The sequence below is a fragment of the Quercus lobata genome, chromosome 10 (assembly GCF_001633185.2).
Source record: "Quercus lobata isolate SW786 chromosome 10, ValleyOak3.0 Primary Assembly, whole genome shotgun sequence".
NCBI classification, from domain to species: domain Eukaryota; kingdom Viridiplantae; phylum Streptophyta; class Magnoliopsida; order Fagales; family Fagaceae; genus Quercus; species Quercus lobata.
In genome coordinates, this window is record NC_044913.1 from 287,972 (window position 1) to 429,519 (window position 141,548).

At 37.0% G+C, this 141,548-nt stretch overlaps 13 protein-coding genes across 18 annotated transcripts in view; 8 read left to right on the forward strand and 5 right to left on the reverse strand.

Moving 5' to 3' along the window:
• The first annotated feature begins 4,599 nt into the window (after window positions 1-4,599).
• On the forward strand, window positions 4,600-8,837 carry LOC115965283 (succinate dehydrogenase assembly factor 2, mitochondrial). 4 transcript variants are annotated; one of them, XM_031084459.1, is made up of 6 exons: window positions 4,600-4,791; window positions 4,879-4,961; window positions 6,054-6,329; window positions 6,461-6,587; window positions 8,233-8,301; window positions 8,406-8,837. In XM_031084459.1, exons 3-6 carry the CDS (start codon window positions 6,139-6,141, stop codon window positions 8,550-8,552), a joined length of 534 nt encoding a protein of 177 aa, XP_030940319.1. In that variant the 5' UTR covers window positions 4,600-4,791; window positions 4,879-4,961; window positions 6,054-6,138; the 3' UTR covers window positions 8,553-8,837. The 4 variants fall into 4 exon arrangements, with proteins under 4 accessions (XP_030940319.1, XP_030940318.1, XP_030940321.1 ...); XM_031084458.1 differs by having other exon boundaries at window positions 6,094-6,329; XM_031084461.1 differs by having other exon boundaries at window positions 4,918-4,961.
• Window positions 8,838-10,287: 1,450 nt separating this feature from the next.
• Window positions 10,288-13,930, forward strand: LOC115963785 (chromophore lyase CRL, chloroplastic). Its single transcript, XM_031082950.1, has 9 exons — window positions 10,288-10,952; window positions 11,037-11,086; window positions 11,193-11,253; window positions 11,418-11,453; window positions 11,730-11,780; window positions 11,890-11,982; window positions 13,084-13,188; window positions 13,301-13,393; window positions 13,519-13,930. Exons 1-9 carry the CDS (start codon window positions 10,770-10,772, stop codon window positions 13,657-13,659), a joined length of 813 nt encoding a protein of 270 aa, XP_030938810.1. The 5' UTR covers window positions 10,288-10,769; the 3' UTR covers window positions 13,660-13,930.
• A 410-nt stretch (window positions 13,931-14,340) lies between these two features.
• Window positions 14,341-16,893, reverse strand: LOC115963786. The gene is made up of 4 exons (XM_031082951.1): window positions 16,514-16,893; window positions 16,345-16,403; window positions 14,697-14,814; window positions 14,341-14,567 (listed from the first exon to the last, which is right to left on the reverse strand). The coding sequence occupies exons 1-4, from the start codon at window positions 16,747-16,749 to the stop codon at window positions 14,486-14,488; spliced, it is 495 nt and encodes a 164-aa protein (XP_030938811.1). The 5' UTR covers window positions 16,750-16,893; the 3' UTR covers window positions 14,341-14,485.
• Window positions 16,894-18,108: 1,215 nt separating this feature from the next.
• On the reverse strand, window positions 18,109-22,248 carry LOC115963983 (probable beta-1,4-xylosyltransferase IRX10L). The gene is made up of 4 exons (XM_031083262.1): window positions 21,768-22,248; window positions 19,963-20,351; window positions 19,518-19,759; window positions 18,109-19,097 (listed from the first exon to the last, which is right to left on the reverse strand). Exons 1-4 carry the CDS (start codon window positions 21,871-21,873, stop codon window positions 18,584-18,586), a joined length of 1,251 nt encoding a protein of 416 aa, XP_030939122.1. The 5' UTR covers window positions 21,874-22,248; the 3' UTR covers window positions 18,109-18,583.
• A 6,514-nt stretch (window positions 22,249-28,762) lies between these two features.
• On the forward strand, window positions 28,763-45,088 carry LOC115965387 (phosphatidylinositol transfer protein 3-like). Of its 2 annotated transcripts, none has more exons than XM_031084594.1 (7): window positions 28,763-29,175; window positions 30,805-30,823; window positions 41,532-41,790; window positions 43,597-43,633; window positions 43,735-43,840; window positions 44,085-44,195; window positions 44,357-45,088. In XM_031084594.1, the coding sequence occupies exons 1-7, from the start codon at window positions 29,024-29,026 to the stop codon at window positions 44,471-44,473; spliced, it is 801 nt and encodes a 266-aa protein (XP_030940454.1). In that variant the 5' UTR covers window positions 28,763-29,023; the 3' UTR covers window positions 44,474-45,088. The 2 variants fall into 2 exon arrangements, with proteins under 2 accessions (XP_030940454.1, XP_030940453.1); XM_031084593.1 differs by having other exon boundaries at window positions 28,766-29,179; window positions 30,809-30,823.
• Window positions 45,089-53,979: 8,891 nt separating this feature from the next.
• On the reverse strand, window positions 53,980-57,983 carry LOC115963436 (retrovirus-related Pol polyprotein from transposon 412). The gene is made up of 2 exons (XM_031082431.1): window positions 55,101-57,983; window positions 53,980-53,994 (listed from the first exon to the last, which is right to left on the reverse strand). Exons 1-2 carry the CDS (start codon window positions 57,981-57,983, stop codon window positions 53,980-53,982), a joined length of 2,898 nt encoding a protein of 965 aa, XP_030938291.1.
• Window positions 57,984-74,241: 16,258 nt separating this feature from the next.
• LOC115962697 (dihydroneopterin aldolase 2-like) lies at window positions 74,242-77,201 on the forward strand. The gene is made up of 3 exons (XM_031081582.1): window positions 74,242-74,496; window positions 76,234-76,438; window positions 76,826-77,201. Exons 2-3 carry the CDS (start codon window positions 76,242-76,244, stop codon window positions 77,028-77,030), a joined length of 402 nt encoding a protein of 133 aa, XP_030937442.1. The 5' UTR covers window positions 74,242-74,496; window positions 76,234-76,241; the 3' UTR covers window positions 77,031-77,201.
• Window positions 77,202-79,058: 1,857 nt separating this feature from the next.
• On the reverse strand, window positions 79,059-79,370 carry LOC115963441 (protein CREG1-like). Its single transcript, XM_031082436.1, has 2 exons — window positions 79,268-79,370; window positions 79,059-79,180 (listed from the first exon to the last, which is right to left on the reverse strand). Exons 1-2 carry the CDS (start codon window positions 79,356-79,358, stop codon window positions 79,059-79,061), a joined length of 213 nt encoding a protein of 70 aa, XP_030938296.1. The 5' UTR covers window positions 79,359-79,370.
• A 5,371-nt stretch (window positions 79,371-84,741) lies between these two features.
• LOC115963951 (phosphatidylinositol transfer protein 3-like) lies at window positions 84,742-99,170 on the forward strand. Of its 2 annotated transcripts, XM_031083210.1 has the most exons (6): window positions 84,742-85,174; window positions 95,042-95,300; window positions 98,064-98,100; window positions 98,203-98,308; window positions 98,554-98,664; window positions 98,826-99,170. In XM_031083210.1, the coding sequence occupies exons 1-6, from the start codon at window positions 85,007-85,009 to the stop codon at window positions 98,940-98,942; spliced, it is 798 nt and encodes a 265-aa protein (XP_030939070.1). In that variant the 5' UTR covers window positions 84,742-85,006; the 3' UTR covers window positions 98,943-99,170. The 2 variants fall into 2 exon arrangements, with proteins under 2 accessions (XP_030939070.1, XP_030939071.1); XM_031083211.1 differs by lacking the exon at window positions 98,554-98,664 and having other exon boundaries at window positions 84,768-85,174.
• A 454-nt stretch (window positions 99,171-99,624) lies between these two features.
• Window positions 99,625-102,112, reverse strand: LOC115963950 (pentatricopeptide repeat-containing protein At5g50990). Its single transcript, XM_031083209.1, has 2 exons — window positions 101,970-102,112; window positions 99,625-101,783 (listed from the first exon to the last, which is right to left on the reverse strand). The coding sequence occupies exons 1-2, from the start codon at window positions 102,076-102,078 to the stop codon at window positions 100,267-100,269; spliced, it is 1,626 nt and encodes a 541-aa protein (XP_030939069.1). The 5' UTR covers window positions 102,079-102,112; the 3' UTR covers window positions 99,625-100,266.
• Window positions 102,113-109,791: 7,679 nt separating this feature from the next.
• On the forward strand, window positions 109,792-115,474 carry LOC115965668 (floricaula/leafy homolog). Its single transcript, XM_031084943.1, has 3 exons — window positions 109,792-110,416; window positions 111,180-111,541; window positions 114,903-115,474. The coding sequence occupies exons 1-3, from the start codon at window positions 109,987-109,989 to the stop codon at window positions 115,263-115,265; spliced, it is 1,155 nt and encodes a 384-aa protein (XP_030940803.1). The 5' UTR covers window positions 109,792-109,986; the 3' UTR covers window positions 115,266-115,474.
• A 14,366-nt stretch (window positions 115,475-129,840) lies between these two features.
• LOC115962652 lies at window positions 129,841-133,442 on the forward strand. The gene is made up of 3 exons (XM_031081546.1): window positions 129,841-130,143; window positions 130,216-130,914; window positions 132,735-133,442. Exons 1-3 carry the CDS (start codon window positions 129,892-129,894, stop codon window positions 133,020-133,022), a joined length of 1,239 nt encoding a protein of 412 aa, XP_030937406.1. The 5' UTR covers window positions 129,841-129,891; the 3' UTR covers window positions 133,023-133,442.
• Window positions 133,443-138,887: 5,445 nt separating this feature from the next.
• The window catches only part of LOC115963743 (E3 ubiquitin-protein ligase ORTHRUS 2-like), a 6,130-nt gene continuing 3,469 nt past the window's right edge, over window positions 138,888-141,548 (forward strand). Inside the window, exons 1-2 of the mRNA XM_031082880.1 lie at window positions 138,888-139,580; window positions 140,527-141,059. Of these exons, the coding sequence (XP_030938740.1) occupies window positions 139,065-139,580; window positions 140,527-141,059 (1,049 nt within the window). The 5' untranslated portion in view covers window positions 138,888-139,064. The remainder of the gene's footprint in view (window positions 139,581-140,526; window positions 141,060-141,548) is intronic.

A 141,548-nucleotide genomic window follows, 5' to 3' on the forward strand; every position in this document is an offset into this window, starting at 1 on the left:
GGGAAAGTGTGAATATATAGAAGATCTAGACGTAATGGTACCATCATGGTGAATCTAAAGCAAAGAGAAATTAACCGAAGCCAAGAACTTTGTTTGGTTGCTAAGAAAATAATAGAGAAATAGAAAGTTTTCTCAGCAGCAACTGAATAAGGAATGCAGAGAGAGAACCTGTGAGAAAATGCGACCACCAAGCCAATTGGGTTTCTGACGTGAGGGACATTTTTGAACTAAAAAATAAGGAATCCAAATAGAGGAAGCTCCTTAAATAGTAGTATATATTATTATTATTTATATATATAAAACTGAAGCTTTTGAAGCTCCCACTCTTTTCCCATATATAATAATAATAATAATATATCCAATCCCATGGTAGGCCCAATTAAAAAAAAAATTTCTTAGGAAATACCGCGCATAACTTTTTAATATCATACTATATAAGGATAATAATGGTCGAGACTGTAGGTAAAACCTTTCTAAACAAAAATAAATAAAGAACGTAGCGCAAAAAGAGACGCAGCCAGTGTTTTCACCATCTAAGGTCTTCTTCTCCGTTTCTTTCCTTTAATAACTATTCTTTGTATGATTTCTTCGTTTCTTTTTCTTTTTCGTAAGTCCCTCATTCATTTTCTACGTGCTGTAATTTCTTCCTTTCTTTCTTTTTCTTTTTCTTGTTCATAATTTCTTCTTTGTTATTCTACGTGCTGTATAACTTTATAAAAAAGTTTCATCCATGCATGCATTAATTTTCATTTATTAAATTATGCTTTGTAAATTTTTTCTCTGTTGCGTTGCATTGCATTTATTTTTATACATCTTTATACTTTATTAATAGGGTTTGCGTTGATAACTTGATGTAGTTCAAATGTATTCAAATCTTGTTTTCTTTTCATACCATGACTATTTTGTTCTTAATCTTGACTTTCTTGTAGAAAAAAATGGGTTCCTGCATCGACTTCACGATTGAAGAAATTCAGAGCTTCGTTTCTGATTTTAGAGAATCAAATGCAATAGGATCGGGTGCATTCGGTCACGTGTACCAAGGTTTAATTTCCAGTGGAAATAAACACGATATTAACTCTCAGGCAGTGGCAATAAAAAAGTCATTTGGTGTGGCGGAAGAGCATTACATTCAATTTCAGGTATTTGCAAAACTCATACAAACTTCATTTTGAAAATGGAATTAATTTATTGTCTTGTTCAATAAGTGTTTAAATTTATTTATATATTTTTTTTTGCTTTGTATTTTGAAGGCTGAAATCAGCTTCGGAAGTATACTTAAACATCGAAATATTGTCACGCTAATTAGGTACTGTAGTGGACCGAAGCATTTGTATCTTGTATACGAGTATTGCCTCAACGGGTCATTAGCAAATCATTTACAAGGGGCGAAAATGAGTAACTAACCATAATTTTCCAACTATATAGTTAGTAGTCCCGATTTCCAAACTATATTATTTACTAGCATCTCGAGTCTATAAGACTCAATTTTGGCCTATAAATCGAGTCTCAAAGACTCGATTTTCATGGTCTAATCACGTCCAATGTGGCATATTTTTCCAGGTGGCGATCACATGGAAATCAAGTCTCTAAAACTCGATTTATAACCCTTATAAATATCAGAGAAGAACCCAAAACATATCAGAAGAACCTAGAACATCAGAGAAGAACCCAAGCCGTGCACCGTGCGCGACCTGGGCAGCCCAGAACATATCAGAGAAGAACCTAGAGAAAGAAGAAAAAAAAAAAAAGGACCCAGGTCGCGCATCATGCGCGACTTGGGCCGCGTGCGACCCAGGCCAGGCAGCGCGCGACCTGGGCTGTGCTTGACAGATCCAGGTAGCGCGCGACCTAGGCTGCGCGCCATCGATCCAGGCAGCGTGCGACTGATCCAGGCAACACGCGACCCAGGCCGCCTCTCCTATCTGATCTAAGTCTCTAGATTCTTATCTGATTGTTGTGTTTTTGGATTTCTTAAATTTTTTTTTTGTGTATTTCGGCTTGTACGAGAGACTTGAGACTTAAAATTTTTTTGGTTTATAAATCGAGCCTTAGAGACTCGATTTCCAGGTAGGACAAAAATGCAAAACTATTTTATAAGCATGCTAATTACATGGAAATCTAATTCAATTAGGAGAGAAGTTCAATTAGAATTAAGAGAAGAAGCTATAGGTCAAATGGAAACCTAATTCAATTAGAATTAGGAGACATAAGTTACCACATAGAATAGAAACCTAAATTCAATTAAAATTAGTAGAGATAGAAGTTACCAAATAGAATAGAAATCTAATTCAATTGGAATTAGCAGAGATAGCTAAGAACCTTGAATAATATAAAATCTATAATAGTGTTCCATATTATATGTTAATATATTTATATTTGGTTTTGAAATTTGCTATTATTGTTTTAAAGTGTTCCAAATTCAAAAGATACACTTTAACCCTCTATTCCAAATGTTAGTTTTATTACTTTTATAGTTTTACTTAAACTAAGTGATATTTGAATGTCGGTGGAATTTTCATAGTGAGGTTGTGTTTGAAATTGTAACTTTTAAATCAGTATGCTAGATTATGATATTTTTTCGATTACTAATATTGTTTGGTTACTTAGCATAATAGTTAGAACTTAGAAGCTATATGGGCGTGGTCATAAGAATATGTTTTTTCTATTCTCTACCCCATACAACACTTCAATATATAACATTGGTTACACATTTTTGGATTAAATATTCACTTTAGGATTTTGATTATAATGAGAAGAATTTTGTGTAACAAGTCGCCTTCTTTGAACTCTACCATTGGGCCCAAATATTGGAAAAAATATTTCTTATAGGACCTTTAATCCTTCCTTAACAATTGTAGTTGCTCTTGCTTGTGCTAAAATTTCCAACTTTTTAAATCAAATTGTTTTCTTCTAAAAGCCTAAGTTATTACCCTATCCATTAAATATCATTATCTTTGTTTCCATACTAAAAGTTTGTGTTCTAGTAAATTTATATCTTTGTGGTGGGAAGTTTAATGAAAAGTTTTTAAAATCTCATATCCAATAGCTTTCTCGTGCATTGCACGGGTTAGCGACTAGTCTAATATATACTACAATCCAATCTAATATTTAGTACTATATAATATAGAAAAGCAATAATTAATTATAGTGTTTTATATTCCTCAAAGTGGCATAATTAACCTTTGGATAAAAAAAGATACATAATTAACTTCTTACAAATATTTGGTTTTAGTTAACTTAATTAATAAAATTGTACAAATATTTTGATTTTAGTTAACTCAATTGATATTAAAAGACTTAATATTGAATTTTATTATGGGTCTATTTGAGATCCGCTCATTTTGCTGAAACTGAAATTTTTTTGCTGAAAGTACTGTAGATAAAGGTAAAAGTTGGCTGAAATAGTACAATGAGACCCATGAATAGTACCAAAGTGTAGTAGGGATGGTAATTTTTCACCGTCCCGCTTAATCCACCCTTCCCCGCTTTCGCCCTGCGCAGGTTTTTCCCGCCCTACAAAGGTGGTGGGCGGGGATGGGTTTAGACTTTTTAGACCCACCCCACCGCATCCCGCCCTGCCTCACGTTACTAAGGGTTATAATTGTAAATTTTTCATACCTTAAAATCCTACTATATTAAACAAACATATCAATATTAGCTTATTTTATTCTACCCAATATGGTTCTCTGCCTTTATTTTGTTATGTATTATACTATAAGATTTTTATTTTTTATTTTTGTATGATTGTCTTATTAAACACTTGGATATATCATTCAATTTTTTCTAAAAATTTATTTGATTTAATGAGATAAATTTAGTTATAATTTCAAGTATATTTTTATTAATGAAATAAGTTTCATTAAAAAAATTGTACTAGTTGTAGGGCAAATTAACAAAAAGTAGAGTTTTACAGGGTAGGGCAGAGCTTCGCGAGGCCTCAAAGGGCAAGGATGGGTGAGAAAGTTTTCCTTATCATACGGGGCGGGGCGGGAATGGGGTAAGACAAAACCATGTGGGGCAGATACGAGGACCCCATCCTTCAGCCTTGCTCCGCCCCATTATCATCCTTAAGTGGAGCCCATAAATAGTAGCAAAAATAAACTGAATAGTAAAATAAACTGATTTTTTAAGCTGGAGCCAAACACATACTATATATGAGTAATTATTATAAAATAAACGTTATATAATTTATTTTAAAGCAAATTTCATACATTTAAATTTTTTTTTTTAAATACTAGTATTTTAAAACATACACAGGAGAGGAGAGAAAATCACAAAAAAAAAAAAAAAAAATTATTATATTTATTAAAAATTAATTTTCATCTACGTACTATAATTATAATCTTACAATTGTTGGACATTTATTCTACCACTTACATATAGGAAACAAAAACCTTTGATTTTTTTTGCTCAAATAAAAAAGTTGATTTTTTTTTTTCTTTGACTCCTTTATTTGATTTTGGGTGCTCACAGGTTTTCCACGTCAGTATTAATCTGTTTTTTATTTGACTCCTTTAGATTTTGTGTGCTCACAGGTTTCCACGTAAGATTTAATCATGATTATTTATTTTAAATTTTGGTTTTTGGATACCGGTAAAGACTGGAAGCCGATCACTGTTTTAGGCATCCAGGTACAACTCCCAATTTTGCTAAACTTGAGAGATTGAACTAAATAAATAAAACAAACTTTGAGAAGGAAAAAAAAAAAAAAAAGTTCTTCCTTTCCCTCAATCCCCGATCATCTGTCTTTGAAGTTCAGGATTTCTCCTCTTTTTCAGATTCGAGAATCAGGTGCTTATATATGTTTGTATCTCTTTTCTTTGAATCAGCTTAGAGCTTCTTTTATCTTTCTACTGTAATAATGAAAATTGGTTTCAGTTGTTAAGACACTGCGCTTTTGCGTGTCAACATTTTCAGGAAGAGACCCTGTGACAACAAAAGCTTTGTTGCCCACTGAAAAGGTTTTCCTTTTTCTCTTTTATTGATTCATTCATGTTTTTTTTTTAATGCAATTCATATGGGATGTTAAAAATCTCTCTCTCTCTCTCTGTGTTTCAATCATTCACTTGGGTTTGGGTTTTATAGAATGAGAATTGAGGTTGTTCTGCTGTTGGCTTGTTGGAATTGTTTATTTTTGGTGGTGTAGGTTTGACTTGGATTGTTTGGTGAACCGGGTGGTGCTGAGAATTCATTTTCTTTTTTCCCCTGGCCAAAGCAATTAATTTATATGCGATTTTCATTTCTTATATTTTTCAAATAAGTTCAATCTTCCCAATATTAATTCCATGAAACGTGTGGTGGTTTCATTTCTCTTATTGGACAAGATTTTTTGTGATTTTTGTGAATTATCAAGTTACGTTTTTGTGCAAGTAATTTTTACATGAGAGACTACTTTAAGAAATTTTTACATCAGATAGATTTTCTTTTTTGAAATTAGAATGCAATGAAGAAATAAGTTGCACCCAGCTGGCAATAGAGCATCCATTAACATGATTGTGAAGAATTATGACTCAAAAGAGTTTATTGAGCTAAAATGTTGAGATATTTTTATATGCTGATATCTATTCTTTCCTTTGACTATATTTTGTGTTTGATTATAAGTTGGCAAAATTGCAAAACAAATAACCCATAATGTGTTTGATTAAATTCCATATAGAAGCATTATTTCTATGAATACTTCTATTGCTTCATGTTCTGATAGACTTTCTTTTTCATATTTTTAGTTCATATACTATGCAGATGGCGATAGATTAGATAGTATATAGTGATAGGTATTGCTTCTTTGCCAAAGTATAGTGGAATACATGAGTTTTTTTTTATAGTACTTGGTTGTTTTTAGCACCCCGTGCATCGTATGGTATGCCTTGAGTCATATTGTAAATAGGTGGTTATGCTTCATGTTTCAAGTGACTGTATCTTTGCGCAAAGTGAACATATATATTACTTTTGTTGAACTATCTTGTGCATTACTCGGGTTAGCTACTAGTTCTATTAGCCCTACAATGGTTGTGGCATAAAATTTCTCTGTTTGCCCTCTTTCTCGTTGTCCACAGTAACTCACAGTCACACCCCCATGGTTTTGTATTTGTGAAGTGTGAAAAAGAACCCATCTGAACGATTTGCTATTTGTAAAGCAAAATGGCGAGTTTGAGAAGAAGTCTGATTAGTGTGTGCAAAATCCTAAATTCCAATCGGAGCTCCATTGCTGCCACTTCCCCTCAGGCCCTTTTCAAGCCTCAATATCGTTGGGTTTCTGGGTTTTCTTCAAATACCCAATCGCTTGATATCGATCTGTCCAATGAAGAGAGCAAGAGACAATTATTTAACAGGTTCCACTTTATTTCTTTGTCTGAATATAATCATACTTTGGGCTTTGATTTCTTTGTCACATTTTAATTTTGATGGAGATCTCAATTTTAATTTCTTCTAAAAACTTTTCTCCCTTGGATGTGGGAAACAGACTGATATATAGGAGCAAACAACGAGGGTTTTTGGAGTTGGATTTGATTCTTGGGAAATGGGTGGAGGAGCATATTCATTCCATGGATGAGAATGGTATTAAATCTCTCGTTCATGTCCTTGACCTGGTACAGCTATTCTATACGACTCTTCTATTCTCGCGCTTTAGTGTTGGTCATAAGCCATTACCAGCCTTGACAATAAATGAATTTTCTTTTTCAGCACACAGAGGACATGTTTTATATTTATAATTCAATTTATTTTTTCTTTTATTAACTATTTTTGTATGATTGCATGCCCATATTTGTTGTTCATGCAAAAATATTCTGTATGTATCCTCAAAAAATTAGAGGACATCTGTGAAGTTTTAGTCATTTTAAAAATTTATTATCGCCGATAGAATCCTTCAATTTAGCAAAGTGATTCTTTTGATACCATAATTTTTCTGATTTGGGGTGCATATCTTCAAGATAAATAATTTCATACTCATTGATATGTGACAATGATGTGCGTTTATGGTGGTATGTTGCAATTTGTGACCTTAAACTGTGTTTGCACAATATACATGTTACTACAGTGATTGCCTTGGCAATTTCTATTTATTTGGCCTTTTTCTTATAGAGCAGTTTAATTATAGAATCTGTATCTTTTAACCTAAAGTCCTTCACCAATTGAAGACTTTTGCCCCACCCATCATTGTGCCAATTTGACCCTTTATGACAATTATATGAAGACAGGCTCATTCTTGCACCAGTTTCCAATGTCTACATTGACCTATGTATTTTATGAATAAATTAATTATTCCTTGCTAAAATTGTAGCTAAAGTTTTGTTCTATGGAATTTGATGAGACTCTAGTTTTATGATATTTAGTCATATTGAGTTTCTCATAAGCCATCCATTTCGCCAATTATGCACATTCCAGTTTGCATATTTCTAGTTTCTGATACAATTCAGAAGACTTTCTGCAAGTTCTATGCATTTTGTTAATCCTAATAGTTATCTGACCCTGATAAAGCCAAGATCGAGCTTACAATGATACGCAATCCTAAACTAGTTAAAAACAGTGTTCCATAACTAACAGCTAGTCAAAAACATGTGAATGGTGCTGATTGTCAAGAGAGATTGCCATGACTTAATTGAAATTGGCCTGAAATGAGACAAAGAAACCATCTAAAGCATTTGACTGATCCAAGGGATTCAGGAATTCAGTTGCTTTTTAGATCATGGGGTTTTTGGCAAGTGACATTGAGGCAGGTTGCTCGGTCATTCTGTTTTTGGATCACTAGCTTTCTTGTTCAGCACTATTCCTAAAGTTGTCTCCATAACTTGCAACAGGCAATGAGTGTTATTTCGAGTATCTTTTTTGCTTGATCACAATATGTTTGGTGTGAGATGGGTTTACTATAAAGGGAAAGGAATTGAATCCTTACTCTTATGTTCTAATTTCTCTAAATATCATGTTACATACTTCTTAAGTGAGGAGAGGTATGCAAGTTTTATTAGTTGAGTGTGAGTTTGGAATAAACTGATGTGTTTCTCAGTTTTTTTATATTCTCATTTCGCTAAAGATCAAGGTACAACTTTCCTTACAGGGGAGGTGTGCAAGTTCTATAGTTGAGTGCCAATTTAGCATAAACTAAAGTATTTCTCAGTCTTTATACTGCTTACAACTCTGTGATTTCTATTAGAAAATAAACTATTTCCTAGGGAAGAGAGACTAAATGTTCAATATATTGTGTTTTTATTTGAATGTGGTGTTCCTGTTCTTCAGGAAAACCCAGATCTGTGGAAGTGGCTTACTGCCCAGGAGCAGCCCCCTGAAGGACTGGAAATAAACCCTGTGAGTTATGATCAAGAGATGAAAGTTCAATTTAGTTATTTTCCTCTGCTTTTCTTATGTCTTGGGAGTTCCCATTCTTACTCTTAAAATATTCAATGTAATAGGTGTTTACTGCCCTGCATGACAAGGTTATGAACAACCTCAACAGCTACTCTGCTCCTGAAACACGAGCCATGCCTGGGCAGCCATGGGTAAGAGGGTGGGATGATATTAAGAAAGGTCAGGACGGCCCTATTGCTGGGAACCAGTAGCTTTGCGATCCACCTCTCAACAAGGTCTCATATGACGCGTTACTTTGTATGAATAAAGGATATAAATTTCTGTTATGTGGTTGTTATTTGCTGTCCCATACCTTCTCAAGAAATGAATAAGGACTGTGGTGAGACAAAACCATTATGCGGTCTTGCCTCTAGGCCCAGGTACTGTATCCATAGTTGCTTATGTAATGTAGTATATTATAACTCTTAACGGTTTATGCCATGGTTTGGTCTGTCCGTACTTCTACATATGAAAGCCATATTTTCAATTTTTGTTCTCTTCGACTGGTACTTCAACTTTTAAATGGAAAATTCCTGCTGCAAAAGGAAAGTAAAAGGAAAAACAATTGTAAAAGAAGGCATTCATAAGGAAATTGCAATGGACGCAAAGATATAACACTTGATTGTAGATATTTTCCTTGGAAGAATTTAGTAACTCAACAAATCCATAATAGTTCTCTCTTTTTCTCCATTGAAGCACTTGGAATCCATAAGCTATGTAATGATAGGTAATATTTTCCCATTTTAAACCAAGGATTATATGTGTTTCAAAGGGTGCTGATTGAAATGACAGACTATTCATGCAATTTCGAGCGGATTGAAGTTGCCTAAAGAAGAAAGAGATAGTCCTTACTCCTTAGCTACATTCAATGTACATTGCACAGCTTATGTTGCAATTTTCCAAGCCACAGCCCAGTGCAAAGTGCAAACAATATGAATATGTACATATTTCGACCACCCTCATGGCCATGCTCCTCTTTTATCAAAAAGTCAAAACCAAATTTTTTTTTTTTCGAAGCAAGTCAAAACAAATATGTGTTGAAAGGGTGGATTCCGTTTAATAAAAGGCTGAAGTCTCTTGTTGATTTTTGTTATTTAAAATGTGATGAAAGAGTTCTATTGATTTTAAAATTTTTCATCTCCTATTAAAAATTTAAGTTCAAAGGGTAGCGGAAGAGAAATTAAAGGAGGGCTATTGAACCAATAAGAATGAAAGGGAGCCAACTAGAAGAAGTGTAATGTTAGTAATACTATATTTTTCATGATTGGAGCAATCAGTTTTATTTTGATTCATCATTGATGTTATTCTTATTATACACCAATTATAATAATTGTGTTAATAATGATTTTTTTTAAGTAAGAAATATTGTATTTTAGACTAATGGGGAGAAAAATGATGTAATGGAATTGAAATGCCAATGATGTGATGTGAGAATACATAGAGAACAGTAGAAAAAGAATAATAGCAAAATTGTATAAAGTGTAATTAGGGGTGTGTATGGATCAAATTGAAGAGTCTTTTCAACTCAATTGCACTTTATTAGGTTGAGAAACTCCAACCCATCACATGTGTAGAATCCAACCCAATTGGGTTGAGTTGGGTTGGGTTGTGCATATTTCCTTAATGCCTTATAAAAAATTTGGACTTTCATCAATTATTTAAACATTATTTTCATAATAATTAATTATTACAATTCATATATAATATGCTTAAATAATATTCCAAATTCTCAAACTTCATCAAACTAATTATCAAAATACTAAAAGCAATCAAACTAAAAAAAAATCTGAAATAAAAGTAATAAAATAAACTTATATACAAAACAGGTTGAAAAACTATCAATACGAAGCAGACTCAAACCTAACAAACTCATCAACCCACAAATACTAACTTGAGGAGTGGAGTTGGGTTGGGTTATATAAGGTGAAAAAACTGTGAAGCAGAATCAGATCCAAACCAAACCAACCCGATATCAACCGACAACAACAAATACTACTAGGATGAGGAGTTGGGTTGGGTTGGGGTGAGATTAGTGGGGGGTTTGGTGGTTAACATCCTAAAGACTAGAGTAGAGTAGAGTGGTAAACCTTGGAAAGGAAAAGGGTAAGGGTGGGGGGTGACGTGGCAGAGGGGATAGGAAACACTCGAACACTAGCCGACGGGAAAGACAGAGAAATTCTGATAATCTTTTGTTGTTACGTTTTCAACTTATTATTGAAAGAAATCCCTCCACTCCACCTCCCATCTTAGGTCAGCCTGTCCCATCGGATTTTCCCCTTCCGTTATTATCTATCTATCTCAATTATTAGTGTATTTCATTTCATTTGGGAGCTTCTAAATAAATAAAAGGTGCGATGCGATGCAGTTGGAGTGTTAAACCCTAACACTATATTATATTATATTATATATGAAGCTGAAGTTGGTGGTGGATGTTTGAGGGTGAAATAGAGAGAGAGAGAGAGAGAATAATGGGAAATGGAAGCAGAGCTAGGGGAGTGGTAATGAAGACGCTGTTACTGATAGGAGGCGCTCTTTTGCTCAAACGACTCACCAAGTCCACCACTCGTTGGGACCATACTCGCCTTGTTGCTCAATCCCTCACAGGCCAAAAGGTACCCTTCTCTTCTCTTCTCTTCAAATTCTCTTTACCCTATTCTTCTCTATTTCTTTCTTATTGCTATTTCTGCTTAATTTAGTTTTCAAGGGACCAAGCATCCAGAGATCCTGATAATTACTTCAATATCAGGTCGGTCACTCCTTTTCACTTTACACTTTACAACCAACAAAATTTGTATCTTTCACTAATTTTTCCTTAACTCTTTCTGTCTCTCTCTCTCTCTCTCTGTGTGCAGATTGATGACGTGCCCGGCAGCAGAGATGGTCGATGGTTCTAAGGTTTTGTATTTTGAACAAGTGAGTGAGAGACTAATTAATATATCTTCTTCTTATTCTATATCATTATCACTCCCCCCTTATTTGCTTTCATTTACTCTTCTCTTGTTACTGCTAGCTATTACTTGCTTTTCTGCCACTAATATTAGCGTTTTCACTAATTTTATTTCTATTGCTAATGCTAGGCATTCTGGAGGACCCCTCAGAAGCCCTTTCGCCAGGTATATATATATATATTTTTTAGTTGAGCTCTATTGCTCATTCACCAGTCTTAACCATGATACATAAGCAGGCATCATCTCCTTGCTTCTTCTGCTTTCATTTTTTTCTTTTTTTTCTTTCTTCATGAAAATTCAACTTCAATGATGTTCCTCTAGAAACATTTCTCTCAATTTAGGCTCAACTTGCAAACAAAGTTCTTTATCTAGAGTGCAAGCTCTTTCATTTTCTTCAATGAGAATTATTTTTGATAAATTCCATATGGTATCTGATTACAGAGATTCTACATGGTCAAGCCTTGTCCTAAAGAATTGAGATGTGATGTTGAGGTGGGCATTTACTTTTTGTTGGAGTTTAGTCTTCAACAGCATGTTCCTTTGCATGATTCCCCTGTGGGAATGCGTACTCTCTGATCTTTTTAACTTGTTCAATGGGCAGGTAAGTTCATATGCCATTAGAGATGTGGAGGAGTACGGGAACTTCTGTGACCGCCCAAAGGATCAGCGTCCACTGCCTGAAGAAGTTATTGGGGTATGTCTTTTGTCTTGTCAAAATCATGGGCTTAGTTAACAGGTTCATGTAATATGAAAAAGATTTTTGCATTGGACTCTGGAGACTTTGTCTGTTATCTTTGCTGGAATGGACAATTTAAAAGATCTGGTATAGAAAATTGTAACTTGAAGATAGAAGGAAAAGCCTAAGTAAATGTGGTGTACAAACGGGGAATAACTATAGAGGAGCCTTGCTTTAGTTGGTACAAGTTTTATAAATTCATAAAGTGGCATAACACAACATCATTGCTTGAACTGGATGGATTGGTTTTGAGCAGGGACTTAATAGAAGTCAAGAGGGAATTTTGGAAATTGATAGATATGACCTTAACTTTGAAGCCTTTTAGCAAAGATCTGTGATATTTGAACCCGATTAACTTACAACAGTGCAATGAGTTGGTTTTTCTAAGATACAGGTTAACAGGCAGTGGCATTGTCATGAGTCAAATTGCAGGGTTAGCAAATATTAGTATCATCTATGATATATAATTGAGGAACTAAATATAAATTCTGATGTTTTCTGACTGATACCATCATGTGACATATGTGGCTGCCAAGTTTTTTGCCAATTCTCATAAGGTGATGTCTTGACATATATATAGGTATGGTGTTGGATGCTTAGCCATCTTTTTCCTTCTTGGGATATTTCTAGAGTGAAAAGAATTGAGAGGAATTTATTTTGCTATAGTTACTTTTCAGTTCACTTGTCAAAGCAGTTGTATACTTTGCTGAGGCATGCTTTGCTGGCTTTGTTCTCTCTAAATCTATTATTTATATGAGGTCCATCTGGTTGTGGATTCTGCTTCTTAAGTTTTATGATTGCGTGGCGCCGTGGGCTAGTTTTCCTAAGTCTTGAGAGCAGCACATGGCTGAACTACCTTTTAGTCAAGCCCATGGAATAATTATATGCTTTTTCTTAGGTAAATGATTCAGTTTGGGAAGACTGATAACCTAGGGTTCTTGATTTAAAGTCCTGCACTAATCTTGCCAGCTAGGTTTCATGCCTGAGATCGATTCATCTTGATGCTTTCAAATTGTTACTTTTGGCTGAGTTTTCTTTAAATGTGTTATGCGTGTGCAGGATATTGCGGAGCATTTAACGACAATATATCTCAAACGTTGTGAGCGTGGAAAACGCTGCTTATATGAAGGTTCAACTCCACCTGGCGGGTTTCCTAATTCATGGGTAATTCTCTGTTGAACCTAGGAGTTGGGATATGGAAATGAGTTGATTTCTTCTTAACTTGTGATCTTTCTAATTACAAGTATTCAGTGATAGCTTCTTTCCTTCGTGACAGAATGGAGCAACGTACTGTACTTCTGAACTTGCAATTGTGAAGAATAATGAGATACATACATGGGATAGGGGCTATGATGATGACGGAAATCAAGTCAGTTTTTGTAGTCTAATGTGCTTTCAACTATGTTACCTTTAAGAATATTTAACAGCACTAATTTCGGTTGAGATTAAAGTGAAAATCTTTAATGGGAGTGCTTTTTGTATTACTTGGTACAGGTTTGGGGAGCGAAGGAAGGTCCATACGAGTTCAAGCCTGTTCCTGCCTCTAGTTTCAATGACATGCTTTCTCCTTTAAATTTCCCTTTTCAGCAATCGATGGAGAAACGAATAGAGGGTTCATTTGTTTTGCAAGATTGATTACCTGTTATATATAGCCATAATATGTAAATTTCTCAATATTCTTCGATTCTTGTTAAATAATGTTTCTTTTTTATTTACGACCTTTAGCTTTTAACAATTTTGTTTTGTGGAATTTTCACATATATAATGTTATAGGCAATAACTTTGGTCTGCAATTAAATGACTTGAGGAAAATGTCTGTAAGAGAGGGTTCTGTTTGTGGTGAGACTTTGAGAAATTCACCCGTTGGTTGACATTATCAGTTCTAATATTATTCACTTTGAATGTAGGTGAAGAGGATATGTGATTGTGAACTCATAATTGTAATCAATTCAGAGTTGTATGTCTCCCGCAGAACATTTGCCTAGCCAATGGGCTTGACTTTTAAAATAAAAAAATGTAATTCAAAGGACAGCATAAAATTGACATTTTATTATGAATGATGTTGATGTAATTCAACGAAGCACTGTTTGACCAGTGAACAGAAGTACTTGAGATTTCCGGTATTTATATCATCATGTATTCTGTTCTGTTATTTTTTATAAGACCGCTGATCCCTGCATGCTGCTTCATATAAGGTGAATACCATGGTTTCATAATATGATATGCGGTCTTTTAAAAGCTGGGAAATCTTTATTGCTTGATTAATTAGCTGAGTTGGGATTATTCTCTTCAGTGAGGATCATCTACTTGTTTGCATACTCAGAACAGTGAGGATATTGCCTTTTCAGCTATTGATCGTGAATGGAAAATGTAAAGTGTAATCAGAAGGAACTTTGAGAAATAAGATGACATTACAAGAATAATTCTGTCAACAACAGACATTTGGCTTCTACCCAACTATTCAACTAAAGGTGTTGTTGAGGTAGAAGTATAATCCCCCAAGTGCCACAATTCCCACCACGATTGCTATCGGGAGTGCCCGCCTGTGCCAGATCAAATATGATGTAGTAAGAAAAAAGTGTTTGAATTATGGGGGAAAAAGTAGAAGGAATAAAACATTTTTGGTAGTCGTTAGCTTGTTAGTCCTGAATTAAGAAAGAGAATATGCTTACCCAATTGCTTCCTCTCTTTGAATTTGTGCTTTCCGTTCCTTTCGAACATCTGTTGCATTAGCATTTTTTACCACAGCAGGTTGGTAGGACCTGAATCTTCGTTTAGGAGCACCACAGACTGCAAATCACAATGGAGAGCAATGATCATGAAGTGCATTACCATAACACTTCCCATATTCATTCTTATGCCTGCCTTATTATTGTTCTTTTCTATCTTAAATTCTTATTATAATTATTGTTCTTTCCTATCTTAAATTCTTATTATATTTAGAAGCAGTTCGGCTCATCATTTTTTTTTTTTTAATAGGTAAGAAAATTTGTATTAAAAAGAAGCTACTCCGTCAAAGAGATGAAGTAAACGAAGAAAATATGTACAAGCAATAAAGGAAAACAAAACAATTTATGTAAAAAGAAAAAGAAAAAAAAAGTGAATCTAAAAACAATGGAACTGATTTTGAAGCAAAACCCCACGCATGAAACCAATCAAACAAAGTAACAACTCTAAGAGCTTATTCCTAGAAAGCACTAAATCTTCAAATATGTGATTATTTCTCTCCCTCCAAATAATCCACATCGCACAATGTGGTACCCAATTCTAAACATTTGAAGAATGCATCCCCAACCAATTCCTCCAATTGGCTAGCAAGTCAATAACTCTTTTAGGTAGAACCCAAGAAACACCAAAAAAAATCTAAGGGCAAAGCTCAATAATCGAAAAACCTCACCACAATGTAGAAGCAAATGATCCACACTCTCTCCGTTACATTCACACAGGCAACACCAATCCATAATAGTGCAGCCACTTTTCCTCAAATGGTCTGTTGTGAGAACCCTGCCCCATGCAGCTGTCCAAACAAAAAACGACACATGACGTAGAGCCTTCACACTCCAAATACTCTTCCAAGGAAAAGTAATAAACCTTGATCCCCTCAATGCACCATAAAAGGATTTTATATCAAAAACCCCCTTGAACCCCAAACACCACCTCATCTTGTCTCCACCCTCAATAGGAGGACTCAGCAACTCCAATGTACGAGTAAAGGCCCCCACCAACTCCATCTCCCATTCATTAAAACCACGTTGGAACCTTATATTCCAATTCCATCCTTTCTCCAAAGTGTGACTCATCATCATATCTGCCACAGATGCCACCCTATAAGTAGCAAATTCAAATAGATCCGTGAAAGTTCCTTTCAACGATTGATCTCCGCACCAATCATCATCTCTTGGCCTCTACGTCAAGATGACTTGTATCTCTTTGCCACACAAAGCAAGAGATTGTGTTATCACTTATCACCATCCTGGGGATATGACCCTGTAGTGTAGCTCTTCCCATTCAAATAATTTGCAGAGGTAGCCATAAACATGATAAGGTTGTATGGTTTGTTTTGATAACTAACAAGAATTTGGCCAATTCTAAAATTAGGAATCAAAATTATCCAGACACTATAAAAAAAAAATATGTAGTGGAAGGGAATAGACACAAATGCCTATTTAAGAATTTATCTAGATATGGAAGACATTGTCACAATTGCCTCTTTAGGATGGAAACATTATCTTAAAGAGTCAGCCATTTCACAATATGTCGAACAGTAATCGTAAAGAAGAAACTAAAGATTGAGATACAGAAGGAACAAAAGTGGTTTACCAGGACAGAAATACTTGTCAGGTAATTTCTCAAAGGGAGTTCTCTCATTATATATATACCTGCATCAACAAAATCGAAATTTGATTATATGATTAAGCCAAAAATGAAGAAAAAACATTCAACCCAAGTTGAATTTGAAACTTGAAAGAAAGAGCGGTGCAAAGGGTACCCGCAATCACGACAAATATAGGCTTGCTTGGAGGCAACACGCATGGAAAATCTGGGTGCAGCAGAAGCAGGAGTGCGTGGTAGAGAGGAAAGCAAGAGGTTGAGTGATGGAGAGAAAAAAGATGACTTAAGAGCAAATCGATCAGATGGTCTTCGCAGACCAGCATTGCGTGTTGTAGCCAAACAAGACTTGGTTGTTGGTACAGGTCTAGAGGCTGCCTGCAGTTGCAGGACCATTTTTTCTATGCTTTGTTTGTTCTAAGTAAGCTTCTTTCAGTTCCGATGTAATACAGAAGAGTGGTAATAGCAATGAGAAGATAAGAGAATGGTAGATGCTTGAAGATGCAAGAGTGAAGTGTTAATAGACCATTGGCTGTTTGGAACACATGTGGAAGCGTGGCCTTCATAATTCCCACACAAGTGAAAAGACCCCCTTTATCCACTTTTCGTGCAAAATTCTTATCTTCTTTCGACAAATTATTTCTTGCCTAGGTTTTACAAGGGCCATGACCCATAATGTACTTTAGGCCCCAGCCTCGAGAGTGTTCTATACGTTAACCGAATATATATATATATATATATATATATATATATATATATATTTTAACCACCATTGTAGCCAAAGAAAGAGGGCTAAGGGCTTATTTCTTCTCAAAAAACAGAAAAGAAAGAGGACTTATTTTACCTATTTCTTTGAAGCATATGATCTGCCTCCTTGGGAGGAGCTACAAGGTTCACTTTGAAAATCTAATAGATCTACTCAACTTTACAGATTGCATCAAAAGACAATCGTGTCAGTAAAATAGTTATAAATGCTTGGTAAAACTTCTCAGTCGGGACACCAAAGAGTTCAACCTTGCAAACTTGCAAGAAGAGAGATTTTTTCGATCAAATTCTCTGCTAAACACAACCAGCAGCATCATTTTCCCCAGGAAACTTATCGGGGCTTGACACTAGAATATGACTACTAAACCAGACAACAATAAGCAAAGTTTCTAGCAACTCATTTGTGTACTGCACTTCAACAGTATCAAATTTTACCAGTGCCTATAGGAACCAACATCATCCCACTCAATCCTCAACTTCTCAATAGTATTGTAAACGTCTTCAGGTCTGATATATTTGCATAAACTGTTCATAAAACTGTAAGTCTTGTTTTCTTTTCTTTTCATTTTTTATAGAAAAAAATACTAAATATGTACTCACCTGAGGAAAAAAAGGGGGGGGGGGGGGGGTGGCGTGGGGGGTTAAAACATCCATACTCTATAGAAGGCAGTCCAAAAGATTAGCCAGTTCACACATTGCTTCTTCTCTGAAGAAATAGAAACCCAACATTTGACTAAATAAAATAAATAGCATGTTACTCTCCACGCAAGTACGAAAATTTTCATGATATAACTTGATCTATGACTTCAAATCGCATGATCAAGAGATTCACAATCAACATAAGGTTCAGTTCACTTTCTTCACCCACTAGCCAAGATGCATTTGATAATTTTCATTGAATACCTGATCTGATTTTATAATACGCTGGAAACTCTTGAGGAGACTAGTACATGCTGGTAGAAAACCATTCAGTAAGTCAACTTTCAAATGTTTCCCATGGCAAAGAGAGATAGGAATAACTTAAAATCAATGTACAGCCAAATCAAACTTTCATCCCAAAACAGTGAAAAATCTCAAGTCTTAGGACAATACAGCACCATAATTTACCAAGATGCCAAATTTTATGACAGCCACAATCACTATACTCTACAATGATGGAGTTCAGCAAACAAATTGAACGAATACTAGTCCTGATTTAAAATTTGTTTTCTGTCCTTAATGGTAGGTGATACCAGAAACAAGGAACAATCACCACTGTAACTTTCAAGAATAATTTAGAACCACCTACGCAAAGTACAGCAAATGGCACCACCTAAAACCGTAAAAATAGGAGAGTATAATACACTTTGGAAAGATGGAAAATTACACTTCCATTAAACAGTAAACTCTGATAAGATCTGGAAGCTGGCCAAGGGGCAGGACACAAAGAATTCTGATTAGCATTGATAGCACAATGTTATAGCTGCTACCAAGGTTTCAGGTCACCTACTGGACCTGCAGTCCAGTTTAGGATCTTCTCACCTGGCTTCAAGTAAATACTCTTTTCATGTGGCAACTTACGTGCAAGTCCATTTAGAACTTGATGGAAAGCATCTCCTGGTTGAGCAGGTTGTGGAAACAACATTGCTTGCTTCATTGAAGGGTTGGCAAGCAATCTCTGCTTCCTCAATATTACGTCTAAGGGTATTGATGTGAGGATGGTGTCCAAGTTGGGGACATCCTTCTCGTCTAAGAAAACCCCAATTTCTTCCCAAGGGATTGCATCAGCAAAGGGTAGAACAATATCATCTGCTATGATAACAGGGATGCAGCCAAATATCACTGCTTCTACCAATCTTGGGCTCCATGGGGCCCAGCCAAGGGGGCACAAACAGAAAACAGCTCGTTGCATGTCCTCATAATACGTGGTAGGGTGCTCCGTGGAAATGTCAAAAAGTGGATTGTCCTTGAAGTTCTCCCACACTGCCGCACGTGCACCTCTGTGAAAATGTACCAAAAAAATAACATTCAGGAATGTGTTGGCTTTGAACTATTTTTATATTAGAGATTATTGGAGAAAATAACTTCGAACTACTACCATTCCTTTCCACTTACAACACTTAAAGATCACTCCATGTATTCTCTTATGAGTTATGACTACTGTTCCCCTTTTACATAGTTTTTACAACCTTAACGAACCATCAATCTTTATTATGATATGAACATGTTCATGTTTCTCATTTCATCATATGGCAAAATATCTGCTGACAACATGCTTTCCTAACACTTATTTTTATCGGAATAAATTCTTTTGCTTGCAATTTAATTGAAAGGAGGATTGAAGCCTTCAAATGCTACATAAACAAAATGAAAAACCCTTGGATGTTCTCTTGTTAGCATGTAGGTTTAGTACAAAATACCTTGCATAATAACCACCTTCTGGGTCATTTCCCACATCATAAAACAATCCTCGAAAGTACACAAAGATAGACCTAGGAGTCTTTTCAGGAATCAGGTGGGTTTGCATTTTCTGTGGAGGAGCATAGGGAGGAATTGTAATTGAGCCCTCATTTAAGCAAACATGATTCCGTTGTCCAAAAGTCTGAACCAATGTTGCACGTTGGAGCAAGGGAAGAATTCCTCTTTCAATTGCCTTCTCTTCCTGAAGCAGTTTAAGTGAACAAGGAGACATCAAATACAAATTATAAATAACAGAAAACTAAATGCCAACATACAACAATTTTGACAATACATGCAAACTTTAATATACATCATAAATAGTTAAACCCTATTGACTCTTCACGAATCCACAAGATCAAGCAAAACATATTGTCTGTTATGAGACAAGGGAGGAAGACTTCTCACTTGATAATGGAAGCATGCTCCAAAGTCATGAGGCACTACGAAAAAGTGATCAGCCCCTTCTGTCCGATTCCAGTAAGGCCAGTTGGAAGAAATGAGCTGTATTGCACTTCTCATCATCCGTGGTGACTTAAAAGGCAAAGGGAGGCCATTTGGTGTCAGGTCACAAGTGGTGTATACAGGGGTGTAAAACCAATCAGCTTCTTCAGGATTAAGGGTTCGAACAGGGCTAGATAATAGAAATCGATGCATATAGATCTCAGCAGCAAACATGTGATTGAGGCATCTTGGATCCTTTTGCAGAATCTTCTTGTTGTATTTGCTTGGAAGCTCATACACAAACACTTTCAATCTTCCCACTGGATTGTCTTCCAAAACATCACCAGCACTACCTACAGTTGGTGCAACCAAACCATACTTTGAATTTTACAACAAGTGAATATCCAATAGTTTTCAAATATATAGTTCATAATTTATGATTTAAAAATGGGACAACCCCAACAGAGCAGAAGAGGATAGAGAAACATATAACTCAAAAAACTTTGTCACAGTGGCAGTATACTTCGTAAATTTTTGGGAGCTACACTCAAGGACAGCAATTGCTTGATATATAACTCAGGCCCCTAAATTCAGGATTATGAAAGTAAGACCTTGACAACACAAACTAATTCAAAAACAACATAGATCACACATATTCAAAGGCTAAGATATTGAGAGAACCAATGGCTGCAATAAAATAAATACATCCCCCACGCCCACCCCCCCCAAAAAAAAAAAAAAACTGAAATTGTCAGGGTGAATAGCCTAGAGGTTCAAAAACATTACCCTTAGGTGGACAACAAAACTATCTCCTAAGGTACAGATATGATCCCTCTCTACTATTTTCTGACAGCAAGAATACATTTTTCCAATCTACTTTGTCTAGTATCATATCCCCCCACCCCCAAAAATAAGCCTAGAAAAGTTAGCACCATACCTTCAGCTGATTAATCATACTTCCTTGCAACCTCAACCCACGATAACTCCGCCTTTTTTTTCTTCTTTCTTGTTAAGAACTCACTTAAACGATACAACTCAGCTTGAATCACATAAACCCTTCCCAGTGCAGCTGTAACTTATTATTAAAATTATCTCTTTTGGCATTAAGCTACACAATTCCCTCATTCCTATTTGTGCTACATGTTTACAAGCACCATATTGCACCTCCTTGTTCTCTATGTTATATGAACCCGTTTGAATAGGTCAATGTGTCTTGTGTTACAATATTTATCACAAAACAATATGTTTCCAATCCATCTTGCCAAAGTTCTAACTTTAAAGTCCTTAGCAAATGTTCTGAATCATTCCCGTACTACATTTGCATCAATCGCACATTAGCCTTGACCATGACCATAAAAAGGTCCGATTTAGTATGAGCTAAGACACACAACTCAAAAAAAGTGTGGAAGCTTAGACAAGCACCAAGCATGATTGAGCTGAGCCAAATTTGCAATAGAACATGTCCCCATCTAGACATCATCCTCTTCCTAGCTTTCTTATATATTACTTGGACCTTTTTTCCTGGTGATGATCTAAAGAAGGAAATGCCAAATTATACTTTAATTTAGAGTGAATCTCTAAAATCCATCAAACCTAGACTGTATATATCAAGACTAAGAAAAATCCATTAATCAAAATCCTATATTTAACCCCTAATCAACTAAATTAACAGATGAAACCAAAATAGAATAGAATAGGCGAATCAAAGAAGAAAGAGAGAGAATTTAGGAAAAAGGAATCAAAAGAGATGAAAATGAAAGAAATCCCACCTGAAATTCGCTCAGTGGGTTGAGTCCGGCCATGCTCTACAGCACCAGTTTTCAAGACCAAAGCGGCATAGACAAGCAGAAGAAAACCCCACCTCCAACCATTCATTTTCTTCTTTTTAATAAAACAAACTCTGAACTTTATGGTTCAGGCTACAAAAGAAACGAGACAAAGTAGAAGGGTAAACAGAGAGTTAGGAGAGGGAGTGGGACTTGACTTGAGTAGCTGGTGAAGTAAGTTGTTGAGAGAGTTGTGAATTATGTTTGGAAATCCGGTATTTTGAAGCCCTGTCAAGTGTCAAAGTTCTTTTCTGATGAAGAAGATTTGTCAAGTTAAAGTGTAAAAGACAAAGGACTATGTTACTGTTTCAGCAACAAAGCAAGGTTTGAGATTGTTAAAGAGATGAAAATGAAGCCGAACATTTGTGTTTCTGTACCCGCTGTTTGACTTTGATGCCAATTGACAAAGTCCACCTGGCCCAAATAAACGTACCGATTACCAAACCCACCTCATGCTGCTCAACGATTCAACCTGCTCTTATATATATATATATATATATATATATATATATTTCCTATTTTGCGTAGATTTGGATGTTTTGCTTGTGTTCATTCTTTATTTATTTTGGAGTCTATTTAGTTTGAGGGGGTGAAAATGTAGAAAATAATAAAGGATGGAGATATGATAGAAAAATAGGAAGATAAAAGAAATTTAGTTACCGTTAAGAGAAAAGAAAAGAGTTATTTTATTTCACATTGGCGGTGATTTAGCCCTCCACCAAATGGCACCTTTGAAGGTCCTCGGTCCTGATGGGATGTCTCTCATTTTTTTCCAACATTTTTGACACTCCATTGGCGATGATGTATCCTTGGTTGTACTGTCTTATCTAAACTCAGGTACTTTCCCAGTGAAAGCTCGAAATGTGTGAAAACACTAGAGCTTGTTTAGATCCCCAATTCAAATTATGGCTTGGTTGTTTTTACACTAACTTAATACTAAGTGCGAAATAGTGTAAACGCAAGCAAACATGCAAGAGAGCTACTCTAATTCATATTTAAAGTAACACAGCAGTAAAATAAAATGAACAAGAGTAGGGAAGAGAGATGCAAACACAGATAACACTGAGACGTGTTATCGAAGAGGAAACCGAAAAACTCGGCGAAAAACCTCTCCGCCGCCCTCTAAGCGAAAATCGATCCACTAGATAATCAGTTGGGATACATGGGTAAGCAATAGACCCTCCAAGCCTAATCTACCCTCTGTACCTAAGCCTTTCAAGCTCCTACTCCAACAAGACTTCTCGGAACTGTGTCTTGTCTAGCTCCCTGGATCCCGCAATAAGCTCCATGTTGCATCTGCCATCTTTGGCTTCTTCCAATGTTTCCCAGCAGCACCAAAACCTCACTGAACACTCTCAAAAGGTGTGGTAAGTGTTTGGGTTATTGACCTCTCAATGGTATGAAAATGGAGAGGTAGGAGATGAGGAAAATCCAGAAACAAAAGTGTAGAGAATTGTTGGATTAACAATTTTTAACTCTCAAGTGTTTCAAGTGTTTTAGCTAGGGTTTTCTCTCAGAATCTCTCTCAAGCATTTGTGGGTAATGTGGATATAAATAGTGTAGGTACAGAAAGTGTGTATTAGAATGGACAAGCTAGCAGGACAGAATGTCTCGCGGATGTCTCGCGGGAAGGCCTTACCCGCGAAATACTCGCGAGACACAGCTGTCTCCATTTGGCCTGACTCTTCGCATTCCAGCATGTGTAGGGCACATGAGTTACTTTGCGGGATGCTAAGTCGCGAGCTACCCGCGAAAACATTTCATTCTTCAATAGCTTAAGTCTTCACACTCTCTCTCACTATCACACAACCCTTATAATAAATTCCCACAACAAATATAGGGTACAAAAGATTAAATAAAATTACAATCAAATTTGGCACGGAATAAAAGCCAACACAATACAAATTTGTAAATCACAACTTTACACCCAACATCTCTAAATCATACATATATTACTCTTATACCAAAAACTAAGAGTCCTAAGAGAGTAACTGAATTTAGACCTATTGCCTTATGTAATGTTCTTTATAAATTGATCTCTAAAGTGTTAGCTAACCAGTTGAAAAGTATTTTACCTATTGTTATCTCAAAATCCCAAAGTGCTTTTCAATTCGACAAAGCCATCTTAGATAATATACTGGTAGCTTTTGAAACTTTACACTATATGAAGAATAAGAAGACGGGAAAGGAAAGCTACATAGCAATGAAATTGGATATGAGTAAGGCATATGGCAGAGTTGAATGGATCTTTCTTGAAAGTTTGATGTTAAAAATGGGCTTCAATGTTAGATGGACAGGGCTGATTATGGAGTGTGTCAGATCAATCTCGTATTCAATCCTTGTGAACGGTGAGCCAAGGGGCAATATTATACCGACTAGAGGGATAAGGCAAGGAGATCCTCTATCTCCCTATCTCTTTTTGCTTGTGTCTGTAGGGCTGAATGGTTTACTACGACAAGCCATTGCTCGTGGTGATCTAAAGAGTTTCTCTCTTTGTAAGAATGGCCCTCAAGTTTCACACCTTTTCTTCGCCGATGACAGCCTAATCTTTTGTAGGGCGAGAATGGGAGATGTCCTAGCAATCCATGAGATCCTATCACAGTATGAACTTGCTTCTGCCCAACAAGTGAACCGTATGAAGACAAACTTGTTCTTTGGCAAATCTGTTTCAGAAGATACAAAAAATTCTCTTAAAGGTTTTTTGGGTGTTCCGGAAATAAAAGAATATGAGAAATATTTAAGTCTTCCTGCGGTGGTGGGGAGAAACAAAAAAGAGAGCCTAACTTTTATTAAGGAGAGAATTTGGGGTAAACTTCAAAGGGTGGAAGGAAAAGCTCCTATCTCAAGCGGGAAGAGAAGTTTTATTGAAAGCAATTGTACAAGCCATTCCAACTTTTGCTATGAGCTGTTTTAGACTACCCGTAGGTCTTTGCCATGACATTGAAGTGATGATTAAAAACAATTTTTGGGGGCAATGTGGTGATAGAAGGAAGATTCATTGGAAGAAGTAGGAGACGCTATGTTTGCCAAAATGTAAAGGGGGGCTTGGCTTCAAGGAATTGAAAAAGTTTAATGAAGCGACCTGAACCACAGACTTGTAAATCAATAGGTATTAAAATACCCACATTGCAGCATTTTCAATGCCAACACTCCTCCATAACTTTATGAGATCCACTTCTAACAAAGCCCATAAAGCCTGAATAAACCCTAAAGAGAAACCATTGTATTTCTTATTTTATTATTAGTAAGATCTTCCCTAGATTGAACATTGAACACCGCTTCTTCAATCTCTTCTTTAGATAAAGGGGCTGAACATTTTCTCTTATTTTGAAGGACAAGCACGAAAAAGTCACCCGAAACGGTCTAAGGCACCAATCCAATTTATATGACTTCTTGAAAGACTTGATGAATTGATTCTCCATACCCTGACCAGCATTACTACAATTGTATTAAGGAGCTTGGAATGCCATCTAGCAATCAAAGTACGATAGAGAAAAGCGATATTTTGACTAACTTCTGTTAAACCAAGATATTCTTGACCTTTGCTTTCATTAGCTTTCTTCCTGGGACAATAAGTTTAGCCATTCCTATCTCAAATGAGTCCAGTAGCAAGAACACAAGACAAGACCAATTTAGATCTATATAAATCCTATATAGATCTAAATTGATCAGCCAAGCAAGTTTAGAGATTACTACATGATAAAGAGTCCCGATTTTATCATGTGTTTAAGGAGAAATTCTTCCTATCAGGGGATGTCTTTGATGCAAAAATAAAATCGGGCTCTTATGCATGGCGAAGTGTTCTTAGTGCACGAAAGGTTATTGCAGAGGGAGCTAAGTGGAGAATTGGTAATGGCTGTCGAACTCGGATTTACCATGATAATTGGCTGTCTGGTGAGCGTCGGGGTAGAATAATTTCTCCACGCACTGACCTACCTGATGATGTTGTGGTGGTCTAGCTCTTAGATGTGAACACGGGTTGGTGGGATGTGATGCGGGTAGACAGATGTTTCCTTCCTTTTGAGGTTGCAAAAATAAAGTCTCTACCAGTTTGTATGACTTCCCAGGAAGATATCTTGATATGGCCAAAATCAAAGGAAGGGGTGTATACAGTTAAATCGGGGTATCAACTCCTCTGTGAGATGGAAGACAGGGATGACATCCATCATAAATTCTTTCTGTTTCTCCAAAACTTTCATTCCATGTGGCTTGGTGGGATAGCCATATATCATCTGTCATGTCTTCTGTTCTGATAAATGCTGTAGAAATTAAAACTTTAAATTGATACATCCATTTGTCATGGGTGCTATTTATAGCTTTATGGGTTAGTATATTCTATTGGACTTCAAAAGGTAAAAGTTCTAATGGCAAGTCTCCCTTTTTTGCTGAATCTTAGGGTGGAGCTTTGAAAAGCTTGTTCCTATAAGATAGCTTTTTAGAGACTGGGGTTCTGTCTTTGTGGAGCTTGAATCCCCATCCTCCTTGCTAGGGAGTTAACTACCAAGTGCTTCAATAAATGCACTAGTGCTAACAAGACGTAATATCAAAGCCTTAAGGGTCTTTTGGAATAAGTATTTCTGTTTAAGGGAGAAGGCTGCTTGTAAATTATCAAGAAGTAATTTAATATGAAAATGAAGGTATGTAAATTCTCCGTTCTGAAAAGTGAGATCAGTACAAAGCACTTCTTGCAGTATTTCACTTTTTTCACCACATGAATACATTGCTTCTGCCAGCAACGTATCCTGAAGGGATATTGTCTCAATTGAGATGCCTTCATGCTTATCCGAAATCTTCGTTGAAGCCTTTTGGATTTCATTAGGTTGCACCACTGGTGCTTTGCCCTTTCTTTTCCAGTCTGCCCTGGAAGGTCTTTTATCCATATTAGTCTGCAATTGACTTTCGATAAAAGGATTAGTTGCTATGTCATCATTTTGAAAATTAACATCTTTTTGTACTATTTCTTCAAAATTCTTTTTGAAGACTTCTTGTAAAATTCCTTTAAAAAGGTTTTTAAGAAAATCACTTTTGAAATCTAAAGTAATTTTTTTTATATAAAATATCTTTATCAATACTGCTATAATTCTGCTGGGTAATAGTATAAGAGTCATGGTCAATGTTGTAATGACTTAAAGGGATAAAATTTGTCCCGGGGCGGCCTGATGCATTTGGGGGACTAAGGCGAAAATTGATTATCTTGTTTTAGATGCAAAATTACTACTAATTAACTTAAACTATGTAGAATTTTTTCCTGTTTTTACAAATTTTATAGATAGAAAAAATTTGGCAAAATTTTTCATACTTGTTGATTTGGTAAATTGATAGTGGTAAGTAAAAGAGTGGTGTTAGTGGTAGAGTTAGATGAGAACTATTAAAAGTTTGTTAACTAAACTCTTATTATTATTCATTTTTGTTTTTTGGAAGTGCAACATTCACAATTTTTTTTAAAACAAATTCTAAGTTTTAAGTTGCTTTTTATTTTCTATTTGAAAATATCACTATAATTATTTTTTTGCCATCAATAACAAGCTATAACAATTTGCTACTTAGCATTAGTTGTAAAAGTGTTGTGAAAAATATTATGGACGTTGCATTTTTCTCTATTTTTTTATTTGTTTTTCATCTAGTAAAACAAAATATTATTTTATTTATTAATTATAAATAACCCTATTATTTAAAATTTGGGGACTTTTTTTTATTTGGGGCCTTAGGTGATCGTATCTCTTACTCTATCATTCAGCCGGTCCTGAATTTGTCACGGTTCTGTCTATTATATAACTATTTATATATATATATATATATCTATTTTTGCAGGATGTGTCAAATAATGTTACTTCATCAATTCTTTCATTATTGTTAATAACTGTTTCTGTCAGGGGAAAATATCTTAGGGATTTGTAATTGACTCTATTGGTTAGATTTAATGGATTATTTCTATACTCATTCAGGAAATTACCACAATTAGTACTTTCTTTAATTCTAAATAAAGCGGATTCTAGCAATAGTTGAGAAACTTCCTTTATTAAAACATCTTTTATGTAAGTGTTTGAGGTTACTGTAAAGATGTAAATATGTCATTTACTATATTCTGAAGCCTACTTGGTATATTTATCAAACTAAAGGATGTCAATTCATTCATAAATCATAAAGGGCACTGTAAAAGTGGTGCAATTATTATTTTCATTAAATTATTTCTTATAAAGTACTTGTATATATGTCGGTTCCTATGCCCTATGCCCAAGGGCAGTGGGAAGATTATAACAAATTTATGTCTTTATATTCTGTTTAAATATCTTTATGTCATCTTCTATCAACTGATTAGCACTAGCAGGCGTATTAGAGCCATGGATGGTAGAACGTAGGGTATATGATAGATATATTGCCAGCTATTAGTTGCGTGCATAGCTAGTTGAATACCAATAAGGGCTCATTAAATGTAGATAGGTTTCAATCAAAAAAATGTAGATAGGTCGTGCATAGCTGGTCGAACATTAAATGTAGGTAGTTGGGTTTGCATTATCATTAGTTGCCCCTGTGGTAACTGGTACGTTTCTTCATTGGGTTGGCATTATCATTAGTTGCCCTGTGGACTGGTACGTTTCTTCACCGACATTGTACTAAGGAAAGTAACTGCAACATACAGCACTCCTAAAAAGAAGAAACTTAAAAAATTAATAATTTTTTTAACAGAGTTTACACTAATTTCTTTTTAATTATAATTTATTATTATTATTATTATTATTAGGTCAATATATTAATCAGTTTTTAATTAGTTTTATTTATTTTTTATTAATTTAAATAAATAAAAAAACCGTAGTCAGTTCGGATATTTTTCTCTGGACTGGGATATTAAGAGGAAATTTGACATCGTATTTTAAACAATAACTTTTAATATTTAAATAATATTATATATATTTTTACACATTTTACGTAGTTATGGGAATGACCACCTCACCGGGACCAGCTTATCTTATTGCAATAATCGATAAAAATCCGTACTTTTTGATTCGTTATAGTTTTGGTATAGGCAGCTAACTGTTTATGTAGCACTAGAACCCCATTACTACTGTTCAGCTTAATTGCCTCTCATTTTAAAGCTGTTTGTTGTTAGTCATCAATCTCAGAATGTGTTGAGAGAACTAGTGTAGTGAGAAATCAGAGAATAAAGAACGAACAAGAGAGAAGGCAGGAAGTTGAAGTACATGATGATGATGAACTCCAACAAAAGTGAGTCTCGAGAAAGCACAGAATTAGAAGAAGCAGGAGGAAGATATCATGATGAAGGCAACAGCTTGAAAAGTAATAATGAGATTGAGCTGACCAGAATTCGACTTATGAGATCCTTTGTGGAAACCCAGGCAGTGGCGACTCTAGAAATTTTGTCCAGGGTGTTCCTATTTCACTTTGAAAAAATTTTAGGTCATTTCGGTCTATTTCGGGTGTTTCGAGACGTTTTGATAAATACCGGCCGAAATTCAAAATTTGGCCGGCATGAAGTTTGTGCTTAAAAAAAAAAAAAAAAAAGTTCTTAAAACCAAAACAAATTTGAATTTTGCACACCGAAAAACCTCAAAAAGAAAAAAAAAATGAAATGAAATGAAATGAACAAAGGTACCTATACAATAAACTATAAGTTCATTTGACATATTAATAAAATTATTAATTATTGTTGTTTAGTTGTTTCATTAATTTGTTTGTCTTCTATAAACTATAATTTGTTGTATTGTTATTTCATTAATTATTAAATTATTAATTATTTTTTAGTCTAACATAATTTAATCCATTTGTTTTTTATAATGTATTGGTTAATTAAATTTTTAATTATTTTTTTCCCCAATTAATTAAATTTCCCCAATTACAAGAATCAGCTGCCAATCAAAAAACTTCACAATCAAAATATTCATTACACTAAAAAGACAATAAATAATTTAATATCTTACCAACACAAACACACACACCAACACTAACCAACACCAACAGATAAGATATTAAAATAAAGACAAATTTAAAAAGTCAAAAAATCAGCCAAATATTAATAAAGATAAAGTTAAAGCTTAGCAATTCAGTGGCTCAATCAACATAATCAAATAAAGAAAAAATATTAAAATTAGTATTAAAGAATAAAGAGAGAGACAGAGAGAGTTATAATTTTCATTTCAGAAAAAGTCATTCAGATCGAGAAAGAGAGTGAGAGAGTGAGAGAGAGAGTCAGAGAGGGAGGGAGCACCTGCACCGGAGCAGCCAAGCATTGGAGCAGCTGAGCAGGGAGGCCTGAAGGCTAAGGCCGCTGAGGCAGTGACGAGGTCACGAGGCGACGAGCGATCTCCGATGAGGCTAGTGGCGAGTGACGAGCGACGAAGACGAGGGCCGAGCGAGCCGAGCGACGATGACGATCTGGACTGGACCGATCTCCGACGACAAGCGAGCTGCGAGCGACGTGACCGATCCGATCTCCGTGACTCCAGCTGTTGTCAGTTGGCTTGAGCCTGAGGCGTTGCTTTGAGGGACTGAGGAAGTGAGGCGTTGCTCTGAGGGACTGAGGCAGTGAGGCGTTGCTTGCTCTGTCTTTAGTCTTTACTCTTTAGGTTTGCTTTAGGCCTTTAGGGATTTCTGATTTAGAAAATTAGAAGTGAGTTCTGATTTGATTTGCTCTGCAGCTCTGTATTGGTTTTTTTTTTTTTTTTTTTTTTTTTTGAGAATCCGTGGGTTTGCCTCTGTAATCTGTTGGGCTTGCCGAGTTGCCGTGGGCTTTCCTCTGTTACCAAATTTTATTTTGGGCTTTCTTCATTTATTTATTTATTTTATTTTTTTTTTTTGCTTGAAAGCAGAACAATTAAATTTTTTTTTTTTTTTTAATTCGAGGGTGTTCCTATAATACGGAGCAAGTATAAAAAAATTTGTAAAAAATTTTTTTTTCAGGTTTTTTTTCAAGTCAGGGTGTTCCTGGGAACACCCTGACTTGCATGTGGCGCCGCCACTGAACCCAGGATCCCTCCTCCAAGGTGCCATAATCTTCCTTAATTCCTGGCTATGTCGTTTCTTTAACTTTGCATGTGTTTTGTTTTTACAGTTTTATTTTCATGCAAAATTCATATTTCAACTTATTGGTAAGAAGATTTAGTACTCTCAAAATGCAATGACAAGGATAATACTCCTAGTCCTAGGCGCTGTCCATAATTAAAACTGCTATACCAATATTGATTACATATTCTCAACACAATGGCCTGGATCGATGATGGATCAGCTAGAACGTCAGCCACTCTACTAATTGCTCTCCAGCGACTGCACGGCCGGGCCAGGCTAGCCGTATAACATAACGAGTAATGCTATTGCTACGTTGGCTTTAGCATTTTTCATAATATAATCTTTCTTGCGGGAGATAATTTCAACCTATAATATTCTCTTTATCATTACATCTAAATACCAATTGATTTTTTTTTTTTTAATAAGAAATTTAACTAGTTGAGTTAATTGAAATCCACCATAATATAAATTATTTGTGCTTCTTCTTAGGCATGACTTCTGTCCCCTGACCGTAGGTGTGATTGTGTGAAGACTCTAAGCAAATTTGATCTTTACTTTTAACACCAATTAGTTAACAGATATCCTAATCGTATTAATTTAGGAAATATTTTAAGATACATTTTATGGAAAAAAGAAAAAATAATTGATTTTTTTTACTATTTTTTATATTTCCCATAAAAATAATATCTAAACATTCCTAAAATTGTCTATTAATAAATGCCCTAAAAGTATCCATTAAAAGCACCCATTATTTAATTAGAATCTCCATCCATAATAATGGCCCTTACAAAAAGAGGTGTTAGGCAAAGTGAGTCCAAGAATTAGCCAATCTCAATACATGTGAGACCTTTAATAAAGAAAAGGATGCAAAACTACTTCCCCATAAGTGAGGCAATAGACTAATGTGGCACCGAAGTGGAGCAACAGGGCACATTAGAGATCCATTTGAGAACAGAAACTTTTTGTTGAAAGTGTTAAAAAAGAAAAAAGAAAAAAGAAAAAAGGAGGAGGTTAAAAGCTAGTTGAATAGTATAATAAGACTCATAAATAGTACTAAAAAGTGCAACGGAACCCATGAATAGTACTTGTAGGGGTAAGGGGCCAAAATCATATATTGGGTTTTGGGCTTCACCCAGGACAATTGACAAATCCGAGGAGAGGTAAATAGTTGTTAAGGGATCCCTAGTTAATGTCTCATAAGCAGGGAATGAAAGGAAGATGAAGCTCAGGAGCATACTCTATCAATTAGAGGGACCCTCCATAAGGCTTTGGCGATAGGAATGTGCCTCATAAACATACGAGAAAGAAGGAAACAAAAAATATCTAAGGAAAAGCTGCTACCACCGTATTAAATGCATTGCAGCTACTTTTCTGACCGCATTTATGTGAAGAAGACCTCTGAACAGTGCTGCCTTAGCTACCATAACTCACAGAAGGCTGAAAGGGGTGTCTGATGGGACAGGCACTCGAGTAGGGACTCAGATGATCAACAAGTGTAGGATCAAGATGGCTCAAAAAGGGCTATATAATGTTAAAGACCCTCCATGAGAGGGGGATCGGAAAGGAGAGAAAAAAAATAGTATAGCAATCTGAACCATTCTCATATTCTAGAGCGATCATTATATAGAGATTTAACCTCCTCGGACAGAATGTTTATTGATATCAGCATCCTTTATTTGTGTTTGATCGCCATGCAATTCAATACTAGCTGTTGTCCAACTCATTAAGACCTAGTTCTTTGACCCATTCTTTACAAATTCATTGTATTGGGCTCATTGGACCAAGACTCCATACAATTTGGGCTTGGGCTCAAATTGAGACTCTGCAATTGACGCAATCTGTGGGAAGAACTTGTGCCTCAACGAGTGCAACAGTTAAACATGATGGGATCAAGTCCACACCAAGCAGGTCCACACCAAACAAAGCCTGCAGGTTCTCAACGGCAGGACAATTTTCTTAACCTTGAATGGGAAAGAGATCGGGACAAACATCGAGAGGGTAGTGTACGTACTACCCATACAAGCAGTAGTCATTCTAGGGTGAGAAGTCATGTATCCCAAAAGCAGGACGATAACAAAGCCTTACCGCAGGAGATTGACAACTTAAAAAAGAAACTACGTCATGTGCAACGGAAGCGTTCCCCTTCCAGTTCAGATACTGGTGATAAAAGAGACGACAATTATAGGTAAAGGTCAAGAACTCCACCAAGTGAGACCTTTTCTTATGAGGAAGAGCACCACCATAAACGCAGACACAAGATAGAAAGGGCTAAGCTCCCTCGGCGATTCCATCAACCTACTTTCACTATGTACAATGGTCGAACAGACCCAATAGAGCACGTAAGCCAGTTTAACCAGAAGATGGCCGTCCATTCCAAAGACGAGACTTTGATGTGCAAAGTATTTCCGTCCAGCTTAGGACCAGTGGCGATGAGATGGTTTGATGGTCTCAGGCCAAATTCCGTAGGTTCCTTTAAGCAATTGACCCAAGCCTTTGGCTCTCGCTTCATCACGAGTAGCAGGGTTTCTCGGTCCTTGGATTTTCTACTGTTTTTGTCCATGCGAGAAATGGAGACCCTGAAAGCCTACTCGAATAGGTACTGGGAGATGTACAATGAGATAGAGGGTAACTATGACGACGTCGCCATCAGCACTTTCAAGAGCGGCCTCCCAACTAAGCATGGTTTAAAAAAATCCCTAACAAGAAAGCCTGTCACTAGCCTGCACCAACTCATGGACCAGATCGACAAGTATGAAAGGGTTGAAGAAGACCAGCAGTTAGAAAAAGGTAAAGAGAAGGTTGTCCCTCAGGAGAGGAGGGACTTCAAGTCGGACCGATTTAACAACAACAACCGACCGAGGAGAGACTTTGCAGGGCAATCCGGATCTGCCGACGCGCAGGCAGTTAATGCTGTGTTCCGAGATCCGGTACATCAGGTTTTGGAGAAAATCAAGAACGAGTCATTCTTCAAATGGTCAAATAAGATGGCAGGAGACCCTATGAAGCGCAACCAAAACCTGTATTGCCAATACCACCAAGAACCGGGGCACACCACCCAGGATTGCAGGAACATGAGGAACCACTTGGACCAGCTGGTCCGAGAGGGAAAATTAAGGCATCTCCTACATCATTCCAGTGGTCAACAAGGACAGGCGAATCCTGAATCCCGGAGAGATACCTCCTTAAGACCTCCTATAGGCACGATAAATGCTATTCTTGCTGCTCTGGGAAAGACCGGCTCTTGTCCTTCCAGAGTAATGTCCGTGGCCCGGCTTTCCACCGAGGATGACGATCGAGAGTCCAAAAAGGCCAAGAAGGAAGCCTCACCAGTGTTGAGCTTCTCGGACGAAGATAAGATCGGAACCATCCAACCCATGACGATGCTCTGGTAGTCACACTCAGGATTGGAGGATATGATGTGAAGAGAGTGTTGGTAGATCAGGGCAGTGCTGTGGAAGTAATGTACTCTGACCTATACAAGGGGCTGAACTTAAAACCCGAGAACCTAACGACGTACAATTCCCCTCTGGTAAGTTTCGAGGGAAATACTGTTACTCCAAGGGGCCAAATCAGACTACCCATACAAACTGGTTCGGACGTGGTGGAGGTGGATTTCATTGTAATTGACGCTTATTCACCCTACATAGCAATTATGGCTAGACCTTGCTTCATGCCCTAGGGGCTGTCTCTTCTACCCTGCACTAAAAGGTGAAGTACTTGTCGGAGGGTCAAGTTAAAGAGATTATGGGGAATCAGACCATGACCAGACAGTGCATGGTGGCTGCCATCTCACGCCAACCCAATGTTGAGCCCTCAGCCTTTACTGGAAGGGGCTTATAGCAATCAGCCACCCCGACATTGCCCGGTAATGAATCAACCGAGGAGGCAAAATGCGAAGATCTAGAAAAGGTAGCTGTTGGCATTGATCCAGAAAAGTTCTTTCAAGTCGGCTCGGAACTACCTCCCCAAGAGAAAGAAAAGCTAATTGGTTTTCTCAGAGAAAACATGGATGTGTTTGCGTGGGACGCCTACGAGGCCTTAGGGGTTTATCCGAGCTTCATCTGCCACCACCTAAATGTTAACCCATCCGTTACTCCCAAAAAGCAACCACCTCGGCGCTTGTCGAAGAAGCATGCTAACGCTGTTAAGGACGAGGTGATGAAGGTTAAAAAAGCAGGGGCTATTAAGGAAGTTTTTTACCCTGAGTGGTTGGCCAATACTGTAGTGGTAAAGAAGAAGAGCGGACAATGGCGAGTTTGTGTAGACTTCACGAATCTGAATAAAACCTGCCCAAAAGATCCGTTCCCTATGCCTTGGATAGATCAGTTGGTAGACGCGACTACGGGCCATCCTCGGATGAGCTTCTTGGATGCCTTTCAAGGATATCATCAAATATCACTGGCCACAGACGACCAAGAAAAGACAGCTTTTGTCACTTCCATTGGAAACTCCCATTACAAGGTGATGCCTTTTGGTTTGAAAAACACAGGGTCCACCTACCAGAGAATGATGACCAAAATGTTTAAGTCGCAGCTGGGTAAGAGCATTGAAGTCTATATAGATGACATGGTGGTAAAGAGTAAAGTGGTGTCCGAGCACATGAAAGACCTTGAGGACATTTTTGAAATTTTGAGGAGACACAAGCTGCGTCTCAATGCGTCCAAATGTTCATTTGGGGTAGGATCAGGAAAATTCTTGGGCTACATTGTGACCCACAGGGGGATCGAGGTCAGTCCCGATCAAATCGGAGCTGTCAACAGCTTACAGCCATCTCGGAATCCCAAGGAGGTCCAAAAGCTTACTGGCATGATTGCTGCCTTAAACCGTTTTATTTCTCGGTCAGCAGACAGGTGCAAACCCTTCTTCCTCTTGATGAATAAATGGAAGGGATTTGAGTGGACCGAGGAATGTGCTTTGGCCTTCCAGCAACTTAAAGAATATTTATCTCGGCCACCCATCATGTCCAGTTCCGAGGCCGATGAAGTCTTGTTCGCCTACATTGCTGTGACCCTTCATGCAGTAAGCCTAGTGCTAATATGAGTGGACAACGGTGTACAATGACCGGTATATTACGTGATCAAATCATTACATGAAGCTAAGATCCGCTACTTACCCCTAGAAAAGGCCATCCTAGCGGTGGTTCAAGCTACACGAAAGTTTCCCCATTACTTCCAGGCACACACAGTTATCGTTCTAACCCAGTTACCGCTCAGGTTCATACTTCGGAGTACTGATTATACAGGGAGAGTTGCTAAGTGGGGCACGATTCTAGGGCTTTTGACATTAAGTACATGCCTCGTACCTCTGTCAAGGGCTAAGTCCTCGCAGATCTGGTGGTTGAATTCACTGAACCCTCTTTAGAAGAAGAAGCAGGGACGTAAGACATGGATGAAAAATCAGTTGGCGCAATCTCTCTGCAAGGGCCCACATGTTGGAGAGTATATGTTGATGGCGTGGCGAACCAAAGGGGCTCCAGAGTGGGGCTAGTCCTGATTTCCCCTGAAAGGATTACCATCGAAAAATCACTAAGACTGGACTTCTCGGCCACGAATAATGAGGCTGAATACGAAACCTTATTGGAGGGGATGTCCATGGTTCAGAAACTGGGCGGAAAAGCAATAAACATGTTCTCGGACTCAAGACTGGTCATTGGCCAAGTAAATGGGGAGTTAGAAGCAAGAGACGAAAGAATGCAAGAATACTTAGACCAAGCTAAATGCCTACAATCACGTTTCGATTTTTTTAGCTTACTGCATATCCCTAGAAGTGGAAACACACATGCCAACTCCTTGGCCACGCTTGCCACCTCTCGGCTCAAAGTTTTCCCAAGGTTATTCTTGTGGAAAATTTATACAAACCCTCAGTGACGAAGAGAAAAGTGATCCATGTCCACCATGTCAGAGTGGGACCTAGCTGGATGGACCCTCTAGTACTGTTTCTAAAGGAAAACATCTTGCCCGAAGAGAAAACTGAGGCTAACAAGATACGGAGAAACGCTTCTCGGTTCTGGCTATCTGAGGACTAGAAGCTGTATAAATGTTCCTTTTCTGGACCATACTTGCTCTGCGTACACCCTGAGGCCTTAGAACTAATCCTAGAGGAATTACACAAAGGGATTTGTGGAAGCCACACAGGAGGCAGGTCCTTATCTCATAGGGCCATCATCCACGGCTACTGGTGGCCAAACATGCAAAAAGAAACACACGAATACGTGAAGAAGTGTGACCAGTGTCAGAGATTTGCGCCAAACATACATCAACCAAGAGGGATCCTCAATCCACTGTCCAGCCCTTGGCCATTCGCTCAGTGGGGCTTGGATATTGTCGGGCCCTTTCCCAAGGCAGCAAGGAACAAAAGGTATCTACTCGTTGGCACTGACTACTTTACTAAATAGGTTGAAGTTGAACCTTTAGCAAACGTCAGAAATGTGGACGTCAAAAAGTTTGTCTGGAAAAACATTATTACCCGGTTCGGGGTCCCTCACTCCCTCATCGCGAACAATTGTCTTCAATTCGATAGTAAGGCCTTCAGGAGGTACTGTTGCGAATTGAGAATTACGAATAGATATTCTACCCCAGCCTACCCCATGGGAATGGGCAAGCCGAGGCTGTTAACAAGGTTATAGTGAACAGACTTAAGAAGAGGTTAGATGACGCGAAGGGAAGATGGGTGGAAAAATTGCCACATGTCCTGTGGACGTATCGAACCAAACCCTGCAGGTCAACAGGAGAGACCCCTTTTTCAATGACTTACGGGGCCAAGATTGTCATTCTTCTAGAAACCGGCTTTCCAACACTAAAAACCAGCTCATTCTGTCCGAACGGCAACAATGAGCTGTTAGAGAAAAGTTTAGACCTTATTGAAGAAAGAAGAGAAAAGGCAATGGTCCAACTGGCGTATTACCAACACAAATTTAAGCGAGGTTATGATGTCAAAGTAAAGCTAAGGCCACTAGTGCCTGAGGACTTAGTGTTAAAGAAAGTTCTAGGCACTGCAAAAGATCCAGCACGGGGAAAGTTGGGACCAAATTGAGAAGGACCATATCGCTTCACCTCAGTGGCTAGTATTGGGGCATATTTTCTAGAAGATTTAGATAAGCATGTAATACCACGCCCTTGGAATGTAAATAACCTGAAAAGGTACTATTATTAATGAAAATTTCCTTTCTCAATAAGTTCTTTGTTGTATAACGGCCTCGTGCTTCTTGTCTCTCAATTTACTCAAGTATTAAACAGAACCTAAGTCCTGCATAGCTCCTCGGACCACAGGCTTAGGGAAAATTAATAACTTTTGACATTTACTCAAGTATTAAACAGATTTTAAGCCCTACATGGACCCTCGGACCACAGGCTTAGGGGAAATTAATTACTTTTGGCTTCTTTTCAAGTATTAAACAGAACCTAAGCCCTGTATGGACCCTCGGACCACAGGCTTAGGGGAAATTAATTACTTTTGTCATCCTTTCAAATATTAAACAGAACCTAAGTCTTGCATGGACCCTCGGACCACAAGCATAGGGGAAATTAATTACTTTCGACTTCTTTTCAAGTATTAAACAGGCCCTAAGCCTTGCATGGACCCTCGGACCACAGGCTTAGGGGAAATTAATTACTTTTTTCATCCTTTCAAATATTAAACAGAACTTAAGCCCTGCATGGACCCTCGGACCACAGGCATAGAGGAAATTAATTACTTTTGGCTTATTTTCAAGTATTAAACAGAACCTAAGCCCTGTATGGACCCTCAGACCACAGGCTTAGGGGAAATTAATTACTTTTGCCATCCTTTCAAGTATTAAACAAAACCTAAGTCCTGCATGGATCCTCGGACCCCAGGCTAAGGGGAAATTAACTGCTTTTGACACTCAAAGAACACCTTCATAAATGTTAAACAGAACGCGAGTAACAAGGTATATTACTTACTCCCTTCAGATTCAACATTCACTATGTAAGAATTAATTCGTATCATAAATGTAAAATAACTCTATCTTGTTGATGCTTAGTTAGATTTCTTGAAATGTCAATAATGAATTACTGTTGGAAATGGAGCAACAACAGTTCAAGCTCATTTGTAATAGCAATAAAAATAGAGACACAAGGAGTAGAAGGAAAGTTCATTCATTAATTTGAAGGAAATTACACTACAAGCAGTGGCAGAAGCCACGGGAGAGGAAAGCTAAAAAAAAAAAGCTACAAAAGAAAACCCTATGTCTAGAACTCTAGGCCTTATCCTTGGAAGGACCCTTCTCGGGATCGGCAACCTCGGAAGGAACACCATCAGCTTTGTGCTTAGACTCCGCGTCCTTGGCCTGGGAGAGCACATCCCTGATTGTGAGGGAGTCCTCAGAAGGCTTATCCTTCATTGGAGGCTGAGCTTCCTTACCCACACCCGCCCCCTCAAGAACTTCGGCATCAGGAAAGGGGGCCAGGGTAGGAAGGAGCTGCTCAGAAAAAGGGTCCGACTCGAATATTTCCTGAATATCCTTGGAGAAGAAGACGTTTTCGGCCCTCCTTAGCTCAGAGTCTGCAGGGACTCCCGCTCGGTCCATCGCCACTCCCCATGACTCGGTGCAATAATCCCTGCAAACTATGACTACCTCCTCCGTTAGTTGTTTCTCTATATCCATCACCCCACGCTCGTAGGCTGCCTTCACTGCGGCCTCGGCGACGTCCCTGGCCACCCGAGTAGCATCCTTGGTCTTCAGCAGCTTTGCTTTAAGATCCAAAATGGACTGCTTCTCAGTGGCCAAGTTTATCTCAGTGAAATGCAATTTCTGGCACTGATCCTCTATTTGCCTCTCCGTAGTCTTTAGGCCGGCCTCAGAGCTTTGGCGAGCCTTATCCGCCTCCTTTAATTTCTCAGCCAGTTAAGCGTGTTCTTCTTTAAGAGCCCCAAGGGTCTTCTCAACTTCAAGGCGAGAGTTAGTCTCACCTCTGACTTTGTCCCGAGCGTTCCTGACCCACTCTTCGGCCACGTAAACCTGCTGAGTAAGCTACATGACAATAACAGAGTGATCGAACGCATGCATGTGAATAAATCACAATCCTAGCATCAAGCTCAGAAGAGTAGTAGTAAGGGCCCAAAATCATATATTGGGCTTTAGGCTTCACCTAGGACAATTGACAAGTCCGAAGAGAGGTAAATAGTTGTTAAGGGATCCCCAGTTAATGTCTCATAAGCAGGGAATGAAAGGAAGATGATCTGAGGAGGCATTCCTCCTCGGATGCGACGAATGAAGCTCAGGAGCATACTCTATCAATTAGAGGGACCCTCCACAAGGCTTTAGCGATAGAAATGTGCCTCATAAACATACAAGAAAGAAAGAAACATAAAATATCAAAGGAAAAGCTGCTACCACCGCATTAAATACATTGCAACTACTTTTCTGGCCGCATTTATGTGGAGAAGACCTCTGAACAGTGCTGTCTTGGTTACCACAACTCACAGAAGGCTGAAAGGGGTGTCTGATGGGACGAGCACTCGAGTAGGGACTCAGATGATCAACAAGTGTAGAATCAAGATGGCTCAATAGGGGCTATATAATGTGAGAGACCCTCCATGAGAGGGGGATCGGAAAGGAGAGAGAAAAATAGTATAGCAATCTGAACCATTCTCATATTCTAGAGCGATCATTATATACAGATTTAACCTCCTTGGATTGAATGTTTATTGATATCAGCATCCTTTATTTGTGTTTGATTGCCATACAATTCAATACTAGCCGTTGTCCAACTCATTAGGACCTAGTTCTTTGACCCATTCTCTACAAATTCATTGTATTGGGCTCATTGGACAGAGACTCCATACAAGTTGGGCTTGGGCCTCAAATTGAGACTCTAAAGTACCAAAATGAAGCTAAAAGTTTCATCAGCTCCCAAACAGAGTATTGCGTTTGGGATTGTTAAAAAAGTCAATTTAGGATCTGTTTGGATACCGCTTATTGCTGAAAACTGAAAATAATATAGTAATATAATTTTTAAATGTGTGAATAGTGCCATGGGACCAATTTTAAAGAAAAATTTACTAAAATCTGTACTTGTGGGTCCCATGAACAGTGCACGGGACCCACACAAAAAAATGCAGACGCGCATGTCTGCTATTTTCAATGCAATCCAAACATACACTTATTTTACTTTTGAGCTTATTTTTTGGTACTATTTATGGGTCTCATTGTACTATTTCAGCTAACTATTAGCTTTATCTATGGTACTTTCTACAAAAAAAAATTTTAGTTTCAACTAAATAAGCTATTCCCAAACGACAAACGGACTCTAGTGCATCACCTTCAAGAATTTTCGAGATGAAAGCTTCCTCCTCAGCCATCATAAATGTTAAAAATGAATTATCATGAGATCAATCTTTGTCTTTACTCTACTTCACATTTTAAATAATAAAAATCTTATGTGTTAGGCTCCGGTTATTAAAGGGAGTGTTAAAATTATAATTAAATAATTAAATTCACTATTTTTCAAATGCTTAAAATACCATTTACATTAAGTTTACCTTGTTTAGAAATACAATCGTTCGTGACCCATATTATTTTCACAGATCAGTTGCCTGCACTAATCTTTTTTTCAGGCATATACATAAATATATTGATTAACTAGTTTTAGTGTGGAAGACATGGCGACACCTAAATTTCATTTCCACTGCTGATATTTTGATATGTGGTGTTTTAACAAGCAGGTAGTAGATGATCTGATGATTAGAAGATTCCTTCGTGCTCGTGATTTGAATGTGGAGAAGGCTTCTGCCTTATTCCTCAAGTACTTGAAATGGAGGCAAACCTTTGTTCCAAATGGTTCAATTTCTGCATCAGAGCTTCCACATGAAATTGCACAAAACAAGATGTTTATTCAAGGATTTGACAAGACAGGAAGACCCATAGCAGTGGTCTTTGGTGCTAGACATTTTCAAATCGAAGGGGGAAGAGAAGAATTCAAGCGTATGTTATTTTCCCTCTCTTGTTAAGTATTCACACAAAGGTTAAAATTTCTTTGGAGCTTAACACTTCGTTTTGGAGGAAGAAATGGAAAAAAAAAATGAATAGAATGAAAAGAATAATTTTAGATATTTTTTTCTAATTTCTTGTTTAAGAGATTTAATGTAGGGAATGAAAAGACTATTTTCTTTTTTAGGAGTTTAAATTAAAGGAAATGAATTAGATTTAGTGACATTTTCACTATTTTCTTTTTTTGCGAGTATAATAATACTTTTGTTATAGATGATTCCACTCCATTTCTTCTAATGTCACTCTTAAAAAAAAAAAAATTATTTAGGGTATAATAAATGGAAGTATAATAAATCTTTCTTTTTAAAAATAAAATTTGAAGTATAATAAATCTTCTTCTTTTTTTATTCTAAAAAAAAAATATTTATGTTCCATTCCTTGTCATTCCATTATTTAGGATATGTTTGGTAGACTGAAATAAGTACTGTAATGTAATAGTTGTTCATATGGTTTAACTATTCAATAGTTTGGTTATGTTTTTATTATAATAAATAGTCATTCTTTATGAATCGTTATTCTTTAAAATAAAGAATAACAATTCATCTCTAAAATGGTTGTAATAGATATTCCATAGTAGGTGTATTAATTTATAAATTAATATATTTCTAAATAAACAAACTTTCTATATACACAAACAATTACCCAAAAAAAAGGACAAAATTTGGCTACAAAATTGATTGTAGTATAAAGTTACAACCTTACTCAATATTTTTTTATTAAAGGTGAATTTTGACTAATCCACTATTGGATTGCATTTTCTTCTTATATCCTCCATATTTGCAAAATTTCTAGAAACTTAAAGATCAATTGCTTTGCCATCAATAAATTGTTTAAATTGGAAGTTTTTGTAGTTTAAAATTATGAATAAAATATAAGCTTATAGATCATATAGTAAATAATATTTGATTGACACAAAATTTGACATGTGTATTAAGAGCATAAAGAACATGCAATTCAATAGTTAGATTTTCAAAATATGTAGTAAAATTTATTTTATTGAGTAAAGTTGTAGTCTTAGGCTACAACCAATTTTGTAGTTAAAATTTGTCTTAAAAAAATAACCACTGTAACGTAATTTTACATGCCATTCCTTGTCATTCCATTATTGATGGCAAAGCTTATATTTTATACTATGGCAAAGCTTGTATTTTATACAATCACAAATTATTTTACAGCATTTTTACCATCAAACCTTGGAAAAATGTTGTAAAATAGTTTGTGACTATAAAAATTGTCATCAATACTTTTTTATTTACCAATAATCACTAATCACATCAGCAATTTATAAAAAAATTTGTAAAATTTTTTGTATATCTAGAATTACTCTTTAAAATATCCAAACAAGATAACTTAATTTCATTACGTTCTTTTCTTTTATTTTCTTTTCTTCTCTTTTCCATTATTTAAATAAATTTCATTTGTATCCATTCCTTTATAATTTATTCATTCAATTTCTCTATGAAATGTAAAAATTCAAAGTTATAGTTATAAGAGAATGAGAGAACTTTACTAGCAGTTTCAGTTTACAGCAAAAATGATGGATGGATTATCCAAGTGGATTGAAACAAAAAGTCAAGTCAAAATATGTCTTGATTAATCACCTACTTTATTCTGGTCTGCATATATAATTGAGCTTATAAAACCTTCCACTAGAGGGAAGAGGCAGAAAACTTGGTTTTACTCTAGTATTGTTGAAGTTGAAGTCTTTTAGCTCATACAAGGCACTCTTTTGTTGTACAGGTTATGTAGTCTATGGTCTCGACAAATTGTGTTCAAGGTATCTCTATCCTATCCATGATTCACAGTGAAGCTGGATTGGAAACTCAATAGTACACTGCTGTAATTATAGACTGTAAATGGTTAACCTTGATGTATCAGGATGCCCCCAGGACAAGAGAAATTTGTTTTCATTGCCGATCTTGAAGGATGGGGATATTCAAATAGTGACATCCGTGCATACCTTGGAGCTCTATCGATTTTGCAGGTTACATTACATTTCATTTGTGTTCTAGCACAATGATAACTTGCAAACTCCACAGATAAAAGATCTAGTACCCATTGAGAGAAGCTGTGAAACTCAATCTTTGACAGCTAAATACAACTTCTGTTAATTATTAGGACTGCAAACATAGTGAGCATATAAAAGCATATAAGTCATTGCAATTAAAATACACGATTACATTCAAATGGCTCATGACAGACTGTTTCTAACTTTATGGTAATGGCAGGATTTCTACCCAGAAAGATTAGGGAAGGTTTTTATCATCCATGCGCCTTACATATTCATGACAGTATGGAAAATTGTATACCCCTTTATCGACAAAAATACCAAGAAGAAGGTCAGATTTTGATTTCGTACCTTCATCGAGTGGAAAACTTCATTCATGCTGTTAGACTGCATTACATATACGAGCATTCACACTTCACAGACAAATACTTGGGCTTTTACAGATGCATCTCATGATGGTTGATTAACTCTTTATCTTCCAATACTGTGCAGATATTATTTGTAGAGAACAAAAGTTTAAAATCAACTCTGCTCGAAGAGATTGATGAGAGCCAGCTCCCAGAGATATACGGAGGCCGACTGCCATTAGTACCAACCCAGGACAGCTAATTAAACAACTGAGCTGGGAGAAAAACAGAAGAAACATAAAATGGATAAATTGCTCTTCTTTCTTAGCATATCTTTGGTCCAGTGCATTATTGATGTACCTTTTCACTTATGTCTATTTGTATGAGGATATATAAGACTGTGCATGGGTCAAGTTGGAGGATTTTTTCAACTTGTTGGGTTGAGAAATTCCCAACCCACATAGGTCCGGTTAGGCTGGTGATTTGTGCATTTGTGCTTACATGTTTCATTTCTTTAAAAAAATTGGACTTCCATAACCTTCGATGTCAGCAGCAGAATGGAAACATAGAGAATTCCAGCTGAAGCTGAAGGTGAAGGTGAGGGTGATTGGACAAGAAGTGAGCCTCTTTGCTCTCTGCATCATCACAATCGCCATCATTCATTCCTTTTACATTACAAAACAATCTTCTCATTACTGAGAAGTGAGAAGAGATCCTCATTACTCACTACTTCTTTCTAGTACTGGGCTCGACATTTACTTCTCGGCCCATATGTCTCCTTCTTCTCCACCTGCGTTGGCCAATATCCCAAATGTTATAACTTATACACACTTTTTCCTTTTGAGAAATGAGATAGCGACAACATTTTTACAATAAATCTTAAGAGGCAAGTTGTTATTGATTGTTATGGTTGGGGCAAAAAAATAATCTTAATGTAAGATTCAAATTTGAACCAATAACAACTAACCACCTATAATTTGTTATGAAAATATTGTAGAACTTTTTGAAAGATAATCAAGTATATGCATATGATATGTTTGATTTTGGATCCAATGTAGTCTTCTTGTGCTGCAATCACACACATCAAGAAATAAATTATGCCAAAAGTAAGTTTAAGGTATCATTTCTTTTTCTTTTTTTCGTGTGAGATATAGTTTTGTTTCAAAGCAGATGTTTACAAAATTTTGAGGAACAAGAAAATTAAAAATGAGAAATGATTAAATAAAGGTCGAAATATTATAATATTTTAATTTGAAAACTATATATCTTTCAAATTTCTTGTTCGGGCATTCATTCTCACACACTCTTTATTGTATATCGTCTGTATACATTATTCATTTCACTCTTTAAATATGGATATTGTATGTGAAATTGTTGATGTTATGTCTTATGTGTCCATATTGTATAGTGCATATCAATGAGCGTGAAAGAATAATTACCTTTTTATTTAATGCAAAGTTGAGAGAGAGAGAGAGAGAGAGAGAGAGAGTGATCATGGATTTTGTGGGGGATAGGAAGAGAATACAAAGGCAAAAGTGTAACTCCATTTTAAGTACCAACCAACCAAAAGGTCTTCGCCGTTCTAAACATTTCTTCGGATGATCGATATGAAGTGTATCTCCAACCTACCCCCCACCCCCCCCCCCAAGCATTAAATACTATATGGCTTGTCTCCCAAGTAAAATACCGGTCTCTATTTGGTGTCCAAAGTCTGGTAAGGGGGGGATTAGCCTATCATAGGTAGGCAATGATGGGTTCATAGGATTATACACATGCCAAAAAAGAGTATAAATACCCTTCAACAGCATTGGTAAGCTAAGCAATCTTCAATTCACGCATTTTTGTGTGGAACTAGAGTTTTTTTTTTTTGAACAAACTTAGGGCCCGTTTGATAGAGGAGTTTGAGTAATGTTATTTATAATTTTTTGAAATACGTGTAGGTGAAAAAGTATGTGAAAATGTATGTAATGTAGTTTTTTGAAGTGCTTACTGCCATCGTAGTTGGACTTGGGATTGTTGTGATCAATCCGCTAGATCAATCTTCTTTTAAGAGAGCTTCCATCAAATTAATATCCTCAATCAAATATATTCCCACGTAGTGATATTTTATTTAAAGTACACTAAAAAATTGTGTCTTGTAATGCAATAACAAGACAAGTTATGGGGCGGTTTGGTAATTGTACTAATAACGTTATTTGTATTTTTTTTTAAATACATGTGAGTAAAAAAGTATACGAAAATGCGTGTAATGTTGTTTAAATATTGAAAATTGTTACTCAAAACACCTTACCAGACAGCCCCTAAGTATCAAATATTTAGAAATAAGATTTTAAAAATGACAAATATTAACAAGTACCATGCAATTGGACTCATATGAGTTTGACTTAATAAAAAAATGACTTAAAAGTAATTCTACAATTTTTTTTTAATTTATAAAATTGACCCCACAATTTATAAATTTGATAAAAAGTGCAGTTTTAAACTGTCATATCTTATACAACCACTAAAAAGTATAACAAGAATGGTTTCTAAACATAATTATTAGAACCGCTGGCTGTTAATGCATAACTCATCTGGTATATGCTCTTCAAGCAACACACGGACACCATACTTATCGAACTAGTCGTAACAATAGCATGGAGTGCATGGTTTAGTCGAAACAAAACTCACTTGGGGGAAGCACGACAATCCCCGCAAGAAATCATGTGGCGAGCTCACTCCACACTACAAGACTATCAGCTTGCTCACCTAAGCAGTGGCGGAGCCATGTTGGGGCCGAAGGGGGACATGGCCCCCCCAAATTTATAAATAAATAAAAAAATAAAAAAAAAACATTTATATAAATGAGATCCCGAAATCTATGAAACCAATCTCCCAATATAAGCTCCCCCCCCCCCCAATCTTGCTATTAAAATTATTTTCCTTTTTAAATTTTCTTTAAAAATAATAATAATAATATGTCCACAATATTTTTCACAATAAATCTAAGTGATGAGTTATTATTGTTTTTAAACTACCACTTATATTACTTTTTTACCTGCCACTTAAATCTAAAATGACAAATTTATTGTGAAAATATTGTGAACATAACACTTCAAAAACACAAATACAGTAATTATTATCAGGATATCTATACAATAAAAGCACGTAATTATTTTTACAATTATCTCATAAAATAAAGGAGACAAAAAGGGGTTTCAATTTTTGCTCTTCCTCATTCACAAAAAATTTACTTGGCTTACTTTGAAATTAAGGTCGAAGGAGGCTGTGATCCGTGCGGTTGTCTCCATCGACTTTAGAAAACAACACCAGTTTTTTTTGCATTTGGGCTGATAGGTGGGTCTTTAAAATCTTTTCAGTTTCTCTCCTTTTTGGCTTTCTCTCTCTCTCTCTCTTATTAGCTTTTTATTGTTTTATTCTACAAGTTTTTCAATACTGATTGCCAAAGCCTTGGGCTTTTTACTCTCCAACTCTAAGAGGATGCCCTCCACGTGTGTGGTGAAAAATTAGACACTTCAAAAGGTACACAATAAACACTATTTTATCTACTCTTCATGTGGGTGATGTGACTCCTCTTCAAATTTTTTTTTTAAGAAGATCCTTTTTTGTTTTGTTTAATGGTATATAGTTGTTTTGTTTAATTGTATATGTTCTATAATATAAAATATAAATCACCTAATATATCATATATGTATATAACCATACACAAATAATATTGATTTATATAGACTTATAAAATACTTAAACTCCTACAAAGACTTTTGAGAAAAAAAAATTAATAATTTCATTTTCTAGTCGCCCCCCACCCCCAACACACAAAATCCTGGCTCCGTCACTGCACCTAAGGCCCACTCAGTTCAAAGAAGCCATGGATGGCGATTGGGTCTCACCTGCATTTCCCTGGTACAAGGTTAACGTAGACGCTGCAGTCTTCTCCCAACTCGCATGATAGGCGTAGGTGTGATCATTCAGGACCACGTTGGGTCTGTCATGGCAGCCCTAAGCAAACGCCTCCCTCTTCTGTTAGATCCCTTAGAAGCAAAAGCTAAGAGCATCCACATCAGTGGATGTATAAATGTGTATAAGTGTGTAAAATGGAAAAAAGTCACTAATTTTACACATTTTGAGCAAAAAACACCCACATCAATGGGTGTAAACTCGTGTACATTTGCAAGTTGCTATAGTACCCGTGCATATTTGCACAAGCACTGTAGCATGTGTATATAATTTTTTAATAATTTTTTCTCTCTCCTTTCTATACTGACTCTCAACGCCCTCTCTCTCTCAGATGTACAGCTCTCTCTTTCTCTTATCTCATCAATCTTTCTTCCCCTAGCTTCCGCCAATGAGAATGAGGTCGAGGAAGCCTAGTCGCTGGAAGAGTCCATCGCCTACAACATGAACGGAGTTCTCTGACGGGTCCGTCGCCTAGAATCTCGTGGGTTTCGATCCATTTTTGGTTGAGATCTTTCTTCCTCTAGCTTCCTCCAATCGCCACCACCGTCGATAAGAACAAGGTCGAGCAAGCCGAGTCGCCAGACGAGTCCATCGCCTAGAATCTCGTGGGTTTTTATCCAATTTTTTTACTGGTTTGTTTCTCTTTTTTTTTTTCTTTTTTTTTTTTTTACTGGTTTTCTTTGGGATTCCGGTGTGATTGGCTTGTGTGGATTCCAGTGCCGATCTTGTTACACAGTGGGAGGCTCGAGGCGTCGATCTTGAGAGAGATGGTGCTGATGATGGTGGCTGTGCGGGTTGGGTTGGGTTAAGGAAATGAATATTTTATTTGAATAAACGTGTATAATAGACAAACTAATGTGGGTGTTTTGTAAAAATAAGTGTGTAAAATAGAAAAAGTAGGTTTTGGTCGTGTAAAATGGAAAAATTTATGCACGAGCTGATGGGGATGCTCTAAGGCAATGGATGAAGCCAATATTTTTGCATGGGACATTGGCGTCAGAGATGTCATTTTCGAGTCAGATTCCACTACGGTTTGCCATGCTATGGAGAACCCCACTAATGCCCTAGTCTCCATCTCTACCGTGGTCTCAGGTTTCTGCTCCAGACTTAATGCGTTTCGTACTTTCCAATCAACACACGTGGGGAGACAGGGAAATAGGCCAGCTCATACTTTAGCTGCTTTTGCAAAAAATATTGACTCTTTTGTAACTTGGATGGAAGAGTGTCAATGAATGAAATGATAATAAAGGAGAGCCAAGCAAACGCAATGAACCAAAAGGACAAAGTAAAAGGAAAAGTACTGTTCATGTAAGCCAAAGCCAGGCTAAAGCCTGAACCTGAACTTGAGGCTGAGGGGTGAGCAACTGACACATGCAGATGCAGAGAGTCCAGGACAAGGAGAGAGGAACTGTAAGGATCCAACAGGGTCTTGACGTGTCAAGATTTCATTGGTTTCAGTAGTATGTTTGGTTGACCAGAGTTTTAATTATTCCAAAAAGAAGATAAAGCCATTAGGGTGAGTTTGGTTTTAAAAAGTGGGTTTTTAAAAAGTGCAAGTGTTTTTTGAAAAAGTTAAGTGTTTGATAAAAGCTGTTAAAAAGTGTTTTTTGAAAAAGTTGAGTGTTTGCCTAGCACTTATAAAAGTGGCAATTTGAGAGATAAATTTCCAAAAAAACCAATGTATATATAAAGAGAATTCTTTGTTTTAATTACATCTCTTAATGCAAGTTATGGACATAATATTTTCACAAAAATTTCACAACAAAGTCTATATGACAAGTTGTTAATGGTAGAAAAAAAAAAAGTCACTAATAGGTCTAGATGAGAACTAATAACAACCTACTATGTAAATTTTATTATGAAATTATTATAAAATATTTTGTCAATAGTACTATTTTTTTTAAAAGAAAAATAGTACTTGTAGGGGCGGTATTTTGGGGCCCAGGCCCAACAAATAAATGGTTCTGGCCCAAAAGTCCTCAGACAATGAATTTGTAGAGAGTGGGCTACAGAACTAGGACTAGACGAAGTGAACGTCAGTTAGATGTGCGCCATGCAACATGTTGAAAGTGAGAATACTCCATTTACGTTTAGTAGGCTATTGGTCCGAGGAGACGTATAAGTGCACCTCTTACTCTGTTTAAAGACTATAGAGTTCTTTCACCTTTCTCTCTCTCTCTTTTTTCTTTATTCTCCGATCCCCTCTTCATGGGGATCTCCTTCTCTTATATAGCCTCCTTGAATTGATAAGGACCTTACACTTGTTAATCATCTGGACCTTCACTTGAGTGCCTGTCCCATCGGACATCTTCCCTATCTTTCTGTGAGTTGCACTGGCCAATGTAACACTGTTTGCCTGTCTTCTCCACATTAATGCGGCTGAAAAAGTAGCTTATTGCATTTAATGTGGCAGTTGTGGCTGTTCCCCGATGTCTCACATTTTCCTCCTCTATGCTGTGTGAGGCTCACCCTCCTGCTCATGTTCACCTGGATGGGTTCTTCACTGTGGAGGGGACGCATATTGGGCCCGTATTAGTGTGTCCGAGGAGGCATTCCTCCTCGGACATCTTTTATATCAAACCGGGCTCAACAGGGTTGGGCCAGGAGTCACTTGGGCTCCTATTCCCCGTTGGGTCAGGGTTAGGCTTCGTGTGGGTCCCCAGGCCCATTCGCTGATCTTGGAAATTTCACCCCTACAATAGCCCCTCAAAATTCCGGCTCCTTCTTTCTTGTCCGAGGAGGAAGGGCGGGATTTTGACATTCATAGGACTATTTGCTGTGGGTCCCTGCTTCACTTGAGTGGAAGTGTGCTTCTCACGTGCCTCATTTATGACGGGGGTGGTTGATGACCCATGCGGCGCTAATTATTGCTTTTGGCGGTTCCATATATTTTGATCCGACGGTTGGACGCTAGATCAACGGTTGGGATAATTTCTGTTTCCCTAGGCGGGAGTATGTCTGTCCGGCTTCTCCTGGATACATAAGTTTTTCAAAAAGCACTCCCTTCTCATTTTTGGACAAGTATTCACGCACTCAGAGCACTCTCGCACTCACCCTTTTAAAGCGTTCAAGCCCTCGCAGTCGTCCCCTTGAAGATTTCCTGCAAATTCCTCACCCGTAAGTGTACGTTCCTTCTCCATTGCCTTTTTCTCGCATTACTCCTTAAATAAATTGTCTTCGCGTCACCTAGGATTAGGGGGATGGGTATACTTGACAAATTGGTGAATTCCCCGGCCGGTATGGAGGGCTTCAGGGCCAAATACCGTATTCCGCCGAAGGTAGGTTTAGAGTATTGTCCTCTGGAGGAGGTCATAATCAAGAGGAAAACGAGGGAGGTCGCCATTCTAGTGATACCCTTTGTGGAAGGAGGAATGACCATCCCTATGGGGAGGATAACTAGGGATTATTTGAGTGGTCATAAGTTGGCCCCTCACCAGTGCGTCGCGAATATGTTTCGGATCCTGGGGTGCATAGAGGTCCTGAACAATCAGATGAACCTCGGCCTTACATGGCATGACGTGGTTCATTTATATGAACTGCACAGTCTCGGCGACTCATATTACTTGAAGTCAAGGTCCGATGAGGTGAGGTTGATATCCTGCCTTCCCAAGTCCAACAAAGGCTTGAAGGACGACCTCTTGATCGTCTCCGGACGGTGGCACGACGGTCTTCACTGCCCAGTCAAGGCAGGAGAACTAGGTGGGGCACCATAGAGTTAGATCCCTTGGAAAGGATCTTAGTTTTGATTTTTCCCCTTTTTTCCTTTTTTATTTCGATTCTGACTTTACTTGTTTGCCTCCTCGGACTAACACATCCCTCTCTTCGGATCTTGTAGACAAGAAGCATACGACTCCTCGGCTCAGTTTGGTCAACGTCCAGGCACTCAACTTCCTTCTAAGGTCGGAGATTTACGTGAGTGCAGACGGGCAATTGTGATCAGCGCCTCTGATTTTGGACTACGTGCCCCTTACTCGCGCTCTAGTGGAGCCCGGCCAAGCAATTAGGGCAGGTAGTCCGCTATTGGCACGGATAGACGTCTCTGTACCAGGCTTTTTTGCTTCGAGAGATTTACCCCCCGTCCAGCTGCCTGTTCAGTGCGCCTTTCCCACAGTAGTTATCCCAGAGGAAGAAGCCGGTTCCTCGCACTCGTCTTTGGAGGATCAGATAGACCAGTTTCACTTTGCCGAGGAGGGAGAGGTGTCGGCCAAGATAGTAGAGCTCTCGGATTCTGATTCAGATCTAAACCGTGCCTCGGCAGCCCCTGACTTGGGTTTAGTAACCGCACAAGTTAGTACCAGCCAAGAGCCTGAGGAAGAAGAAGGAATGGACCTGAGACAAAGGTCTGGTCTCAAGGGCCTCCTTGCCAATAGGAACAAAGGGCAGTCCTCCAAGGATGCCCCAAAGGAGCAGCCGATCTCCAAGGCTCCTCTTCCTCCTCCTCCCACATCGGATGCGGCGTTGCAGCTTATGCCCAACTTAAGGCGCAAGAGGCCTGTGGGGGAGTTGGAGGAGGGTGAGGTTGGCCAAGAAAAAGCCAAACCTCAGAAGAAGGGCAAAGAGACCAAGGAGCCCAAAGAGAAGAGGACCAAGTCCCTTGACAGCCGAGACGAGGCGGCTATTCGAAGGGAACAATAGATATGGTCTCCTCGGCTCGAACTGGATGGCGCTCCAATTTCTTGGGATGCAACCTTGTGGGAATCCCAACGGCGGGAGGCGTCATTCTTAGCTGAGGCCCTGCAGCAGCCTCTTCTTCTGCCTCGCGACATAAAGGGGCTCCGTGACACTCAGCAACCAGAACTCTTCATGTCGCTGAAGAGGGACATGGCCATGGTAAGCAAAAATTTTACTGTCTTGTTCTCTGGTTACGCGTCCATTTATTCACCATTCTTTTTTATTAAGCTTTTATTTTTCTGGTGCAGGTTACTCAGCAAATCTTCCTTGCTGAGGAGTGGGCCAAAAAGGCTCGTGAGGACCTTCATAATGAGGTCTAGTCCCGCCGTATTGCCGAGAGGACTACTAGCGACCTCAAGAAGGAAAACGATAGCCTGAGCCATAAGGTAAAGGAGGCGAAGAAGGGGCGGGACAGCGCGGAAGCCGGCCTAAAAAATGCCACTAAGCAGGCCGAGGATCTACGCCTACAGCTCCGCAAGTCCGAGGAAAATCTTAGGGCAGAGACGCAGGCGGTTTCAGATCTTAAGGCCGAGCTTGCAAAGGTTAAGGGGGAGGCACGCCTGGCCAGGGAGGCGGCCGAGAAGGCAGTGGCAGCCTCTTATGAACGTGGGGTTAAGGATACTGAGGTCAGGCTGGCCGAGGAAGTGGCTACTGTATGCAGGGAATACATTACCCTATCTTGGGGTGTAGACTTGGACCGGGCGGCAGTCCCAGCGGATTCCGATCTCAGGAAAACTAAGAACATCTTTTTTCCTGAGGACGTTCGTGAGATTCCTGAAGAGGCTGCGACTGAAGTGCCTCTCCCCACGAAGGCTTTAGCCTCGGACTCTGCTGTGCCTGAAACTGAGGATGCGCAGCCGGCCGTGAAGGGCAAGTTGCCCGAGGACAGTCTTTCAATCAGGGAAGTTGTTGCACAGGCTAAGGAGACTGTTCCGGGACCGCAGCCAACAGACTATCCAGCTGGGCCTGCTTAGGGATCAGATTTAGGAAAATAGTGTAGGATCTTTTTATTAGATCTTTCATACTTTGTTTTGTTTAGCGGTTGTAAAAGGATCTCTTTTGGGGATTTTAATGAAAGATGCCATTTCCTTTTCCTTTTCTTGTTTTACTTTCTTTTCTGTTTTTATCATAAATCGATGTTTATTCTGCCCTTATCTGCTGAAAACCAAGCGTGAATGAATGAATGTATAAAGAATGATAGTCAATAATTTAGACAGAATTGCTACGAGGCTAATTCCCCCCAAGTCTGTGGTCCGAGGATCCAGGCAAGACTTGGGTTTTGTTTAAAACTTAGGGAAAATTGTTGCGAGGTTAATTTCCCCCAAGTCTGTGGTCCGAGGAGCCATGCAGGACTTGGGTTCTGTTTAACACTTAATGAGAATCGTTGCGAGGTTAATTTCCCCCAAGTCTGTGGTCCGAGGAGCCATGCAGGACTTGGGTTCTGTTTAACACTTAATGAGGATCGTTGCGAGGTTAATTTCCCCCAAGTCTGTGGTCCGAGGAGCCATGCAGGACTTGGGTTCTGTTTAACACTTAATGAGAATCGTTGCGAGGTTAATTTCCCCCAAGTCTGTGGTTCGAGGAGCCATGCAGGACTTGGGTTCTGTTTAACACTTAATGAGAATCGTTGCAAGGTTAATTTCCCCCAAGTCTGTGGTCCGAGGAGCCATGCAGGACTTGGGTTCTGTTTAACACTTAATGAGAATCGTTGCGAGGTTAATTTCCCCCAAGTCTGTGGTCCAAGGAGCCATGCAGGACTTGGGTTCTGTTTAACACTTAATGAGGATCGTTGCGAGGTTAATTTCCCCCAAGTCTGTGGTCCGAGGAGCTATGCAGGACTTGGGTTCTGTTTAACACTTAATGAGGATCGTTGCGAGGTTAATTTCCCCCAAGTCTGTGGTCCGAGGAGCTATGCAGGACTTGGGTTCTGTTTAACACTTAATGAGAATCGTTGCGAGGTTAATTTCCCCCAAGTCTGTGGTCCGAGGAGCCATGCAGGACTTGGGTTCTGTTTAACACTTAATGAGAATCGTTGCGAGGTTAATTTCCCCCAAGTCTGTGGTCCGAGGAGTCATGCAGGACTTGGGTTCTGTTTAACACTTAATGAGAATCGTTGCGAGGTTAATTTCCCCCAAGTCTGTGGTCCGAGGAGCCATGCAGAACTTGGGTTTTGTTTAACACTTAATGAGAATCGTTGTACAGTAACACGGCGTCAAGTATGGTGTCTTTCATTAATAACAGTACCTTTTCAGGTTATTTACATTCCATGGACGTGGTACTACATGTTCGTCCAAGTCTTCCAAAAAGTATGCCCCAATGCCGGCTACGGAAGTGATACGGTACAGGCCCTCCCAGTTTGGTCCAAGCTTTCCCCATGCAGGGTTCCTCGCGGTGCCCAGGACTTTCCTCAGCACTAGATCCCCGGGCGTCAAGGGCCTTGACTTCACCTTGGCGTCGTAGCCCTGCTTGAGCTTTTGCTGATAATAAGCTAGGTGAACCATCGCATTTTCCCTTTTTTCTTCGAGGAGATCCAGGCTTTTTTCCAAAAGGCTGTTGTTAGCAACGGGATTGAAGGCGGTAGTCCTCTGGGTTGGGAAGTTTATCTCCAGTGGGATGACAGCTTCGGCTCCGTAGGTCAATGAGAAGGGGGTTTCTCCTGTGGACCTGCGAGGCATGGTGCGGTACGTCCACAAGACGTGGGCTAACTCTTCAACCCACCTCCCTTTCGCGTCGTCCAACCTCTTTTTCAGCCCATTCACTATGGTTTTATTGACGGCTTCTGCCTGCCCATTACCTTGTGGGTAGGCCGGTGTGGAGTATCGGTTGATAATCCCCAGCTCATTACAGTATTCTCTAAAGGCTTTGCTGTCAAATTGGAGGCCGTTGTCCGAGATCAGGGTGTGCGGGGTCCCGAACCTAGTGATAATATTTTTCCAGACAAATTTCTTGACATCGACATCCCTGATATTTGCCAGCGCCTCGGCTTCGACCCACTTTGTGAAGTAGTCAGTGCCGACGAAAAGAAATTTCTTGTTCCCAGCCGCTTTGGGGAACGGCCCTAGTATGTCTAGGCCCCACTGTGTGAATGGCCAAGGGCTGGACAACGGGTTAAATTCTTCGCCCGGCTGGTGTATGTTCGGGGCGAACCTTTGGCATTGGTCGCACTTCTTCACATATTCTAAAGCCTCTTTGTGCATGCTCGGCCACCAGTAACCCAGCGTCATGGCCCTATGGGAGAGAGACCTGCCCCCCATATGGCTTCCACAAATCCCTTCATGTAACTCCTCCAGGATGAGTTCCGTAGCCCCTGGGTGCACACACAGCAAGTATGGCCCCAAGAACGAACGTCTGTAAAGTTTGGAGTCCTCGGACAGCCAGAATCGAGAAGCCTTCCTCCTGATTTTGTCAGCTTCAACCTTATCATCCGGTAAGGTGTCGTGCTTTAAGAACAGCACCAGAGGGTCCATCCAGCTAGGCCCTGCCTCGACGCTGTGTACCCAAACACCGTTGGGCTCCTCTGTTGTTGGGCGGCAAAGATCTTCAACTAAAATAACTCGTGGAAGGGGCTGAGCCGAGGAGGTGGCCAGTGTTGCGAGAGAATCCGCATGGGTGTTCCCACTCCTGGGTATGTGCATTAATCGGAAGTCACCGAAATGGGTCTGCAAGTGTTTAGCCTGAGCAAGGTACCCTTGCATTCTTTCATCCTTCGCCTCCAATTCCCCGTTTACTTGTCCCACAATGAGTCTCGAATCCGAGAATATGCTTGCGCATTTTCCACCCAATTTCTGGATCATCGACATTCCCTCCAACACTGCCTCATACTCGGCTTCGTTATTCGTGGCCAAGAATCCGAGCCTCAACGACTTTTCTATGGTTATCCCTTCGGGAGAGACTAGAACGAGCCCCACCCCTGAGCCCCTTTGGTTTGCTGCACCATCAATGTGCGCTCTCCACCTATTGTGCTCATGCTGAGAGACCGTGCTGACCAGTTTCCCATCAACACTTCGTGACCCCGACATTTCCATCCCTTCTAGGGTGGGCTTCGCAAATTCAGCTACTAGATCGGCGAGGACCTGCCCTTTTATGGCGGTGCGAGGCATGTATCTAATGTCGAAGGCGCCCAGGATTGTTCCCCACTTAGCTATTCTACCTGTGTAGTCGGCACTGCGGAGGACCGATTTCAGTGGAAGTTGAGTTAGCACAACTACTGTATGTGCCTGAAAATAGTGGGGGAGCTTCTGCGTGGCTTGTATGACAGCCAATATAGCTTTTTCGAGGGGGAGATACCGGGTTTCTGCCTCCTGCAGTGATTTGCTTATGTAATAAACGGGCCACTGCGTGCCGTTGTCTTCTCGGACTAGCACTAAGCTCACCGCATGAGAGGCTACTGCGATGTATGCGAATAACACTTCGTTGGCATCGGGACTGGACATGATCAGTGGTCGGGCGAGGTATTCCTTGAGCTGTTGGAAAACTAAAGCACACTCTTCAGTCCATTCGAAGCCCTTCCACTTGTGCAAAAGGAGGAAAAAAGGTCTGCATCTGTCTGCTGAGCGGGAGATGAAACGGTTTAAAGCAGCTATCATGCCGATAAGCTTCTGGACCTCTTTGGGATTCCGAGGAGGCTGCAAGCTATGAATGGCTCTTATTTGGTCAGGATTAACTTCTATTCCTCGGTGGGTTACCATATAGCCCAAGAACTTTCCTGACCCCACCCCAAATGAGCATTTGGATGCGTTCAGTCGTAGCTTGTACTTTCTTAGAATTTGAAACACTTCACCGAGGTCTCTGATGTGGTCGGCCACCAATTTGCTCTTCACTACCATGTCATCTATATACACTTCAACGGTCTTACCCATCTGCTGTTCAAACATCCTAGTCATCATCCTCTGATAGGTCGACCCGGCATTCTTCAGGCCAAAGGGCATCACCTTATAATGATAGTTGCCAACTAGGGTGACAAAAGCGGTCTTCTCTTGGTCTTCGGCAGCCAGGGATATCTGATGGTAGCCCTGGAAAGCGTCCAAAAATCTCATTCGGGGGTGTCCGACAGTCGCATCTACCAATCGGTCTATCTGCGGCATTGGGAAAGGATCCTTCGGGCAGGCCTTGTTTAAGTCTGTAAAACAACGCAGACCCGCCATTTCCCGCTCTTCTTTTTTACCACGACTGTGTTTGCCAACCATTTGGGGTAGAATACTTCCTTGATAGCCCCAGCTTTCTTCAATTTTGCAACCTCTTCTCTCACAGCGTCTGCATGTTCTTTTGACGGGCGCCGAGGAGGTTGCTTCTTTGGTGTTATGGCCGGATTAACATTAAGGTGATGGCATATGAGATTTGAGTCAACCCCGGGGGCTTCATAGGGATCCCAGGCGAATACGTCCTCGTTCCGCCGAAGAAAATCAATTAGCGCTGACTTCTCCTGTGCTGGTAATTTAGAGCCGATCTAAAAAAACCTCTCAAGGTCTGATCTGACGAGTACTTTCTCCAGCTCCTCACAGCTCACCTCCATGGTCGGTCCTCCACTACGCGCAGTTGGGACCGGGGTCATTGATTGCTATAAGCCGTTCTCGGCAGAAGTAAAAGGTTCGCTATTTGGTCGTCGTGATATTGCCGACACCATGCATTGTCTGGCCATTCCTTGGTTCCCTGTTATTTCTTTAACTTGACCTCCTGACGGATACTTCACCTTTTGGTGCAAGGTTGACGACACAGCCCTTAGTGCATGAAGTCATGGCCGGGCCACAATAGCTGTGTAGGGGGAGTATGCATCCACGACAATGAAGTTCACTTCTACTACGTCTGAGTCTGTTTGCACAGGCAGCCTAATCATGCCTTTCGGGATGACAATTTTTCCTTCAAAGCTGACCAGGGGTGAATCATATGGCGACAGGTCTTCCTACTTCAAGTTCAGCCCCTTATACAAATCCGGGTACATTACTTCCACGGCGCTGCCTTGGTCCATTAACACCCTTTTTTACATCATAACCTCCTATTCTGAGCGTCATGACTAGGGCATCTTCATGGGGTTGAATAGTTCCTTGCTTGTCCTCCTCCGTGAACCCAATTAATGGCGTGGCACTCGCTCTGGCTCTCTTGGATTCCCTTTCGTCTGGCTTCGTCGGGAACCTGCCTACTAACATGACTCTGAAAGGGCTAGAACCGGTTCTCCCAGGTGCGGCAAGAATGACATTTATTGTGCCAATAGGTGGCCTCAATGTGCCTTGTCTGGTTTCAACATTTGATTGTTCCTGCCATCCATCAGGGCGGTGTAACAAATGCCTCAACTTCCCTTCTCGGACAAGACGATCCAAATAGTTTTTCAGATTCCTGCAATCATCGGTGGTGTGACCTGGCTCCTGGTGGTACGCGCAGTACAGATTCTGATTGCGTTTTAAGGGGTCACCCGCCATCCTGTTCGGCCACTGAAAGAAGGGTTCACACTTCACCTTCTCCAGGATCTTGTGCAACGGCTCTCGGAACACAGCATGGACTGCCTGAGCCCCAGTAGGCCCGGACTGTTCCGCGTAGTCCCTTCTCGGCCTGTTACTGCTGTTAAAGCGGTCCGACCTGAAGTCCCTCCTCTCCTGAGGGACAATCTTCGCTTTACCCTTCCCCATCTGCTGGTCCTCCTCGACCCTTTTGTACTTGTCTATTCTGCCCATGAGCTGGCGCACGCTGGTGACTGGCTTCCCAGTGAGGGACTTTCTTAAGCCATACTCTGTCGGCAGGCCCCTTTTGAACGTACTAATGGCAACGTCATCGTAGTTTCCTTCTATCTCATTGTACATTTCCTAGTATCTGTCCGAGTAGGCCTTCAGCGTTTCTCATTCCCGCATGGACAAGGATAAGAGGGAGTCGAGGGGCCGGGGGGCTCTAGTGCTAGTGATGAAGCGGGAGCCAAAAGCCTGCGTCAGCTGTTTAAAAGAATCTATGGAATTCGGCGGGAGGGCATCAAACCATCTCATCGCCAAGGGCCCCAAGCTGGATGGGAACACCTTACACATTAACGCCTCGTCCCTAGAGTGGACGGCCATCCTCTGGTTGAATTGGCTTACATGCTCCACTGGGTCAGTTCGACCATTGTATATGGCAAACGTTGGATGATTGAACCGCCGAGGAAGTACTGCCCTCTCTATTCTACGCGTGAACGGCGACTGGGAGATGTGATCCAGGGCCTTGCTCATGGCATCATTGGCTAGGCCTTGGTAAGATGGGCTTTTGTGGCTGCGTTTGCGAGGCCGCTCTTCCTCATAGGAAAAAGTCTCGCTCAGAGGGGTTCTTGACCTTCGCCTGTATTCGCCGTCCCCATCACTGCTAGTGTCCGAAGCGGGCGATGGGCGTTTTTGCTGCGCTCGACGCAGCTTCCTCTTCAAATCATCAATCTCTTGCTGTAGGGCCTTTCGCTCGTTCTGCTTATGGGATGCATGATCTTTCCCTTTTGAGCGGCTTCTACTCGTGTGAGAGGTGTTCACACTGCCCTCTCGTTGATTATCTTGGCCCTTCCCTCGCTCAAGATTTAAAAAGTTGTCCTGCCGTTGAGATTCTGCACGTCCGGTTTGGCGCGGACCCGATCCTTGCATCTCTTACTATTTCACTTGTCGAGACACAAGTTCTCCCCACAGACGGTGCCAATTGTAGGGGCGGTATTTTGGGGCCCAAGCCCAGCAAATAAATGGTTCTGGCCCAAAAGTCCCCAGACAATGAATTTGTAGAGAGTAGGCTACAGAGCTAGGACTAGACGAAGTGAACGTCAGTTAGATGTGCGCCATGCAACATGTTGAACGTGAGAATACTCCATTTACGTTTAGTAGGATATTGGTCCAATGAGACGTATAAGTACACCTCTTACTCTGTTTACAGACTATAGAGTTCTTTCACCTTTCTCTCTCTCTCTTTTTTCTTTATTCTTCGATCCCCTCTTCATGGGGATCTCCTTCTCTTATATAGCCTCCTTGAATTGATAAGGATCTTACATTTGTTAATCATCTGAACCTTCACTTGAGTGTCTGTCCCATCGGACATCTTCCCTATCTTTCTGTGAGTTGCACTGGCCAATGTAACACTGTTTGCCTGTCGTCTCCACATTAATGCGGCTGAAAAAGTAGCTTCTTGCATTTAATGCGGCAGTTGTGGTTGTTCCCCGATGTCTCACATTTTCCTCTTCTATGTTGTGTGAGGCTCACCCTCCTGCTCATGTTCGCCTGGATGGGTTCTTCACTGTGGAAGGGACGCATATTGGGCCCGTATTAGTGTGTCCGAGGAGGCATTCCTCCTCGGACGTCTTTTATATCAAACCGGGCTCAACAGGGTTGGGCCAGGAGTCACTTGGGCTCCTATTCCCCGTTGGGTCAGGGTTAGGCTTCGTGTGGGTCCCCAGGCCCATTCGCTGATCTTGGAAATTTCACCCCTACAGTACTAATTTAAAAAATTTAAAGATATAATAAAATGTCACAATATTTTTACAATACTAATTTAAATTAATCTTTGTAAAATAAAATTTTATTAACATCACAGTTGCAAAAAAAAATTGTGAAATAATCTGTGTTCTTAGTCTCTATGTTTTCTTCCACGTTTTACCCAAACCCAAAAAACGGGGAATCTGGTTAACTAATTTTGTTTTCCTAACTATCTAGTTAGTAGTCCACTTTTTTAAACTATATAACTTAGTAGCATCTCGAGCCTAAAAGGCTCGATTTTGGGCTTATAAACCAAGCCTCAGAGGCTGGGTTTTCATGTTTTGAGCCACCCTGACGTGGAACCTTTTCCACGTGGAAATCGAGTCTTATAGACTCGATTTTCATATCGAGCCTCAGAAGCTCGATTTCGATGGTCTAATATTCCACATAGATGCCACATGGAAATCGAGCCTTAGAGACTCGGTTTGCTAAAAGTGAAACCGAGTCTCAGAAACTCGATTTTTAAATTGTGGTCAAAATGTAGGACATGTGGCTGATCATGTCTGGGTCCCTATAGATCTGGTTTTTTTTTTTACTGGGTCTCTCGGGCCTGACTGAAACATAGATCCCTTTCACATGTTCACTCCCTCCTTCTCATACAATCCCAACACTTAATCAATTCTTTCCTCTCTCACTCCCCCTTTCACTCTCATACAATCCCAGTACTCACATTGCACATCCTCATGTCAGGTAAGGGTCTCACTCTCTAGTTGGTTGTTTGTTGTTTGGTTTTGATATTTGTCTTTAATTTTTTTTTTTTTTTTTTTTTTTTTTTTGCTTGAGTATGAAATTATTATAATCATTGATTGTATTTGGTGATGTAATTGCTTCATTTTGGTTTTGCCATAAAAACTTTTTAGCTCCATTATGTACTGGTAATCTCCCATTAGAAATGTTGTTGTAGTAGAAATATCAAATGTTGCCATGAGTAATGAAATGGGAAGTTGAGCCCCTGGCAGATGAGTTTACAAAGAAAACTTAGCAAGCATGCTCCTTTGTTTGCTCTATAGTCATACAACTATTTACTTCAATTGTGTCCACAGTACATCGAGATCAACATTATTCATACTATTCCTAGTATGCACTTCATCCATGAACCAAATCCACCAATTGCACTTTACCATCACACTTACTAAGTAAACCAATACACAAAACATATTTTTAATTATTGGAACTCATAGCTTCTAAATGAGCCATATCTTGGCGCAAAATTTTAAGAAATACTAATCAAATTCACAAAAATTCCAAAAACCAAAATTTGAATATGAGAGAGAGATCCATACTTGGGTGCTAGAAAGAACGGCACAATTCGTAACAAACACATACACAATTTTTATATGACAGTTGTTTCCAAAAACATACTTCTTAGATGTTAATTTATTTGAAAATAATTAATTTCCTCCTTTTCTTTTCTCCCCCCACCCCTTTTTTAAATAACAAGTTAGAATCCTTTTCAATTGAGTTATACATGTATCTTGACATTGATATGGCTTGAATATGGAGTTGTTGTCAACTTGTCATCATGGAAGTGGTTGAAAATCTTAAGGTAAAAAATTATGTTGTTTCTTGAATTGTTGTTGGCCTTGATAAAACATTGTCCTCAAAACTATTCACCTCATCGTTAATATCCTTTCTATGGGGGCGAAGCTACACTTAGCCAAAATTTTAAAAAGAACTTTATAAGGTATATATATTTTGCAAATTTTTTAGACACTAGACCTTGAAATTGATAGTTGGCCCCTCCAAAAAATAAGAGCTGCCGCTTGCAAAAAAGTATTAAATAACTACTTAAACGTTGGGTTCTAAAAAATAATTGTTAAGAACAACAAACTATCCGCATTGTTAAAAAAAAAAAATCTTTTTAGTTTTTTCCTCTCTTATTAATTGGTAAGTTTTGGTTGTTGAGTTCAAATAGTAAGTTTGTAATAAAATAAATTTCTTGGTAGAGGTTTTTTTTTTTTTTTTTTTTTTTGGGGACTAAGTCTTTCGTTGTTGTTGTTAATTTTCGAATTGAAAATTGAAACCAAAGTTTCTTTGATTTTTCCCACTGTTTCCCGGCAACCAAACGGTGAAAGTGAAACACACTTTGAAGCAACTCACCTTTTATTTTAGTTTTGAGAAACCGCATAGATTGAGGAACTCAAAACTCTATGAGTGAGAGCGGAGACTTTATCAAACCTCTGTACACCTCGATGTGCTTTATCAAATCTTTCGTGCTAGGTGATGAATGTGAAATAGACTAAGTGAGAGAAGAGGGTGATCGGCAAAGGTGATGAATGTTTGACGGAGTGGGAGAAAAGGGTGAGTGAGAGATGCGCTTAAGTGTGAGAGTGAGAGGGTGAGACCGGTCTAGTCTGTGTGAGAGAGATGGTGAGTGAAAGAGTGGATACTTTAGAGTGAGGCGTTAATTTTTTTTAAAAAAACCCCTATTTGAAACCGAGTCTCTAAGACTCGATTTCTCGGTCTTCCATGTGGTTCAACCACGTCACAGCCAGATTGCCACGTGGATGCTAAGTGGGAAATCGAGTCTTAGAGACTCGATTTCCACGTGAACGACATGTAGACCTCCTGCCAGGTCAGGTTTGATCAAAACATGAAAACCGAGTCTTAAAGACTCGATTAATAGGTTCAAAATCAAGTCTTTAAGACTCGAGATGTTACTTAGTAATATACTTTGCGAACCAGACCTACTAACTAAATGGTTGGGAAATTATGGTTAATTACCCATTTCGTCCCCCAAAAACTCTTTTAAACTTTTTTTCTTCCACTTTTTTCTCATCCGCTCGTTCACTTCTTCCTCATATTCTTATTTTCCTTTTCTTTTACTTTCCTCCACACAAAGCCCCACACACTCCACCACATATTAGTAAAGGACTTCAAGATTTTCAAAACAAGATCTTTAGCCGAGGCTACCTTGTTGTTGTTGTTGTTGTCTCTAGCTGACTTATTAAGCAAAGAACGTAGCTGATTTGCTATATCACGACCTTGAACAAGCTCTTCTATTGCTTTTTTCTTGCTAGAAGGTAAGCTCTCAGGCCAAGTACACTCCATTGTTGTGTGTGTGAGTTTCAGTGTGTTTTGAGACTTTTGTGTTTTGTGTATATGTGACTGTCTTTTGAGCTTTGAGTCCCTTTTGTTTGAGCTCTTTTTTTTACCAGCCAATGTGAAGCAAAGCAAGAGGGTTTTTTGAGATTAGATATGTAAGACATAAATCAAAAAAAAAAAAAATAGAGAAGAGAAGAAGAAGAAGCAGCACGAAGAGCCTTATTTTGAAGATGAGATGAGAGGAATCCGTGAGGTGAGCTATAGACCTTGATTTATCAAAGGGCAAAATTGGGTTTTCAATAAAATATTTGGTCAATTTGGTAATTGGAGACAGTCTCTCAATAGTAATATTTATGAACGCGCGTTGACTTTTGCAAAAGCTCTGAAGAGCTATGGTGTGTTAAAGTAAAGATGCTTCACATTTCAAAAAGTAGCGTTTCTCAAAAAGTAGGTTATATTCGGTTTCCCAAATGCATATATTATATATTTGGTTTTAAAAAGCACTTTTTGCACTTGGAAAGTGCAAAGTGTTTTTGCAAACTTTGGGTGCGTTCAAGAGGTGTATTAAAATAACAATTTTTATTGTTTAAACAATACAATATGTATTTTTATAACACTTTTTCAAGCGTGAGATACATGACAGAAGGTCTTTTTTTCCTTTTTTTGGTTATTTTAATCATTTATTTTTTTGTTCTTACATTTCATTTATAAGTAATATTTTACATGCTTTGTGTTTCTTTCATTTTATTAGATTCATAGAAAAGAAAATACCCCAAGAGATTACTATAAAGTTCCACCAAAACATTACTGGGCCATAGACAACTTTTTCAGAATATCCTAAAGAACAACTGAATATGCTTTGCTTTATGAGTTATACAAAGAAGCACAATTTGAGATAGATGACTTAGTTCTTGAGAGGGAGGTATTTGATGAGCATGTCAAACGACGCTATCCTGATTGGATGTGGCACCTTAGAGAAGAATGTGTAAAAAATAAAATTCCTTGAGATGAATGGTACAAGCATCCCGTAGATGATGTAACTCCAACTATTTGGAAAGAGATGTGCAACAAATGGAATAATTGCAAGTGGAAGGTGATTATAAAATGAACTTTATTAATAGTCTTTTTAATATATTTTTTTCTAAAATCTTTCTTAGAAGCAAATGTTTAAAAATTAACTCATTTACTGTATTTTTTTTCATGTAACCAGGAAAAGAGTGATAGAAACAAAAGAAATCGCAAAGAAAATCAAGCTATCATTGTGACTACAAGTTCTGTACCAATGGCTAATCAAGCTGTGGTGCGAATCACCTTTGTAAATCTTTAATGAAAGATAAATGTTTTGCAGTATCTTGTTGAAGTTATTCTTACACCTTATCTTGTTGAAACTGTTCATCCTTATGTGTGGCTTATTCTCTAAAATGTTTTGACAAGTGATGAACCCCACTGCTCAAATTGAACATGAAGCCAGTACCTCCAAAACTGGTGAAGATCAACTATTTTACTTTCAGTAGAGGGGAATTGAGTATGAGAAAGCCATGATTTCTGGGTTTTGCAAGGACGTTTTCAATGAGCTTCCTGACGAGTTTGGTTCTGAAGTGAATCAACTAATGAGTTTGAAGCTTGAGGGATCTGTTGGTTAGGTAACAAGTAGGTTTGTGTTGAAAAGCTCGTGTTTGTTGGAGGATTTTTAGGTCTTTTTGGTCCTGAGGTTTATGAATGTAAAAGTCTCGTATCATATCGACCAACTATTGATACTACATGATTGGAGGAACATCACTATCGTTACTGTGTACATAATGTTGCTTGTTATAAGTTAAATTGCTTGTTGTACGTATAATAAAATCTTTTGTTATATATTAAGTTGCAAGTCCTTAAATTCCAAGTTTCTCTGGCCTAGGGTTTCTCTCTAAACCCTAATAGTCAGTAGAAGAGGTGCCTACTCTAGAGTTGGGCTATTTCCCTTCATTCGTTTAGTTGCACTGTTAACGAGTGATAGGAGTAGAATTTTGATGGCGTCAATGGAAGGTATCACTGCTTTGTGGGAGAAGTTTTCCCTTACGGAATCTGAAGGTGATAGGTATGAAGTGGTTGAAGAAAAGGAGGCAGGGGAATTCTTTTTGGCTGCAAAGTTCTTTACAAAACGAACTTTAAGTATGGAGGCCATAGCGAGAACTTTCAAGATGGTATGGAAGACTAGGAAAAGCTTTGAAGTGAGAGACATGGGCAATCATTTGGTTCTCTTCACTTTCGAAGATGCGTCCGATGTTGTTAAGGTTTTGCAGGGCGAACCTTGGCCTTTTGACAAATATCTCATCGGCCTGCGAGTGATGGAGAAAAGCGAATCCATCAGCTCTCTTGTGTTTGATCGCACGAGCTTTTGGGTTCAAATTCATGACCTACCGGTGGGTAGCATGTCATGCAGGATAGCCAAGGATATCGGATCAGTGGTGGGCACCATTGAAGAGACGAAATCTGATGATGATAGTCAGGGAGGTTTTAACTTCATGCGGTTAAGGATTAACATCAATATCCTTCAACCACTATGTAGAGGAAGGAAGATATCTCTGGCCGGGGGGAAAGATGGTTGGGTACGGTTTAAATATGAACGGCTTCCTATTATTTGTTACTGGTGTGGACGGCTTACCCACAGTGACAGGGAGTGTTCTCTATGGACTAAAAGCAAAGGAAAGCTTAAAGAAGGTGACCAGCATTTTGGTTCTTGGATACGAGCGACCACACCTAATCCTTTTTAAGTCGGTGATTCGGGTGGAGGGATATGATGTTGAGGAGACTGGAGTTGGAAGAGAGGATGGAGTAGAGAAGGAGTCAACTAACAGGGAGAAGGATAAGGAAATGGAAGTGGAGAGGGGTCCCATATCAAAGCATATCCCAGTGGTCCTCCGGCAACAACCGCACCATGACGGTCCGACAAGGAGGAGAGTTGACCCGGGGCAAACTTCTATGGTAAATGCTCCAAACCAGGACAGTGTTAATGCACCTTCGTTAATTTCGGAAAATTTGTCCATGAATGCAGTAACGGACAGGGAGCGGGGAATCATCAGTTATGGGGAATTATTTCGGGCGCAATTAGAGGACATTGATGCAGATTTGAAAAAATATGATGACGCAGAGAATGAGGGGTTGGAAAGCCTTTCAAAAAGGGGCTTGGGTCCACTTAACACTTCTCAAGTGGGCCTTGCTTTATGCTCTGATGGCCCATCCTTTCAAGCAGGTTCTCAAAGGAGTCACGAGCAAAAACAGGCCCAGTTTGAGACCCAAAATCCCTTTGTGGATCAATCAAATTGGGTGAAACCACTAGATGACCCAAATGAAAAAAAATCCTACGGGACTTTAAAGAGAAGAGCTGAGGAAGCTTTTGAGTATGACGCAGAGAGCGGCAAGAGGAAGAAGAAGTATGTTGTGGGTGTTACAAAGAGATCGGCAGAGGCTGGGGACCAGCCCCGCCGAGCTCAATGAGTTCGTTAGCCTGGAACTGCCGGGGGCTTGGGAACTGCCGAGCAGTTCAAGAGCTTGTCAACATCGTACAAGCACAAGGTCCCAAGGTTGTCTTCTTATCTGAAACGTGGTCTAATCTGGAACAGATGAAGAAGATCAAGTATGAGTTGGAGTTCGATGGTTTGTTCGTTGTCCCTAGGAGAGATAGGGGAGGCGGTTTGGCGCTGATGTGGAGATCAGAGATTTCAATTTGGGTGGATAGTTTCTCAAACTATCACATAGATGAAATTGTCAACGGGGATACTGAGGAGGCATGGAGGTTGACCGGGTTCTATGGTGAGCCCGACACTAGTCGACGATGTGAAGGTTAGAGTATGTTAAGGTTGCTCAGTTCAAAGCCGAGGTTGCCGTGGTGCTGCATCGGCGATTTCAACGAGTTACTTCAAGTTGGGGAGAAGAAAGGAGGCACTCCACAATCCCATAATTTGATGCAGGCTTTCAGTGAGGCTATGGATGCCTGCGAATTTGTGGATTTGGGATTTTTAGGTCCGGCGTTCACTTGGCATGGGAAGAGGGGAGGGGAATGGATTTGGGAGCGGCTGGATCGGGGCTTAGCTAATTATGATTGGTTAGCCAAATTCCCTACAGGTAGAGTTAAACATTTATCCTGCTTCACCTCTGATCATCGACCCATATTGCTGAGCCTTGATGCTGATGGAGAAAGGAAGCGGTGGAGCCGAAAGCCCTTCAGGTTCGAATCAATTTGGCTTACTGATCCGGAGTGTGGTCATATAGTGGCTCGAGCGTGGGCTTCAAACCATGATGGTTCGCCAATGTATCAAGCTGTAAGGAAACTAAAGAAATGCAAAAAGAGCCTTAAGAAGTGGAGCAGATCCCATTTCGAGAATGTGAAAAAGGAGATAAAGAATACAAAGGAGTTGCTATGGAAAGCAGAGGAAGATGTGCTGACTGGAGGTAATCCTCAAGAGGTGGTGCGGCTGAAAACAGAATTGAATCTGTTACTGGATCGTGAGGAACAAATGTGGCGGTAAAGAGCACATGTTAAATGGATTCAAAGTGGTGACCGAAATACGAAATTCTTCCATGGTTCAGCAACTCAATGGAAAAGGAGGAATTTTATTAAGGGATTGAAGGATGAGTCCGGGATTTGGCAGGGTGATGAGGGAGTTGTCTCCGGGTTGTTAACAGAGTATTACACTCAATTGTTCACCTCTTCAAACCCACAACACTTAGACCGTGTGCTGGAAGGGGTTAGAGCAGTGGTGACAGTGGAGATGAATGAGAAGCTGGTCAAGACTTACACAGCAGAGGAGGTGGAAATTGCAATAAAGGACATGGCCCCCCTGAAAGCTCCTGGACCAGACGGGATGCCGCCGCTTTTCTTCCAAACCTACTGGCCGGACATAGGTATGGATATAACTCAGGCAGTCCTATCTAGTTTAAATTCTGGTTCTATTCTGAAATCCATCAACCATACATTTATTACTTTAATTCCCAAGGTTAAAAATCCTGAGAAAGTGACTGAATATTGACCCATAAGTTTGTGTAATGTGATATACAAGATAATTAGTAAGGTGATAGCTAATAGGCTTAAACCTCTACTGAACAATATTATATCGGAAACACAAAGTGCTTTTATTGCTAACAGGATGATTACAGATAATGTGTTGATAGCCTTTGAGTCCTTACATCACATGACAACTAGTCGCCTTGGGAAGAAGAGTTTTATGGCTCTTAAGCTCGACATGAGCAAAGCATACGATCGAGTGGAGTGGACTTTTCTGGAGAAGATCATGACTAAAATGGGGTTCACAGCTTCCTCGATTGCGCTGATCATGGAATGTGTCACCACAGTCTCCTACTCCATCCTAGTGAATGGTGAGCCTAAGGGTATGATCCACCCATCGAGGGGCATTAGACAAGGGGATCCTCTTTCCCCCTTCCTATTTCTGTTTTGTGCCGAGGGTCTAAACGCCATTCTGGAACAAGCAGCAAATGCAGGGGAGATTCATGGTTTCTCCATTTGTAGACGTGGTCCAAAGCTCACACACCTCTTCTTTGCAGACAACTGCTTATTATTATGTAGATCCACTCTAGAAGAATGTGAGAAGATTAAAGAGCTGCTGGCTACTTATGAGGTGATGTCGGGTCAAATGATCAATAAGGATAAAACCACCTTATTTTTTAGCCACAACACAGATGACTCAGCACGGGCTGCCGTTCAACAAGCCCTTGGAGTGCCAGCAATTCATCATTATGAGAAGTACCTAGGACTTCCCTCCTTTGTTGGGAGAAATAAGAAAGCATGCTTCACAGACATCAAGGAACGCATTTGGAAACGAATGCAAGGCTGGAAAGAAAAACTCTTATCTCAAGCGGGCAAGGAAATAATGATCAAAGCAGTTATTCCATCGATACCGGCCTATTCCATGAATGTTTTCAAGCTCCCAAGATGCTTATGTAAGGATATTGAGGCCATGATCCGAAAATTTTGGTGGGGGCAAGGTGATGCTAGGAAAATACATTGGGTGAAATGGAGTACCCTTTGCACTTCAAAATCAGTCGGAGGAATGGGGTTTAGAGATTTGCAATTGTTTAATAATGCCCTTCTGGCTAAGCAGGTTTGGAAATTGTTTCACCATAAGGATTCTTTAGCTTACAGGGTGTTTCAAGCTAAATTTTTTCTAGGTGGGACCATTTTTGATGCGGCTATTCCATCTAGATATCTTGGCGGAGTATCCTCCAAGCCAGAGATGTCATTTTGAAAGGGGTTGTATGGCAGATAGGGGATGGAAGATCAATTAATATTTGGGATCAAAGGTGGGTGCCAAATCTGAGTACTAGCAAGGTTGTATCACCGAGAAGTAATTTGCATGTAACCTGGGTAAGTGACCTTTTCCTGCCAAACTCAAAATCTTGGGATGTGGAGCTGCTGAATACTGTCTTTTATCATTGGGAAGCTGAGGAAATCAGTAGGATTCATGTTAGCCCCTTGTGTCAAATCGATACTTATGTCTGGCCTCTCACCTCAAATGGGGATTACTCTATTAGGAGTGCCTATAAAATGCTGGTTTCGGAGGTTACGGCAAGTGTCCAAGCTTCTTCCTCCACAGACAACTCGGCAAAGGTTTGGAAAGGTGTATGGCAAATCCGGGCTCCAAATAAGATAAGACACTTCATGTGGAGGGCAGTTAAAGATTCTTTGCCCACTAAAGAAAATCTGCACAAGCGCCAGATTCCCTTGGATGAATCGTGTTCTCTCTGTGAGGTGTATCAGGAGACAAATATGCATGCATTATGGCTATGTGATCATGCTAAATCAGTGTGGAAATCTGAGGTTGGTTTTTCTGAGTATTATAAGAAGCATTTTAGAAGCTTTATGGACTTGTTTGAAGCAGTGCTTGAGAGAGGTTCAGTCTTTCATGTGGCATGGTTTTCAACGGTGGCTTGGAGCTTATGGCAAAGACGGAATAAATTGAGGGAGAAACAACCTACATGGCCTTTTCATGAAATTTGTAAGCGAGCAAAGGAGCTGGTGCTGGAGTTTTTTGAGATCCATAAACCTCAGCCACCTCCTAGACGATCGGTTCGGGTGCGCTGGTGCCCTCCGCAGGCTGGTTTTTACAAAGCCAACTTCGATGCTGCAATTTTTGATGGTTTTGGGTCAGCAGGTATTGGGGTGGCAATCCGTGACCATTCGGGACAGATTATTGCAACACTCAGCCAGAAGATCAAACTACCTCACTCGGTGGACCTTGCTGAAGCTTTGGCGTGTAGCCGTGCAGCCCTGTTTGCCCAAGAGTTAAGCCTCTTCCAGGTAGAATTTGAAGGTGATAGCTTGCGGATTATCCAGGCCATCAACAATCCGGGTGCAAATTTGACTCTTTTTGGACATGTAATTGAGGAAATTCGGTGCCTTTGCTCTAATTTTCATAGATCAGTATTTAAGCATGTACAGAGGGGGGGTAATAAGCTTGCCCATTCCCTCGCTAGAAGAGCGGTTATAACTGCTGATTTTGATGTGTGGGTAGAAGAACTACCCAATGACTTGGTTGATGTATTCCAGTCGGACCTTTCTCTTATTTAAATAAAACTTTCTTACCTTTCCCTCAAAAAAAAAAAGTTGCAAGTCCTTATAATCATTTTTATGGATCATTAATACTTGAATTCATTTTTACCTTTTGAAGGAAATGAAAAAGGATAACGTGATATTGTGCTTTGAGATTTCAAATATTTTTGCTACATGAGGTTTATGATTGTGATAATTGTTGCATCCGTTGCAGTTCAACATAGCTCAATTGAGCTTTGAAACCAAACAGTGAAACTTCCATGGGATTTTGGTGAATTGATGTTAGAAACATAACAATAATTAAGCAGCTTTAGAGTTTCAAACGATCCCTTAAAAGTTGCTATGGTTTTTGAATGGAGTTGCAGTATACCTTTGTGTTAAAATCCTTTTCCCTCTCTCTTGTGTGTTTGTTTCTCAAAAAAAAAGGGTAATTATCCCACATTAATTAAGAGTGTGTGTTATGTGTAGTATAATTTATCTCACTCTTCCTTAAAAGTTACCACGACTTTTAAGTGGAGTTGAACTTCTTTCCCTCTCCCTTGTATGTTTGTTTATTTCTTGAAAAATAAATAAAAAATAAATCCAATCAATAAAATTATCTAACTAATAAAACTGAAGAAATTTCAAAAAACTTAACCCTTTTTTTTTCCAACATGATTAACTATGTTCTAGTCAAGACATTTAGTTGTGTATCAAGAGAAAAAGGCTTAATTATTAAATTTGTTAGAAAAATAAATCAGTTACACAGTTATACTTGAACAAGCTACTAAATTTGGCAATGATAGTTATGACATTCAAATATTCAATAGCTTTATTTTACTTTAATTACCACTCTAAACAATCAAAAACTCAATTAATCATACTCCAACAATTAAGAGCTCGAGCTCGATTGTTATTATGGTAAATGCTAAAATGATTGAGATTCAAGTGATAGGCCAATGGTAATAATATTTTTTATGGTATCGCATGTTGGTGGTTTAAATTCCACCTCTCCTCCCCCACTATCTACCTATTTCTCAAAAAAAAAAAAAAAAAAAAAAAAAAAAAACCCCTCCAATTATCTTTCTCCCTCACTATCTACCTATTCCACACAAAAAATAAAAATCCCTCCAATTATTTTTCTTTGAGTGATGAAATTATTTAGTGCATCATCTGTACTATGCCCTCTTCCCATATGAATGTGAGTCCTATCTATGAGTTCCATATATAAGATTAGTTCTTATTTGTGAGAGGTGTAATAAATGTGTATGAAATAATTTCTATTATGAAAACTATTTTGAGTTGAGGTAGATGTATTTTTCTATCAAAATCCAATAGTAGACAACTAAATCATAGTAGAATGACTCACAATATCTTTTTTTGAGTTGAGGTAGGTGGATTTTTCCGATCAAAATCCAATAGTAGATAACTAAATCATAGTAGAATGACTCATAATATCTTTTTCTTAGGTCTACAGAAGGTCCATTAAGTTTTTGGATTACACAACAAATTCTTGTTAGAAGTAGGATGTGATTTCAAGTATCTTATTCGGTGACAAAAAGCTTTATTGGTTAACACCCATGTAACTCCGCAAAATGGAAGAAGACTTTTTTTGGGCAAAAACACAATTGTATCTCATCATCCAAAAAAAAAAAAAACACTCACACTTTCACACACACAATAGCATGCCATAATTGCCATTGCCACCAAGAAGGTCTTCCCAGAAAAAAGGAAATGAGCCTTGGAAAAGAGGGTCCAGCCCTCTACTCATGAGTCGTGATAATGGAACTTACTAGCCCAGACTATTTGGGCCGGGTGACCCGCCCAAAAATGTTTTCGACAAAACAAACGGTCTCTCTTTAATCATTTGGCCTGTGGATCACTTTTTTAGTACTGCGAGATTGCATAGTATTTTTTTTCCAGGAGAAAATTTAAAATCTTTGGAAACATTCTGTAGTGGTAAGTTGCATAATTTAATGGTTTCTTTCTTTTTGAATTTGATTGAATTGCCTTTGTCACATTTGATGCAAATCTCAGTTACAAAGTTGTAATTTTTGCTTGTTTTAGTGGTGAATCTGGGATGCACGGACACGGCAAAATGCCTGCCGCACCCGCATCCGACGCGGCGACGTGCGAGGGTCGCCGCTGCCTGCACGTCTGTGCCACATCCAACTTTCTTTTCTTTTTTTTTCGTTTCACGACTCACACCGACACAGGTGGAATCAGTCTGTATCGGCAGCAGCCACCGATACCAGCGCCGAACCGGCTGATTTCGGCCAAAATTCAAAAAAAAAAAAAAAAACAAAAACAAAAGGTGGGAAACGCCCCATTTGGCCGGAAAAAATATATATATATATAATAAAAAAAGTGCAAAACGCACCGTTTGGACAAAAACAACAAAACCTATATCATTTTCAATCCGCAGCTCTCTCACTTCTCACTTCTCATCTTCAGCTCTCTCTCACTCTCTGGTCTCTCATGTCTGCGCTCCACGCCACGGCTCGCTGCCTCTGCTCTCCGTCTCCCCTCTCTCACACAATCTCACTCTCAACTCTCTCTCACACTCACACAATCTCACTCACATCCTCACCGACCCGGCGACCCACTCTCAAGTCTCAAGTTCAGGTATCAATCTGTGATAGTGTGATCTGATTTTTTTTTTTTTTTTTATATATAAGTTGTAATGTAATAATGTTGTGACTTGGGTTTGATTTTTTATTTAGTTAATAGTTATTACTCATTGTGATTTGTGATTGTGAATCTGTGAAAAAGTAATATATATGAGCTGTAATGTAATAATTTTTTATATAAGCTGTAATGTAATGTAATAATGTAATATGAACATCATGTTTTAGTTATCATATTTTAGTTATTATTTACTACTGCTCTTAAATTTGGTATATGTTTATATAATGTGAAAAAGTATGATCAGCAATATATTAAAAATATAAATAAAAATATTTTTAATAATTTTTTAATCGCCACACTCGCACACTACTTTTTCAAAAATTGCCAAATCCCGCAACCGCATCCGAATCCAAAAACGCACCCGTGCTTCATAGGTGGTGATAGCAAGTGTACTCTTGTGAATCATTGATGGGTTTTTTCAAAAATGTTTACTTCTTTTACTAACATATTAGTTTCTGTGAGTTATTCATGGTTTTACTTTTTGGCTCATATGGGTGTCAGAAAAGACTGGTTTATGGTTCATATTTAGTTTGATGCGCCTGCTTTTGAAAAAATGGTTGTGGAGAACAAAGGGTTTTTTTTTTTTTATTCATAATGTGAGTTTTTCAAACATTGGGGGCTATAGATTGTTAGAACATTTTGTTATTGAGTGTTGTGTTTTAGTATGATCTAAAAGTACTATATGTTCCTTGTTTGTGGCAACATTGTTTGCTCCAATATGCATTGGTTTCTGTTTTGGATTTTCAAATTATTTATGAAATATTACTTTGCAACTGATCGTTGTTGACAGAATCATGGTATTAGTGGTGTTTCTTTTTTCTTTGGTTGTAAGAGTTTGAATTGTCTTTATGTTGTGGATGGAAAGGTAAGAATAATCACCAGGGATTGGTAGCTTGTTGCTGTCATTGGTAAAAACATGAATCTTTGCACTTGCAAGGCCGTTTATCTTTGTTGTTCTCTGGTGGTTCTCATTTACAACACTAACCTCAATTATGCATCTTCAATTGAACCAAATAGGTATGCACTTATTTATGCTGGTCCCTTCCTTTCTGGCCATGGTGGAATGAAACTTTTATTGCTAAAATTAGTCTGGTCTTTGTAGGGTCCCTTGTCCTGCCTGTGAACTAAGTGAATGGTTTAATTCAGGTTTGGTCAGAAGCAAACCGCTGTACTTGATGGAATATATATTATATAGATAATATGTTTTTTTTTTTTTTGAAATTTTGAAATTTTGAATATTAAGTGATTTTGTATTGGGGGTAGGCTGAATTGTGACTTTTATTCTATGGAAGGCACACCATGATGCATGATTAACTTGTGGTACTGTTGATTTTTTGAGTCTTTATAGTATAGTATGTAATTAAAGATTGAATATTACCTTGTCCATGAGACACATCAACTGGAACAGATTGGGAAAATCAATACCTCTATGAACTGTAATGTCAATAGGTCAAATTTCATCATAAGAATGAGGAATTTGATTCTTATCATAAATGCTGGTGTTACTATATATATTTTGTACAAATTCATTGTTATTACTTGTCATAGGAAATCATACATTGTTCTTTTTTCATCTAATCTATATAGTCCTCATGAATCATACATCTTTAGTTTGATGCTTAATATTATCATTCCACCCTTTGAAGTGTATGGCTAATAAATAATGACAATCAGGAGTATCAATGGAGGATGTTGCAATAGTGAAGGGAGACAAACTCATATTAAGGGGTTTGAAGTTCCATGGATATCATGGGGTGAAGCCAGAAGAAAGGAAGCTGGGTCAGAAGTTCTTAGTGGATGTTGATGCCTGGTTGGACCTTCAGCCAGCTGGTAAATCTGATTGCTTGTCAGATACTGTTAGTTATACTGATATTTACCGGTAAGCTAAAATTTATAATACCTTGAAATGTGATATATCATATGCATTCTCACATTTTGAATGTTTGCTTTGATGGGCAAAAGTTCATCTTTATTTTCATGGATTCTTAAACCATCTTCTTAATGATTCCCAGTAAATGTGAAAGTTTATGGCATAACTTGAGGCTGTATATGATTAATAGGCATCTAATAATGCAAACCTACATAATTTAGGCATTTTAATACCAATGATAATAATTGTGCTTTTTGATGAATCTTTTCATTCTGAGAACTATCCGTATGTTATGTATGCTCCTTTTATTGTTATTATTATTTTCCTGAATGTTATGTATGTTCTGTTTGATACATGATCAAATTTGATGGTTTGAATTGGTGAAATGAAATGCAGAATAGTTAAAGAAGTTGTGGAAGGGCCTGCACACAATCTTCTAGAGTCAGTGGCTCAACTCATTGCATCTACCACTTTCACAAAGCACCCCCAGATATCTGCTGTTCGTGTGGTAGTCGGAAAGCCTCATGTTGCAGTTCCTGGTTCTGTTGACTACTTGGGCGTTGAGATTCTCAGATACAGAAGTGTGGATGCATCAAACTGAACTTATTATTTGTACTTTTTTCTTTTTTCACCCAGCTGAACAGCTATGTTTTTTAATCAAATACATTGGTTGCTATACATCCATAATGGTTCTTTGACTGATCTGCATTTCACCAATTTAAACAATCAAGATACTAAGAAATTAGAGTTTCCCATCCTTCCCTTTCCTCCCCTTTCCTCCCGAAAATTGCAAAGAGTCATAGTCTCATCTTCCTTGTTGACAATGCCATAAATGCTTGTTTATAGAATACAATGGCTTGGTTTTGTGTTTCAGACTTGGTTGAGGGTTTACATGTTTATAATTTTTCCCATGAAATATTGGAGGCAAGAAGCCCGAGTAGAAAGAGGTGTTGTAGTTGTGCATTACAAGGTGGTGAGAGTTCTGCAGAATCATGATATCATATGATGCTCAAGCTGAGGGTTTTCTCTTCTGAAACTGGTCAATGGAAGATGTATAAAGTGCACTGTGGTTATCCCTATTGTTTACGCACTTGGGGTTTGTTGTGGTGCGTGATTCTTATGGAAAAAAACCCTTGAAGATTCAAGAGGGTATGTGTTTATCTGAGGATGGGGCGACATGGAGTGGGACAATGAGTTTGAAGGACTTGTTACTTGTTAGTTGTTACATAGGTTGAATGGTGCAAGTGTAGGGCGCTTGTGATATTGTAAGAATCTAGTTTTAAGGTGTGGGAACTGAAAGATGCTGATATAAGTGATGTGGATTCGAAACAAGTGTAACTGGAGTGATCTCTGATGACATTCGTTCAGCACGAAATTTGTCATGTAACTGGCATTTCATGCTAATAGCATTCCACCCATTTGATTTGGATATAATTTGTTTGATTAATGAGAAGCAATTAAATCCTGCAACGTTTGTATTGGGAGGCTGGACTCTGGAGTACTTGTGTGTGACCATGTCGTTTGTGCTTCCACCATGGCCAACACTTGCTCGTGAACGCACTTGAGAGGCAGTCGAAAGTGCATGTGTTTATCTCTTCAATCACTCAGTTCTCTCTAATTTTTATTTATTTATTTGTCTTTTGACAAGCGCAATACTCTCTAATTTTTAACTAAATATGAGATAAATTGCAATTTAAAAACTTCTATGGTCTTAAAATTCCCATGTAAACGGTGAACCACACAATGACTATTTGATTTTGAGTAGCTTGCACTTGGTGTGGACTTCGGCTACTATTGTTTTTTTTTTTTTTTTTTAGCCTTCTGTTTTCCCAGTGTGTTTAGTACCACTACACTCTTTTTGTCATGATCACCTTTTAATTGTACGAACTATTAATTTGATTTGCAAAAACATATGCATACTGATGACACTGCTAGTATGGAGAGTTATCAATATCATTCACTTGAAAGGAACCATACAATAATTCTGATTGCCTGAGAGATACAAATTGGAAGTAAAAGGAGATGCATGTGGCAAAGGAACTTACATTCATGTGTTTTGAGGCAGTTGGCCAAGACAACCAAAAATAATAACTTACGGAATCAGTGACATGCCACTTAGATGCATTGAACATAGTCAAATGCTCTACCACTGAGCTACATTGGACATGTTGAGCACAAATGTAAGTTGTGAATCAATCCGGATGTTGATTTTACGTTTATAAATGTACATCTTCAGAATTGTATGGAATAAACAATAAGGGTACATGTAAATACAAAGCTTGCACCAACAATTTATCGTCTTTGATTACTCCCAACAGACGATAAGATGGTACAACTATAACAATATATATACAGTAATCACAACTGTCCATCTTCTTTGCAACGAATTAATTATACACACTTCACATTGACATCCAATGTAAAAACACATGAGAGATTGGCAATTCAATGAGCATTCAAGCCTGTCGATGGCAGAGACAAATATTTGGGAAAAGAAACATCAGTAAACATAAAATAAAGTTCCATTGATTCTGATGGATTATATGAAGGTACAGAAATTATAACTATTTTTCAGTATTTTTTTTCTATATGATTTGCTATTGCAAACATGATATCATTGCTCTAAGACTCACAAGCTAGTATGCAGGTACTGATCCAATGTGAGAGGCTTTGGACCGCCAAACCAATCAATCAAGAATATATTCTCAATTTCTAACTTGAAGAACTGGAAGCTGTGATCCTCAGGCCAGTCTGTCAACCATCCAAGGCATAAAAATAAAGGTCAGAAAAAGCGGATGAAAGCAGAAGTGTTGCTAATGCATCAATTCTTGTAAATACCTTTCATCTCTGCATGCTTTGAGAACAAGGCACTTTTAGCAAATTCTGCTTCTTTGGAGTTTTTATCCACTAACTTCAACTGAAACATCATAGAGGGAAAATGAAATCCAAGTTATTCAAAATTAAAAGTTGCCCAACTTTCTATTTGGAGGTGAGATCAAGAACTTTATAGGGCAGTGAAGGAGCTTAAAGGGAAAAGGGCTGCAGAACCTCATTGGTAAGATAGCTTGGGCAGCTGTCATTTAGCACATTTGGATAGATCGTAATACTAGAATTCATAACGGAAAGATTTGATTTGAAGTTCATATAGTTCAAGTCATATGCAGAATATTAGAAATAGGCTGTCTAACCTATGCTTAGGAATATAAGAAACTCTATTCCAAAACAGGATGTTATGTAGCCTTTGGAAAAGTCCTTTCTCTGCTTCTGATAGTTGTTAGGTGTGCTGTTAAGCTTGTATGGTAGTGTGCAGCTTCATGCTTAAGTCTTTGTTTTGTCACTAGGTGTTCTGTTATGATTGTCTTTGTTGTTTCTGATTTGCTGAATAGAATTCTGTTCGTTCGTATTAAGAGAGATGGTTTTTTTTTGGGGGGAGGGGGGGTGGGTTTGAAGTAAAAGGAGACCATTGCCTAGTGTTGTTTCCATCATATGAAGACAATAATTATTTGTTGGTGTTGGTTACATATCCACCCTGGAGTGAAGGGATTAGGGTCTGAGTTAAATTTCTTTCGACATTAGGGGTGAAATGAATTTAAAAAGTATATCTTTTCCTAGCACGTTAGTTTTAATTCCTTCATCTGTCATTAAAAAGGGGTAAAGCAAAGCCATTAAGGGATTTCTTAAAATAACTTTAGAAGATAGGTTTTTTATTAAAACAAAAACGGTTTCAAAACATATTCCGTCATTACATATGTAAACATTAGGTATTTTATAATTAATTATTAGCTTTTCTCCATTAGCCTGAGTTAATCTTTCAGATGATTTTTCATAATACTTTAAATGTATTAATCCTTCTTGTATACAAATCATATCAGCGCTTGAGTCTATTAAGGAAACTTCTGTTAAAGAAAACTCTTTATTAATTACTAAAGTAATTTCTGTATACCATTTTTAAAAAATAACTCTGTCTATTAAACTCAGAAAATTCGGTCTATTGTTGTTAATTTCAATTTTATTATTATTTGAATCATTAATATCTGTATCATCTTTATCTATAGGAGGATCAGGGGGTCTATTATTATTATGTCTGTTACTACAGAATCTGTCAAAGGTTTAGGAAAATCTCTCAAGTTTACTATTTCTGCAATATTTTGTTCATCTATGTCTGTGGAGTTATCCTCCTTAATCTCTTTTATTTCTTGTTTTACTAATTTTACTTTTGTTATTATGTCTTGTATGGTCACTAATTTTATGTCTATTTTATCTTGTTTCATTTTTGTCCTTTCTTTTTTAACCTTTTCTTTCTTTCCACATTGTTTAGTATGATGTCCATATCTTTTACCTTTAATACAAACAACGAGTTTGTCTATAGAATTCAAGTGATTAGGTTTATGGGTGTAGCCCTAACTACAGTTGGTATATAGGAGATACTTATTTATCACTTGATGATCTACATACTATGGCACAAGAATGGTCTAATTTCATGAGTAACAAGATCTATGAAGTACAGAAAGAATTAGACAAAGACTTCCACTTATATGGCTACACCAGAAGGATAGCCGTATATGGACCAAGACCTTCAGCAAGGAGGCTTATTGGAAAAAGAAAGATTACAAGGCTATGTCTATGTCTGTGAGGTCTAAGGTTGGATTGAGGAGGAGAGGAGGGATTACAAGAGTCTATCTTGGAGGGGGAGAAGGTTCTGTCTAAGAACTCAACCTATGTCTTCAACCTAAATTCTTGACCTCTCTTCTATCTTCTGAGTCGTCTCCTTTCATAGATGAAATAAACCATGGTATATTTTTAAAAGTAACTTGAGTAAGTAAAGTTAACTTGAGTTAATCTGTCGATGGAAACTTGTAGAATGTTATGGAAATTACTATTGATAAACAATAAAAATGAACAGTAGTCTGTTTGGGAATCTGTCAGAATACTGTCTTGTAGTTTATCACAAGGAGTGACTTCTTGTCTGGATCTGTCTGGAAGCTATTCACGCGTGCTGGTGAACAGTGGTCTATCATAATTGTCTTTGGAAGGTCAGTCTGAGAGAGCTATCGTTCGTTCTGTCTTGTCTGTCAGTCTATATTCGCATAGTTATCATAATCCAGCGGATTAGAGTCATCATTATACTGCTCATGCTCATGGAGTACTCCATAATTGCCACAAAAAACATAGTATGAAATAGGAAGATAGGTGGGGGCACGATCCTTTGTCATTATTCTGGGATCCTTAGCAATCTTTCTTTTTCCAATAAGTCTCCTTGCTGAAGGTCTTGGTCCATATACGGCTATCCTACTGGTATAGCCATATAAGTGGAAGTCTCTGTCTAATTCTTTTTGTACTTCATAAATCTTGTTACTCATGAAATTAGATCATTCTTGTGCCAGAGTATGTGGATCATCAAGTGATAAATAAGTATCTCCTGTATACCAGTTGTAGTTAGGTCTACACCCATAATCACTGATGAGGACCAGAATGTGTGCTGGCCGAGCTTTCATATAATAGCTAGTGTCCTAAGCTAGGAGAGTGCTCCAAATAGTAAGCTTCATATAATTAAGTCTTCCAATTTGTGCAGCTGCTTCTTGGATAACTTTAGGAAATAAACTAATTTGAATTCCAGAAGTTAGGATTAATTTGCTAATAAACCCTGCTTCTAGCATTTCAGATAACCATGAAGGATCACAGATCACTGGATCCTCTCTCTCGATATTAATAAGTAATCCCGAGTAGGGATGGTATTTGTCATAAATCCTTTCTGTTTCTCCAAAACTTTCATACCATATGGCTTGGTGGGATAGCCATATATCATCTGTCATGTCTTATGTTCTAATAAATGCTGTAGAAACTAAAACTTTAAATCGATACATCCATTTGTCATGGGTGCTGTTTATAGCTTTATGGGTTTAATATGAAAATGAAGGTCTGTAAATTCTCCATTCTGAAAAGTGAGATAAGTACAAAGCACTTTTTGCAATATTTCACTTTTTTGACCACATGAATACATTGCTTTTGCCAGCAACATATCCTAAAGGGATATTGTCTCAATTGAGATGCCTTCATGCTTATCCGAAATCTTCGCTGAAGCCTTTCGGATTTCATTAGGTTGCACCACTGGTGCTTTGCCCTTTCTTTTCCAGTCTACCCTGGAAGGTCTTTTATCCATATTAGTCTGCAATTGACTTTCGATAAAAGGATTAGTTGCTATGTCATCATTTTGAAAATTAACATCTTTTTGTACTATCTCTTCAAAATTCTTTTTAAAGACTTCTTGTAAAATTCCTTTAAAAAGGTTTTTAAGAAAATCACTTTTGAAATCTAAAGTAATATTTTTTTCATATAAAATATCTTTCTCAATACTGCTATAATTCTGTTGGGTAATAGTATAAGAGTCATGGTAAAGTCTATCAATGTTGTAAAGACTTAAAGGGATAAAATTTGTCACGGTTCTGTTTATTATATACTCCCTCTGTCCCACTTTTTTGTTTTGTTTGAAAAGTCAAACTTTTAAGGGAACATCATTTATTGTCTTGTCTACCTTTTAAAAATGTATAAGTTTCCAAACTACCCTTAAAATAATTTATCAAAAAATTGAATTAGTAAATTAATAGGGGTATAATAGGAACATTAGTAAATTAATGACTTTTATTTTTAGAAACAGGACAATATTTTGAGATATCTCAAAATAGAATAGAGGACAAAAAAAGTGAGACGGAGGGAGTATATATATATTTATATATCTATTTTTGCCAGGATGTGTCAAACAATGTTACTTCATCAATTCTTTCATTATTGTTAATAACTGTTTTTGTCAGGGGAAAATTTGTTAGGGATTTGTAATTGACTCTATTGCTTAGATTTAGTGGATTATCTCTATATTCATTCAGGAAATTACCACAATTAGTACTTTCTTTAATTCTAAATAAAGGGGATTCTAGCAATAGTTGAGAAACTTCTTTTATTAAAACATCTTTTATGTAAGTGTTTGAGATTACTATAAAGGTGTAAATATGTCATTTACTATATTATGAGGTCTACTTGGTATATTTATCAAACTAAAGGATATATCAATTCATTCATAAATCATAAAGGGAACTGTAAAAGTGGTGCAATTATTATTTTCATTAAATTCTTTCTTATAAAGTACTTGTATTATATGTCGGTTCCTATGCCCTAGCACTAGCAGGCGTATTAGAGCCATGGATAGTAGAACGTAACGGTATATGATAGATATATTGCCAGCTATTATTTGCGTGCATAGCTAGTTTTTTTTTTTGTTTTTTGATAGGTCGTGCATAGCCAGTTGAATACCAATAAGGGCTCATTAAATGTAGATAGGTCGTGCATAGCTGGTCGAACATTAAATGTAGGTAGTTGGGTTTGCATTATTATTAGGTAGTTGCGGATTCAAATCCTCTAGATTTTCTAGGGTACTCTACTAGTAGATTTCCTTAAATCTTAATTACTTTTTAATGATTTAATGGTCAAGATTCTGCCATGTCAGCATTCTACTAACAATATTCTTAAAATAATAAAATAATGTTACAAACAAAATAATTAAGATTATTGTTAGTGGAATGCTGACATGCCAGAATTTAGACCATTAAATCATTAAAGAATAATTAAGATTTAAGAAAATCTATTTGGTAGAGTATCCTAAAAAATTTAGAGGATCTGAATTCGTTGCCCCTGTGGTACGTTTCTTCATTGGGTTTGCATTATCATTAGTTGCTCCTGTGGTATGTTTCTTCAGCGACATTGTATTAAGGAAAGTAACCGCAACATAAAGCACTTTACCTTAAGAAGAAACTTTAAAAATTTGTACAGTGTTTTTAAGAGAGTTTTCACCGGCATTCGCTCCTCATGATAATTATTTATCATTAGATTAAGATATCAATTAGTTTTTAATTGACCTTTATTTATTTAATTTTTATACTCTTAAGTAAAAAAAAAAAAAAAAAATCATATTCAGGTTGGGTATTTTTCTCTGGGCTAGGATATTAAGAGGGCGTTTGGTATTGCATTTTAAATAACAATTTTCAATGTTTAAACAATATTACACATATTTTCACACACTTTATCAGGTCAAGGAAAAGACCACCTCACCAGGACCAGCTTATCTTATCGCCAATAATTGATAAAAATCCGTACTTTTTGATTTATTATAGTTTTGGTATAGGCAGCTAACTGTTTATGTAGCACTAGAACCCCATTACTACTGTTCAGCTTAATTGCCTCTCATTTTAAAGCTGTTTGTTGTTAGTCATCAGTCTCAGAATGTGTTGAGAGAGAGCTAGTGTAGTGAGAAATCAGAGAATAAAGGGCCACCTCACCGGGACCAGCTTATCTTATCGCCAATAATTGATAAAAATCCGTACTTTTTGATTCATTATAGTTTTGGTATAGGCAGCTAACTGTTTATGTAGCACTAGAACCCCATTACTACTGTTCAGCTTAATTGCCTCTCATTTTAAAGCTGTTTGTTGTTAGTCATCAGTCTCAGAATGTGTTGAGAGAGAGCTAGTGTAGTGAGAAATCAGAGAATAAAGAACGAAGAAGAGAGAAGGCAGGAAGTTGAAGTACATGATGATGATGAACAACAAAAGTGAGTCTCGAGAAAACACAGAATTAGAAGAAGCAGGAGGAAGATATCATGATGAAGGCAACGGCTTGAAAAGCAATAATGAGATTGAGCTGACCAGAATTCGACTTATGAGATCCTTTGTGGAAACCCAGGATCCCTCCTCCAAGGTGCCATAATCTTCTTTAATTCCTAGCTATGTCGTTTCTTTAATTTTGCATGTGTTTTGTTTTTACAGTTTTATTTTCATGCAAAATTCATATTTCAACTATTGGTAAGAAGATTTATACTCTCAAAATGCAATAACAAGGATAATACTCCTAGTCCTAGGCGCTGTCCATAATTAAAACTGCTATACGTACCAATATTGATTATATATTCTCAACACAATGGCTTGGATCGATGATGGATCAGCTAGAACGTCAGCCACTCTACTAATTGCTCTCCAGCGACTGCATGGCCGGGCCAGGCCAGCCGTACGTATAACATAACGAGCATTTTCCATAATATATATATATTTTTTTAAGGGAGATAATTTCAACCTATAATATCTTTTTATCATTATATCAAAATATCAAAATTTTTTTTTTTATAACAAGAGATTTAACCAGTTAAGTTAATTAAAAGCCGATCTCAACACATGTGAGACCTTTAATAAAGAAAAGGAAGCAAAACTACTTCTCCGTAAGGATGCGTTTGTTTGGAGGTGAAATAAGGTGGAAAGAAAACTTTGGAGAGAATAGAGAAGAAAACTCTTTTGGAGTGTATTTGGTTGGGTATATAGGGGGAAGAAAAATAAATAGCGAGGGGCTTAGGTGTTTTCTCCCCAAAATAGAGAGAAAACTGAGTGGAGATTAATTTTTTCTTGAATAACAAAAATGCCCATATACACATGTTTTTATGTATTTATTTATTTATTTTCTTCAGTTAGCAGTAATAGGGATGGCAATGGGGCGGGGCGGGGCCAAAGGATAGAGTCTTCGTCCTGCCCCGTATGGTTTTGTCTTGCCCCATTCCCGCCCCGCCCTGCATGACAGGAAAAACTTTCTCACCCCATCCCCGCCTCTTGGGACCCCACGAAGCCCCGCCCCACTCTGTAAAACTCCACTTTTTGTTAATTTGTTCTATAACTAGTATAATTTTTTTAATAAAACCTATTTCATTAATAAAAATATACTTGAAATTACAACTAAATTCATCCCATCAAATCAAATCAATTTTAAAAAAAAAAATTGAATAATATATCCAAGTTTTTAACAATACAATCATAAAAAATAAAAATAAAAATCTCATAATATAACACATAACAAAATAAAGGCAGAGAACTACTTTGAGTAGAATAAAATAAACTAATATTGATATGGTTGTTTAAATAGTAGGGTTTTAGGGTATGAAAAATTTACAATTATAACCCTTAGCAATGCGAGGCAAGGTGGGGCAAGGATGGGGACGAGGAGGGGCAGGGCAGGGTGGGTCTAAAAAGTCTAAACCCATACCTGCCCCATCCCATGGTGCGGGGCTAAAATCTTACCCCATCCTCGCCCCACCACCTTTGCAGGACGGGGAAAACCCGCGTGGAGCGAAGTGGGGAGGGGTGGGGAAAAATTGTCATCCCTAGGCAGTAACTAACGTTGCCTTTCTTTTTTTGGGCAACGTTGCCTCTTTTCTTCCTTTTTTTATTCTTTTGATTTTCTAGGCCTAGGAATGGGCGTCCCCCCCCCCCTCTTCTTTTCTTTTTCTCTTCTTCTTCTGGGCAATAACTTGCCTCTTCCCTTTTTTTTCTTTTGATTTTCTAGGGCTTGGGTGTGATAGTTTTTTTTTTTTTTTATAGAAGATGTGATTTTTATTTTGAGACATGATTTTTATTTATTTTTAATTAAATTTGGATGATTACTATTTTTTTGTGATTATTTATCACTTTTTTGTTTTAATTGAGCATCGTTCTTTAATAAGGGTATATGAGTAAATTTATTCAAACTCATTTTTTCCATCCCTCCACTTTTTCACTCCCAACCAAACAAAAAGGAGAGAAAAATAAAATATTAACTATCCTCCTACTTTTCCATCCTCCCGCTTTTCCACCTCTCCAACCAAACGAACCCTAAGTGAGGCAATAGACTAATGTGGCACCGAAGTGGAGCAACAAAGCACATTAAAGATCCATTTGAGAACAGAAAATTTTGCTAAAAGTGTAAAAAATAAGAAGTTAAAAGCTAGTTAAATAGTACAATAAAACCCATAAATAGTACTAAAAAGAAAGGTTTTAAAAACCGGTACGGTACCACCGCATACCCTTGGTGCTATGGTCATTCCACAAATATAAGTGTTTGTGGGATGTGAGGGGCAAGGGTCGAGGTTCAAGTCTCTAGGAGGGAGTTTCACACACATATACACTTAGATTATACTAAAGTAGAATTTCTATCTTATATATAAAAAATAAATAAATAAATAAAAACCGGTACGGTGAGAGAATCGAAAAGGGATTGGTTACCGGTTTTCTGGTCAAACCGATGACATAATAAATAATTTTAAAATAATAAAAATTAAAAAATATATATAGATATATATTAAGTTTTTTAACTAAGAATTTTCAAGTTAAACATATATATATATATATATAATTTAAAAAATAATGTAAGTTTAATTTTCGTGTATTAAATTTAGGAAACAAAAATAACAAAACCCACAACCCATATATAAAATTTTATAACCGTGAAGAATCAAATTGACAATATATAATATATTTATTATTATTATTATTATTATTATTATTATTATTGTAAGGACACGGTTCTGTTGAGGCCCAATAAGGATGTTGGGCTCGCACATGAAAGATCCCTCACAATATGATTTGTAGAGAGTGGGCTTGAAAAGCTTGCCTTTGGTCATGGGGCGATGTTCCGGTCTTGATTTTAGAGGAATTCATGTAGAAAAAGAAGTTGGGTTTAAACATTTAAGCCCTTCAGAGTCGCATCCTATGGGGTTGGACTCCTCGGACTTGATCCGAGGATCATTAAGGTCTTACTCCGGTTACCCAACGGTGGATTTTTTATCTGATGTACATGTGTTGTTCAGGTGTTTTCACCCATGGAGTCTCTTTTTTAGGTGGGATGGAGAGAGCCCCCTTTCTTGACTCACTTACTTTTTCTTTTATACTAGCCTGTGTTCGCTGTCCTTCGTCCACGTGTAGGGTCAACCTTTACAAGACTAATATTTGTCCCATCAGTCTAATCCTAGAATTGTTGGGGATGGTTGATAAAGCTGAAGAATACGGCTCTGTTAGGAGCAGAGCCTTGTCTGGGAAGGGTAGTAAGGATAACTTTCCCAAGATATTTTAGATCCCCTTACCAATTTGTTCCTACACCCCTTTTCTCAATGGAGCTTTGGATCTGCCGAGGACTAAACTGTCCTCGGCTGCATCTCCGGGCCATTTTTTTGGCTTATATTTTTGAGCTCGGGCCATAACCTTTTTCGGCTTGGGCCCTTGGACTCCCCATGATCAAGTGGGCCTGGCCCATAAATCTTTGGGCCCCACAATAGCCCCTCAAAACCCTGCTGTCCAACATCCTGGTTGGAATGGGGGGTTTTGGTAATACCAAGCCTTTATTATGACTCATTTAATTCAGTCTTTGACTGACGTTGGCGACTCTTCACCTGCCCAGGAAGTGTACCGGTCTACAAGATGCTCCTCTTAATTTCTTCATGATGCGCCTATGCCGTTTGGTTATCCGAAGCGCGTCTTTAATATCTTCCCTTCACGAGACCTCCCAGATTTAAAGGTTGTTGATGGCATGGGGGAACGAAATGGGTGTACTCTTGCTAGCAGATTTCCTTGGGGATCTGAACACATTAAGTATTCTTCTCTTCGTCCCCTATATAAAGAGGAGAAACAAGAATTGTTTCTCCCACAGATGAATCCCTTTAATCCCCCCAAAATTTGAAACCCTTAGATTCCTCCCGGGGTTTACTTTTACTCTCCGGTTACAACTTAACCTGAAATACACTCACCATAGTAGTAAACAATGAAAAAACCATTCCCCTCCCAGAAACGCCATGTCCTAACGAAGCTTGAAATGGCTCGGTCGGGGCAAGGATGGCGGAGACTTAAGATTTGTCCCCCCTTGCTTTCAGCCAAAATCCGAAGCAGGGGCTCATCACGTCAAACTTTCGGCGTGACTGAGTCGAGAATTCCCATCATCATAACCAACCGCTCTCTTACGAGCATACCTAATATGGCCCCAGTGTGTTAGGAGTCAGGAACGAGGCAGGGACTAAGCGTCTCTGCTTCTTCCTCTCTTTGTTCACTGGCGGCCCCCTCCGTCTCCCTTTCTTAGTCTTCCCAGCACCAGATCCATCCTGGTGCTTTCACTTCTCCCTCTTTTACTCCTTTTTCTTTCTTTTCATCTCTTCTCTCTTCTTCTCCTCTTTCTTTACTCATGTCCTCCATCTTCCTCATTCATCTCCTCCATCCTCTTCTTCCTTCTCCTTCATCTTTTTCCAAAGAAAGTTCTTCTCTCAACATGAGCAATACTGAGGCAGAGATTGGAGAGATTTTGAAGACGAGTTTAAAATACACCTGACTGTTTACTTATCTGTACTGCGGATGTTATCGTTGCTTCGGCAGTTCACCTTTTGTATAGGCTTGTTTGAGCCCATCTTTGTACGTTGTAATAATTTTCCATATTAATAAAAATTGTTGTTATTTTACTTCGCATGTTTTGTCTCTATGTTTTTATAAATTTGCAAGCGCTGCTCGGCACAATAATATAGCATTGAATCAATGACAACTAAGGCCAAAATACTTGCTAATGAAAAGATGTCACCATAACTTTAATAAAATTGTTTGTCATAGCGATGCGCACCTGTGAATAACGATATTTGCCCGAAACAATGCTGAGGTTAGAACAGGATGCCTTATGCGGTGTAGGAAGTAATCATTCGAAGACATATCACCCGCAAAAATGAACAGCCCCCTTAGGCCACCGAATAGTGGAGCGTCCCGCCATCATCTAGCACTCTTATTGGCCTTAACAATTTACAGTATTTGAGCCGAGGACTTCCCCCATCCGAGTAGATGGTTTCCCCATAGGCTTGAGTCCGAGAACCATGCTAGGCCTTGGTTCTGTACAAAACTTGTAATTTTTCTCCTTTTTTTTTTTGTACTTGGTTTCCCCATAGGCTTGAGTCCGAGGACCATGCAAGGCCTTGGTTCTGTCCAAGACTTGTAATTTTTCTCTTTTGTACTTGGTTTCCCCATAGGCTTGAGTCCGAGGACCATGCAAGGCCTTGGTTCTGTCCAAAACTTGTAATTTTTCTCTTTTGTACTTGGTTTCCCCATAGGCTTAAGTCCAAGGACCATGCAAGGCCTTGGTTCTGTCCAAAACTTGTGATTTTTCTCTTTTGTACTTGGTTTCCCCATAGGCTTGAGTCCGAGGACCATGCAAGGTCTTGGTTCTGTCCAAAACTTGTAATTTTTACTTGGTTTCCCCATAGGCTTGAGTCCGAGGACCATGCAAGGCCTTGGTTCTGTCCCTGGGCCCCCATGCAGAACGGGCCTGGGCCGCGAATTTACTGGGCCCACAAATTAAGAGGTATTTCCGTAGTCTTTGGTCACGCGGTACTTTTTGGCGTCCCAGTGTTCGAGGTGCGCCTTCGCGAGACTCCTTTAATCTCAGGGTTGCAGATGGCGTTGGAAATCGAGCCGGAGACATTTTGTCTTTAGCGTTCCTTGGGACGCTGCGTGAATTAAATGCCACCACCTTATCTTTTTAAATAAATAGGAGAGAAAGTTGCTTTTCCTACGCACAAATCCTTCAGTTTCCCCCCTTAGCACATCATGTTTGAGGTGAGGGTTGGGGAAAAGGAACTCTCTCCGCCACAAAGACGCCGTGTCCTCCTGAGACTCAAAATAGTGAGGTACGGGCAAAGGAGGCATAAATTTAAGGGAATATTCCGTTTCGACAGAGGGGAAAGGGCGTTTCTCCCTCTTTTAGTCAAAATCCAAAACAGGTTCTATTCATGCCAGAATTTTGGTGTGTCAGAAGAAAGATTCTCCGCCATCAGCACCTCTGCCTTGTTGCAGGCAAATTTTTGGTGAAGGCTCCTCAACTTCCGGCTCCCTGCACCTTTCCTTCAGCGGTGCGAGGCTCAAGTTGGGTTTCATGCGCCTTTTCTTCAGCTACGCTAGCCTGAAGCTGGGCTCTCTCTGCGCCTTTTCTTCGACGGTGCAGGCCCCAAGCTGGGTTCTTTTACTGCCTAAGTTATGAGCATGCAAAAGCATTGAGGAAGAACAAGGTCTTGAAGCAGTAGCCAACCTCTCATCTGTGCTTCTCCTTCGGCTTTACCTTCATTCTCTTGTATTTTTTCTTTTTACTCATGTAGTTAGCTTTAGTATAAGCTTATTTCAGCTTTTCATTGTACACTGTACTATTTCTATGTCTTAATAAAAGATAAGTTTATTTCTTTCTAAATACTTTTCTTTTCTGCAACAACCACTTAGTGCATGAACATTAAATACACGCTCGTCTTTAAACTTATCGATGTTATCAAATATCACAATGGTAATTATCAGTAAATTAAACTCTGGAAACTAACCGGAATAACGACCAAGCACTGAGCGATGCATGCAAAACAAGTGACCGAGATCGATGAACTCTGAATAATTCGTCCGAGAGGGTAGCCGAATAATGAGGGACTTTGATTGTGTTTTTGGGTAATATATTGCACTATATTACATCAATCCCTTTGGTGTTGGGGATCCGAGGGTAGGCTGGGGGATCCGTGCAGCTTAGGGATTAACCCAACTGTTAACGGGGAGTTCTCCTCGGATAAAATTTAATGTTCAAATAACAGTTTTTTCTTTTATGTACTTGGTTTCCCCATAGGCTTGAGTCCGAGGACCATGCAAGGCCTTGGTTCAGTCCAAAACTTGTAAGATTTCTTTTATGTACTTGGTTTCCCCATAAGCTTGAGTCCGAGGACCATGCAAGGCCTTGATTCTGTCCAAAACTTGTAAGATTTCTTTTATGTACTTGGTTTCCCCATAGGCATGAGTCCGAGGACCATGCAAGGCCTTGGTTCTGTCCAAAACTTGTAGTTTTTCTTTTATGTACTTGGTTTCCCCATAGGCTTGAGTCCGAGGACCATGCAAGGCCTTGGTTCTGTCCACAACTTGTGGTTTTTCTTTTATGTACTTGGTTTCCCCATAGGCTTGAGTCCGAGGACCATGCAAGGCCTTGGTTCTGTCCAAAACTTGTGGTTTTTCTTTTATGTACTTGGTTTCCCCATAGGCTTGAGTCCGAGGACCATGCAAGGCCTTGGTTCTGTCCAAAACTTGTAGTTTTTCTTTTATGTACTTGGTTTCCCCATAGGCTTGAGTCCGAGGACCATGCAAGGCCTTGGTTCTGTCCAAAACTTGTGGTTTTTCTTTTATGTACTTGGTTTCCCCATAGGCTTGAGTCCGAGAACCATGCAAGGCCTTGGTTTTGTCCAAAACTTGTAAGGTTTCTTTTTACATTCGTTTATGTTTCGAATGTAAGCCCCTAGACCAGGGCGGGGAGAGCCGGTTTGTGGCTAAAAACCCCTAGAGCTGCCCGCGCCATTGGCACCGCAAGGCATAGCCCCTAGCAGAAGTTTATGTCGGAGCAACAGCTGTGTGTCGTCGGAGACGTAGGAAACCTCACGAACCTCTGCCTGCTAGAGAGTCGACTCCACCGCCACCCGCGCCAACGCACAAGCTTTCCCACAGACAGCGCCAATTGTAAGGACACGGTTCTGTTGAGGCCCAATAAGGATGTTGGGCTCGCACATGAAAGATCCTTCACAATATGATTTGTAGAGAGTGGGCTTGAAAAGCTTGCCTTTGGTCATGGGGCGATGTTCCGGTCTTGATTTTAGAGGGATTCATGTAGAAAAAGGAGTTGGGTTTAAACATTTAAGCCCTTCAGAGTCGCATCCTATGGGGTTGGACTCCTCGGACTTGATCCGAGGATCATTAAGGTCTTACTCCGGTTACCCAACGGTGGGTTTTTTATCTGATGTACATGTGTTGTTCAGGTGTTTTCACCCATGGAGTCTCTTTTTTAGGTGGGATGGAGAGAGCCCCCTTTCTTGACTCACTTACTTTTTCTTTTATACTAGCCTGCGTTCGCTGTCCTTCGTCCACGTGTAGGGTCAACCTTTACAAGACTGATATTTGTCCCATCAGTCTAATCCCAAAATTGTTGGGGATGGTTGATAAAGCTGAAGAATACGGCTCTGTTAGAAGCAGAGCCTTGTCTGGGAAGGGTAGTAAGGGTAACTTTCCCAAGATATTTTAGATCCCCTTACCAATTTGTTCCTACACCCCTTTTCTCAATGGAGCTTTGGATCTGCCGAGGACTAAACTGTCCTTGGCTGCATCTCCGGGCCATTTTTTTTGGCTTATATTTTTGAGCTCGGGCCATAACCTTTTTCGGCTTCAGCCCTTGGACTCCCCATGATCAAGTGGGCCTGGCCCATAAATCTTTGGGCCCCACAATTATTATTATATACTACTTAATACTTATATATATATATACACACACACTAAGTATTGACATGACATGGCCTTTTTTTTTTCTTTTTTTACCCTTCCCTTACCTTTGTTGAGTTGTCTTGTAAAAGTTTGCTCCTTTTAAGAACTTGTAATGTAACTCTAGGAGGTGTGAGTCATACAAGACATAGAAATAAACAAAAACAATAAAAGTGATCCACCGGTCCTTTCTTTTCATTAATACTTTTTTTCATTAATACTTCAACTACCCATTCTTTCAAACTTCCATTTCTCCTTTCAAACTTGTCCCATCCAAAAGCTAAAGCCAGTCTTCTCTTTTATTTCAACTTTGAAGTCTCTTACATTATAGTCTCACACTCTTCCTCTCTCGGTCTCAAAGTATTTTTGCTGCAAAATAAAAAATTTCATAAAATTAATGCTACCAAGGTAATTCATATTTACCTTAAAAAAATCAAAAATCACATTTTAATTTTTATTTCTTTACCTTTCTCTTTTTATTGAGTTTTTCTTCCTTCCCACAGTTTTGGATCATCATTCTTATGGATTTTAAGCTAGATTTGAAGGGGGGGGGGGGGGAGGAAATGCAACTTTTTGAAAAAAATGTGTAGTTTTAGTTTTCACACAATCGGTCAATAACCGGTTCAACCATACCGCTTCCCGATTTTACGGTTGAACTGACCAGTTCTTAATTATTTCTGGTTTTTCGGTTTTTAGTCATAACTGGACCGGATTAGTGGCGGTTCCCGGTTGAACCGGTCGGACCGGCTAGTCCGGCTGGTTTTTAGACCATACTAAAAAGTACAACGGAACCTATGAATAGTACCAAAATGAAGCTAAAAACTAAAATAAGCTGAAACTTTCATCTCTCCCAAACAGAGTGTTGCATTTGGGATAGCTGAAAAAGTCAACTTATGTTACTTTTGAGCTTATTTTTAGTACTATTCATAGGTCCCACTACACTTTTTTGGTACTATTTATGGGTCTTTCTGTACTATTTCAGCTAGCTATTAGTTTTATCTACGATACTTTCTTTAAAAAAAAAATCTCTAGTTTCAGCTAAATAACCTGTTTCCAAACGGCAAATGGACTCTAGTGCATCACCTTCAAGAATTTTTGAGATGAAATCTTCCTCCTCAGCCATCATAAATGTTAAAAATGAATTATCATGAGATCAATTTTTTTCTTTACTCTACCTCACATTTCAATTAATAAAAATCTTACGTGTTAGGCTCCGGATATTAAAGGGAGTGTTAAAATTATAATTAAGTAATTAAATTCACTATTTTTCAAACGCTTAAAATACCATTTACATTAAGTTTGCCTTGTTTAGAAATACAATCGTTTGTGACCCATATTATTTTCACAGATCAGTTGCCTGCACTAATCTTTTTTTTAGGCATATACATAAATATACTGATCAACTAGTTTTAGTGTGGAAGACATGGTGACACCTAAATTTCATTTCCACTGCTGATATTTTGATATGTGGTGTTTTAACAAGCAGGTAGTAGATGATCTGATGATTAGAAGATTCCTTCGTGCTCGTGATTTGAATGTGGAGAAGGCTTCTGCCTTGTTCCTCAAGTACTTGAAATGGAGGCAAACCTTTGTTCCAAATGGTTCAATTTCTGCATCAGAGCTTCCACATGAAATTGCACAAAACAAGATGTTTATTCAAGGATTTGACAAGACAGGAAGACCCATAGCAGTGGTCCTTGGTGCTAGACATTTTCAAACCGAAGGGGGAATAGAAGAATTCAAGCGTATGTTATTTTCCCTCTCGTTAGAGCATTAGAGCATTTCCATCAAAGCTCTCAAAAATTTTAGCATTTTACATCTCAAAAAATCACTTTATCAATTTTAACACTTTATTTTACAATACATCTTATATCAAAAGTTCTATTTTTTACCACTTCATTTAAAATAATATAAACAACTTATTAAAATAATAATAAAAAACTACATCTACAAACATTAAAAGCAACGCCACTTATCTAAGAAATATAATAATATTTTTTGTTATAAGATTTGAGCTACAGTAGACTACTAATGGCAGTCTATTGTAGCTCATATGCCAAAATTTATAGAAATAGTATCTTTGTTGTAAGGTGTTTCTTGTGGAATGGGATGCTAAAATTTGACTTTTTAACTTTTAAAAATCTTATTGTGAATACTCTTAAATATTCATAAAAAGGTTAAAATTTCTTTGGAGCTTAACACTTTCTTTTAGTGGAAGAAATAGAAAAAAAAAATGAATAGAATGAAAAGAATAATTTTAGATATTCTTTCTATTTCCTTGTTTAGAGTTTTAATGTAAAGAATGAAAAATCTCTTTTCTTTTTTAGAAGCTTAAATGAGAGGGAATGCATTAGATTTAGTGACATTTTCACTAAAATTCCTAAAACACCCTTATAAATTCAACATTTTATTTTAAAATGCGAGTATAATAATACTTTTGTTATAGATGATTCCACTCCATTCTTTCTAATATCACTCTTAAAAAAGATTTATTTAGGGTATAATAAATAGCTGTAATATCTATTCCTTAGTAGGTACATTAATTTCTAAAATTAATATACTTTCAAATAAACAAATTTTCCATATGTACAAACAATTACAAAAATTAAAAAATTAAAAAAAAAATCCATAAAAAATGGACAAAATTTGGCTACAAAATTGATTGTAATATAAGGTTATAACCTTACTCAATATTTTTTTTATTGGAGATGAATTTTGACTAATCCACTATTAGATTACATTTTCTTCTTATATCCTCCATGCTTGTAAAATTTTTAGAAAATTAAAGATCAATTGCTTTGTCATCAATAAATTGTTAAAATTGCAAATTTTTGTAGTTTAAAATTATGCATAAAATATAAACTTATAGATCATATAGTAAATAATATTTGATTGATATAAAATTCGACACGTGTATTAAGAGCGTAAGAACATACAATTCAAATGATTAGATTTTCAAAATATATAGTAATATTTATTTTATTGAGTAAAGTTGTAGCCTTAAATTACAACCAATTTTGTAGCTAAACTTTATCCTAAAAATATATATTATTTTTTAGAAAATATAATTATATAAGTAAGATATTTCCTAAAATATATCTTAAGTTTTATTCTAATGTTACAATTTTGACAATTTGATTTTTAAAATACCTTTATTCTATTGTCTTTAGGGTTCTATTATAGTATTGTCACCAAACAAATGAATAGTAATAAGTATTACATTATAGTATCTTGCATTCTTTATAATACATATTCCTATTATTAGTTAATCACCATTACAATCTACTAAACGTGCCTTTATGGTATATTTGGTAAATTGTAATAAATACTATAATGTAATTTTTATTCTTATGATTTAGCTATTCAATAATTTGGTTATGTTTTTATTATAAGGAATCGTCATTCCTTATGAATAACTATTCTTTAAAATAAGAATAATTATTTCTCTCTAAGATGACTATAGCAGCTATTATCTAGTAAGTGCTTTAATTTCTAAAATTAATATATTTCCAAAAAAAAAGAAAACTTTCTATATGCACATAACAATAATGAAAATAAAAAATCATAAAAAAATAACTAATCTCTCTTTTAAATTTATATATATATATATATATATATATATATATATATATATATTTGGAAATATAATTATATGAATAAGATATTTTCTAAAATATATCTTAAGTTTTATTCTAATGTTACAATTTAGACAATTTAATTTTTAAAATGCTTGTTTCTTAAAAATAAAAAAATAAAAAATTAAATGCTTTTATTCCATTGTCTTTAGGGTTCTATTCTTATGTTGTCACCAAACAAATGAATAGTAATAAGTATTACATTATATCATCTTGTATTCTTTGTAATACCTATTCCTGTTCCTATTCCTATGTAATCATAATTACAGTCTACCAAACGTGCCCTTAGAATGAAGTAATGTTACAATCACAAATTATTTTACAACATTTTTACATAATGTTGTTATAGCCAACTTCTTCACAGTTTTTATCTAGGTACATCATTAACATCACTTTTTAATTTACCAATAACCACACACCATATCAGCAATTTATAATATTAAAAAATTTTGTATTTCTAGAATTACTCTTTAAAACGTCCAAACAAGATAACTTAATTCTATTACATTCCTCTCTTTTCTTTTCCTTTCCATTATTTAAATACATTTCATTTGTTTCCATTCCTTAATAAGTTATTCATTCAATATCTCTATGAAATGTAAAAATTCAAAGTAATAGTTATAACAGAATGAAAGAACTTTACTAGCAGTTTCAGTTTACAGCAAAAATGGTGGATGGATTATCCAAGTGGATTAAAACAAAAAGTCAAATCAAAATATGTCTTGATTAATCACCTCCTTTATTCTAGTCTACATGTAGAATTGAGCTTATAAAACCTTCCACTAGAGGGAAGAGGCAGAAAACTTGGTTTTACTCTAGTATTGTTGAAGTTGAAGTCGTTTAGCTCATACAAGGCACTCTTTTGTTGTACAGGTTTTGTAGTCTATGGTCTCGACAAATTGTGTTCAAGGTATCTCTGTCCCTCTCCATGATTCACAGTGAAGCTGGATTGGAAACTCAATAGTACACTGCTGTAATTATAGACTGTAAATGGTTAACCTTGATGTATCAGGATGCCCCCAGGACAAGAGAAATTTGTTTTCATTGCCGATCTTGAAGGATGGGGATATTCAAATAGTGACATCCGTGCATACCTTGGAGCTCTATCGATTTTGCAGGTTACATTACATTTCATTTGTGTTCTAGCACGATGATAGCTTGCAAACTCCCCAGATAAAAGATCTAGTACCCATTGAGAGAAGCTGAGAAACTCAATCTTTGACAGCTAAATACAACTTCTGTTAATTATTAGGACTGCAAACATAGTGAGCATATATAAGCATATAAGTCATTGCAATGAAAAATACATGATTACATTCAAATGGCCCATGATAGACTGTTCCTAACTTTATGGTAATGGCAGGACTTCTACCCAGAAAGATTAGGGAAGGTTTTTATCATCCACGCGCCTTACATATTTATGACAGTATGGAAAATTGTATACCCCTTTATCGACAAAAATACCAAGAAGAAGGTCAGATTTTGATTTCGTACCTTCATTGAGTGGAAAACTTCATACATGCTGTTAGACTGCATTACATATCCGAGCATTCACACTTCACAGACAAATACTTGGGCTTTTACAGATGCATCTCATGATGGTTGATTAACTCTTTATCTTCCAATACTGTGCAGATATTATTTGTAGAGAACAAAAGTTTAAAATCAACTCTGCTCGAAGAGATTGATGAGAGCCAGCTCCCAGAGATATACGGAGGCCGACTGCCATTAGTACCAACCCAGGACAGCTAATTAAACAACTGAGCTGGGAGAAAAACAGAAGAAACATAAAATGGATAAATTGCTCTTCTTTCTTAGCATATCTTTGGTCCAGTGCATTATTGATGTACCTTTTCACTTATGTCTATTTGTATGAGGATATATAAGACTGTGCATGGGTCAAGTTGGAGGATTTTTTCAACTTGTTGGGTTGAGAAATTCCCAACCCACATAGGTCGGGTAAGGCTGGTGATTTGTGCATTTGTGCTTGCATGTTTCATTTCTTATAAAAATTTGGACTTCCATAAAACTATTTAAGCCCTTTTTTTTTTATAAATTAATTATTATAATTCACGTAATGTGCCTAAATTATGTTCCAAATTACCACATTCATCAAAACTAATTTTCAAATACCAAAATAAATCAAATTAAAAATTAAAATAAGGGTAATAAAATAAACTAATATATATGGTGGGTTAGGTTGGGTAAATGAGTTAAAAATATCACCCCGAACCTGACCTGAACCAAGGCTTAAAATAAAATTACAACCCAACTCACAAAAACCAACCCAAGGAGTAGAGTTGGGTCGGTTTCGTCGGGTTTGTGGGTTGGATTCACACTATATATATATATTCAACAAACAAGTATCCAATAGCATGTAAAATTCAAAAAGAAATGGAGAAATTCAATAATCAAATCTCATAGCACTGACCAATTGGTGTCATAGAAATTTACAAATTATTGCCATAAGAAATTAGAAGAACGTCATAGAAATTTACAAATTATTGCCATAAGAAATTAGAAGAACACACTACGATGATGTAGCAACAAAAAGATAAAAATTACACAACATCGTACCAATGACTATGACAATTGCAAGTACAAAAAAGAAAAATTAATAAAAATTTGAGCAACTTGCAACTATTAACATACCTCATGGACTCTTTAGTAACAAGTATACTCTTGTGAGGCTTCACCTAAATCTGTTAGCATTGCCATTTCAACTAGAGCACCCTCAACTATTTGATTAGGCTTAAGAGATCAGATGTTCTTCATTCTGCTTAAGCGTCTAACTCTAACTTTAGTCTATATCACCAAAACCTGATGGCTGTATCAAGTGATTCAAATGATGTTGACCAAATTTTCATCTGCTGCCAACAAACAAGTTGTCCTCAATTCTTTGAATGACACATAACTTTGACAGACAACTAAAGTTGCTGATAAAACAGTCTTCAATCTTTTCTTCAACTAGCAACAAGAGTCAATCAGCCAATCAGCCGAATTGCAACTGTTGGTTATGCACTCTAACCTTATGAATGTACCGAAAAGGACATATCTATTTGCCTTTGGGGATTGACTACCAGTAATCTCCACAAGAACACAAACCATCTTCAAACCGGTGAAAACGGATTCGATCTCTCACAATTATCACTCTGCATAATACTCTAGAAACCAGTTTTATCCAACAATGACAGTCATGACAAATTCGCAGGTTTTTCGAAACCCTAATATCTGTTCCAGGACTAGTTTTCAGGAGCCCATAGGCCAATGCCAACTTTTCACTATGACAATTCAAATTTTCCTCCTTTTCCTCTTCAGAGACATCCATCAAAACCAACCCTGTCACAGGGGTAAATCCCTCCAACTTGATCCGTTGGATCAACCCTTCCAACACTTTATATATTGCTTCTGTTTCAGGGTGTGACCGATCACCTGCCTTGAATCGGTGAATGACACCCTTGAACTCAACCCAACTCTTTCCACGATTTTTACGAATTCCTGTCTTTTTCATCATTTCTCTCACTCTCTCAGCACTATCCCATCTCTTTACAGAGCAATAGATATTAGAGAGCAACACATAGTCTCCACTCCTGAGACGGGATATATTTGCAATTGCAACCTCACCTAATTCTGGCTTCCCGTAAGTTCTACAAGCGCTAAGAAGTGCCCTCCATATAACAATATCTGGCTCCATTGGCATTGAGGCAATTATGGCATGAGCCTCTTCCAAAAGCCCCACTCGACCTAAGAGATCAACCATAGCTCCATAATGCTGAAGTTGTGGCTGAATCGAGTAACAACTTGTCATTAAATCAAAGTGTTTGCGACCTTGTTCAACCAAACCACAGTGGCTACATGCCGTTAAAATTCCAATGAAAGTTATTGAATCAGGTAAAACGTGTTCATCCTCCATCTTTGAGAATATTGCAATTGCATCCAAACCAAGACCATGAATTGCTAGGCCATGGATCATTGCATTCCAAACAGACACATCATCACGCCTCACACTCTCAAAAACTTGTTTAGCAGTTTGGATTGCACCACACTTGGAGTACATGTCTACCAGTGAAGAACTCAGAATAAAATTGAGTTCAATTTTTTTCTGAATCATTTGATCATGTACCCAATGAGCATGATTAAGAGCTCCAAGCCTTGCACACCCAGTTAGTATAGAAGCAAATGTAAACGCATCCGGTTCAACATTTGAGCTCAGCATCTCCCTGAAGAATGCCAAAGCCTCCTCAAACCGTGCATTCTTAACATAACCCCCAATGACCGAGTTCCATGTTACCGTATCCCTTGTGGGCATTTTATCAAACACCTTCTTTGCAAAATTACATTCTCCAATCCTCATAAGTGTTTCAATAACTATATTGACAGAGACCAAATCAAAATCCCAAGAAAAAATCTGATGAATAAGTCGACGAGCGAGATTGAGGCGATGACAGTGAGCATAAGTTGATATTAATATAGCTACAAGAGAAGGATAGGCTCCATAGCCAAATTTGATTATTCTTGCATGGGTTTGAGTTGCGGTTCCGGAATTGAAGGAGTGTTTGCAGGCTTCAAGAACACGGTAGAGTGTTTGATGGTCTGAATGAAAGAATGGACAGAGGTAGATAAATCAATATGCAAATTCAAAGCTACAATAGCAAGTAGCAACAGAGTTTGACATTCTCTCCTCTTGTATTGTATGTAATATAAAAGCCAAAAATAAAAAGTACAGTGGAAGGAGAAAGAGAGCAAAGAGTAGTGAAGAGGAGAGGAGAGGCACCTAACCTTCGATGTTAGCAGCAGAATGGAAACAGAGAGAATTCCAGCTGAAGGTGAAGGTGATTGGACAACAAGTGAGCCTCTTTGCTCTCTGCATCATCACAATCGCCATCATTCATTCCTTTTCCATTACTGAGAAGTGAGAAGAGATCCTCATTACTCACTACTTCTTTCCAGTACTGGGCTCAACATTTACTTCTCGGCCCATATGTCTCCTTCTTCTCCACCTGCTTTGGCCCATATCCCAAATGTTATACACAATATTTCCTTTTGAGAAATGAGATCCCAGCAATATTTTTATAATAAATTCTTAGTGACAGGTTGTTATTGTTGAGACAAAAAATTAATTTTAATGTTAGGTTCAAATTTAAACTAATAACAACTAACTATCTATAATTTGTTGTGAAAATATTGTAAAATTTTTTGAAAGATGATCAAGTATATGCATATGATATGTTTGATTTTGGATCCAATGTGGTCTTCTTGTGCTCAATCACACACATCAAGAAATAAATTATGCCAAAAGTAAGTTTAAGGTACCATTTCTTTTTCTTTTTCTTTTTTTTGAGTGAGATATAGCTTTGTTTCAAAGCGGATGTTTACAAAATTTTGAGGAACAAGAAAATTAAAAATGACAAACGATTAAATAAATGTCAAAATATTAGAATATTTTAATTTGAAAACTATATACCTTTCAAATTTTCTTATTTGGGCATTTTTTCTCACTCACTCTTTATTGTCTATCGTCTATACACATCATTCATTTCACTTTTTAAATATGAATATTATATGTGAAATTGTCGATGTTATGTTTTATGTGTCCATTCTGTATAGTACATATCAATGAGTGTGAAAGAACAATTACCTTTTTTATTTAATGCAAAGTTGAGAGAGAGAGAGAGAGTGAGTGAGAGATCATGAATTTTGTGGGGTATAAGAAGAGAATACAAAGGCAAAAGTGTAACTCCATTTTAAGTACCAACCAACTAAAACCAAGGTCTTCGCGGTTCTAAACATTTCTTTGGATAATTGATATGAAGTGTATCTCCAACCTAACCCCCCCCCCCCCAAGCATTAAATACTATATGGCTGCTATACCAAACAATGCCTTAATTTTTGGAGTGCTTACTGCCATCGTAGTTGTGATTGTTGTGATCAATCCGCTAGATCAATCTTCTTTTAAGAGAGCTTCCATCAAATTAATATCCTCAATCAAATATATTCCCACATACTGGTATTTTATTTAAAGAACACTAAAAAACTGTGTCTTGTAATGCAATAGCATGACAAGTTATATATCAAATATTTTAGAAATAAGATTTTAAAAATAACAAATATTAATAAGTACCATGCGGTTGGACTAATATAAGTTTCAATTAATAAAAAAATTAAGTAAATAAATAAAGTGACATAAAAGTAATTCTACAATTTATTTTAATATTTTTTTTCTTTATGAAATTGATCCAACAATTTATAAAGTTGAAAAAAAAGTGCAGTTTCGAACTGTCATATCATATACGACCACTAAAAAGTATAACAAGAATGGTTTCTAAACATAATTATTAGAACCGCTAGCTGTTAATGCATAACTAGGCCTCTTGGAATGAAGGCTTCGGCCTTTGTACAAGTGTTGGATTTGGGCCAATCTCCCAAAGATCCTCTGCCACCATAATTCGTATCTCTTTCTTACGTGGGGGTACTTAGTGGGCAATTGGGGCGAGCATTCTTTTGTTTCTTTAAAGAATGTGTTATGCGAAAATGGCCCTACTACCGCAGTTTTTCGAAAAAAAATTAGCAATATATCAATTGAAAAAATATAAAATAAAATAAAAAGTGAAAAGCACATTTTAGTCTCTACATTTTTAACCGATTCGCATTTTAGTTCCTACATTTTATTTTTACCATTTTTAGTTCCTATCTTGAAAAACGTTTCCCGTTTTGGTCCCTGCCGGTACATCAAAAGCGGAGAAAACTGATATGACAAACGACAAGAATAAATAATATTAAATTAATGTCCACGTGGCCTAAATTAATAATAAAAAAAATTAGCATTAAAAAATGCCACAGCAGCATCTAAATTTAAAAAATTAATTTATTAATTTTAACTAAATAAAAAAAATTAAAAACAGAATTAAAACCTAAAAATCATATGAATTGAGATCTAAGCGTGTCTTGAACAAGAACAACAAGAACACAAACCCAGATCCAAGAACACAAACCCAGAAATTAAAAAAAAAAAAAAAAAAAAAACCCATTTGGATCCAGATTCCAAAACTTCAAATGCACTTCAAAAATAACAGTGACTCTCTTACTAAAGTCGCTCTTCTCTCTCAATTTTTACTGCAATGAAGCTTGCAGTAAAATTATTCAAACACCTAGTAAAATTATAAAATAATTATAGATATACAAATATGAAAGGTATATTCATTATAAATTCAAAATATATTCAACTAATGATCAATTTAATCATTACTTAAGTAATAAAATTTAACAAAGCTAACAAAATAAATCAAATTAACTTATCTTTATAACATGCACATTCAAATTGATTAAACTCAGAAGTAATACATGATATATGAACCAAAATAATAATATCTTTTCTTCATCTTGGTTAATTAACTCCATCTATGTCAATGTTATCATCATGTTGAACATCTTGAAAAATTATTTTTTCATAGACATTTTCTTTATTATTATCAACATTTACTTCTTTTTTTTGGTTTTTTTATTCTAATAATTTTTTCTTTATATTTTTTCTTGGCATTTTAGCTTTTTAGACTCAAAATAATAATAAAAAAATAAAAAATAATTATAATTTCATTTAATACATTATTAATAGCATAGAAAATAAATTTGCACATATAAAAGTGAGTGTTATGAGTATAGTCTAAGTTTTGTAGGAGAAAGAGAAGGGAGGAAAAAAACTCATGGACTTGCTATTTCATTAGACTTAATTAAGTTTCCCAATAATTTTGTGTTAACAAAGTCTAACAACTTGTTTAAATAAAATAAAATCACAAATTTTAACAAAAAAACTCATTTTAAACTCACATGTCTATATATAGTACAATATATACGATTCACTGATACCATACGATTCATACGATACACACTTATGTATCGGACAATTCATAAGCACTTACGATACGCCCTTACAATATAAAACTTTTTGTACACGATATGATACGTATCGTACGATACGTATCGTGTATCGTACGATACTGACAACTATGGATACCAATGCCACCATCGCCACTCTCGAATCTCCACCCTCTGAAGTCTAGCAATTGCGCTTCAATCCTAAGGTTATTTTACCATTTTAACCTTTCATTCTTTTTTCTTTCTTTTTTTTATTTTTTTTATTTTTGGGTTTGTATTATTGGATCTGTGTTTGTATTCTTATTGTTCTTGTTCAAGACACACTTAGATCTCAATTCATATAATTTTTAGTTTTTAGTTCTATTTTTAATTTTTTTATTTAGTTAAAATTAATAAAATAATTTTTTTAATTTAGATGTTGACATGTCATTTTTTAATGCCAACAAATATTTTTTATTATTAATTTAGGCTACGTGGACATTAATTTAGTATTATTTATTCTTGTCGTTTGCCACGTCAGTTTTTTCCCTTTTTGATGTAATTGCAGTGACCAAAATGAAAAGCATTTTTCAAGATAAGTACTAAAAGCGGTAAAAAAAAAAATGTAGGGATTAAAATGAGAATCTCCTAAAGATGTAGGGATTAAAAGGTACTTTTCGCCTTAAAAATTATAAGGATGTATCATCTTTTTTGAAACTCAAGTTGGTAAAATTTGAGTTTGTCATGAAACTCGTGTTCTTAAAAAAAATATACTTAGAAAAATTTTGAAAATTTTTTATGGTACTCGAGGTCCATAAACTCGAGTATCATAGAAAACTCGATTTCACCACACTCAAATATCCAAAAAATAATAAATCTCAACATATTTTTGAAACAATAGTAAATTGTAACATAATTTGTAAAAATGTGTTGTTTAACTATTTCACCGTGTTATGCAACCTCAATAGGGAACAGGAAAATAAGAACTCGTTTTGTACTGAATCATTTGAAAAACTCGATGGAAGGACAATAAAAGAATGCAAATCTTCAAACAACAAATGAATGAACGAAATGATAAAGCTCGGTGGGTGGGTGGGTGGGGGAATTTAATCAATGAATGAAATGATAATAGAGGAGAGCAAAGCAAACGCAATGAACCAAAAGGACAAACAAAGTAAAAGGAAGAGTACTGTTCATGTAAGCCAAAGCCAGGCTAAAGCCTGAACCTGAACTTGAGGCTGAGGGGTGAGCAACTGACACATGCAGATGCAGTGAGTCAAGGACAAGGAGAGACGAACTGTAAGCATCCAACAGGGTCTTGACGTGTCAATATTTCATTGGCTTCAGTAGTACGTTTGGTTGACCACAGTTTAATTATTCTGAAAAGAAGATAAAGCCATTATATTATAATAAAGTGTTTTCTCAAACTTTGAGAGGGTGTTTGAGTGCGGTATTAAAATTGTTATTTAAATAATATAACACATATTTTTATAATATTTTTTCATTACATATATTTTTAAAAAACTTAAATAATTTTACTAAAATAATATTACTACCCTTATTTTTCTTTTTGGTCCTATAATATTAGGTCATTCATCGGCTAGTTCATAACGTGTTCTTGCTTTGCACAAGCCTTGCAGTGCCATTGGAACCATGACATGTGTGCCAGAACACAGAAGGTGTTCAATATTGACAGCTATCACATGATGTGGGTAAGAACTAATAAGAATGAAGAAGAGAGCAGAAAGAGAGAGAGAGAGAGAGAGAGAGAAGCACCTGATTGTCACACCATAATCTCAAAAGTTATGGATTACCTAAGGGTAGGGCCGTAGGGTGTCTTTGAAAGTACAAAATTCAGCCTTTTTCAGACCAGCTTAGGCAAACCGACTACCGCTGAAACACTTGACAGTTTCTGTACTTCCCTGAAACTTTTTTTTTTTACGTTGCCAAGGAATAGTATTACTTAAATGCTTCTCATTTTAAATGACCAAGTTACCCCCTTTTCTTGCTTTCCTTAATTAATGAAGCCTACTGTTTCAGAAATTTTCTGCCAATGTAATAACCCTTTTTGGGCTTTTATTTGTCAATAAGAATTCATTAAGCAGACACAAGAGATTAGTAGATTACCATCTATTGCGCAAACACCATTAGTATATATATCCTCAAACAATCTTATGACACAAACATTCTTTCCTTTTCAATGTTGATAGTCAACTTCCTATTATGTCTGAGTCATAAGAGCATTTGTAGCATTTGTAGCAAACACCAAGTTTAGCTCCTCAACACTAAAATAATGCTCCAGCAGTTGAGCTAAATCTATTTTTTTTAGCTCCACTACTATAGTGTACATCTATAGATAGATATGCACTGATCATAAGAGTTAAAAAAAATTATTTTATTTGGCCGGTGATTAAAATAAAGAAAATGCCTCTCTCTCTCAGTCACTCTCGTCTCTCTCTCTCTGTCACTCCGTGCTCTCCGACCCACGCCTCCACCGGCCTCAACGTCATCGGCCCAAGCCCTAAGCCTTCGACACACGCCTCTGTCGGCCTCAATGTCACCGGCCCAAGCCGACCCAAGCCCCAAGCCGCCAATCCACGTCTCCGACCCACGCCGTCGCCCACTTCTCTTCCGCTGATTAGACCCACGTGGACACTGTCCTCCCCAAGCCACAAGCCATCACTGCCACCCATCTCTCTATTCTCTTTACTGCGATTGAGTTTTTTTTTTTTTTTTTTAAATGTATTTTCATATGGGTTTGGTGGTTGTGGTGGTGGTGGTGGTGGTGGTGGTTGAATTTGGCTATGGTAGTGGTGGTGGATGATTTTGATAGTGGGTTTGTGGATTTTGGTTTTGGTGATGGTGGATGATTTTGGTTTTGGCAGTAGGTTTTGTGGATTTTGGCTATAAGTTTTGTGGTTTATGGTCGTGGCAGTGGTAGTGGGTTGTGGTTGTCATGGCTGGTGGTTTGTGGTGACTAGTGGCGAAGGGGTTGTGATTGTGGTTGTGGTTGTGGTTTTGTTTTGTTTTTTTTTTTTTTTTTTTACTATATCGTGTTGTGGTTGTCAAAGTAGAGTGGTGGTTGTGGCTGGTGGTGGTGGTGGTGGTGGTGGTGGTTGTGGTTGTGGCTGATGGTAAAGGTGATTTTAGTTGGTGCTATGGATGTTTTTTGGATAATGGGATATATTATTTTATTGTAGATGATATATTATTTGATTATGATGTTTATATTATTTTATTGTGTTGAAAGTTAAAATAGATTCATTGCTACAACATGTGTATATGTAAAATAGATAAAGTAACTTTTGGTGAAACTAAAAAGCTAAATTTTTAACTCATTGTTGTGGATGTTGAAGTTAATTTTTTTCCCTAATACCCAATAATCAAACATCAAATAATTAGCCTTTCTTTATATATCATTTTCCATATTATTGTTTGAATTTTCAATTTATTGTCCTTTTAAATGGCTTAGCAAAGGACAAGAGAGGTACGTGCACTAAGATATTTTGAGTGGCAATAATATGTCCAACTTGTGATCTTTGTCTTTTTGGCAGTATATATGCTTTGGCATTTGCCTCAAACAATTCAAAATAGAATGATGTACCAATTTTATACATTGAATCTCTAAAATTACTCACATCAATTAAGTTAAAAATGTGTAAATTTGTAAAATTTTTACATTATTATGTAAGTTTACACTGACACTATTTACTTTACATATAGTTTTTTATTCTTTCTTTACGAGGGTAAAAAAAAAGTGTGGACAATGGTTATTATGTGAAGAAAGAAAAATAATTAAAAAATTAAGAAAAATTGATATTTTAATATAATATAATGTGAAATAGATAATGTAATATAAGGTGTTTTAAAAAGTGAGTATGTAAAATAGAAAATGTAGGTTTTTATGCTAAATAGATGGAATTTTTCGAACCACCTAATGTGAATGGTCTTTGCTTTCAATTTTTTTATTTAATTTCTTTCCTTACGTTTTTTTAAATAAGTTATTTTTTTAATCTTACTTTTAATAAATTAGCTATGGAAATAAATTCCTTACAATAAAGTAAGGCGGTATAAGCATTTGTATTGGGTGTTGTAAAACCCCCTTAGTTGCTCTTTTACAATCTCAAAACATTAAGAGACTTTTTTAATGTGTAAATATTGTCTCTCTCCATATAATTTTATGAATAATCTCTCTCCTCTCTTATTTTTTAATATTACTTTATTATGCAGTCAATATCATTTTAATAGGTTTGATGTAAAAATAAAAATTAAGATATTGAGTGTATTATAAAGTGAATTGATATAATAAATAAAGTAGGTATTTAGATGGTAAAATAATAATTCTTATACAAATCCGATCCGAGTGTGAATACACATCAATTTTTTTTTTTTTTTCATAGAGAATGTTTCACACTGTATTTTTATAAACTAAAAACATGTTTAAAAACAGACAGTGACTATGGAAAAGAGGGGAAAATATGGTATGAGATTTAAAAAATAACTTCTACCAAAAAGAGATTTAAAAAATAACTAAACATAATGAATAAAGAAAAACAACACTGACATGGGCAAACTTTCTTGTGTTTTGGGAAGTCTAGCCAAAGAGCGAATCGAGTCATTCTGAGTCTCTGACTAGTTTCATTTGGACTATCAAGTTTCAAAGTCCATAAAATTCAAAACAACTTTCTTCTTTTCTCAGTGATAAAAAAAGTGATGAAGACCGCAAATGACAAATACTCCTAGTCTAGAGAAGTCAGGCATAGGAGCAAAGGGGCAGTTTGGGAAACCCAAAAGAGCACTGTCCATATAGAAAGCAACAGCTTGCCACCTCTGCAAAACAGTTCTCAGTTCTCTCACAAAGAGACAGACAGAGAGAGAGAGAGATAGAGAGAGTCAGAATTTAATAAGCTGTGGACTGTGCGAAGGTTTGTTTGAAGCTTCATTGATGGATCCCGACCCCTTCACGGCGAGTTTGTTCAAGTGGGACCCGCGAGGAGTTGTCCCAGCTGCAACAAACCGGTTGCTGGAAGCGGTGGCGCCACCACAAGCAGCAGTGTACTCGGTGAGGCCAAGGGAGCTGGGAGGGCTTGAGGAGTTGTTCCAAGCTTATGGGATCAGATACTACACGGCGGCAAGGATAGCAGAGCTTGGGTTCACGGTGAATACTCTGGTGGACATGAAGGATAACGAGCTGGACGACATGATGAACAGCCTCTCTCAGATATTCAGGTGGGACCTCCTCGTCGGAGAGAGGTACGGTATTAAAGCTGCAGTTAGAGCCGAACGCAGACGCCTCGATGAGGAGGACTCTCGCCGCCGCCACCTCCTCTCCCCCGACACCACTACCAACACCCTCGATGCTCTCTCCCAAGAAGGTGATCCATACATTCCATTTCCTCTTATCAACTTTGTTCAATTCCTTTACTTTTTTCCTTTTTTTTTTTTACTCTTTGCGCCAATGGGCTTGCCACCTTAGGCTTGAACATAAGAATTTGGAAAACAATATAGACATTAGACAGCATCAATTTTACATTTTTACTTTTTTAAAAAAAATATTCAACAACAACTTACAAACCTACGCTAGCTTTTCAATTAATTTGATTGACGTATCATGCTAAAATTATAATAAATAATTTTTTTTCATAGTTTTTATTATTATTTATTATTGTGTGCTTTCAATGTCAACAGACCAGTATTCAAAGTAGTAAAATATGTCGTATTAAATGTAACATCAGTCCAAGAATCTTGAGTTCAATGTCACCAGATCCAAAGAAAATATACAAACAGGCAAAAATTGTAGAAGTTATAGATTTAGTCTAAGAATTTTGAGTTCAATATCACAACATCCAGAGAAAATTATTGATGCAATAAGTTCCTCCGTTCAAAGTTCATGCAACTTCTTTGTAAAGGAACTGTTTGAATGATATCTATCTTGATTCCCGCTAGCTAACAACTGTCAATACTCAGTGGTCAACACTTTCCGCTTTTTTCATGAATAATTCAGACATACACTGTTATATTAGTGCTCTGCTCATTGTTAGACTTTTGTGATATTTTAATTATTGGTTTGCAACACGTGAGGGTTTATTAGTTATGATGAAAACATATTTATATATGTATCATGCATGGCATGGACAGGGCTTTCGGAAGAGCCGGTGCAACAGGAAAAGGAAGCGATGGGAAGCGGCGGAGGTGGGACGTGGGAGGCGGTGGCTGGGGGCGGAAGGAGGAAACAGCGGCGGAGGAAGGGTCAAAGGAAAGTGGTGGACGTTGATCATGATGACAATGAGTTGGGTGCAGATCATGACGATGACATGAATGGTAATGTTGGAAGTGAGAGACAGCGAGAGCACCCCTTCATTGTGACTGAGCCCGGCGAGGTTGCACGCGGAAAGAAGAACGGCCTTGATTACCTTTTCCATCTCTACGAGCAGTGCCGTGATTTCTTGATCCAGGTCCAGAACATTGCCAAGGAGCGCGGTGAAAAATGCCCCACCAAGGTAATAGTAGTATATTTCATTCTTATATTAATTATTATTAGCTGACCAACCATTCCAAACTAATAACCATAGCCTAGCTCCATCTCTACCTTCTTCTTCATCAATCTTCAAGCTTTTAGGTTAACTTTAACTTGCATCTGGACGGTCCAGATACGACACTTGCTTTTCCCTTTGGGTCCACTTATTATAGTTATAAAGCTACTGTTGCATTCTACATGTTCAATATATCTCTTGCGGTCGCGCTAGCTAGGTGCTGTGGTGCACCGTCGAACTACTCCATATATAACTCGTGATTCCTGTCAGCTGGTACGTATGCTGGTGGATCTGTCAAATGGGGCAATGAAATGTGGGCTAGCTAGCTGAAGATTCAGAGGGAATGCTTAATAATTTCGTGTCCTATTTTGACAGTCCCTACTGCATGGTGGCATGTCCTTCTTTCGACAGCTGCTGATTAATTTCGTACCATACAATAGTAAACCTCTCTATTACATCCCGGATTCTAAGGTGTATCCTTTGCTGCCTTTTTTTTTCTTTTTTTTTTGTCCCCCCCAAGTACGGCATTTATAATCTTCTTGCGTGGTCTCGATTGTATTCATGAATTTGATCTACCAAAACTGGAATCAGGATTCTCTTCATACTTTTCATCGTGGCATCACATACTTTTTTTTTTCCTTTGTCTGTCTTTAGCTCGCAGGGCCAAAGACGATCTCTTCATTTGAAATTATAGTTCTTTTACAACGACACCTTCCTAGAACTTTGGCATCACTTTCATATAGGCTTACCGTATTTTCTCTCTATTCTCAAAAGTAATGTCCACATGTCTATTGTCACCCATATTAACACCCAAATTAGGACGACTTTTCACATTTTATACCTCCATTGTTTTATGGTTGATTATATACGTGTATATGTAAGCAAGAGTAAAAAAGTATATAAATTTTGGTATATATACCATATTATTTATTAATATATTGATTAAATTATACTCTCTTTTTTTTTTAAGAATGATTAAATTAAATTAAATTATACTCTTGAGTCTAAAATTTAGGATTGTTTTTATTTTTATCCTTTATGTTTGATATTGTTGTTATATTGATTATATTTATTTCTATTAGTAATCTAATCCTTAAGTGTTAGATAAATATTATCCATTAAGACAAGTTAATCATATAAGTTCCCTTTTTTTTTTGATGAAAATATAAGTTTATTTTTGTTAGTAACATAATCGTTTAAGTTTCAAATAAATGTCACCCGGCCATATAAGTCAATTTATGTTAGTAATTTGACTATTAAATGTTGAGTAATTGCTATCCATTAAAATACCTCACTTATATAATATCAAGTTTTACAAAATTGATTCAAATGTGAAGAATTAAAATAAAAATTTGAAACATAGAGAGCCAAAAATATAGTTTAAGTTTTAATATTTAATAATATAAATCTAAAGATTTATATAATATCATATCATTTAAAATTTTATAATGAATAATACTATTACATGGTTAATTTAAGAAATAAAATATTAACCCTCTTTCACATGAGAGAAAGAGTCCTACATTAATAGGGAAGAGATACCATTTCTCATTATCAACTTAAATACTAGGAAAAATAAGTCTTCACTTGAATATATATATATATATATACTAGTTAAAGGCCCGTGCGTTGCACAGTTTTATCATAAACTTATAGAATATACATTTTATTTGATAAACAATAATTTCTCAAATAATTATTATAATAAAAAATGGAAAAAAAAATTGGTATAATAATTATCAAATATAAAATGATAACACCTAATAAAATTATTATTTTGTAACCTACCAATTGTGCTCTAATGAGAATTTTGTATCTTTGGGAGATTGTTGAATACTTCTTTGTACACTATATCCTTGTTCTTGTTTGTCATTGTTCTTTATTATAAAATTTTACGATTGATAAAAAATCATATCAAACCATATTTAATGATTGATAAAAAAATAAAAATAAAAACTAAATGGGCAGGTTGACTTCTTTTATAGATCAAAGTGTACCACTCTAATAGTTAGCCAAATCTATTTCAATCAGGAAAAAAAAAATCAAATTTTTATGAACAATTTATAATCAATTTTTTATCAAAACATGCTTAATTGTAAGCTAAAAAGAAGAATTTTCTCTAAATCAAAATTGAGAGGATGAAAGAAACATATCACCATTAGAACCCATGTCATAAAACAAAAAATAATTTAAAAAATCATGCCGAAGCATATTTAATGATTAATTCTCAAACCATAATCATATAAATTGTATAAATTATAAGCAAATTAGGTTAAACAAAATACAAAAAAATACACAAAACCTATTCGATTTCATGAAAAAAAATTAAAGCAAACAAATACATACCTAAAAGGTTGTAGGTAGAAGAAGAGAAGTATAAAGAAAAAGAACCGTATAGTACATATTCATTATAAATTATTTAGTATATATACACTCCACATTGAAGAAATTGATATGAATAAAAAGTCTAATGTTAGTCTAATTTGTGGGAGTGTAAAGCTGAAGTTTAAATCTTAAAAAAGGTGGCGAGAGGAAATTCAAAGAATTTAATGTTTTATTTAAATATTAAGAGTAGTTGCTGTTTTTTTTTTTTACATGTACTTCCTTGCTGATTTTTTAAAGTGTACAACGTTGCTTCTTCCTTTTCTTTTTCTTTTTTTAAACATGTAGTAATATAATTTAAATTAAAAAATAAGGATAAGTCGAAGATTTTGGATTGTAATCAAATTATCAACTTAGAAATTATAGGAGAAGAAGATAAGAACAAAAAAAATATGTCTATTTTTTAATAAAATTAACAAAATTTTTGCAATTTGATGGAGAGAGAATTTTCAATTGTGTGGAAATTAGATTTCTAATCATTTTAGGAATTATAAGAGAAGAAGAATTAACATAGGATGTATGTTTATCCAAAATCTTCATCTAATACTTTGTTTTTACGTGTACTATGTTGTTTTTTTGTTACACGTGATAATATAATTTAAATAAAAAAAAGATTAGATGAAGAGTCTATTGATTTTAGATTTAGTTAATAACATTTTAGATAAACACAACTGATATAGTTGTAAATCAAATACTACTTTTCTTTCATTACTTGATTTGTTATATTTATCCAATATATATATATATACATACATCTATTCTTAAAATCTAAAAATTTATTAAAATTTCTGTAATTTGGTGAAGTCACTTTGCGTAACCACGGCGTCTAAGCCTAACTTTTATTATATATAATATGATATATAATGAGATAAGGTGATTGTGATAATTAACCTGGTAACTGGTAAGGTTAATGATCTGTGATGTACATATATGTCGCATCGTACAGGTGACAAACCAAGTGTTCAGGTTTGCGAAAAAGGCTGGAGCGAGCTACATTAACAAGCCTAAAATGCGACACTACGTGCATTGTTATGCCCTCCACTGCCTTGACGAGGAAGCGTCCAATGCACTGAGAAGAGGTTTCAAGGAAAGAGGGGAAAACGTTGGGGCTTGGAGACAGGCATGCTACAAGCCTCTGGTGGCCATAGCAGCACGCCAAGGATGGGACATTGACGCCATTTTCAATGCACATCCCCGTCTATCCGTTTGGTATGTACCAACCAAACTTCGTCAACTTTGTCATGCTGAGCGAAACCATGCCACAGCTTCGAGCTCTGTTTCTGGTGGGGCTGACCACATGCCCTTCTGAAATTCAAGGCGTCATCAGGTGCACTGACTACTATATGTTCTGTAAGAGAGAGGGAGAGTTCAAGGAACCCGTTCATATTAAATATTGTACGTGGGTCTCTAAAGGAAAATTTGTATTTCTATGACTGTACTAAATGATGACAGTCTGGTCATGTGAACTATTCCTATTGCTTTGTTATGTTTGATATCGTATTTTAACATTTTATATTCTACGTACCAATTATACCAATTACCAAAAGACAAATAATTTTATCTGTTTTTTGGTTAGTATTAGACTATTAGGTCTCTAATTTAATGATGATGTTATAACTCAATAACTAAAGTTGTCAGTGCTTTAGCAGTGTAAATCTCATCATTTAATCTGAAGCTTAAAGCATGCTACTGCTAATGAGAATTATGAGACCATGAGAGGCAGGCACTGATTTTCTGATGATTTGTAGTTCATAGTTAGGACATCTTATTTCTGAATGAATGATGTGAGGTTGCAAGTATTAGAGACACGGAAAATTATTGGATAGTCTGGGACTAGTGCTCCTGGACTGCACAATTAATAATTATTCTAGTGACTCTATAAATTATGGTTGTTGTGATGAAATAAAGGTTAAACAATTACACAGTAACAAAATAAGACACTGATCCCATCAAAAAAAAAAAAGAAAAAAGGGCACTGATGACATGGGCTTGAGATGATATATATGAGTGATACAAAATGAATGCTTAAGAAGCTCTCCTTCCTCAATGTATGGCGTTCTTTTTGTCTTAAGATTGGTTTGAGAGTTGCCCCTCCCTCCGTTTTAGGCTTGGGGAAGGTGTCTTTGTGGGGGATTCAAACCCCTCCCCTAGGAAGGATGGGTTGAGTGAAGGCTCCTAAGAGCACTAGCATTGGGGGTGTCAGGGCCGGCCGAACAAAATTTGGGGCCTAAGGCAAAAAATTTTAATGGGGTATTTTTATATGTAAACATTAATTAAATAAAATTATATAATACTAATTAAATTAAGACTAATTTGATGTAAATACAGAAATTGATGAATAATACTAGCTAAACTAAGGTTAATTTCAAATAGAAGATTGAATATTATAGTTGAATCAAAAGGAACTTACTTTAACTTGGATATATGACTATGCATAGTTAAGTACAGTTGTAATCTAAATTTTAATTTTATATGTTCTTTTTAAGAGAAAGAGATAGATAGATATTATTTGGTGTGTGGCTTAGTAGGAGATTAGTCATCATTGGTGATTTATCACATTTGCAGCATTTTATTTGAAACATCTTAGGGTTTCAATTGGGTTAGATTTTTATTGGTCTCCTATTTTAAAAACCTTGTTAGAAATGAAAAAGAAAAATACTAAAAATACTACAAAATGTTCACAATAAATGTGATTATGACTGTAATTGATGAATTTCAACAACTTAATTTATTTGTGTTTGAATTACTTTTTTATGTGATTGGTGATATGTCAGTTATATCTATAATAAAATTTGTGATATTTTTAGCATTACTCTTAAAAAAAAGTACCAATTATTTAAAAAATGTTATATTTTTATAAAATTTTATGTCTTTTACTAAGGGAGATGGGCCTTTTTTTAGTAGGGAAATTTTTTATTTGTTGTGGGGCCTTAGGCCTAAGTTGCCTAGGCCTTGAGCCGGCACTGGGGGGTGTTTACACCCCCAGTTGCTATTTTACAACCAAAACAACAAAAAGCATGCTCCATCCGGGTATGGGAATCCTATATATTTTATAACTTCAATTGGTTCTTATATATAGAACCTATTGTTCACTTGGATATAAAACAAATACTATTATTTTAATTGAAAAATCTAATCTTCTCTCTCTCTTCAGTCACCTCATCTCCTAGTTGTAGAAGCTCCATGCTCTTTCCATGTCGCTCATTCACACTCTTTCTCTCTACCTTTTTTTTTTCTCTTTAAGATTCAAATTTGCTTTGGGTGGCTTCATGGGAGTGATGTGGTTTATTGAAGCATTCAAGCGTGTTCCTTCTTGATCTTATGCTTTTTGGCTTCAACTTCCTTGTTGTGGCGTTGAGGGTGCTAGCACTGTTGCTGGAACCTCCACTTAGGGCCGAACTAGGGCTTAGGTGGAGGCTTGCCATTGACGAGACAAAAGGAGTCATCATCGGTGGTGTTGGAGGAACCCAAGGAGTCGTCTTGGAGTGGTTCTGGTTCTGGTTGTTGAAGTTAGCGCAGATCGGCGTGGGGTTGTTGAGGCTGTGGGTGGTCGTGTGTAGGCGTGGGTGGGTGGTTTTGCTCACCGTGGGTGGGTTGTTTGCTCGCCTGGGTTTTTGTGGGCCTTGTGGGTTTTTGTGGGTTTTAATTTTGGATTTTAGTTTGGTGTTACAATGGTGGGTTTGGTTTTGTGTTTTAATGGAGTTTGAAAGGTGGTGGTGTTGTTTGGTGTTTTTGGGTGGTTGGTTTGGTGGTGCTGGTGTGTAGAGATAGAGATGAAGTGATGGGGGAGATAATAATTTTTAATATTTTTTGTTGGTATATTTTATATTATTTTAATGAGCTGTTTGTAAAAATAGAAACAGGGATATTGGGAGAGTTGTAAAATGAGATGGTAAAATAGATAAAGTAAGTTTATAGGGTGTAAAATAGAACTTTCTTAGCATCCCGGATGCTAATGCTCAAAGTCCTAACCCATTCTATACCTCTCTTTTTTTGCCAGGATGAGGGTATAGGTTAGGCCATCATCCTATACTACTTCCACTATTTGGATACATCATCTTTGTGGACTTTTCATGGTTGCTGGGTGTGGTGGGCCTTTTTGAGATGTTGGGCTGGGCTTCCTTTCGCTGTACTGGGCCTGAGTGCTCTGGATAAGGGAGTCGGGACCAGTCCGATTATAACCCACTTTGGTTCGGCTTGTGCACAAATCATGCCTCGTTTGTCGAAACTTTGGTCACATACCCATGGCAGGCGGAGCTGCTATGGAAGAGTTATAGCAAGCAAATGTAATAATGATAAAAGAAAGCACTTTTACCATTAGACAAAATAAATAAAGGATTCTTAATTAAAATGAAGACCACAAGAAACGCCTCGTAAATGAAATTGCGAAAATAAGTAGAGAATAAATGAGTTATCAGTGGAAGGAAAAAGATCAATCCTCCATGCCAAGTTATGGTTACAGGACTAAGACTAAGGAGGGAACCATTTCCTCAATGTGAGTAATCTCTCAGGAAGATCCTACTGTAGAAATTAATCACTTTAAGGGAAAAGGGCCTGAATGGCTTATGCTCAAAAGAATCCTTTGCCCCTGACAGAGAGTAAGCCTTTAAAGGGAGAAAGGAGATTAACTTATTGGTGCATGCCTGCCATTCTATTATTCTTTTCCCTATTTTCTTTTCTTGGTGTTTACCTCTCTAGTAATGTTGTGACTCTCTCCTAGAGGTTACTATTGCCGTGATGATGATCCCCCCTACTGTGCACGGCAAGGGTTCTTTATATACTGTCTGCCGTGACTGGTTTTTACCATTTTAGCCTTTAACTACCTTTATCTGGTCTGGGTATCCCTGCCGACTACCACTGGCTTGTCAGTTGTCCAGCCACCACCACTTACCTGTGTTGGCTGCTCCACTCCCCATCACTAGACAAAGAATTTTATTTTGTTTACTTATTCACCGTGGCATTCTTATTCGCCACACTGTGGGTGTTCTCTCTTGCTATCCCTTATGGCATGCACCTAATGGTTCTAAAACACCCTTAGTTCTTTTAGGTAGTATGTCATCCCAGAAAAGCATTTCCCCCCAGAAAGGCATTTCCCCCAAAAAAACCTAAGCGAGAACCCCAGAATAGGTTTTCCCCTCTCCCCATTGCTAGATCATACCCTCTCTTACCTCTGACTCATGACCTACTACTTCTTGTATTGGCTGGGTACAGACTGATGATGTCTGGACTTTGTGCGTGCTCCACTTCTATGTACGTCAAAAACTTGTCTACTGCTCATGCGTTTACTGGGTCTGGAGGCTTGTCTATGTATTCTGCTTCTCATCCTTGACCTTTTATGGTGTGAACTTCTTTCTGATTTCTCATTCCTTACAGCTTGCATCTTCTCAAGGGCTTGGGTCTTGTTTGATTATGGGCTTTTCTTCCTATAGCCATACTCTTTTGCGTCTTCCATAGTCTTGTTATTGTTTCTGCCATGCTACTTTGCTATTCCTACTGCGGTAATACTTGATCCAAGCTTGTTGGGCCTCTTTGGGCCTGCTACTTATTCTTTTCTCAATGACTCAATATGGTTATTGGATTCATACTCATGCTACTTTTGGATCAAGCCATACTCTTTTGCGTCTTCCATAGTCTTGTTATTGTTTCTGCCATGCTACTTTGCTATTCCTACTGCGGTAATACTTGATCCAAGCTTGTTGGGCCTCTTTGGGCCTGCTACTTATTCTTTTCTCAATGACTCAATATGGTTATTGGATTCATACTCATGCTACTTTTGGATTTCTTATTACATTGCTTGTGGGCTCCTTTGTCCCCTTTATTTCTTCTTGGGCATCCTTGGCCCATTTGCTTTCCTTGAGCATCCTTGGCCCCTTTTTCTACTTCTGACTTCCCATAGACTTTTATTAATTCTTTTGAGTTTCCCTAACCCAATTACCTTATCCTTCACCCTTGGGGCTCGTGGGCTTTCCATCAACTCCTTACTTTCTTTACTTGCATTACCTCGGGCTTACGGTGGCCCATTCTCACTTTTCTTCATTACGTACTGCCCATGAGTTTACTACTTCTCTCTCTGGGCTCTTTTAGGCCCGTTTGCTTCCTCAACGCCCATTTATTTATTTTATGGGCCTATGATCCATTAATCTTGCCACTCAAGCTTAATGGTTTTTCTATCCACTTACTAACTCTTCTCTGTCCATATTGTTGGGCTTCTTTTTTCCACTAGGCTTCCCAAAAATGAGCATCAACATTGGGCTACTTCCCTATATATATATATATATATATATATATATAATGTTAGATTTTAAGGCAAAAATTAAGATACCCATAACCATGATAATGTACTCAAATTTTGGTATCATAAATTTGAATAAGCACAACTTACAAAAAATTTCCCCTTAAAGTTCCCCACGTACTCATCCCTGAAATGAAGCATATGCAAATTGCTACTTTGATAAGAAAATTTCTTCTCTAAAACCATTACAATATTAACCTTAATTTTGCTACGATACATATAGAATAACAAAACCTACTACAAGAAGTTTGGTCTTTAGCAACGGCATATAGTTGTCGCTAATGCTTTAAATATCGTCGCTAATTATATTGGCGATGAAAATGTCGTTGCTAACTTTCATTGAACAAAAATCATAACAGAAAATATTTTTAGTGACGATATTAATGTCGTCGCGAATACAATACTATTAACAAGGACAAAGTCGTCACTAATAGTGACAATTGTTGTCATAAATAACTCAACAACCCCAGGAGAAATGTCGTCGATACTAGCTCATTATTAGTGACGATTTTTTTTTTTTTTGTCGCTAGTAGATTATTATTGACGACGACATTTTTGTTGTCACTAATATGTCATTACTAGCGACGATACTTGCTGTCATCACAAATAATGATATATTAGTGACCACAAACATTTCATCACTAAAAATTGCATATTAGCAATGATATTGTTTGTCGTCACTGATGATATGATAAAATATTAATAACATTTTACATTTTTTTTGGGAATTTTTCTTTAAAATTTATATTCTGAATTTTACATGGGTACCTGATGGGAAATAATAAACTACAATCCTATACACATCACAAATTTTCAATCCCAAATACTCATATAAGCATAACAACTGTTCAATCAATAACTACTAATAAGAGAAAATAATACCCAAGTTCAATATCATATACATAATATAAGTTCCAATCTATTCACTCAAATACTAATCAAATGATAACGAATTCCTCATGAAGATATGCAACCAAGCTAAAACTTGTTGCAATGAAATATATATCCCTTTGACATCATCTATAACCCAAGGCATGCGACATTTTGACATGAAATAAAGAGCATAAACTAATTAAATATATACAACACACGAAATTCTAATGTAATATAATGAAAAAGAAGTAGATATCAAATAAAAACTTGCTTCATAGGCTCAGAGGGTTTAAGAACCAAAAAATTGTGCAATTATCAATTTTGTTTTAATTCTTTTTATGTACCTAGTGAGTATTGAATCCATGATTTTACCCCCACCCATTCATGTGGAGAGAGGAGGTGCAATTTGTGATAGAGCCCATTGGCAATAAACACTGGAAAAAGTGACCACGGCACCACATGGTAGATGTCATGTGCTCTTCTAAATATAAGGAGATATAGCACATTGTGCCCCACCATTCAATAAAGTAAGGCCCCTTGTGCAAAAAGGGAAGAAGCCCATCCTTTACTTAAATGGATGAATCAGGAAGTTTCCAGCTTGAGTGGGTCAAGCAACAGGATCTTCTACAAGGATCATATGCTAGCCATTTTTGAATTAGATTTTGCCAGATAGATCGTCATGGTGTAGAAGACAAGGAGAAACTCATGATAAGGACAATCAGGTCACTGCCATAATAACCTTACTTTATATAGAAATACACAAAAAGTTTTAAATTGGTCAAAAAGAATAAAGCTCATGATAAGGACAATAAGGTTGTTTTCACAACCTAACAATATATAGTAATGCACAATCACAGACACATTTGAACAAGAGCTAAGATTAATTGGAATATAAATTCAAGTTTGTAGCAACATACCTTAGTGCCCATAGACGAAGATAAGAAGTTGTATTTGAGACTGATCCAAGCACAAATTCTATGGTATGTATGAGTTGGTGTACAAAAACTTCACTGAACTCAAACTCCTTGTGCTCATGGGAATCATGATTTGCCTCTAATTGAAAGTTGTCCTCTGAGCTCTCGAGCGGTGTGTAGGAGTGGCCTCCATGCCTTTGAAGCAACTCAAAAATCAGAATCATGGGAAATGTAGACAAAAATAATACTATGATCATATTGGGCGGGAGAAACCGTAATAGGAATTTAAGAAAACTAAAAGCATACATCTTGGTGTTGCTTTTTCAAAATAAAAGGCTTTGGAATTAGAATCTAGGGTACAACAACAAGGGCCAGTAATAGTAGCGCAAGCTAGTAATGGAAAATATCAAAGAAGATGAATTTAAAAGGAAAATAAAATTAGAGGCAACCTGCAGTGTTTTCGCCCAGATCATCAGTAGGACTTTGGAACATGTATATCATTATATGTTATAGGTCAGCTTGAGAACCAGTGGACTACTTCACAAGGATTAAAAGGGACAAGTAACCAAACAAACTGTTTAAGAAAATCATCTAAGGAATAGATTGGAACTTGGAATAATGCAACTATGTATGTTAAAATTAATAGCAAGCTAAAAGAATTGAAAATAATGTGTTATGTACAATTAAGTTATAATTCAATAATCAGATATTTGCATATGTTAGTTAAGAATTGAAAACAATATGTGATGTACACACATTAACTGCATATAAATCTTACTTAATAAAGAAAAGGCATAGAGTAATGCAACTATAAAGGTAGAGGAAATAAAATGCTGGAATGGTACAATTTGATAATACTGTTTTGCACTTTAATATATAAATATTAAAGTATCACAACACAATTTTAAAGATTACTTGACTGGAATATTTCTTCTCCCTGATTATTAGAAATAAGGTTGCCAGTAGTAAGCATATTCCATGCCCCAATCTTGCTTGCAGTTTATAACTCTCTATTCATGCTTGTCTCATATTGCAAATGAGAAGAAAAGGGTGGGGTAGGAATCACAAATTTTCCCATCCCTCTTACAAAGCCTCGCCTTGTCCCTAGCACTTCTGTAAAAATTTCCTCCTCAATGCTTTGATTCTCTTCCTCTATTCTCGACTTACCCTAATAGGTATTAGAGAAAAAAAAGAAAAAAAAAAGACAACAATTAAAACAAAGAGAATTAACATTCATAACAAAGAATATATCAAAATATATATAGTTGTGTTAAAAATTATTAACATTTTAGTATTAACAAGATTTACCGTCCATTTTCCTGTCTCATATAAATCACATAAACTATCTTTGTCCTATGTCAAATCCAGTGGAACATTGGCTCTCACTTCCTCCTTACTAAATCTCAAGTAGTTCTTGTAATACATACTACAAACATTACTATAGGTACTTGACAATGACTTCTCCATACACTTGTTATCCACAACGCAATTTGGGTCCAACGTGAAATCAACTTAAAACGTAATATTTAAAAAATAATTATCAATCATTTTTTACACACAAATTTTAAATACCATAGCCTCTGTAGTACAACTTACCACCAAACGATTCTTCAACATTTGTCGATGTTCTTCTGGGGCCTTAGACCAAGATTGATAACTAAGGTTCGCATGTTCACGAACGATGAAGCCCACCCTTCTTGTAAACACACTAGCATTTTTGCCCACAAGTCCTTGGGTCCCTGGAGGGATGGTTATTAGAATGCATCCATTTTCCCTCAGTTTTTTAAACTTGGTGCGTAGATTTCTACCTCTTTTCCGTTTGTTGGCCATAGTAGCTATTAGGAAAAATAAGATAGCATAGTTAGTAACATTTTGGCAAAGTAACTTATTCAAAGTCTATACAATAACAAATATAACTACATGAAAGATTGTACTTTCACTTACCAGATGCCGGGCAAAGTAACTTATTCAAAGTCTATACAATAACAAAGATAACTACATGAAAGATTATATTTTCACTTACCAGATGCCGAAAGGGCTCCTTGCTCATTTGAAATGGGAGTTGAGTCAACCATCTCATGTGGTGTCCATCAGGTGGAGGAGACATTTTTCTTAGGGGGGGCCAAAAACTAATATATATTGACAGAGAGAGAGGAAGACAACAACTAATATAATTGACAGAGAAAAATAATTATCGTAAAGAAAATAAAGTAAAAGAATTTAAAGCAAATGAAAAATCATTAATACAAACGAAATACCACTTCTCTAAAAAATAAATCATTCATAGTGAACTTAAAGCAAAAGAATTTAAATGGATACACAAACAGATTGTTAATTAAAAAATAAATTGAAATAGAAAAAATGAAAAAAAAAATTTCTTTTTTCTACTCTCCAAACCAAAAGGACAATAGTCGTGTTGGGTCCTAGCATCCCCCCCACCCCCCAACAAAAAAAAGTGTCCAATACACAATTCAATATACAATTTAAGCCATATATTGTTCATTGTGTGCTAAAAAAAAGTGTAATCAATTATCACGTAGAAGTTAGATATGTCCAAAAAAGCAAGCAACAAAATAAAATTAGAATCTACCACTAACAATCAAGAATAAAAGAAGGCAAACTAAAGCAAGAAAGAACAGGGTTAAAGATACAAAGATTTTAAAGTTAAAATGCCAAACTTGGAGGTTGAAGGCTATGGCCCAACAAAGAAGGAGGTTCGAAGGTTCAAAACCGATTGCAAAGAAGACTTCAGAAAACCATTTTTTCTCTTAAAATGGAAATTTCTCAGTTATCTACATAGAGGTCAAAATTATGGAAAATTATTGTATGTTCCCAGAACACCATAAATGTGTACTCCCTTCTCTCACACGAATGGTGGGTCCCACTAATTAAATTCATGGTGGGACCACCATTCATGTGAGAGGAGGGAGTATGCATTTATGGTACTCCAAGGGTACCTAATAATTTTCCCAAAATTATACCAAAGAGATAGAATTATACAGATGTGTAAGACTGTACACTGAACCAAGGAAAGTTGGGATTGGAGTACAATTAAAGTCATTGTCACTCAAATCCAAGAAAAAAAATTGAGAGAGTGTGATTTTTCAACTTCGGTATGTGTAGGAAATTGAATGACTTTTACACTACCATAGAGAAAATGAACCGTTCAACACATCCAACAATTTTTTTTGGTTTTTCCATATGATTCTTTAATAATAAAAGTTTGGGTTTTAATTAATACATTATTTATTAAAGACATATATTTATTAAATTAATGACAACACTAAGAACAAAACCAAAAGTAGAGAAAAAAGAGTATGCCTGCACAGCGGTAGTGGATCTACAGGTTTAGCGGGTATGTGAGAAAGAATGACAGAGATGATGAGTGATATACAAGAGATAATCGGCGGTAATGATTGAGAAAGAGATGGCGATCATGGCTCATGGGACCTCAAATCCGTTACGTTACGTGCTTTTTATTTTTAATACATTTCATGAGTTATTGCGACAAAAAAATTTCGATTATTACCTAAATATTTCCTTACTAAATCATAAATAATGTCACAATTTACATATTGCCCCCCCCCCCACCCCCCAAGGAATTTGAGGGGGGAAAAAACTCAACTTAGGCTGTGTTTGGTTCCCGTAAAATATTTTCTGGAAAATAAATATTTTCTGGAAAATAAATATTTTCCGAAAATACTATTTTCCAGAAAGGAAAATTTTTTCAAGTGTTTGGTTTCGTTATGAAAATTGTTGTAGAAAATATTTTCATGTGTTTGGTTCTATTTTGAAAATGCTATTTTCCTACAAATTTTTCACACAGCAATTCAACCCACGGCAGCAAACTCCGACAATCAAAAGCCACAACCACCAAAACACCATCACAACAACAACAAAAATCAAAATCACACAGAAATCAAAATCACAGAGAGAGAGAGATTGGTGGGTCGAAGATCGGTGGATCGAAGGCGAGATCGCGCGGAGGCGAGATCGAGCGGCGCGGTACTGCGATCGACGAGACCGGTGTGATCTGGTGCGTGCGATCGTCGGACTGGAGCTCGCGAGATTGAGCAGCGCGGTGCGATCGACGAGATCGGTGCGACTGGTGCGTGCGATCGTCGGACTGGAGCTCGGGGTTCGCCCTCTTCTTCCTCTCACTCTCTCTCTCTCTCTCTCTCTCTCGGTCCGGAAACCATTTGAAGTGAAAATAGGAACGGAAATGAATTTCCGGGGTCAAAGCATATTTTTTACGGTCAAATGAAATTGATTTCCAGAAAATTCTATTTTTTGGACCAACCAAACACCCGCATTTACGGAAAAGCATTTCCGGAAGTGATTTTCACCCAAAACAAACATAGCCTTAAACTGCTTAAAATTTAAAAATGATTCTAAAATACCAAAAAAATAATTTTGATGCAAATGAAATAACTCAACAAAGAAAATATAATTTTTTGCCCATCCCTAACCCATTTTCCCTCTAAATACAAACACCAAATTAATACCACCAAAAACACAACCGATTAAAATATTCAAATTTTATACAACATTCACAATAGTTACAAACACAACAATCCTTTCTCTCAAACATCTCTAAACTTAAGCATAATCAAAATACAAACTGCCATTAAAAAAAAAAATACAAACTAAAAAAACACAATCTTAAAATTAATCAAATCATAACATAGCCATACAGGTACACAACATATGTCCATCACGCGCCATACTTATATTTGAAATCTAACCGTTGGATTTGAAAAGTGTAATGAAAGGTTAATTCTAGTAAATTATGGTCACAATTAGATGGTTGGATTTAGAGAAAGGCACGGTCAAATTTTAGTTAAAGTTAGTCAAAACCGGTCAAACTTAATAGATAGTCTCGAGACCACTTGATTTGATGAAATTCATATTCAAATCTTGATCATTGGGATTGAAGAGTACGATGACATATTGGTGTTGGTGAAATTTGAGACCAATTGGATAGTCAAATTGAGAGAACATAACCATACAGGTACACAACACATGTCTATCACGTGCCATACTTAGATTTGAAATCTAACCGTTGGATTTAAAAAGTGTAATAAAAGGTTAATTCTGGTAAATTATGATCACAATCAAGCAGTTGAATTTAGAAAAATGTGTGGTCAAAATTTAGTTAAAGTTGGTCAAACCTAGTCAAACTTAATAGATGGTCCTGAAACCATTAGATTTGGTGAAATTCATATTCAAATCTTGATCATTGGGATTGAAGAGTATGACGACATATTGGTGTGGAGAAATTTGAGACCAATTGGTTGGACAAATTGAGAGAACATAGCCATACAAGTACAAAACGCATGTCCATCACACACCATACTTAGATTTGAAATCTAACCGTTAGATTTGAAGAGTGTAATGAAAGGTTAATTCTGGTAATTTATGGTCACAATCAAACAGTTGGATTTAGAGAAAGGCGCGGTCAAAATTTAGTTAAAGTTGGTCAAACCCGATCAAACTTAATAGATGGTCCCGAGACTAATAGACTTGGTGAAACTAGGTTCAGTGGGAAGGTTTTCAATAGATTATTGGGTATTGGAATAGATGTTAGAAAATTTCAATGAAGAAATAATTTTGAAAGATAATGAATATCATGTTAACATTGATTTAGATAAAGTTGATTAGGCAAAATGATGAAATTTTTTATTATTTTGGCTCATATATCATGTATTATCACTTCTGATTTTAATTAATTTGAGTATGTATGTTATAAATATATTTTAATTTGATTTTTTTAGTTACTTTTGGTAAATATTATTACATAATTGATGATTGAATTGGTTATTAGTTGAATATATTATGAATTTATAATGAATATACCTTTCATATATTTATAATGAATTTATTAGTTTGGTAAATATTGACTAATACCTTTCTTATGACACATGATACAGAAAAATAAAAAAATTAATTTACGGTACGATTCACATTTTAATAACTATGGGTATTAGTTAGTATTTTGAGTGGAATTAGACCTTTCTCAATTTTTGTTATTTTATCGGTTTCGAGTTTCAAATGGGTAACATTATGATTTGAGAGTATTTTTAAGCAATAGCCAACAAGCCCTCCCTTGTCTCATTTTTTTCTTTTTCTTTTTTCTTTTTTTAATGGATTTGAGAGTTTTAAATTACTTTGGAGGTTTCAAGATTATTTTGGTCATTATATAAGTTTGGGGGTATTTTGGTTATTTTGACGAGGTTAATGGTATTTTAATCATTTCAAATATTTTAAAAGGAATTTATGTCATTTTAAATATTTTAAGGGGCATTTGGAGGATTTGATAAAAAAAAATCATATTATATCAAAATTATTTTGGCCACATATTAGTGACAACAATCTTTGTCTTTATTAAAAGATCCCTATAGAGACGACCTAATTCGTTGCTAATATGTAATCTGCTTCCCTACAATGATTCCCACCACCTTTTGGGAGTAAAATTTTTTCCCTCCATTATATTTTGGTAGATATATTTACAACGATATATTGTGTCATTGTTAAAATGTGACTATCAGAGACGACAAATTATATCGTCACTAATAGCTTTCTAATAGCGACGACCAATGTGTCATCGCTAATAAATAAAGCATATATATAATATATTTACTATATATTTTTGGCCACATATCTACGATGAAACACAAGGTCATCATTAAAGATGATTATTAGCGATGATAGATGTCATTAAAATAAACCTTATTTTAGCGACGTAAATAATGTTGCTACAAAATTTATTGTCGTTGTTAAAAGTTTTCCTCCATTTTCCAAAAGTAAATAAAATTCCCTTCATGGTGTTAGCAACGACTTATTAGCAACTACCTTAGTGTCATTGCTACTTTACACTTATTAGTGATGACCATATATTATCATCAATAATGTGTGCCTAATAATGACAACTTTTTAGTTGTGGCTAAAACATTGGTCGCAAAAGACCAAAATTCTTGTAGTAAAAGGAATTGAGTTCAACACTGATGGGTCATGGAGTAAACTCGTCTTATATTATTGTTTAAAGGCTAGAAACGACGATCAACATTATTACAACAAAGAAATTTGAAGGATAGATGACCCCCAGGTGAAAGAAACACATCTTAAGACACATGCAAAATACTCGATAGGAAATGGCAACCTTCAAGAGGTATGGAAAACACCCTAGAAACACTTGTTACTAATATAAAATATCTTTTTATGATAGTGTGGACTTGGCTAGGATTGGAGAAGTTTTGGCTGGACCACACCAATATCTACCTCGACCTTTCTCATATTTGGTCTTGTAGGTCTTTCAAAGTCCAAATGTGTGATATATATTTTAAAAGAAAATATCATCTCACGTTTGTTACATCTATTATTTTACATCAAACATTCATAATTGACACGAAAACATTAACATATGAAAGTGGATGTAAAAAAAAAAAAGTGTTAGTATCATTGTCCAAATGTTGAACATCATCAAACTCATTAGAGTCCAAGTGTATCAAATGTGAAAAGTACTAATTTTTTAAATGGTACCAAAAGGTTGAGATTAAAAGTTAAAAGAATTGAAAATTTTTGTTAGGGGAATTAGAGGCATGACTTGCTGGATCTCAATCAAGATATAAATTTGGGCCTTTTGTCTGGTGGTGAATTGTTTTGGATTCTATCGACCCAAGGTCTAGGCCCAGTTAAGCACAAAAAAGCCCACTGTTAAAAAGGGCCGCTGAGTAAACACTCCAGAGTGAGTGAGTGAGTGAGATACATATAGTCGGTTTGTTGGAAATGAGTTGAAATTCAAATTGAAAAGTGAAAAAGGAGCGGTAGCGGCCGGAGAAGGAGAAGGAGAAGAGAGAATGAGAACGAGATCGATGCGTGAGCGTGAATCGCTAAAATTGAAGATGAGGAGTATGGTTGCTCGGCATGAACAAATGAAGCGCGCATTCACGGAGCTCAAGTCTCAGATCAGTATCGGTTTGCTTGAAGCTGAAGACGTCTTCGCCTCTTTAGCCATTCCTTTGATGAATCTCGTTGGTCTCAAAACCATGGAGATGGCCAATGAAGGCCGTTTCACCACCATCATCCTCAACAACCACTTCCATCATCAGGTACTTAGCTTTTTCTTTTACTTGATTGGATCCATAGATTGAATTTCTGCTTTGCTTAATTCCTTTGATCAGAATTCGAATCATCCAGTTCCAACTCGTGATAATAACCACGAAGAAATCCCCGTCGCTGCTAAAGCCGCCATGGCTACCGGCAAGCAACTCTTGGAGAAGCAACAAACGCAATTCGTCCAGCTCCTCCATCTCCTTAAGCAAATTGAATCCAAGGTCAATTCTCGCCGCAACAACCTCGCGGAGACCATCGCCGACCACCGCGCCTCCCTCCGTAGCTTCTTCCAGCGAGCCATTGCCAATTTATCAAACACCTTCCGCTCCTCTCCGCTCCACCACGCTGACGACACCATTGAAATCGCCCTCCAGCTCCTCTTACTCGCCTTCAAGAATGTCGACGCGGTGTTTGGCTCGGTGGAGAGTGGCGTGGAGGACCTTATGGACGACCTGGCTGAGCAAATGTGTGATCCAATGGTGGAGTATGTGAAGGGGCTTAGGGATGATATGAAGAACGGGACGTGTGTTCGGTTGTTGGCACTGGTGAAGGAAATGGAAAGAGTCATATATGATGGAAGGGTTCAGTTGGAGGAGGCCAAGAACAAACAGAGAGCAGCGGAAGAGACCAAAATTGAGGCTTTGAATAGGCTAACAGAATCTCAACAAAGAGTCAACAAAATGAAGGAGTGCCTTGTCTTGCTCTCGCTCGCACAAGCTCAATCACAACACAAAAATGGATCTATTCAACCTGTTGCTGCACATAAGGTGATCTAATTAATGATTATCAGAGTATTAATAGCTTTATGGCCCTAATTTGTCCATGACACTGAATTGATTGCATGTCCATGTGATTTTTTTTACCGCATGTTAGATTAAATGATTCAATTTACTATTTCATAACAGTTTAAGCTTTTGAGATAATCAGTAATTTATCATGGTATCACAGTAGGAGCACATAAAAGGGGGTGTTAGATTAAATTCATCACTTAGTTGCTATCAACTATCGAATACTGATTGGTCACTGGAGAAGCTACAGCATGGTAAGTTGTGATATAAAGGGCATCCAATATGTGTGTTTTGTAGATGCAGATTATGGACAAGGGATTGTGTTTATTTTGAGTGTTCTATCACTCAAACACCAGAATCAGTTGCTGATGAAATGTTTATTTGTTTGGCAAATTGGTAGTCGGGAAACTTAATTAAATTGGGCTATCAACAATCTAAATGGTGCTGGGTCAAACCATACAATGTGTAAATTGGCTTGGGAAGCAACCATTTACTATATTTGGAGGGATATGAACGAAAGAAAGTCATAATGGGAAGAGTTATAAGTGAAGAGGAGATGCTGAAATCCATTATGGGTGGCAGCGAAAAAAAGGATGAAAATTTCCATTCTGAATCGTGCCTAGTGCTGCTTATGGACAAATTCCTTTTTTATTCTAGCATGATTGCTTGTCTTTACAATTTCTTGGTTTTTTGGTCTATTAGTAGTAGAGGTAGAACCGTAGAAGTTGTCTTCTGCAGACACTAGTTCATTGGAAAGATTGCTGTGAATTAGTTGTGATATGCTATTGGTGGTTTAGGAGAGGTAAGTTTCAGATGTGCTTAGTTGTGGCTGTTGGGAAAAATTCTATATAACTGTGAATAAATTTCAGCTAGTACAACGGAAGTAACACAAAGATTTACGTGGGAACCCTTTCTCCTTGAAGGAAAAAACCACGGGACTAACTCTGAATAATTTTACTTTATTAAATAGAGATTACAACACTTAGAGATACAACTTGAATAAAGAAAAACTCTCTTTTTCTTTTTACTCACTACTCTCTTCCTCACTGTGTATTTTCTCTTACCCTCTCTATTTTTCTCTTCTCTTTTGCTTGCTCTCACTCACACAATTCTTCAAGACTGCACCAGTCCTCACACTCTGGGACTTCACTACTTTTCTTCACCTCTTCAAATGGCCGAATGGCCTCTCCTTTTATTTCTTCATATTTTCCTTCTTTTCTCCCTTTCACACTCTTCATATCAAGTCACAATAAATGCAAGCCAACTTATCTTAACTTTGTTTCAACCAATTTCTTTTCTTCAGCTCTTCCTTAGCCGAATGACTCTTGCATTTTGCTTTTTTCTTTTCTTTCTTCCTTCCAACGTGTCTCACAAGTTTAACATCACATATTCATTTATGTGGCTTGACTTTTGTACATCCCTTCATAAATGTTGGTGGACTTTTGTACATAATTATAGAGGAAAAGATGAACCCAATTTCTTCTCTTTTGGACAAGCTACTCCAGCAAACCCATTTCACTTTGCTGACTTCTCAGCACTTGTCCAACAAGCTCATTTAATGAGCTAAGACAAAGTGTGGGCTGGAACATGGTGCAGCGCACCCAACAGTGGCAAGCTAGGAAGTTTGAGTGGGAAATCTCAAATCTAACTAACTGTTAGTCTACTAGTTTTGAGGTTTCCTATCTGGTTTGAATAAAATTTTGCTTTTCATTAAAAAAATGCAGATTAATTGTAAATTGTAATGATTACCAGTTGAAACAAAGTTGTATTTTTCTTCTTTCTGTTTTTCCTTTGTAAAGCTCTTAGGTAAGGTAGAAGATCAAGCTAGAGATGAGAAGCTACTGTGGGAACTGTTGGAAAGGAAGAGAAAGAATCAAGCACCTGAGAGTCCCATGGGACCAAAAGAGCTTCAGTTCACTGAGCCCAGTAAGAAGCGCAAGGTGATGCCCTTAATCAGTCACAAGCCAATCACTAGGAGTCTTTCAAGAGGACAGAGTCCACACACGCCACACCCAGATCATTGGATACCTTTGGGCACGTCACCTTCGGTGGCTCAGCAAGTTTCACGCAGATACATCACTCACTGAGATCAGCCTTATAGGTTTAAGTTTGCTGGTGATTTCGTTATTGATGAGTATCCTTGTCCATGCGCCAATAGACCTCTTTTTTTTATTTACCTTTCTATGCTAAATTGTTTACTGCAATGGATGCATGACTAGAAAACTCAGTGACAACTTGGTACATCTGTAGGTGCATAGAGAGCATTTATTTTTACATTCTCTGATTCTCTCTAAATTCTGACCGAATAATTGTTGTTTATCCTTTTACCAATCTCTCTTCAAAGCTTGTGTCTACAGTCAAGGAGCATCTCTTAGGAATAAACATAAACAAAGAGATTTACCCAAAAACAATAAAGAATGTAATTTCCCATACCTTGCAGTTGGAGTTATTGTAAGCCAGTTCACTATGGTATGAGAGGGATTTGATTTAGCAATTGTGCTGACAAATTTGTTTCTGACATGCAATTTTAATATTTGTTGGAAACTACCTCTGATATGGATTTGGTTAACAAAAAAAAAAAAAACTATTGATAAAGCAAAGCAGAATCAACTGTAGAGACAGTAGTAACCAGGAAAAAGAGAAGAGTGTAAAGAGTTGCATTCAAACCATGCCTTTAGGCGATATGCATTGACAACAATTTCCTTTTTACTGTAACTTTTAAGAGCATGATCCCACTGTGATTGAAGTCCATATGCATTTTCTCAACTGGCCTTTTTGGGGCCACAAGAAATGTGTGTTTCTTGTATCTTGTTTTGGCTAGGACAACAACAACTACCCTTTTGCTTCGCAAAGTTGCAAGTCTTTTTCGAAATAAATTGTTATATTTGCATTGGTAGAATGTTAAGGCCTGTTTGGATTGAGGGGAGGGAGGTAGAGAGGAAGGAAATAAAGTAAAATTGATTGAAAATAAACTAATTTTAGACCAATTTTACTCTATTCTATTTTTCTTCCCTCCTCTTCAATCCAAACGGAGCATAAATTCTTGCATAGATTATAGAATATGCGTAGTATAAAATGCATCCCGACGAAATTGACTGACCTGTTTTTCCACTCCAAAACTTTGGGTTTTTTTATTAATACACGTTTCTCAAAGAAAGAAGAGGCCCTAGTTGGCACTCAAATAGCAAAAGTGGGTTGAATTTTAAAACCTGCAGTGGGGAGTGGGCCCCCGTTTCAAATATAGATATGATATATCCTGGGCAAAAGTATAAATAATAAAACAGTCCAGGCCCAGAGAATCCCATAATCTGCGCAGAAGCCCAAGCACTAAAAAGGAAACACATGTCGTCCATGAATGGTAAGAGCATCAACAGTGGGCTTCTTAAATGCCAAATTGTAAAATATATTTGGCATTTGACCCAAATGACTCCAGCAATTGGATAGCTATACCTGGGATTAGCCAAATTTTTTTGGCATATTGCTACAGTGCGATCTCACAAATGAGATCGCACTGTAGCACTATGCCATCCAAAAAACAATTATTTTAATAGTGCACAGTCCGTTCAACTCCTCTCTCTCTTGCTGGCAGGATGACTATTGGAAATGCAAGCATTTGAAAAAGTTGGGAATAATTGATTTTGAAAAAAGAAATGACGGTTGGAAAAGTAATAATAAAAAAAGATTAAAAGAACAATATTTTAATAAGATGGTAAAATAATAGAGTTGTGGGATGTTGGGTGTATTGTAAAATGGTATAGTATAATTGATAAAGTAGTTTTTTGGGATGGTAAAATAAGATGAAATATAAGATCCGGATGTGGATGCTCTAACTAACGCATTTTCCATATTTGAAAAGCGGGACATGTATAGTGGATAAGCTGTGGAGACGCACGATCCATGCTCGACAGAAGAGATTATTATACACAAAAAACAAACCAACCCCATTTTAAAAAGTAGCTGAGCTTCTGCTATTATCTATTTACATTCTGAGTTGATACAATATGACAATTGTATGGATGTATTGACTAATTATTCACATAGTTAACTTTAATCATCAGTTGAGAAATATATATTATATTTGCATTGCATTGTTCAATACAACTATTATATGGATAGACATGATTTATATAAGTTAATGTATGTGTCATTGTCATGATTGTTTTAATACATACATACCCTAATCATGGCCTCTTAACATACGTAATCAATAACATCTATAGGTCAATTGTTGTGTGTCTATATTTCCTCATATCGTGTCATAGAAGTCAAATTGTAGTTACTAGGGGCTTTTCATTGTAAATGTAGGCCATCTAGCCAAACTATAAATCCTTACTTTTGTTATCTCTAAATCTTTTATTTTCTTTATTTTATTTTAACAATAACCATGGGTTTGAATTAATTGGATAATGCAATGAACAATACTTAAGAAATGTACCTGCTCCCTCAAAAAAAAAAAAAAGAAATGTACCTGCATTTTGCCTTTTGTAATCGCATAAGCTTTTGAAAACACATTAAAACATAGTCTTTTTGAAAAACGCAATTTAACACTAAACATACTGTGATAATTAAGCAATTATAATTAAATATTTAATTTGAATTTTTGTTATTTAAACTAATTATTTAAACATGCACTATTATATTCAAATGTTTATTGACAGTTTTTACATATATTACATAGGCTGGGGACTGGTGCTAAATCACTAATATAAAATGAAAGTTCCCTATTTGGTTCTAAAAAATAATGTATTCACTTTTTATTTTCTCTTATCTGTATTTAAATTCTAAAATTGAATATAGAAAAAATGACTCATTTTTACATGTGAGGGTATTTGGTAAGTTATTTTGAATACATAATTTGGATATAAAATTCATTATACACGGTTTGGCATTGTTTTCAATTTTTTTTCTTAATTTTTTTTTTACTTACACACTCTCACATCAATCAAGTGGGGTCCCTTGTGTTTTCACAATATTTATGGAATTGCCACTGTATTCATTTTCTATGAAAATGAAAATGCTAAAAGGGTTTTTTGTATTCAAATCCAACTTTTAGGATACTAAAAATGAAAGTCGAGTACAAGTTTTTAAACCAAACTAGTTTTTTTGTGGTGGGGGTCTCACTGAAAATGAAAACAAAAAACAAAACTTTTTTTGGCTAGCCAAATAGGCCCTTAACATCTCAAAAAAATTTACTATTTAGAAATTGTTCCATGCATTGCTTGGGTTGTCAAATAGACATAATTTTCATCTAAATTGGTTTACGTGGTTGCTCAATAAAGTGAGTCCAAATCTTTTGTCCCACACTTTCTGCTCCACTATATACTCCACAAATAAAAATATGTCACATGTCTATCTAATTTATTAAATGCTAAATTTATGCCTTCTATTATTTCAATTACCTAAATATGATGGGTTATTTATTTATTTATTTTTGGAAATTGAAATAATAGAAAGCATAAATTTAGCATTTAACAGATTAGATGGATATGTGGCATATTTTTATTTGTGAAGTATATAGTGGAATAGAAAGTGTGGGACCGAAGATTTGGACTCCAATAAAGTATCCATCTAAATTGGTGGGTCTTTGTCTCTCTTTCAATTCAATAGGTATAATAATGGGGATAGAGGGTTCAAACCATGGTTATGCTAACAAAGGAGAGCGGTTAACTAATCAACTTTTTCCAATGTTGTTATGTAAGCTTTTTAAAGTTCAAAATTTTCACATTATCTTTCTTATTTATATTATTTAATAATTTATTTACCATGTCAAACAAAATAGAATAAAAGACTTTGGCTCTTGTTAAATCCTTCTTGTATTGCTACACAAGTTTAATTTTTCTTACATAAAAAAAAAAAAAGCTAGTTAGAATTCCTTGTTTATTATATATAATAAACCGACCTAGTGCTAACATTTTTTACTAAATTATGTTTAGTATTTTCAAAAAAATCATATTCTTTATAAAAAAATTCAATTTATTTTTTATTTAGTATATATTTAAATATGATAGTTATTAATATTTTTTATAATATTTCAGTGCTATAGTTTTCTTTAAAGTAAAAATAAAATTCATGATTTTGTAAAAAGTTGTATCAAACAACCAATAATATCTTGGCCAACCCTTATTATATGTTTTCGTAATCTTTATAGATTCTCTCAGATTTTAGCTGCTACAATTTGTATACTATAATTGACTTAATAGCCTTGAAGATCATACCATAAATCCAAAAGTCCTAAATTCTATCTACTAGACTATGTTCATAGCATGTTCGAGGTATCTTATAGGTCGTAAGTAAAATAGTCCAGCTAAAGGTTGAGACATCGCTTCCTAACATATATTGTAATATATAGCGTTTTCAATAATAAATTTATTATTCAATTTGAGAAACACCTAATGATAAGACCAAAGAAAATAATATTTTACAAAAATAGGGCAAAAATACAAATTACACCATTTAATTTTGGTCAATTGTCATTTTAGTATTGTAGGTTTTGTTTTTGTTAGCTTGGTCCCATCAATTCATATATGTTACCCTCATTAGTTCTTCCATCCATAACTCCCAATTGACTATTAAATATAAATTTTAATACTAAAAAACCATTAAAATACAAATTACACATTTTATGTTAAAGAAAATTGTCATTTTGGTCCCATAGATTTTATTTTTGTTGTTTTTATCCTGTAAATTCATATTTGTTGTCACAATTAATACTCCTTAACAATCAATTTTTTAACGAAATAGAGGAAGGACTAATGGCCCTTTGTTGAACGGTATATTCATTATGAGTATACTGTTAACTATATCTTTGTGTGTTAACAAAATCAATGTTGTTGTTATGTAACATGAGTTCATAATAAATTACCAAATATCTATCCTGTTAATTAAAATGTCAATAAAGTTTATTAAAAGATGTTTTTAATCCGATTTTGGTTCAAGTATTGGATTATCAATAAGGGTCTTGACGTGTGATCTCTCCCTATAGAAGAAAGTGGGTTTTAATCTTCCTTCCCTATTTGATGTCATATTATTCTCAAGGTTTGTTTGTTAAAATCAAATATTTTAATATTAGTCTAGTATAGTGTATCGTTTTAGGATCATCGCTAAATTTATAACACACATACACATGCACTTTATTCTTCGCCACATAGTATTCTATCGTATCACTTATTGATTCAAAATATAATATTACATATTCTTAATATCGTCATATATAACATGTCAAATACGAATAAAGTAAACGAGAGGGGAAAAAAATAATGAAGAAAGAGAAAAACATGTCCCATGTGAGTAAAGTAAATGAAAAGACAATTTGTAATGAAAATAATATAAAATGAACACGTTAAAGGTGAGTTAAGTAATGAAAAAGGAAAAATAAAAAGAAAATGAATTTAAGGGAAAAAAGAAAAGAAAAAGAAAGAAGAAGCTTGGTTCACATTACAATCGAAAAATCACTATATTATTTGGAATTTAGTAGAATGGATAAGAATGGACCGAGATTTAAACGGAGGTGAAATATCCACGTAAACATGACCGAAAATAAAATCTTTCAGCGGTTGCAATCGGAATGAAATAGAATTAATAACATTGGTAAATGACAATATGTAAAATGTAGAGAAAAGATCGGGTGTAATTGTCATTTTAGGAACACCACTCCCTTTCAAAATTTAGGATGAAATAAACATTTGGATAAAGAAAAAAAAAAAAAAAAAAAAGCGTAAATCAGACAAATTGAGGCGCACTCAAAGACTCAAAAGTCCCAAACGAGTGAAAAGCGTGGGATGGCACCAAAATTCTGAAAGAAGTCAAGGAATTGGTTCCTCACTTGACCTTCCATCTCAGCAAACCAATATCCAAGAAAAGCGTAAAAGACTCTATCTACACCACGCTACACCCAATAGCTACCCAAAATTCAAATCCGAACCTGTGTATTTTCAAAACCCCGCCGTCTCTCTCTGCCTATCTGGCTGTATAAAATCCCAGAGAGAGAGAGAGAGAGAGAGAGATAGAAAGACTAAGACACATTGACATTACCATCATCAACAAAACACCAAAAAAAAGCCTATTCATAAAAAAAGTCTCCATTTTTCTCTCTCACACACAGTCACTCTAAGTGTGAAAGTGTGTCAGCCATGGCGCCCGTTAGCGAGTTGCCGTGCGACGGAGACGGCGCATGCATGGTGTGCAAGGAGAAGCCATCGGACGAAGACAAACTCACCTGCAAAACCTGCGTCACGCCGTGGCATCTCGCCTGCCTCAAGACCCGCCCGGAGACGCTCGCCTCCGCTCTCCACTGGGAGTGTCCCGACTGCACATCCATCGTCGGCTCCGCCACCGCCGCCGTGCCGGTCGGAAATGCGGCGGGCGGGGCCTCCGACGACCTAATCTCGAAGATCCGAGCGATCGAGGCCGATGCGTCTCTGACGGACCGAGAGAAGGCGAAGAAGCGACAGGAGCTAGTGAGCGGAAAGGTTTGCTGCGATGACGACGCGGACAAGAAGAAGAAGCAGAAGAGGAAGAGAGGAGAGAAGGATGAAGAAGACGAAGACGAAGACGCGAAGGAAGAAGGAGAGAAAGATGTGATGGATGTTCTCGATGGGAGCTTGAACTGTTCCTTCTGTATGCAGCTACCGGAGCGCCCTGTTACGGTTCGTTCATTCACGCTCTCATTATTTTTCTGCCTCCTCTGCATTTCACTTTTTTTTTTCGAAATAAATTGTGTTCATTTCTAATTTTCTTGTTCTTCGATGAGCTCAGCGCTCTCACATTTCTCCTATATCTCTTTGCTGTTTTGGATTTAGGGTTCGATTTCTTTTTTGAACTGCGTATTTTTCTCCGTCAAATGCTTTTTATTTTTATTTTTTGAGATAGAACATTATAGATAGAGTGATTTGTAGTATATTTGTAGTGAATATGAATCTGTGTGAGCTATTTTTGGTAATATTATTGGTTCTGATCGATGGCTGTTTTTTGCTGGACTCCTATTTGGTTATTGTCCTCTGCGTCATATGTGTATATGTACTAGTTTTAACGAAATTTCCATGGATGTTTGGATGGGTTTTGGGTCTGAGATTTGTGCATTTTGATACTGTTTTTGAGAACTTTTCTCTGTGTACGTCAGGTGGACCCGTAAATAGCTTTTTGACCTCTTTTGATGGCGTTCTACCCATTTTGCTCTTAGTTGTCGGGTTTCCTTTTCAAACCCACTTTCTTTTCGTTTTAATTTATCTTATGTGTGTGTACTTGTTTGGCACATTCTAACCATTTTGTCTTACTCTTTCCATCCTATTTTGGGTGCTCGTCTTTGTCAGTGAATTTTATATAAACTACATATCTCATTTACGTTGGCAGCATCTTAATTATGATTTTCAAAGTGTCTGCTTTGTCATCCTCATTCGCCTCCAGTTGATGGGAAAATCATGTTCTGGTGGGCCTATTTATTTGCAAACTAAATTGCCTAAATTGGCTATCTGGGATGAATATGTTTCATTGACATGGAAATTGGATTTCAATGTACCACTTGCCTTCATTGTGTATGTGACAATTCAGCTAAGAATTATCTTGTGATTTTGGTTCTGTTTGTGTTTTTACCAGACACCATGTGGGCACAATTTCTGCCTAAAGTGCTTTCAGAAATGGGTCGGGCAAGGGAAGCGTACTTGTGCAAAGTGCCGTTGCTCCATTCCTCCCAAAATGGCAAGTCAGCCCCGCATCAATTCTACCCTTGTGGCAGCCATTCGTATGGCAAAGGTGTCCAAGTCAATTGGTGCTGGAGGGCCTTCAAAGGTCTATCATTTTGTACACAATCAGAATAGGCCTGACAAGGCATATATGACTGAGCGTGCACAGAGGAAGGGGAAGTCCAATGCTGCCAGTGGAAAGATATTTGTTACTGTTGCCCCTGATCATTTTGGTCCTATCCCAGCTGAAAATGACCCTGAAAGAAATCAGGGTGTGCTTGTTGGGGAATGCTGGGAAGATAGATTGGAATGCAGGCAATGGGGTGCACATCTTCCACATGTTGCTGGCATTGCTGGGCAATCAAACCATGGTGCCCAGTCTGTGGCTCTTTCTGGAGGCTACCTAGATGATGAAGACCATGGAGAGTGGTTCCTCTACACAGGAAGGTTTGTTTTTAGATTGCTGTTCTGTCAACTGATTCTAGTTGCTTTTGCAGAAGTCATAAGAGTCTACTATCTTGCTCATGAAGTTTAATCATTATTTAAAGGCTTAAAATTGAATTTGTTACTGCAAATCCTATTGATGGTTTATTTCCAATTGGTTGTTACTGTAAGATTTGATGCTTGGAACATCTCAGTAGCCTTTGCATTCAAAGAGGTCTATAAATGGAGATTTATAATGTGAGGCCATGTAGCCATCAATTTAATTTCAAAGCTTACTACTGTAGGACTTGCAAGTTTCAAAATTTTGTTTCTCTATTGCAAGTCTTTCACTTTGGGTATGCTTATAAGATGTCCCTCTTTGAGTATGTCCTATATGTGCACAAGGATGTTCCTTGGTGGATAATATTAGGCTGGAACCATTGCTGTATTGTTTATAATTTTTTCTTTTCACTTTCATTGTCCTATCCAATGAAGTGTAAAATCTTTGGTCAT

Excerpts from the sequence above, each read along its gene's own strand:
- LOC115965387 (XM_031084594.1), top strand. The coding sequence starts at position 29,024 with ATGATGATGATGAACTCCAACAAAAGTGAGTCTCGAGAAAGCACAGAA. Across the intron at positions 43,841-44,084 it reads GAGCTCTATCGATTTTGCAG|GATTTCTACCCAGAAAGATT; the intron begins GTTACATTACAT and ends TGGTAATGGCAG. Across the intron at positions 44,196-44,356 it reads ACAAAAATACCAAGAAGAAG|ATATTATTTGTAGAGAACAA; the intron begins GTCAGATTTTGA and ends AATACTGTGCAG.
- LOC115965283 (XM_031084459.1), top strand. The coding sequence starts at position 6,139 with ATGGCGAGTTTGAGAAGAAGTCTGATTAGTGTGTGCAAAATCCTAAAT. Across the intron at positions 6,330-6,460 it reads AAGAGACAATTATTTAACAG|ACTGATATATAGGAGCAAAC; the intron begins GTTCCACTTTAT and ends TGTGGGAAACAG. Across the intron at positions 6,588-8,232 it reads TCGTTCATGTCCTTGACCTG|GAAAACCCAGATCTGTGGAA; the intron begins GTACAGCTATTC and ends CCTGTTCTTCAG.
- LOC115963951 (XM_031083210.1), top strand. The coding sequence starts at position 85,007 with ATGATGATGATGAACAACAAAAGTGAGTCTCGAGAAAACACAGAATTA. Across the intron at positions 85,175-95,041 it reads CCCAGGATCCCTCCTCCAAG|GTAGTAGATGATCTGATGAT; the intron begins GTGCCATAATCT and ends TTTAACAAGCAG. Across the intron at positions 95,301-98,063 it reads GGGAATAGAAGAATTCAAGC|GTTTTGTAGTCTATGGTCTC; the intron begins GTATGTTATTTT and ends TTTGTTGTACAG.
- LOC115963786 (XM_031082951.1), bottom strand. The coding sequence starts at position 16,749 with ATGGTCCTGCAACTGCAGGCAGCCTCTAGACCTGTACCAACAACCAAG. Across the intron at positions 14,815-16,344 it reads TGACAAGTATTTCTGTCCTG|TCTGTGGTGCTCCTAAACGA; the intron begins GTAAACCACTTT and ends TGTGATTTGCAG. Across the intron at positions 14,568-14,696 it reads CAAAGAGAGGAAGCAATTGG|GCGGGCACTCCCGATAGCAA; the intron begins GTAAGCATATTC and ends GATCTGGCACAG.
- LOC115963436 (XM_031082431.1), bottom strand. The coding sequence starts at position 57,983 with ATGGCGGGTCTGCGTTGTTTTACAGACTTAAACAAGGCCTGCCCGAAG.
- LOC115963950 (XM_031083209.1), bottom strand. The coding sequence starts at position 102,078 with ATGATGGCGATTGTGATGATGCAGAGAGCAAAGAGGCTCACTTGTTGT. Across the intron at positions 101,784-101,969 it reads TTCTGCTGCTAACATCGAAG|ACCATCAAACACTCTACCGT; the intron begins GTTAGGTGCCTC and ends TCTTTCATTCAG.
- LOC115963983 (XM_031083262.1), bottom strand. The coding sequence starts at position 21,873 with ATGAATGGTTGGAGGTGGGGTTTTCTTCTGCTTGTCTATGCCGCTTTG. Across the intron at positions 20,352-21,767 it reads ACCCACTGAGCGAATTTCAG|GTAGTGCTGGTGATGTTTTG; the intron begins GTGGGATTTCTT and ends CACCAACTGTAG. Across the intron at positions 19,098-19,517 it reads GAAGGTGGTTATTATGCAAG|AGGTGCACGTGCGGCAGTGT; the intron begins GTATTTTGTACT and ends ACATTTTCACAG.
- LOC115962697 (XM_031081582.1), top strand. The coding sequence starts at position 76,242 with ATGGAGGATGTTGCAATAGTGAAGGGAGACAAACTCATATTAAGGGGT. Across the intron at positions 76,439-76,825 it reads AGTTATACTGATATTTACCG|AATAGTTAAAGAAGTTGTGG; the intron begins GTAAGCTAAAAT and ends AATGAAATGCAG.
- LOC115965668 (XM_031084943.1), top strand. The coding sequence starts at position 109,987 with ATGGATCCCGACCCCTTCACGGCGAGTTTGTTCAAGTGGGACCCGCGA. Across the intron at positions 110,417-111,179 it reads CGATGCTCTCTCCCAAGAAG|GGCTTTCGGAAGAGCCGGTG; the intron begins GTGATCCATACA and ends TGGCATGGACAG. Across the intron at positions 111,542-114,902 it reads GTGAAAAATGCCCCACCAAG|GTGACAAACCAAGTGTTCAG; the intron begins GTAATAGTAGTA and ends CGCATCGTACAG.
- LOC115963785 (XM_031082950.1), top strand. The coding sequence starts at position 10,770 with ATGTTTGAGGGTGAAATAGAGAGAGAGAGAGAGAGAATAATGGGAAAT. Across the intron at positions 11,087-11,192 it reads GATAATTACTTCAATATCAG|ATTGATGACGTGCCCGGCAG; the intron begins GTCGGTCACTCC and ends CTCTGTGTGCAG. Across the intron at positions 13,189-13,300 it reads GCGGGTTTCCTAATTCATGG|AATGGAGCAACGTACTGTAC; the intron begins GTAATTCTCTGT and ends CCTTCGTGACAG.
- LOC115963441 (XM_031082436.1), bottom strand. The coding sequence starts at position 79,358 with ATGATGTTTCAGTTGAAGTTAGTGGATAAAAACTCCAAAGAAGCAGAA. Across the intron at positions 79,181-79,267 it reads AAAGCATGCAGAGATGAAAG|ACTGGCCTGAGGATCACAGC; the intron begins GTATTTACAAGA and ends GATGGTTGACAG.
- LOC115962652 (XM_031081546.1), top strand. The coding sequence starts at position 129,892 with ATGAGAACGAGATCGATGCGTGAGCGTGAATCGCTAAAATTGAAGATG. Across the intron at positions 130,144-130,215 it reads ACAACCACTTCCATCATCAG|AATTCGAATCATCCAGTTCC; the intron begins GTACTTAGCTTT and ends TCCTTTGATCAG. Across the intron at positions 130,915-132,734 it reads AACCTGTTGCTGCACATAAG|CTCTTAGGTAAGGTAGAAGA; the intron begins GTGATCTAATTA and ends TCCTTTGTAAAG.